General features: G+C 44.7%; 2 protein-coding genes across 3 annotated transcripts in view; one reads left to right on the top strand and one right to left on the bottom strand.

The window, feature by feature from the left end:
- EGFL7 (EGF like domain multiple 7) overlaps positions 1-49755 on the top strand; it is a 50350-nt gene extending 595 nt beyond the window's left edge. The window contains exons 1-10 of one of the 2 annotated variants that reach the window (XM_040324108.1): positions 2790-2877; positions 3272-3329; positions 20127-20299; positions 34016-34138; positions 36235-36347; positions 39500-39595; positions 41112-41294; positions 42269-42336; positions 44515-44674; positions 49197-49755. In XM_040324108.1, the coding sequence (XP_040180042.1) occupies positions 20220-20299; positions 34016-34138; positions 36235-36347; positions 39500-39595; positions 41112-41294; positions 42269-42336; positions 44515-44674; positions 49197-49219 (846 nt within the window). In that variant the 5' untranslated portion in view covers positions 2790-2877; positions 3272-3329; positions 20127-20219 and the 3' untranslated portion in view covers positions 49220-49755. Of the gene's footprint in view, positions 1-2789; positions 2878-3271; positions 3330-20126; positions 20300-34015; positions 34139-36234; positions 36348-39499; positions 39596-41111; positions 41295-42268; positions 42337-44514; positions 44675-49196 lie in introns of those variants that run through there. The other variant, XM_040324107.1, reaches the window with a different exon arrangement.
- Positions 49756-62012: 12257 nt separating this feature from the next.
- On the bottom strand, positions 62013-132565 carry AGPAT2 (1-acylglycerol-3-phosphate O-acyltransferase 2). The gene is made up of 6 exons (XM_040324105.1): positions 131878-132565; positions 91312-91445; positions 73595-73770; positions 70031-70126; positions 64276-64348; positions 62013-62539 (listed from the first exon to the last, which is right to left on the bottom strand). The coding sequence occupies exons 1-6, from the start codon at positions 132063-132065 to the stop codon at positions 62376-62378; spliced, it is 831 nt and encodes a 276-aa protein (XP_040180039.1). The 5' UTR covers positions 132066-132565; the 3' UTR covers positions 62013-62375.
- Positions 132566-144179: the final 11614 nt, after the last annotated feature.

Genomic DNA, 144179 nt, shown 5'->3' with positions numbered 1-144179 from the left:
AATTTAAACAGAATTATTTCATCTCTGTTAAAAAAAAACAAAAAAAAGAACAGAATTATTTTATAATTGTATACAATATATAGAGTTAGTTCATGTTTTTGTATTTTTTTTTCTTTTATATTCTTTTTTAGTCTTTTTTCAAATAGGCATAATGAATTTACTCCTATAATCTAATATCTATCTACCTCAGTTATTGAGCATCTTTATAAGTTCTTATAGGGATGGACTGTGATACAGACAAAGTTTCAGAATAATTTTTAGATCTATAATTCCCTCTAGATACAATTATTATTTTAAATATTTCTGCATTTGTTTTTAAAGCCAACACAGTCTGAATTGCTTATGTATTTGTATAATCTGAGCACTTGTTGCATCTGATTGTACAGTAGTATCTATTGTTCCTGGTGCTATTTTATTGCCGTGCTTGTTGATTCTTTTAAGACTTTGAAGCTGACCACAGAAGTCCAAGGATAGTCAGCTATGCAGTCATTGCTTGATAATCTAAAAATTTATTTTGGTCCCTCTTCAGGCATAAGTACATATAATACCAAAAGTATTGGGACGCCTGCCTTTACAAACACATGATCTTTAATGGCATCCCAGTCTTAGTAAGTAGGGTTTAATATTAAGTTGGCCCACCTTTTGCAGCTATAACAGCTTAAACTCTTCTGTGAAGTCTGTCCACAAGGTTTAGGAGTGTTTGACCATTCTTCCAGAAGCGCATTTGTGAGGTCAGGCACTGATGGCACTGATGTCGCAGTCTCCACTCTAATTCATCCCAAAGGTGTTCTGTTTAAATTATTTTTATTGTTTTCTCATAGAAAAAATCTTTACAAACTTTTTTTTTTTTTAAATCAACATCTCATATATAATCATAGATTCTTCATACATAAAAACATATACTTTACCATCCCAAAGGTGTTCTATCAGGTTGAGGTCAGTACTCTGTGCAGGCCAGTTAAGTTCCTCCACCCCAAACTCGCTCATCCATGTCTTTATGGACCTTGCTTTGTGTACTGGTGCGCAGTCCTGTTGGAACAGGAAGGGGCCATCCCCAAGTTGGGAACATGAAATTGTCCAAAATGTCTTGGTGTGTTGACACCTGTTTGTATTGTTATAATAATATAGTATTTATATAACACCGACACTTTAAGCAGCACTTTACAACATAAGGGCAGACAGTACAGTCACATTACAATTTAATACAGTGACCTGTGTAGTCAAACGCTATATATGAGCATTGATGCAGAGTCATGTTGGAACAGGAAAGGGCTATCCCCAAGTTGGGAACATGAAATTGACCAACATGTCTTGGTATCCTGACACCTTTAAGCCTCGTACACACGACCGAGGAACTCGACGGGCGAAACACATCGTTTTGCTCGTCGAGTTCCTTGTTAGGCTGTCAAGGAACTCGACAAGGCAAGTTTCTCCATTCCCGTCGAGGAAAAAGAAGACATGCTCTCTTTTTGGCTCGACGGGATCCTCGACAGTTTCCTCGTCGAAAAATGTACACACGACCGGTTTCCTCGGCAAAAAAAAAATTCCAGCAAGTTTCTTGCTGCTTTTTGCCGAGAAACTTGGTCGTGTGTACGAGTTCACTTCACTGGAACTAGGGGGTCAAGCCCAACCCCTGAAAAACAACCCCACATAATTTACCCTCCACCAAATTATTTGGACCAGTAGCATAAAGCAAGGATCATAAAGACATGGATGAGCGAGTTTGGGGTGTAGGAACTTGACTGGCTTGACCTCAACCCAAAAGAACACCTTTGGGATGAATTAGAGCGGAGACTGCGAGCCAAGACTTCTCGTCCAATATCAGTGGCTGACCTCACAAATTCTGGAAGAATGGTCAAACATTCCCATAGACACACTCCTAAACCTTGTGGACAGCCTTCCTAGAAGAGTTGAAGCTGTTATAGCTGCAAAGGGTGGACCAACTCAATATTGAACCCTACGGACTAAGACTGGGATGCCATTAAAGTTCATGTGCAGGTAAAGGCAGGTGTCCCAATACTTTTGGTAATTTAGTATATGTAAATGATCCAAGCACTCACTGCACATATTTTCTATCCTGTCCTTTCGTTGTTGTACCTGAGATGTGTATGCAGGTAGCTGTTGACATGTCATTTCTGCAGCCATAATCATGTATGCAAATTCCTGATTGGCTGCTAAAAATTCCAAGCCTTTTTTTTTTCTTGCTGCCTGTCCATAGTTGTGTTTCTACAACACTCAAACAACATTGAATGTATATAAGAGGAGGGGGAGTTCTAATACCTTTTTTATTAGGTGAAAATCCTACATTTTTTTTAGGTATGATCCTCGTGTTGACTTTCCCATGGTCTCCCTGGAGAATGGAATACGGCTGTATTGTGGTTTACATTGGGTTGTCTGGCAAAGGGTCCCCGTAATTGATTCCATACTTTCAGGAGTGTGTTCAAAATTCTGCCAGAGTGTATCTGTCAAAGTAAAACTTCTAAATTCGCAGCCATCGAGCACTCTAAATCAAGCTTTGATGGAGTTAATACCTCACTTAACAACCAACCTTCGCTTCATTTTAAAGTAATTGTTACAACTGGGGTATGCAAAACCGTCAGAGCAACAGACTCATGTTAAAGTGTGTGTTTGCTGGAGTCTTTAAAAAAAATAAGGAGATTTTTTCATAGGTTGTGTCTGGGATTGTTCTACCTAGACATAAAAAAAAATAAAAAAAATGAAAAAGTGTTGACAGATTAAAAAAACTACATATATATCTCCCCTCCCTCCTGCTCGTGAGCTCTCATCGGCGAGTTAGTCAAGGACAGTTGAAAGCTTTGGCGCTGCCAAGACTTGACCATGGGAAAGGACTTTTGAGGCTTACTCCTCGAGAATATAGTAAACTTTAAATCGATGGAAGTACAAACACGCTGAGTTATTAGACTCTCATATGCACATATATATATTTTCACTTTCCACACCCATCCTTAAGGCACTGTAGGCTCGTTTTCATTTACCAAATATACTTTTTATGTTACTTCCCTTTAAAACTTTATTTTATAAAGTCCAGAAAAAGCTTATAAACTGAAGTTCATGTCAAAGGAGATACATCTCTTCCTTGTATCTTGGCAAGATTTATGATAAATCATAGTTCTACCTCCAACTTTCTGGAACGCTCTCAATATGTAGCTGAATGCGGTTCTAAAAATACTCAATTAAACTAAGAATAATATATTTCCCACAAAAGTTTGGCTATTGACGTGGTATTTTTTTTCTTCTTTTTCCCATGCAGTGACATGAGAAGGAACGGGGCTGGCGGGATGCTGGGAAAGTTGGTGGTAAAATAAAAGGTGAGCGTTAATTTGTTATAAAATTGAACTGTGATTGTGCTAGCTATGCGATGATATCATTTCCTACCCTTATTATAGAGGTTTTATGGTGTAAACTGTGTATAGTAATGTCATGTAAAGTGCTAATGTAATGGGTAGCATACTAAAATACCCATATTTTATCTTAATAACTTATTTCTCTGAATGCATTACAGTCAGATTCAGCAAAATTTTCATAGTGCAGCCTTTTTATCACATGATCCTGCTCTACCTAGGCTCTCTAAACTGACCAATTTAAAGTTAAACTTTGAGGCTCCTTGCACACTGGCATAAAAATTGCTGCTTCTACAGGAGTTTTGTGTTCTGCCTGTAGAAGCAGCTCAATGGTATCCTAAGAGCCGGTTCCCACAGGGGCGTCTCGTCAGGCGACTCAGTCGCCTGACAAGTCGCGCTCCGCTCTGTTCAATGGAACCATTCTAATAGGAGTGACTCAAGTCAAGTTAGAAAAAGGTTCTTGTACGTCTTTGGGGGCGACTTGCATTGACTTCAATACAGAAGTCATTTTGCAAGTCGCCTCTGAAGTCGTCTTGAGATCGCCTTCCCGAGTCGCCCCTGTGTAAACCGGGTCTAAGGGATTGATTGATGCAGCACATACTAGCCCATTATGTGGCACTTGCCTGCAAACGAAGCCTGTGATGTCTGCAGTGTCCCTGCTGGTGGCTGCATCCATCTATACATCTCTTCCTTCCGGCGCCGCAGACTCCAGCTCTGTGACTGTCTGGAGTCACGTGACATCACTCCTGCGCATGCACGCGGGAGCCGGCGGTCACACCATGTGCCCTTTCTAAAGTGTGCATGCGCCAAAGATGTTGGCGCTAGCTTATATGGTAAATATCTCCTAAACGGTGCAGGTTTAAGAGATATTTCCAGAAGGGAAAAGTGGTCTGTAGGGGTTTACAACCACTGTAAGCTGCACTTTACAACATAAGGGCAGACAGTACAGTTAAATTACAATTTAACACAGTGAACTGTGTACAAAAACGCTCTATATGAGCATTTTTTTTTTTTCAGCCATGGGAACTGGCATTTCTTTTTAAGCCAAGTGTGCATGGAGCTTAACTGAAAGTTAGTATCTTGGAGTTCATATTTACTATCCTGCAAACCAGCCAATAGAAGCACCTTAATTGTATTGCTACACTTGCTTGGGGTAGAGTTTTAACAGATGTTAAGAGCGCTGCATAGATTGTGTCTGGCATTGGCAGCGATTTGCACATACAGGGAACTGCAGGAAACACATGGCATCTCGTGTATAATCTCAATGGAAACACTCAGAGAGACATAGTACAAGACGGTAACTTTATTTCTTTATTATAACAAAAATTCAGTTTACCCAGAAGATCCCCCTTTGGGGTTCCATCAATCCCTGTGTTTGCCAGAAATGAGTCAAGTACTGGGGTTATACTTTGCCACAAAATTATTATTTTTATTATACAGGATTTATATAGCACCAACAGTTTGCGCAGCGCTTAACAAAATGAAGGCAGACATTACAGTTATATTACAATTTGGTACAAGAGGAATCAGAGAGCCCTGCTCATTAGAGCTTATTTTATGTATGTAATATAATTTGTGTCCATACAGAATAAAAAGAAAATGTAGGCCTCTTGCACACAGGGGCATCTGGTTTCTATGTGTCCTTCCTGGATTTTAGTGTGGCTGGATGGACAGGTGCAGCGTCTAACCCTGCTGTCTGCAGCCTATCAAAGTCTATAGCAGCCGGCGGCATTAGGGCCCTATGCGTTCAGGGAAGAATGCCCTGGATGTCTTTGTTCTGTGCATTCATTCATCAACACATAGGCCCTAAATACGAGTACCATTTGGTATCATGCTTAGTCCCTTCCAGCTGCAGCATGCCATAGATTTTGACAGGTCGCAGGCAATGGGGTTGGAAGCTGCACCTGTCCATACCAAGCGCACTAAAGCTCCAGGAGGGACACACAGCAGCAACATGCCCCATGTGCAAGGGGTCTGAAGCCCTGTACACACACTCGGTTTTCTCAGCGGTAAAAAGTCTGCCGAGAAAACCGAGGGGAAAGCCGAGAACCCGGCAGGAAAACTGCCATGGTGCTTTGGCCGGGAATCCCGGCCGTGTGTATGCTCCATCAGCACTGCCTCACAGTTTTTCCCATAGGTAAGTAGTAGATCTGGCAGGAAAAAAAAACGCCGGGAATCCCGACAGGAAAATAGAGAGCAGGTTCTCTATTTTCCCGCCGGGATTCCCGGCTGCTTTTCTGACGGGAAAACTACGAGGAAGCATACACACGTCCGGTTTTCCCGGCCAAAAGCTCTCCTAGCAGTTTTCCTGCCGGGAAAAACAGTTGTGTGTACGAGGCTTAAAAGGATAAAAGTCCACATGGAATAAAACACAATTCCTCCTGCCCATCCCCGGCATTCTTGCTCATCTCATGCACATCCCCTACCTTCCTGTGAAATCCTTGCCTTCCCACTCATTTCTTACCTTCCTGCCCATCCCTGCCCTCTTGCACATGCCTTGTATTCTTGCCCATTTCCTGTGTTGCCCATTACCTGAAGTCATGATTATCCCATACCCAACAACCCAACTGGCCTTCCCCTGCCCTCCTCTATATTTCCTGCCCTCTTGGATATCCCCTACCCGTCTACCAATCTTTTGCCCTCCTATCCAAGTCCAACCCATACTGTGCTCCCCTTCCCCTGACTTCCTGCACATCTACTACCCTCCTGCTTGTCCACTGCATTCCTGCCCATCTTATACTACCCTGCCCATCTTCCATTATCCTAACTATGCTCTGTATCCTGCCCATACCCTGCCATCCTGTACAATTCCTACCTCCTATCTATTCCTTTCTCTCCTACCCATCCAGTGCCTCCCTGCCCATCTTTTACTCTACTGCCCATCCTTTGCCCTTCTTATAATCCCCTGCTCTCTTTCCTTTATCCTATCTTTTCACCCATCCTCTTCCCTCCTTACCTTGCTCTGTCCTCATGGTTATCACAAGCTCCTCTGCCCATCTCCTATCCTTTTGCTGATCCCCTGCCCCCCTGTTCACCCTTTGCCATCCTATCCCTTCAGCCCATTCCCTGCCCACCCTAGCCCTTCTATTCATTTTCCATTCCCTGCCCTGCATTTAACCTGTCCCTCCAAGTCATTTTATGCCCTCCAACCTATCTTATGCTCTCTTTTCCATCTCTTGCCCTTCCTATCCTATTCCTTTTCTGTACATTCTATGCGCTCCTGCCCATCTTTCATCACCCTCTCCCCATGCCCATACCCTTGCCCTCCATATAACCCTGGTGGTATAGCTGGCATTTATCTACTCTGGGAGGAAGAGGACTGTTGCTCTTCTAAGTGATGCTGTGTGGCAGGCAGATTTGCCTGATTATGTAAATAACTCCAATATTGATCTTAATGGTAATTTAAATACCGCTCCTGAAGAACATGAATCATTGATGAATATTCCCCGCAAGGTCCCCCAGCGGATGCAAATGAATTGTGGTTGATTTGATTTTCTGTTCAGGCTGTTGCCAGACAAACATCGTAGAATGATAAACTCCCAGCTACTCCACTGCTGCAGGACATTACTCTATCTTCACCTAAATGGATTCATGCTAATACATATATATTTATATATATATATATATATATATATATATATATATATATATATATATATATACCGGTGTATATATATATATATATATATATATATATATATATATATATATATATATATATATATATATATATATACATATATATATAGATGTATATATATAAATATATTCTGCAGACTATTTCACTATGGTCCTATCTATATAGATGCTCAAAACATTTCTATATATGCATCTACTCTTGGCAGATACATATTGATATATTCTGCAGATTATTCCATTATTTTCTTATGACTATAGATCCTCAGAACATTTTCTGTTCTTTCTACCCCTGGCAGATACATATTGATGTATTCTACTGATTATTCCATTATAGTTCAATCTATATGGATCCCTAGAACATTTCTCTGTTTCATTCTTCACCTGACAGGTACATATTGATACATTCTACAGATTATTCCAATATGGTCCTATCTATGTAAATCCTCAGAACATGTCTCTGTCCCATTCACCACCTGACATATACATAATGATACATTCTACAGATTATTCTAGTATGGTCCTATCTATGTGGATTATTATCAGAATATTTATCTGTCCCATTCACCACCTGACATACATAATGATAAATTCTACAGATTATTCTAGTATGGTCCTATCTATGTGGATTGTTATCAGAATATTTATCTGTCCCATTCACCACCTGACATACATAATGATAAATTCTACAGATTATTCTAGTATGGTCCTATCTATGTGGATTATTATCAGAATATTTATCTGTCCCATTCACCACCTGACATACATAATGATAAATTCTACAGATTATTCTATTATTTTTAATTCTTTATTTTGAGAGAGTGACATCACATCCAACACATATACAGGGAGTAATAGGATTATTCTATTATGACCTTCCTAGAAAACTGAAAACGTCACACTGACCCATCTACTGTCTGACATATGCATATTGATATACATGGCGTATTATTCCACAACTATCCTTGTTAGAAAACTGCTGTGCACCATACAATATACCTCCTGACAGATACATATTGATATAGTCTGCATCTCATTCCATAACTGACCTCCCTAAAGTTCTGCAGAACATTGCACTGTTCATCTAGCCATGCCCACATATCAATATATAGATTCTCATAAACCATTCCTCTCCCCAAGCTCTGAACCACATTTTCACAAATACTATATGTGCCGCTTCCTTATCGATTTCTGTGATATACAACCGATACCCACTGCTGTGTTTTATTGGCAGCCACCTGTAAGCCAGTGCAGCTTTTTGCAAGATTAAAGAGCCGCTCTTGAATTAGCTTCTTATGCCGCGAACACACGATCATTTTTCAGCGTGAAAAAAAAACGACGTTTTTCGGCATGTAGAAAAAACAACGTTTTTCCAACTTCATCACTAAAACGACGTTGCCCACACACCATCGTTTTTAAAAAATGCTCTAGCAAAGCGCAGTGACGTACAACACGTACAACGGCACTATAAAGGGGAAGTTCCATGCAGATGATGCCACCCTTTGGGCTGCTTTAGCTGATTCCGTGTTAGTAAAAGACGATTTGCGCTTTTCTGTCTGTTACAGCGTGATGAATGTGCTTACTCCATTACGAATGGTAGTTTTACCAGAACGAGCGCTCCCGTCTCATAACTTGCTTCTGAGCATGCGCGGGTTTTTAATGTCGTTTTAGCCCACACACGATCATTTTTTACAACCTGAAAAACGACATTGTTTAAAACATCGTTAAAAAATGCAGCATGTTCAAATTTTTTTTTGTCGTTTTTCAGAACCCGAATCATTTTAAATTACATTTTTTAAAAACTACATTTTTTTCATGCCGAAAAATGATGGTGTGTACGCGGCATCAGAGTTCATAGAATCCACATCACAGAGAAAGTCTAGAAGTTTCATCTCCAGGGCTGTTCTCTGTTCCCATAGAATGCCACCAAGAAGGGAGCCTGGGAGCATCCCAGAGGCTGCGGGAGATTGAGGTCCACCTAGGCAGGGACCCTCCTGGTCAGCATCACCGGTGTCAAGTCAATGAATGCAGAGTGCAGGGAGGAGGTCAGGTGAAAACTCTCTTCTGTGATGTCACGGAATTCTGCCCCCTGTCCAATGGGAAAAAGGGAGGGGGGATTTCCCATGGTATGTGGGGGGGGGGAGGGAGCCCCCCCTGGACTCCTGTCACTTTCCCATTATACATCAATGTAGGTCTCAGCTCTATGGAATAAGTACAAGCTGCAGCCACAAAACCTATCCCAGCCAGCTTGGACTCTAAACTTCCACTACTAGTCTGTCTGTTTCCCTTGGGCCAAGAGAGAAAAGCTTTCAATTTCCCCCTGTCACTTGGGATCAAAGTGAGTACCCAAAATATGAATACTTTCCTAAATGCACTAAGTTATTCATTTGTATTATGCTTGTGATCAGCTGCAACTTGTACCTTGTATCTTTCCAGCTTACTCCTAGCAACAAAGGGGTTAAATGGGTCCCTCACCACTAAAACTGAGATATTTGACATTTGTGGAGCTCAGGCCTGCTCTATGTTAGCTGACATTTGTGACAACAGGCAGCACCACACTGACATTCCCCAGATGTGGGGGATCACTGGACAGGAAGTCATCCGTGTGTTGGGAAATGTCTTCTCTTTGAAATGACAACTTTCCTCCCGTAACCTTTACAAAATTGTATTTTATGTGAAACAGTTTTGTATAGCCGTCCATAAAGGGAAACTGCTGTGCAGCTCAGAGAGAAAGAATGCTGGGACTTGTAGTCCCACAGCTGCTGGTAGTGAAGGTGGAGGTTGCCCTTTAAGGAGCATTCACTGTACAGGATTGTTTCCTCTGCCAAGCATGTCTTACTTGACAAAGGACTCCCCCTAGTGGGCAGGCAAGTCATGATAGGTCAGCGTACATTGTATTATAATGTTATTGTTCATATGGATGGGGGATTTCCTAATTCTTTGAAAAGTTATAACCTGGGGAATTTCATAACTGCAAGGATATCCAACACAGAATTTTTTTTTTTTAACCATAAACTTTTATTATACAGTTATATAGCTTTGACACATTCCACAATACTGTACAAAGAACTGTGACATTCACTTCAGTTCCTACACCAGAGGAGCTTACACTCTAATTCCCCTCTAATAGTTTTTTATTTTATTTATTAAAATTGTGTGTTTTTTTCTGTTATTTTCTTTATTTGCTTATGCAAGCTTGCTTGTTTTTGTTTATATATATATATATTATTTTGCTATTTTTTTGTTTATGTGTAGATACGATTTTATTAATAAGCTGTATGTTTGTAAGTTTTTTTAACAACAGTTATTTCACAAATATTTACAGTAGTTCTGGCATATTCTGTAGTGCTGTAAAGCTAATATAGTGGCATTTACATCAGTACCAGAGAAGCTTACACTCTAATGCCCAACCACAGTCACACACACTATTATTATTGTTATTTTTCATTTATATGTATAGCACTGTAATATACCATTGTGCAATTCACATCAATTTGTACCAGAGGAGCTTACACTCCAATATTCCACTAAAGTCACTCACTGTTATTATAATTTATAAACAGTAGCTCTGACACATACTGTGGTGCTGTACTGAGAAAATTGTGCCATCCGCATGAGTCTCTGCAATGGAGGAGCTTACATTCTAATATCCCACCACAGTCACACACCATTGTTATACAGTAGCTCTGACATATACTGCAGTATTGTACAGAGAAAATTGTGCCATTCACATACATCTTTGCACCAGAGGAGCTTACATTCTAATGCCTCCGCCAGAGTCACAATTTCTTATTATAATACTTTTATATAGTATACAGTAGCTCTAACATATACTGCAGTGCTGTACAGAGAAAATTGTGCCATTCTTATCAGTCTCTGCACCAGAGGAGCTCACACTCTAATTCCCCAACCACATCACTTTTTGCACCAAAAGTGCTTAGACTCTAATATTCCCACCAGTCACCTTACTATGAAATATACTATGTCTAGCTCTGCCATACTCCACAGCGCTGTACAGAGAATGTTGTATTAGCCACAGCACTCTCTGCACCAGAGGAGCTTACACTCTAATGCCCCCATCATTCATAATTTCTTATTATAATATGTGTATACAGTATACAGTAGCTCTAACATGTACTGCAGTGCTGTACAGAGAACAATGTGTTATTCTTATCAGTCTCTGCACCAGAGGAGCTCACACTCTAATGCCCCAACCACAGTCACACAATTATTATTCATGTATATAGATCTGACATATTTTACAGTATGGCACAGAGAACGCTGAATGTTCCAAAAGTGCTTACACTCTAATATTCCCACCATACTATGGAATATTTGTATAGCTCTGCCATACTCCACAGTGCTGTACAGAGAATGTTGTATTAGCCACACCAGAGAAGCTTACACTCTAATCTCCCCATCCCAGTCACAAACTGTTGTAATTCTACATGTGTATAGCTCTGCTTTACCATCCATCACAGGGGTAATTGCCTAGTGCCCCCATCCCAGACACCCCTCTATAACCAGATTAGTAGTAGTAGTATACATTTGGGTTGTGGTAGTAAACTTTCACCAACTCTGGAAAACAGAAAAGCCCATTCAGACAGAACCCTGATGGGAAGTGATGTCAGAACCCCAGCACTGTAAGGTGCTACTCACATATGTTTCCGCTGTAATTCCATGAATACCTTCCAAACTCTGCAACCCCTTACCTCTCTGAGTGTCCCCATACCTCCCTGATTGTCCCCATACCTCCCTGATTGTCCCCATACCTCCCTGACTGTCCCCATACCTCCCTGAGTGTCCCAATCCCTCCCTGCATGTCCCCATCCCTCCCTGAGTGTCCCCATCCCTCCCTGAGTGTCCCCATACCTCTCTGAGTGTCCCCATCCCTCTCTGAGTGTCCCCATCCCTTCCTGAGTGTCCCCATCCCTCCCTGAGTGTCCCCATACCTCTCTGAGTGTCCCCATCCCTCTCTGAGTGTCCCCATCCCTCTCTGAGTGTCCTCATACCTCTCTGAGTGTCCCCATCCCTCCCTGAGTGTTCCCATCCCTCCCTGAGCGTCCCCATCCTTCTCTGAGTGTCCCCATCCCTCCCTGAGTGTCCCCATCCCTCTCTGAGTGTCCACATCCCTCTCTGAGTGTCCCCATACCTCTCTGAGTGTCCCCATCCCTCCCTGAGTGTTCCCATCCCTCCCTGAGTGTCCCCATCCTTCTCTGAGTGTCCCCATCCCTCCCTGAGTGTCCCCATCCTTCTCTGAGTGTCCCCGTCCTTCTCTGAGTGTCCCCATCCCTCCCTGAGTGTCCCCATCCTTCTCTGAGTGTCCCCATCCCTCCCTGAGTGTCCCCATCCTTCTCTGAGTGTCCCCATCCCTCCCTGAGTGTCCCCATCCTTCTCTGAGTGTCCCCATCCCTCTCTGAGTGTCCCCATCCCTCTCTGAGTGTTTCCATACCTCCCTGAGTGTCCCCATCTCTCTCTGAGTGTCCCCACCCCTCCCTGAGTGTCCCCATCCCTCCCTGAGTGTCCCCATCCCTCCCTGAGTGTTTCCATACCTCCCTGAGTGTCCCCATCCCTCTCTGAGTGTCCCCATCCCTCTCTGAGTGTCCCCACCCCTCCCTGAGTGTCCCAATCCCTCTCTGAGTGTCCCCATACCTCTCTGAGTGTCCCCCTCCCTCCCTGAGTGTCCCCATACCTCCCTGAGTGTCCTCATACCTCTCTGAGTGTCCCAATCCCTCCCTGCATGTCCCCATCCCTCCCTGAGTGTCCCCATACCTCCCTGAGTGTCCTCATACCTCTCTGAGTGTCCCAATCCCTCCCTGCATGTCCCCATCCCTCCCTGAGTGTCCCCATACCTCCCTGAGTGTCCTCATACCTCTCTGAGTGTCCCAATCCCTCCCTGCATGTCCCCATCCCTCCCTGAGTGTCCCCATACCTCCCTGAGTGTCCCCATACCTCCCTGAGTGTCCCCCTCCCTCTCTGAGCGTCCGCCTCCCTCCCTGCATGTCCCCATCCCTCCCTGAGTGTCCCCATACCTCCCTGAGTGTCCTCATACCTCTCTGAGTGTCCCAATCCCTCCCTGCATGTCCCCATCCCTCCCTGAGTGTCCCCATACCTCCCTGAGTGTCCCCATACCTCCCTGAGTGTCCCCCTCCCTCTCTGAGCGTCCGCCTCCCTCCCTGAGTGTCCCCATACCTCATTGGGTGTCCCCATCCCTCTCTGAGTGTCCCCATACCTCCTTGGGTGTCCCCATACCTCTCTGAGTGTCCCCATCCCTCTCTGAGTGTCCCCATACCTCTCTGAGTGTCCCCATACCTCCCTGAGTGTCCCCATCCCTCTCTGAGTGTCCCCATCCCTCTCTGAGTGTCCCCATCCCTCCAAATCATTCACAAGGAACTTCTCCTTCCAGATCTCTGTTCAGTGTACTAGTGATGTCAGGGGGAAGGTCTTTGTATCCAGTCCTACAAGTCAGCAATTATTATTATGTATGTGAAAAGCTCTAACAAGCAGTGTCACATTGCACTTGTGTGTTTGGGGACTCCACTGACCTTTTGTAGCAGATGGAAAAAAAGTAAGGGGGGGGGGGGGTTAACTCCTTCACTTCCTGCCCAGGTTAATCATAGTCGGCTGTATCAAATGTTGTGGTTATGATTTCTTTCCTACAGCACAGTAATGGAAAGCAGACATGAGGGTTTATCACGAAGGTTAGACAGTGGGATATATTTAGAGCTTTAGATAAAATTCAGGTTTCTGCAAGGAATTCTGGTACTGTGGGGGCTGGGCCTGTAAAAGTTTTTCTTTTTACAATGTGTGTATATTGTGTTAATGTTAAAGCACTTTTTTTGCCACATAATATAATGTTTATGTGCAATTATTACAGTTTTGTTTGAGGATTTAGAATAGGCCTCATTTTAACCACTTAAGCCCCGGACCAATATGCAGCCTAAAGACCCAAGGTGTTTTTACAGTTCGGGACTGCGTCGCTTTAACAGACAATTGCGCGGTCGTGCGACGTGGCTCCCAAACAAAATTGGCGTCCTTTTTTCCCCACAAATAGAGCTTTCTTTTGGTGGTATTTGATCACATCTGCGGTTTTTAGTTTTTGCGCTATAAACAAAAATAGAGCGACAATTTTGAAAAAAAAGCAATATTTTTTACTTTTTGCTGTAATAAATATCCCCCAAAAACATATATAAAAACATTTTTTTTCCTCAGTTTAGGCCGATACGTATTCTTCTACCTATTTTTAGTAAAAAAAATCGCAATAAGCGTTTATCGATTGGTTTGCGCAAAATTTATAGTGTTTACAAAATAGGGGATAGTTTTATTGCATTTTTATTTTTTATTTTTTTTTTACTACTAATGGCGGCGATCAGCAATTTTTTTCGTGACTGCGACATTATGGCGGACACTTCGGACAATTTTGACACATTTTTGGGACCATTGTCATTTTCACAGCAAAAAATGCATTTAAATTGCATTCTTTATTGTGAAAATGACAGTTGCAGTTTGGGAGTTAACCACAGGTGGCGCTGTAGGAGTTAGGGTGCACCTAGTATGTGTTTACAACTGTTTGGGGGTGTGGCTGTAGGAATGACGTCATCGATCGTGTCTTCCCTATAAAGGGAATGACGCGATCGATGCGCCGCCATAGTGAAGGACGGGGAAGCCGTGTTTACACACGGCTCTCCTCGTTCTTCAGCTCCGGGGAGCGATCGCGACGGAGCGGCTATAAACAAATAGCCGCGCCGTGGTCCCAGATCGCTCCCCGAGCGGACCCGACCTCCGCATGTAGCGGGGGGGGGTCGCGATCGGACCCCCCACCCGCTAATAGGCGAGGACGTACCTATACGCCCATGTGCCTGTACGTGCCATATTGTGGACGTATATGTACATGCGGTGGTCCTTAAGTGGATAATGACTAAAAATTTGCTAAGCCAATATTATATTTATTGGAGATTGTGCATTCTGCCACATAGTGGCCATAAGGGGGCATTACACCCGTTTCCTGACAACTTTTTGTGTTTTAATTATTGAATAGCGCAGTGTCAATAAAGTCATGGTTTAATGGGTTTGGTGTGGAGGAACTTATGTGGCCTACACAGAGCCCTGACCTCAGCCCTATCGCACAATTGTCTAAATGTCTCTTTAGTAATAATGGCACCCTTCACTGGAGACACCTAAACTCAATAATTGAGTCCAGTTGTCCACAGACTCTTGGTCTTATAAGAACATCTTTGGGATAAATTAGAGCGGAGACTGTGAGCCAGGCCTTCTCATCCACATCAGTGCCTGACCTCACAAATGCGCTTCTGGAAGAATGATCAGACATTCCCATAGACACACTCCTAAACCTTGTGGACAGCCTTCCCCGAAGAGTTGAAGCTGTTATAGCTGCAAAGCCTACTCAATATTGAACTCTACGGACTAAGGGCCAGATTCAGGTAGACTTACGACGGGCGTATCAGTAGATACGCCGTCGTAAGTCCGAATCCGCGCCGTCGCAACTTTAAGCGTATGCTCAAACTGAGATACGCTTAAATGTTACTAAGATACGGCCGGCGTAAGTCTCCTACGCCGTCGTATCTTAACTGCATATTTACGCTGGCCGCTAGGGGCGTGTACGCTGATTTACGCCTAGAATATGTAAATCAGCTAGATACACCTATTCACGAACGTACGCCCGGCCGTCGCAGTAAAGATACGCCATTTACGTAAGGGGTTTTCAGGCGTAAAGATAAACCACCAAAAAGATGGCGCAGCCAATGTTAAGTATGGACGTCGGAACCGCGTAAAATGTTTAAAATTTTACGTAGTTTGCGTAACTCGTCCGTGAATGGGGCTGGCCGTAATTTACGTTCACGTCGAAAGCATTGACGATTTGCCGACGTCATTTGGAGCATGCGCACTGGGATACGTCCACGGACGGCGCATGCGCGGTTCGATCGAAACGTCATTTACGTGGGGTCACACTTAATATACATAAAACACGCCCACAGCTTCAACATTTGAATTAGGCGGGCTTACGCCGGCCCTAATACGCTACGCCGCCGTAACTTTGGCGGCAAAATCTTTGAGAATACCATACTCGCCTCTCAAAGTTACGGCGGCGTAGCGTATAGGAGATACGCTACGCCCGCCTAAAGGTATGTGAATCTAGCCCTAAGACTGGGATGCCGTTAACGTTCATGTGCGTGTAAAGACAGGTGTACCAATACTGTTGAAAATAAAGTGTAACTGTCATGTCAGTCATAAGGTCACCGACAAGTGATGTTTGGCGGTATTCTTTAATGGCAATACAGGAAATCCAGCTTTGCATAACAAAAAGTCTTCCCGCCACCATCCCAGGCCTAATATGTTTTTGATAAGTTCCTGGAACTTTTATACACCTATCTATGTGTGTAATGAAAACCTCTTTTGCATCAATCAATTTATGGTGAATGATGCGTTATGTTGTCGGTCTGTTAGGACTTTGCGAATTGTTCTTGAATGAGGCTGTTAATCTGTGTTCCAGCTGTCACTTCCTGTATTAGCGGCGCTGCGCGGCGTTCTCCTGTGACTACATTATAAGGTAAAGTGGTTTGACCCCTGACAAAATCACTTGTGACAGAGCTTTGTGGAGAACGGTGAACCATTCACATCGTTCCTCAGACAAGGCCGGCTTCAAAGACACATTGCAATTATCGAGGCCCATCTAGCATTGCTGCTAGTGAGACCTAATTGCCTTTATTGATCTGCAAGTGCATTTAAGTTGTACCCGTCACTCGGCATGGAAAACTCTCCAGCTTATTGCTGAAAGGCTGAAATGTCATTTATACGTGCGCACCTTTCATTAGGAATGTCAGCTGTAAAAGTTCCCTTCCTTGTGTATGGATTGCTCAAGCATTATACAATTAGATAATCATCCAGGGAAGAGCAGTGACCCTAAATTACCTATGACCGGTCTGAGCCAATCAGTATGCAGTGCATGCTGGGAACTGGAATGATTCTTCTAGAATATAAGATTTCTCTTCTCTGACTTCTCTCAGTGGCAAAAACGTATAGCAGGATTCAGGTAGAGCGGCGCTTCTTTATTTCGACGTAGCGCATCCCATTTGCACTACGCCGACGTAACATAGTGAGGCAAGTACTGTATTCACAAAGCACTTGCTCCCTAAGTTACGTCGGCGTAGCGTAAATGGGCCGGTGTAAGCCCACGTAATTCAAAGTAGGCTGGTAGTGGGCGTGTTGTTTAGTAATGAATCGTGACCTCACGTAAATGACGCGCCTAACGAACGGCGCATGCGCCGTCCGTGGACGTATCCCAGTACGCATGCTCAAAATCACATCGCAAATAGTCAATGCTTTCAACGTGAATGTAACCTACGCCCAGCCCCATTCACGTACGACTTACGCAAACAACGTAAACTATGTGAAATTCGACGGCTGTTCCGAAGTCCATAATTAACATTGGCTGCGCCATCTTTTGGGTGGTTTATCTTTACGCCTGAAAAACGCCTTACGTAAACGTTGTATCTTACTGCAACGGGCGTACGTACGTTCGTGAATAGGCGTATCTAGCTCATTTACATATCCTCTGCGTAAATCCACGTACACGCCCATAGCGGCCAGCGTAAATATGCAGCTAAGATACAACATGTTGGAAAACTTTTGTCAATTGTGCAGTGTATTCTGAGAGCACTAAATCCCACTGTCAGGCCTCGTACACACGACAGAGTTTCTCGGCAGAATTCACAGAGAAACTCGGTCAAAACCCGGATTCAGCCGAGAAACTCTGTCGTCTGTACACTTTTGGCTCGATGGAGCCGCCGAGGAACTCGTCGAGAAAATAGAGAACATGTTCTCTATTTCCTCGTTGTTCTATGGGAGAAGGCGGCCCGCCGAGCTCCTCGGCGGCTTCATCCCAGAACTCGACGAGGAACTCGACGTGTTTGGCACGTCGAGTTCCTCGGCCGTGTGTACGGGGCCTCAGAAAGCGTCTAGCAGGTGGGATCTCTGCATCCACCTCATTTGCGTGGATGGAGGAATCTGTTAGCTTTTACATAACACCTCCCACTTTCTCCACTAACATAGGTGTCTCGATTTTACAATCTATTTTCCTTATTTCATGCTTGTCATTCTTCATTGCACAATTTGTCCCTTTGTATTCTGTTAGATACGACATATAATAGACCCAGGAAAAAAGCTGTACTGAATCCATTTCTGGTAATTACTTCAAGATTGTCATTACTTGCTGCCTGGTCAGACACAATTCTTCATATGTGTATAGCTGTTTTCTGTTTTTAATTACGCCTGCTAAGCCGGGAACAATGCTCAGACTGCCAGAGGCCAGAGAACCACAAATCCCAGCGGTGTTGTGCCCTTTCCTGCAAACTTATCACATCTGTTAGGAGTCAGCTGGGCATGCTGGGAGTTGTAGTTCCTCGCCCATCACAGTGTTATAGACTGACCAGAGCAGAGAGCTTATTGTGCCAGTTCAGAGTATGCAGCGCATGCTGGGAGTTGTCTGACAGCTAAAAGGTGGTATGATGTAGATAGCTGGAAACGTTCAGCAAAAGTATGGAGCTTTTTGGGCATGCTGGGGCTTGTAGTTTCTTTCCAAATATCATTCTGAAACTTGCCTTAATCTAGGAATTGTATGCACTTATTTATTTTTTCAATTTCTTGGGCATTAAAGGACTTGGTTAGGATTTGTTTGGTAGTTCCTAAATCAGTTGAGGTCTTTTATAATGCCCACAGCTGCACGGGCACCAGTGACTCTGCAGTGTATGCTGGGAGCATTTATGTGTTGTGGGAACGCTTGCAAAATTGCTCATTTTCCCCCTAATACATAAAAATGTGCTGCCCCATTGCAGATGCATGGCGGTGCCATTCATTAATTATTTGTTTATATTATTAATTATTATGCAGATGTATGCATACTCACACATGTAAAAACGTATGTTACTGCAGTGCCATGTGATTTGGTGAGACGCAATTTTGAAAATGGCGCAGGCAGCTTTTTTTTTGCATGCTTTTCATGCATAGGGAAGCCCATTGAAATGAATGTGCTGCTCTAAACTTGAGGGGCCAGATCAACGAAGCAGTTACGCTGGCGTATCTATTGATACGCCGCGTAACTTCTAGGTTGCTCCGGCGTATCTTTGTTTTGTATCCACAAAACAAGATACGCCTGAAGCTGGGCTAGATCCGACTGGCGTACGTCTTAGTACGCCATCGGATCTAAGGTGCATATTTACGCTGGCCGGTGGCGCTTCCATCGATTTCCGCGTCACGTATGCAAATGAGCTAGAAACGGCGATCCACGAACGTACGTCCGGCCAGCGCATTTTTTTACGTCGTTTCCGCAAGGCTTTTTTCGGCGTATAGTTACCCCTGCTTTATGAGGCGTACTCAATGTTAAGTATGGACATCGGGCCAGCGTCAAATTTTCCGTCGTGTACGTCGTTTGGGTAAAACGTTCGCGAATAGGGCTTTGCGTAGAATTACGTTCACGTCGAAAGCATTGGCTTGTTGCGGGTTAATTTCGAGCATGCGCACTGGGATACCCCCACGGACGGCGCATGCGCCGTTAAAAAAAACGTCAATTACGTGGGGTCAATAGGAATTACCATAAAACACGCCCCCATCTCGTCCATTTGAATGGCGTGCCCTTACGCCGACACAGTTACACTACGCCACCGTAACTTACGGTGCAAATTCTTTGTGGATACGGAAAATACGCTGTAAGTTACGGCTGCGTAGTGTATCTGAGATACGCTACGCCGGACGGAAAAATGCGCCGCGCTACGTGGATCTGGCCCGAGATGTGCAAACGCATAAAAAGGCACAATGGGAATGGGAAATACAGATCTCAGTAACATTCGTTATATCTACTCTATGTCAAATGTTACATCCAATCAGTAACTTAAAAAGTTTAGAAATTACTGAAATGAAAGAAAATAAATAAGGCTGAATTTGAACCTGCTTTTCTAAATATGCCATTTAAAGCTCAGTACATATGCTGGGACTTGTAGTTCTCCCTCAGCTGTATGCCCATGCTGGGCTTGCTCGTTGCTTTGCTCTGCAGCACGCCACACTTCTGCTGAGTTAAAGTGAATTAAACTGGCTGTCTGGTGTGCTTTGTTGCAGGAATTCCTTTGCAGCGTCCTGTGGAAGCGGCTGAGAATAGAGAACGGTGAATTCATTCTTCATCCACAATAATTCCCAGCGGGGGGACACAGAATGTGGGCGATCGGCTGCTTGCTGACGACAAGTATGATAATCCTGGGAGCGACGGGTACAGATCACTTCTACCGCTCAGGGTAAGCCTTGTCTTTGTACTTGAAATAACTCAGCTACAAAAGGGGAATGTGGTGCTGTGGTAGGAGAGCGAGGGGGTCCCATGCTACTCTCCATCCTCCGAGTCACAGCTTGTGCCCTGCATACAATCTTTATTAGGGGGTGACACCAATCAGGACACCCTGTAACTCTGCAACAACTTCCGACAACTTTCCCTCTCACTGACAACTGTCCTGTACAACTAACAATCCCAACCAATCAGAAAATAATGTTAATGTCGCTAATGCTGGCCACATGTTATAGCAAACGTTGAAGAATCACGTCACTAATATGGTGAATTGTGATATATAAATGTCCAGGCAGTACCAAGACAGGGTTGTCCATCGCCCAGGGTGAGGGTGAGGATTTAGAAATGCGCCCCCTTCCCCTACTGTTACTACATACTGTAGAATGGGTGTACCACCCTGAGTCCATTTTTTGCCCCTTTGCTTCACTGTGCCCACCTCTTGTCCCATCCCTGCTTCTAGGCAGCACAGGGGTCTAAATTTTAGCACTGGGGTCTAGTCCTGAGCAGGACACTATCTGCATGGAGTTTGCATGTGCTCCCTGTGCTTGCATGGGTTACTTCTCTAAACACCCTACTGTTATCTGCTTTCACACAGTGTTATCGGTTCTAGGACTGAAAGGTGGCATGGCTTCAGTCTAATACTGGTCCCAGTATACATGTGAAGTAGGCACCTTAAAGTAGGGTGACAGTCCCCTGATTGAGGACACTGTCCCCGGACCAAGTCTGTCCCTGGTTTTGTCCCCAGATTGGATTTAATAGGGGGAAGGGGCAATTTCAAAGACAATCAGTGCAGAATTAAAATTAAAAAATTTGAATTACACCCCCCCCGCTCCGCCGTGCCTACTAGCATAGGGGGGTTGTATTTTTCCCATTATCTGTGCCCCTTTCTGATGATCATGTGCTGGTCGGAGCGGAGGGAATATTTCTTCAGTTTCGGGCGCATGCCCATTCAGCTTCGCTCGCATGTTCTTCTGCCTTGGCTCAAATCCTGGCCAGCCACCTGCCTATCTCCTTGCCTTCCCTGGCGGAGTGATCTTCCTCCACTCCCCATCCAGTAGTAGCTGGGGGGTTGAAGAGTAAGACTTGAGAGGCTGTGAGGGGGGCGGCGACGGGCAGAGAGTCACTGATTACTGCCATTACTAGTAAAGAAAAAATATGTCCCCGGATTTCATTTTAAAAATCTTGTCACCTTACATTAAAAGGAAAGTACCACTCCTTGCCCCCTCCTCTAACACATTTGCTTTTTTTTTTTTTTAGGGGGCGGGTACCTTTTTGTAACAGGTACCCACTTCCTCAGTTTTCACCAAAGTGAGAATTACGTCAACTTGACCCCACCCACTCACTGCCCGCAGCCTCTTGGCACACATGACACATCCCAGGAGACTGCAGGACAGTCTCATAAAGCTGCCATGCCCCAAACATGCACAGCTATGAGATTTCAGAAGCTCACAGCTGGATCCCATATCCAAGATGGCAGCACCAGAGTGCCGTAGCCTGGCAAGGAATTGGCTCTAGGGAAGACATTGCTGGGGTCCATGGTCGGTTTCTTAAAAGTCAGCAACTATAGTATTTGTAGCTGCTGTCATGTCTACTTTTTTTTAAGACAGAGTGAAGTTCCTTGATAAATTCACCTTTGGAATCTTTTTAAATCAAATAAATCTGATCTAAATAAAAATAAAAATAAATGTTTTTTTTTTTTTTTTTTAATTCATTGATTTATATCCACCCTGCTTCTACATACTTGCTCCTTGTATGTGAATCAGGAAATACTTAAGCCAATGGATCAGTATGACAGCCAGACAAGTTGCATTTTTAAAGGAGAGGTCATCAATGACAACATCCCTGTGCTGGTTTTATTTAATGGGCAATTACTGACACTTTTGTGAGCTCACTTATCGCACTAATTTCTTCCACCTCATTGTGCTGATTGCATAGATCATGCAGGAGCAGCACCGGGAATGCAGTTCTGTCACAGGAAGGGATGCTGTGAGATAACGGCAGAATGTCATGTTGCCCCATTACAATCAAATAGCGCCTAGCGGAGTGCTGCTTTAATGAGCGCAATTACCAGGAGCTGCCATTTAATTGCTGATAAGTATCCCATTATCAGATCTCCACTAATTATCAGCGGATAATTGACTGCGACAAGTTTAAAAGGATCATTATAATTCGTTTTTTATCTGATGACAAATATAATAATTAATAGTGTAGTGACATCATGTTATCAGACAAGTCTGCAGTGCTGCTAAAGTGAACCTGTGCTTCATGTTACTTCATGTACTTCATGTTAGACTTAAAAGTCAATTTCCTATTTACTACAAGATAACTCTGATTATGTACGCCTCTTCTGTACGCCTCTTCTGTACGCCTCTTCCGTACGCCTCTTCTGTGTCCCTCTTCTGTGTCCCTCTTCTGTACGCCTCTTCTGTACGCCTCTTCTGTGTCCCTCTTCTGTGTCCCTCTTCTGTACGCCTCTTCTGTGTCCCTCTTCTGTGTCCCTCTTCTGTACACCTCTTCTGTACGCCTCTTCTGTGTCCCTCTTCTGTACGCCTCTTCTGTACGCCTCTTCTGTGTCCCTCTTCTGTACGCCTCTTCTGTACGCCTCTTCTGTGTCCCTCTTCTGTACGCCTCTTCTGTACGCCTCTTCTGTACGTCTCTTCTGTACGCCTCTTCTGTGTCCCTCTTCTGTGTCCCTCTTCTGTGTCCCTCTTCTGTACGCCTCTTCTGTGTCCCTCTTCTGTGTCCCTCTTCTGTACGCCTCTTCTGTGTCCCTCTTCTGTGTCCCTCTTCTGTGTCCCTCTTCTGTACGCCTCTTCTGTACGCCTCTTCTGTGTCCCTCTTCTGTGTCCCTCTTCTGTGTCCCTCTTCTGTACGCCTCTTCTGTGTCCCTCTTCTGTGTCCCTCTTCTGTGTCCCTCTTCTGTGTCCCTCTTCTGTACGCCTCTTCTGTGTCCCTCTTCTGTGTCCCTCTTCTGTACGCCTCTTCTGTACGCCTCTTCTGTGTCCCTCTTCTGTGTCCCTCTTCTGTGTCCCTCTTCTGTACGCCTCTTCTGTGTCCCTCTTCTGTGTCCCTCTTCTGTGTCCCTCTTCTGTGTCCCTCTTCTGTACGCCTCTTCTGTGTCCCTCTTCTGTGTCCCTCTTCTGTACACCTCTTCTGTACGCCTCTTCTGTGTCCCTCTTCTGTACGCCTCTTCTGTGTCCCTCTTCTGTGTCCCCTGGCCTGACTTTTCCTACATTGAAGGCTAATCCTTCCCAGCTGTCCATTGAGATCACCTCTACTGACCAGTGGAATGGCAGTATTCAGGGCTTAGTCATAAAGTAACTCTATCAGAGAGGGGCACAGAGGAGGCCTTTTTTTGGCTAATAAATAGAAGTTCAATATGGACTTCATGTTCACAAAACAACTGCAATCAAAATTAGGACAACTACTGATGCTTTCCAGGATGTACAGCCGCTGTGCTAAAGTCAGGATGGTCCCTCAATGTACCTCAACAAAGAATCCTCTGCTGCCAGATTTAGCAGGGTTTTCATAGTGCTCCTGCAGGCTCTTGTCACGTGACCCAGTGCACAACAACCTCAGGCGTGGGTGACGCAGCAGTGAGCTCATACAAGCCATCGATGTGGGCATTTTATAGAAGTTTTGGAAGCTCTATATCACTACCAATATTAGTGGCTAGGTTAATGTTTCTCAACTCTAGTCCTCCAGGCACCCCAACAGGTCATGTTTTCAGGCTTTCCACGGGTAATTTGATCAGTTTCACTGCCAATTACCACAACCGTTTTATCTGAGGGAAATGCTGAAAACATGACCTGTTGGGGCACCTCCTGGGACTGGAGTTGAGAAACACTGGGCTAGGTATGTGATTTAGAGAGAAGGGCAGGCAGGTGCAGAAGATAAATGCCAGGATGAAAATTTCAATGGCTCAGCAGACGGGCTCTGTCCAGTTTAGGTACAACATTCTCACTTTGTTGAATGCAGTGTAGCTTTATTAGTCCAAACAACTGTGGCAAGGTGGGGGCACCAAAGCCTGCTGCTCTCGCATCTGTTCCCCTTGTTCTGTCACCATCAAACACTTCTCATTCTCAGGCTGTCAGGAGGTATGTGTCGTGATAGGCCCTCCAAATTGATTGACGGAGCGCCACTCAGACATGAGTGCTGTCCAAGTACCCCGCGAGACGCTAGTGAGTGCTTACAGATGTGTGGACCGCCAAGTGGCAAAGTGGGGTTAATTGCATGGAAGGCTGTAGAGAAGAGGTATCCCGCTTTCATTATATTGGCTTAAAGGACAACTCCAAAGATCTGAAAATAGAGATCAAAATTAGTCTAAAATGTTTCACAAATGACACTGAAAAAAATCCTACTGAACAAAATTCACTATTCATATAAAACAATACTTGCTAGTTTTTACCATCTTCCCCTCTGTGGCACTAATGTGCAGCCCTCCCTGGTTACTTGTTCCTGAACAGCGACGCAGAATTATACTGTTTCGGCACGAGAGCCAGGCAAACAGCATTTTCAGAAGGTCAACAAGCAGCACCTGAATAATCTCTCCCAGCATGAGTTCCCAATTAGTGCCCGTTCACACTGCCTGCAATGCTCTGTTTTCATGTGCTGGCGGCTATCAGTGGGCACAGTCAGAGGGTGGTGTGATGTGCGATTCAGTGCATCACACAGTTCCCTTTTTCTTTCCTTTTTTTTACTTTTATAAGAAGGTCACAGAAAGGCACTTTATGTTTTCACACAGCAACATAGTGGGAGTTATTTACAAAAGGCAAATCCATTTTGCACTACAAGTGCAAACTACAAGTGCTAAGAGCACTTGAAAGTGCAGTCGCTGTAGATCCGAGGGGGAAATGCAAGGAACATAAAAAACACATGCACATGATTGGATGATAAAATCAGCAGAGCTTCCCCTCATTTCAGATCTACCCCTCATATTTAAAGCGACTGCACTTCCAAGTGCACTTTCAGTGCAATTTCAAGTGCACTTTGTACTTGTAGTGCAAAGTGGATTTGCCTTTCGTAAATAACCCCCTCTGTGTTGCACTGCTGTCAGGTTACACATGGTGCCTACCTGTGCGCTGCGGTAAAATGCATGCATATCTGCATTGTACAGGCCTGCATTGCAGTGTGAACAGGGAATATGGCTATTGGGAGAAGAAAAGTTGCCGACATCAGTGGGGAAAAAGACAAGGGGCCAGATTCTGGTAGAATCTGCGGCGGCGTAGCGTAAGCCATTTACACTACACCGCCGCAAATTACTGGAGCAAGTGCCGTATTCTCCAAGCACTTGCTCCGTAATTTGCGGCGGCGTAGTGTAAATGGCTCGGCGTAAGCCCGCGTAATTCAAAGGGGGCGGCTTGTATTTAAATTAAGCGTGCCCCCGCGACGATCGAACTGTGCATGCGCCGGGCATAAAAATAGCCCAGTGTGCATGCTCCAGCTCACGACGGAAAACGTCAATGACACCGACGTGAGCGTCATTGACGTAAAGTCGTATTCGCGAACGACTTACGAAAATGACGTAAACGACGGAAAAAGACGACGCTGACCCGATGCCATACTTAACATGGCTTACGACGGAGCTTCGTAAACTTGCCCCTCATATAGCAGGGGCAAGTTTACCCTTACGGAAACGCCGTAAATTCATTGCGTCGTCCGCGCGTACGTTCGGGAATCGCCGTAAATAGCTAATTTGCATAGACGACGGGGAAAACGACGAGGCGACACCTAGCGGCGGGAAAAAAAATTGCATTTAAGATCTGACAGCGTAAGAGCCTTACGCCTGTCAGATCTAAGGGATATCTATGCGTAACTGATTCTAAGAATCAGTCGCATAGATACGCCGGGCCAGATTAGGACTTACGACGGCGCAAATGGCGTTGCGCCGTCGTAAGCCTTTTAAGAATGTGGCCCAGGGCTGCATTGTTGGTGTTAGTGAGAGGAATTTTTTCTCATCATTGGCGTTAGTGGGAGGAAATATGCCCCATCATTTATGTCAGTGGGAGGAATTGTGCCACATCATTTATGTCAGTGGGAGGAATTGTGCCACATCATTTATGTCAGTGGGAGGAATTGTGCCACATCATTTATGTCAGTGGGAGGAATTGTGCCACATCATTGGTGTCATTGGGCCCCATTGTTAATCTCATTGGGAAAAATTGTGCCCCATCATTGGTGTCATTAAGCCCCATCGTTGTCAGTGGGGGGGAATTATGCCTCGTTGTTAGTATCAGTGGAGGAAATAGTGCCCCAAGGGCTGGATAAAAGCAAGCAAATGGCCACATCTGGCCCCCGGGCCGCAGCGTAGAAACCACCGCCTTAAGACCTAAACTTCAGACACTACTATAATACAGTCCTTGTCATATAGTCATATCATTTTATTGCAGCCTGTCACATAAAATTGCATATGACCACCACCACTACAACGATGCTGAACCACTGTGCTGAGACTTGAATGAAATGTTATTATAGGACAGATAACGTTACACTGCTCCTCCACACAGCGCACACCAGCCCCCAGGTGTTGTAGCGCACTATTGTGATGAACCAGCGATGGTAAAGTAGATATTTCCCAGCACTGGGCTGACTTCAGTAACAGAAGGAACAGTGTCCCGGCTGTCGCTTTCTTTGGCAGTGCTCAATAAAGTTATATGAAGGAGGTAATAAATGGCATTTGCTAATTTCCTTCTTTGGGGGTCACCGAACAGGAAGTCAGTCGTGTGTTGCCAAATATATTCCCCTCCCAAATGCTTTGTGTAGTCTGTGCCTGAACCTCTTCAATGTCTGCACACCCAGCACTGCTGTACAAACCCTTCTGTGATAAATGTTGTCAGGCCCTTTAAACATCTGCTTTGTATTATACGTGAACTCACCCAGAAATGCCCCCCCACCACCATTGTACCCCGCCAGCGCTGTCAGGATAAGCGACTTCTCTACCGTCACTTCTCATTCAGTAGAATTTATTGCTGCAGAAACAGTTTTTTGTGTGGCTGTAAATCTGATCTGAATTTTTATCATGTCAGGGGACCCCCGGCAGCTTGCTTGGCGTCACTATAGGCAATAACAGCCATTGGCGGCGTATCAACTTAGCTGAATGTATATTACATACAGAGAGTTATTACGCATTCCATACACTACAAGCAAATGACAAGACTGATGGGGTCTCTAATGAGAGAGTGAGATTCGATCTTGGGGCGATCGGACAGAGCTTTAAAGAGAACCATACGTCTCGTTGTCAGCGAAGCGGCCTGTGGTTCAGGCACACAGCGAGGTCAGTTCACGTCCTCGCTGGAAATGTTTGCGGTCATGATGGCTCATGGCCAGCCCGCAGACATTTATGCAAACACTTTTCATTAAATTCCCTTCAGAATACAAGGAATCGGCTCAGATTTCCAGGTGTTGACATGGCTGCCAACAATGTTGGGTCAGAGGTCGATTTATTTGTCCCTTCTACTTTCAGATCAATGTCAGTTTAGCTATAAAATAGGAATTGTTCATGACTTTGGATCAGTCAACATAAAATAGAACCAGTCAACACTTCCACCCCCTCGCCCTGCAGTGCACCTCACATTGAAACCCAATATCTGTCACCCTCACAAACTTTGGAGTGACTGTAGAGTCTGTAGTCGGCTCGTTACGCCGACTACAGCCTAAGATATGCGTGGCATAAGGCTCTTATACCCGCATATCTTAGGCTGCATTCTTGCGATGGCCGCTAGGTGGCGTTCCCGTTGTGCTCGGCGTATAGTATGCAAATTGCATACTAACGCCGATTCACAACGTTACGCGAGCCCTGCGTACGCAGTTTACGTCGTTTGCGTACGGCGGTTTTCGCGTAAGGCTGCCCCTGCTATTAGCAATAAATATAAAGCAGGGGCAGCCAATGTTACGTATACCTGTCGTTCCCGCGTCGCGAAATTAGAACTTTACGTAGTTTGCGTAAGTGATTCGTGAATGGCGCTGGACGCCATTCACGTTCACTTTGAAGCAAATGACGTCCTTGCGACGTCATTTGCCGCAATGCATGTCGGGAAAGTTTCCTGAGGGAGCATGCGCTCTACGATCGCTGCGGGAACGCGCCTAATTTAAATGATTCCCGCCCCCTACGGGATCATTTAAATTGCGCGCGCTTACGCCGGGCATTTTGCCGGAGCGCACACGCAATTTACGGAGCTACTGCTCCGTGAATCGCGGGTAGCGCAGAAAATTTGCGTGGGCGCAGGGCAAAAACGGTGCCCTGCGCCTACGTAAAAAAAGCGCAGATGTTACTGAATCTACCCCAGTGGTGGACCATGATTGTGCAATGTGTATTGGCACCACCATTAGGGATCTCCACCAGGGACACATGTGACAGAATGACAATGCGGGAGCACAATTGGGAGGCAGAAACAAAGCATTCCAGGAAGAAATATTTAAAGTTGAATTCAAAGGGCTAGATTCAGTAAGAAGTTACGTCGGCGTATCTGTTGATACGCCGCGTAACTTCTAGGATGCGCCGGCGTACCTTTTTTCTGTATTCAGAAAGCAAGATACGCCGGAATTTTGCTAAGATACGACCGACGTAAGTCTCTTACACCGTCGTATCTTAGGGTGCATATTTACGCTGGCCGCTAGGTGGCGCTTCCGTTGATTTCGTCGTAGAATATGCAAATGAGCTAGATACGCCGATTCAGAAACGTACGTGCACCCGGTGGATTTTTTTACGTTGTTTACGTAAGGCTTTTTCTGCCGTAAGGTTTCCCCTGCTATATGAGGAGTATCCAATGTTAAGTATGGACGTCGGGACAGCGTCAAATTTTGCGTCGTTTACGTAGTTTGCGTAAGTCGTTTGCGAATAGGGCTTTGCGTAAATTACGCTCACGTCGAAAGCATTGACTATTTGCGACGTGATTAGGAGCATGCGCACTGGGATACGTTCACGGACGGCGCATTCGCCGTTCGTTAGAGACGTCATTTACGTGGGGTCATGTTTTACTTCCATAAAACACGCCCACCTCTTCACAATTTGAATTTGGCGCGCTTACGCCGGAAGATTTACGTTACGCCGCCGTAACTTAGGGCGCATGTTCTTTGTGAATTCAGCCCCAGCCTCACTAAGTTACGGCGGCGTAGCGTATCTGAGATACGCTACGCCCGCACAAACTTACGGCGGGCTATCTGAATCTAGCCCATAGTATGGATTTCATTGCATAGTTACAATGGTCCAGCTTTGCCTTGTGTAAGTATGCACGTGCCATACCTGTGGGGCTGCTGGGGAGGTGGAGAGATACTTAGTAGGTGTAGGTGCTGCTACTACAGTGATTGCCACTGTGTTGCAGGTCCCATGCTGAGCAGTTCATGTGCTGCATATTAGGGGCACTAGCAAATCCCCGAATGTCTTGCATTCTTCTCAATAAATGCAAAGCCTTATCCTTATCTGATTGGACAATGTGGAGGAACAGGGTGGTGATGCCACAATCTTCACCTTGTCCAATTAGAGAACTCTTTGCATTCATTGAGAAAAATGAAAGACATTCTGTGAATGGCACCTGTGCCCAACCAGCAGGCCTCGCTCGACGGGTGCCAGAAAATGACTCAAAATGTAAACATACATGCATGGACATCAAACCATAAGGTTAAAAAGTCCAAGATTTCTAATAATCTACAATTTAACCATAAAAGACAGCCAACGCATTTCAAGGGCATCAACACTCCCCCTTCATCGGGGTTTAGAATAAAGGGATGAAGGCTTGAAGGAAGTAAATGCTGAACCGGGGGACCTGTATTAAAGTGGAACTAAACTCTACTATCCCTTTCAGCCAAGGAAGCTGCCATCTTGGTCTCTGTTTGATCTTCAACTGTCATGATGTTGTACATGTCACCAGCCATTTAATGGATTGACAGTTTGATTGAGAGCACAACCAATGTGACAGTTGCATTCCTGACACTTGCCAGGTATGTAACTGTTTTTGAAACTGTTAAATGGGTTTAGTTCTGCTTTAAGAATCTATAATCACTCTGATAATGTTTTGGATTTCCAGACATGCACTGTGGTCAGCACCAGTCTGTAGGTCTTAGCTACTGTCACTGACCATAATGTGGAGTCCTTTCAAGTCTTCATTACTTTACGTCAAGCCCTGATGAAGGGGGAGTTTTGATGCCCTCAAGACGTGTTGGCTTTATTTCATGGCTGAATCATTGAACTAAACACTAAAATATCCTCCGACTCGTTCATCTTATGGTTTGACACCCATTCAGATATGTTGAGGGGTGATTATCCATGAGCAGATCCCCTGCTGAATCTGAGCCAAATCGCATAGATGTCAGTTTTTCTACATCAATGCCCATTCAGTCTGTGCCTAGGAGACACGGGCGGACCCATGACAGCTCCACAGGCAGCCGTGTGTAAATGGATGTTTTTCATTTACATCAGGCTATCTCCGATCTGTCATATTTAGGTCTGCAAAAATGAAAAAGGATGCAGTCGTTTTCTTATTTTTTATCAGACCTGGACAGACTTGGAGGATGTAGAGATTGGAGATGGACACAAGTCTGTGTACATCCAAATGTCCATAGGATTGCATTGAGCTTTCGATCAGGTCAGCCTGAAAAACTGACAGGTGGACCTAATCGGAAAGCCCATGTAAAAAACTACTGCATGTTCACTTTGATATGTTCTCCTATTATTTCAATAAAAATGATTGTACCAGAAAATGATCCTAAAAGTGGTATAGACCACCTTAAAATCATTTTTTTTCCCAGAGAGGATGGATTTTTCTAGTAGCCTTTATACAAAGAATAATTGATGGAGGTTTCTCTTTCTTAACGTTCATTGATTTTCTTTATAAGAAATAACTTTTAGAAAAGAGAACAAATTAATTACGGGGAAAAGAAGCTCGCCTGCCGGCTAATCACGGTGCCCGAGTCAAACCTGCAGCGTGTAATGGCTGATGCATTGTTCCTGTGTAATCACTAATTGAGTATTGCAGCGTATTAGTGTATTAGCAAACGGATAATTGAAATTGTAGGGCTTTGCTGAAAACCACAATCAGGTTTTAGTTTCATTAAAGTAACCTGGCAGATTTATTTTTCTCAAAGTCCCTAGTTTTAAATTTAGTCAGTAATAGTGAAATTGTATCAGGTTTTTATTTTTACCTTTAAAGCGTTTGTTACCCCAACATTTAATTTTCATGTGCCTGCTGTACCATGCACTATGAAAAAGTATCCTGTTGTCTTTGTATTGCATCCTTTTGGGTAGATTCAGGTAGGGGCGCGCAAAACTAGGTCGGCGTAGCCTAGCGTGTTTACACTACGCCGCCTTAAGTAAGAGAGGCAAGTACATGATTCTCAAGCCACTTACCTCCTTACTTAGGGCGGCGTAGTGTAAACGCGGCGGGCGTAAGGGCGCCTAATTCAAATGGGTTGGAGGGGGGCGTGTTGTATGGTAATGAGGCTTGACCTCACGTTTTCTGACGTCTTTTGTTACTGCGCATGCGCCGGGCGCCTACATTTCCCAGTGCGCATTGCGGCTAAGTACGCTGTACGGGCCTATTGATTTCGACGTGGACGTAAACGACGTAAATCCCGATTCGCGGACGACTTACGCAAACGACGTAAAAAATACGAACCTCGCGGCGGGAACGGCGGCCATACTTTAAGATTGTTATTCCACCTCATAGGTGGAATAACTTTAGGCCGCCTAAGGCCTTACGGAAATGGCGTAAAGCGACTGCAGCGGTCGGGCGTACGTTCGGGAATCGACGTAGAAACTCATTTACATATTCTACGCCGGCCGCAATGGAAGCGCCACCTAGCGGCCATCCGAAAAATTGCAATCTAAGATAGGACGGCGCAAGCCGTCCTATCTTAGATATGTTTAAGCCTATCTCTGTTTGAGCATACGCTTAAACATACGGTGGCATAGATTCTGAGTTAGGTCGGCTTATCTACTGATAAGCCGGCCTAACTCTTTGTGAATCTACCTATTTATGTGAAATCCCTGGTTACTGCTCTACCCTCTGCTTTCCTTTTAAAATCTGACCACACCAGACATGAGAACACACCGTGGTCAGTTCTCTAGCATAGCTGGGAACTCAGTGTACTCTCCTCCAATGATCAGACTGATCATTGATTATACAAAAAAAAAATTGCCTTTTTCATTTTTTAAACTGAATGGGTTGTTTTATAAGGTGATTGTTTACAATCACTTTAACCTCATTGGTGAGATCTTCCTAAACTTCCTATCCCTGTGACACCAGTATGAGAAATGGAGGTGGCGTTGTCACCAGGATAAGTAGGCACGGGACAGCAATAGAAAGCATTGTCAAGTTCTAGAGTCTTTCCACACTCTACTAAAATGTATTTTTGTCTACCTTGTGTCCCCTTAGACAGATTTTCCTTCACTAACCATCCTGAATGGGGTGGGTGCTGGGTGTTGTAGTAAATTGACATCCAAAAATATGTGTATAAAAAGATGAATCATATATTACTAATGGAATTGTGGTGATTGACAGTTTAACATCCAGATGGTCTAACAAAAACTCTCCTTCCTAAATATCTGTGAAATTAGGGAAGACAACACATGTTTTAATGCTGCGGGGTTCCTCCTACCCCCACTGTGCCCATCACTCATCAGATGCCAACTGTTTCCTTTTGTTCAGAGGCCGCTGCTGACGGAGCACACCTTACGTGAAGGTCACTTCTCATGGGTGTTACACAGGCCACTAGACATCTGCACTCACCATTATACTGTCAGTGCCAGCTAGAATCCGTCATAGGAGTGTAAGGAAGAACAAGGGTGGAGTATTGGAGGTGAAGAAAAAGTAAGACCAGAATCACCGGGTCTGCCTCACTTTTATCCTCTGCCCCACTACCATGGTGGCGTTTATCCTTACCGCATGAATGACCCCCAAATCTGAGGCTGTCAAAACTAGGTGTTCCAGTGTTCACTGGTTCTAGCCCTGCTCTTTGCGGCATAAGAATGATATGGCACTGAATTATATGATATCCCAATAAGATGAAGCCAAAATGTACTTTGTTTTAGATCCAGATTAGGAAATGGCCAGATCACCCAGCTGATTTTTCCCCATTAGGGAGATTTTCATACCTCCCAACTTTTAGAGATAGGAATGAAGGACACCTACCAGCAAAAGTATGCAGGCATAGGACACACCCCCTTGTCACGTACCCTTAAAGGAGAAGTGTACAAAAAAAAAACAAGATTGGTTAAACCCACAAGTGCTTGTTTTACCACTACTATTCCATTATATTGGCTTTTGGAATTTACAAATGAGGCTATTTACAAATCAGATGAAAAGTTTAGGGCTGGAAAACACTTTTTGATAGATAAAAAGTGTGTTTTATATACAACTCTATAGATCAGACCAAAATGAGGGACAAATGAGGAGCAATGAGGGACATTGCTCCAAATCAGGGACAGTCCCTCGAAATAAGGGACAGTTGGGAGCTATGGATTTTCATTTCACGTGACACACCAAAAAGTAAGTGCAATTGTCTGAAAAGTAACAGGGGATCAATCCCATATGTTGTCATTTTATTGTTGGAAAGGAGACATATTTTGACTGTGACTGTGATTTCCAGCTATTATTAGGGCAAATAACAATCATTATGACCTAGTGGGTTTCGTGGATTAAATACATTTTACTAATGTCTTTTAATTCTTGTATTTTAGGCGCAGAACATGTTCGTCCGGCGCTCAAGCGGGAGTCCTGTTTGTGACACAATCTTTCGTCCAGCCTGTTTACCATCCACTGATCACAATCTGCGAGGGACATCGCGTCTGTAGCACCTACAGGTAGGAATAATCTTCTTCAGGGGGACGCCTGCACCCGCCACTGTTGTGGAAAAACAAGTCCCAGCATGCTTTGCCATGCACCAGATAAAATGTCCCCTTTATTGCCGCATCAGTTTACCAGTTACTTCCTTGTTATGTCCTGATGCCCTGTACACACGATCGGTTTATCCGTTGAAAACGGACTGATGGATTTTTTCATCAGATATCCGATGAAGCTGACTTTCATCAGTCGTGCCTACACACCATCGGTTAAAAAAACGATCGTGTCAGAACGCGGTGACGTAAAACACAACGACGTGCTGAGAAAAATTAAGTTCAATGCTTCCGAGCATGCGTCGACTTGATTCTGAGCATGCGTGGATTTTTAACCGATGGACGTACCCACAGACGATCGTTTTTTTCTATCGTTTTTTTAACCATCAGATAATTTTAAAACAAGTTCCTAGTTTTTTCACTGATGGATAAAAAACCGATGGGGCCCACACAAGATCGGTTCGTCTGATGAAAACGGTCCATCAGACCGTTTTCATCAGACGAACCGATCGTGTGTACGCGGCATAAGTCTTCTTATCCGCCTCCAATCTGTACACATATTACCAACATTAACTATAGTTTTTATTTAACTGTTAGAGCATATTAACTGACTAAACTTGAGCTGTGTGAGAAACTATTGATGGGAGCTGCTGTACTAGTTCATGATCAGTGTCTTACAGTATATAAATATATACTGCCGGAACCACACAGAAAGGCACCAACATCTCTGAAACATTAAACAAAAGAATACACGAGAAATGGGACTTTATAGGTGTCTAACACTATACATATAATAACATACAGCGCTATTAAAAGTATACAAATGCATTCCCCACGTATTAAAAGTAAAACGCATTAGTGTCATGCATGGTCTATTTACACATCCACAATGTATCGGTATTAAAAAGCACTTGTTTCACCATATAACATTGGCTTTCCCACCCTTCTCTGAGAATATATATATCCTTTGTTGTAGTCAAATTAGATGATTTTAAAATCCCAGATGACAGCAGCAGGGGGGATCTCAACAGTTATGTCACGACGCGTTTCGTGGGATCCGCCCTGCTACTGTCATCTAGGATTTTGAAATCATCTAATGTGACTACAACAAAGGATGTATATATTTTTAGAGAAGGGTGGGAAAGCCAACGTTATGCTGTGAAACAAGTGCTTTTTATTACCGTTACATTGAGGATATGTACATAGGCCTTGTGTGCCACTATTGCAATTTACTTTCAATACTTTGTGTTTAATTTTAATAGCAATGTCATTTATTATTTAGTATGTATTATGTTAAGCACCTATAAAGAGCTGTTTCTAGTGTATGCTTTTGTTCACGGTCAGAGTCTTGATGAATAGGTTTACTATATGTAGAGCAGTGAAATGCAATTAGCGGACCTCCAGCTGTTGCAAAACTACAAGTCCCATCATGCCTCTGCCTCTGGGTGTCATGCTTGTGGCTGTCAGAGTCTTGCTATGCCTCATGGGATTTGTAGTTCTGCAACAGCTGGAGGTCCGCTAATTGCATATCCCTGATGTAGAGGATCCTAGAGCATCGCAGATGTAGAGCATCGCAGCCTAATCACTCAGCACGCAGGCATGCCCAAAAGGAATAAATAAAGATGGAGACTGGCGAGTCAGTCAATAGTTCCTTACATGTCTTTGATACGCTATCAGTGAGATCCCCATGCCATAATTCCCAAAGCGGTTCCTGTCAACTTGGGAGTATTATATGCACCCCCTCCATCTTTGTATGATGTGGCTCCTCCTGTTACATTCTCCATAATATAAAATAAATCATAAAAATCCACAGGGATGGTGGGAACCCCTATAATGACTAGCAGTGTGCAGACCAAAGAACCAGCATCCACCAAACACTGAAATATCAGTTCTTTCTAGGTAAGGCAGAACAAGCCCTCCAATTTCACCACTAGAAATATACAAAACACAGGGAGAACAAATACTGCGGGCAGCAGATAAACCTGGACATCCTGAAAACTTGCCCTGTTAATGATATCAATCTGCAGACTGATGGTGAATTCTGTTTTGTATGTTTCTGTCAGGACCACATACAAGATCGCCTACAGACAGGTGACAAAGAAGGCACCTCTTCCACTGTACACATGCTGCCCAGGCTGGAAACGGATGGACAACCACATACAGGGGTGTAACAAAGGTAATACAGTAATGGCATCCTGTGTAAAATGACCGCTTTACCCATATGATGCACAGATTTATACAGGAGAACGGTTCACAGCACTTCTACATATATGTAGGAGAAAGCTGAAGCTGACTTCCTGCCCATTGATTCCACTGAATGACCCTGTAGATCTAGGGTCTCCAAACTGCGGCCCGAGGGCCGGATGCAGCCCGTTGCTTGCCTTTATCCGGCCCTTGGGGCACTATCCCTCCCACTGATACAAGACCCCATTCTGCCATCTGACACCGACAATGGAGCACCATTTCTCCCACTGACACCACTAATGGGGCACTATTCCTCCCCCTAATACCAGATGTTTACTCCTACTGATGCCAAAAAAAATTCCACTCCCGCTGGCCAAAGTCCGGCCCTCCAAGAGTCTGAAGGACAATAAACCGGCCCTTTGTTTAGAATGTTTGGAGACCCCTGCTGTAGATTGTCTCTGGTCACCCTTCTTCAACTAATAATGGCAAATTAAAAAACAAAAATCAAATTTAGAGCTCAGCTACAGACATTTTTTTTTATCTTGAATGAAGTCAAGAAGGGTTAGAACCTCTGCCAGGTTTTTATGATTTTCCTTCCCTTAGATCATTTCTAAGAGCATCTGAAGATGTATTCCAGTTGGTTGGTGCAAGTACCACAATTTGCTCCATACACCGTTCAATGAAATCACATGTGAATTATTTTGTCATATGTGCAGAGAATTATTGGGGGGGGGTGTAGCTGTTATTTAAAGGTAACATGAAAATGAAGGTGACAGGCTTTTTATATCTATGCGTACACCCATGTCTTCACCCGCACAGTATGCACAGGTGTTCCATGTATCTGCAGGCAGGCAGTCCTCATTGTGTTTATTGGGATGCAGCGGCTGCACGGACACAACCACTGGTCCCAATTTGACAACAATACTGGTACTTGTCACCGTCTGTGTTCAGGGACACGCTCATCCCTTTAAACCCGAACACATATTGATTACACAGGTTCTGTGGGTGAATACCTGCACTAAATTAGCCTCAGAACCTGTGTAATTCATATGTGTTTGGGTTTAAAGGCATGAGGTGGCAACCCTACGACACGCACCTGCACAGCTGTCAAATTGGGACCAGTAGGGGTGTCCATGCAGCTTCTGGGTTCCAATAGACCTGGCACCTGGCGGGTTGAGTCACAGTATGGTTCTCATAAATCAGTTTTGGATGGACTGACACTTTATACACAGTACAAGTGGAAAATGGTCACCTGAATATCTAGACACTCTCCCCCACCTCCGTCACACACAATTACAGGCAGACGAGCGGAAATAGCTCCATGTATTTTTAAAGGGTCTCAGCTGTGGAAAGCTTTGATGTTCTGCAAACACAAGTGGCTGATTATAGAGCAGAACATTCTCTCCCTTCCCCCAGGAAATCTGGGATGAGGTGCGGACAGACCCCGGGGATTCCCACAAGGATTAGCCTGAGGTTGAGGGGGAACATCTGGGTGGGCTGCCTCTCTCCACTATTTCCATATTTTATTACTGCTACATTAAAATCACAGGTGACAATAATGCTTCCCCTGGGAGTCCCACTGTGACAAGAACAAAGAAAGACTAACATTGACAGGTACTGACTTTCCCGGACCGTGCCAAAAAATGATATAATACTGTAAATATCCTAACACGCTCCACATATTGCAAGATCATAGGGGCTTCTGAGGGATTCAGGTAAAACACAACTCTGGCCAACATTTTCTTTGGTTTTGCATAAAGTAGAGAAGGGTTAGATCCTTAGTCAGTTCTTTACTACTATATTCAGGGCTGTCTTAATGAGAGGGCACACCTGGGCACTGCCCAGGGGCCCCAGCTGCATGGGGGCCCCTGCACTTTCCCCAAAGTAGCTGGTCCTTGAGCCCATGCTCCCCCATGATGGCACTGAGAGTGATGGATACACAGGGGAGGCAGGCTGGCAGCGTTGCCCCATGCTGTGCAGAACGATACCTATTATTTCACAGCCAGCAAGGAGGGGCAGGGCCGAAGCGCCATTGATGCTCTGACCCCTCCCTATGCAGCTTGAATGCTCGGGACACGAAGGCTGCGGGGTAGGAGCTGGAGTTGGAGCTGCTGAGTCGGCAACACTGAGAGCACAGTAGCTCTCTGGTGGTTTTCTGGTGGGAATCGGAGCAGGTTGGTTGGGACTAAGATCCAGAACATGCCCGAGCCCATCTTACTGACTCAAAACAGACATTTTACCTCTTCAGTAAGACACAGAACCTAAATCTAAAATAGTCTAACAAAGTGCAGTACAGAGGATGTTTTAACAGTCTTTTGAAGTGTAAGAAAACATTGACATTCCTTGACCCTGCCTCTGCTATAAACTGAAATTAACTAAGGAAGCATGAGAGACCAGCGATTGTCTAGCTAAAGACTGTAATGACTAGCACTAAACAGGAGGGGGAACAAGGGAGCATACCAATGGTGCAAATAAGCAGGTTGCATTGGCACCACACTCCCCACTAGGTGTCAGCAGATGCCAATCGAATGCAATACATTGCAGTGACACTAAATATATATTATGCAAGGAACAATATGAGTGAGAGCTGGAGCAATAAAATAAACAGAGAGCATGAGCTTTGCTGATTGGACGCTTCTCTGGCTTTCTCTGCATATTGGTAGTGGACAACTTTTTCTACCCAGGTTGTTGCTGCTTTTTAAGGAAAATGAACGGCGAGAGTTTGCACCTCTATTTTTTAATGCACCTGGAACGTATTTAGCTGATTTTAACAGAAAGTTCTACTAGGCGTTAGGCTTTGCTCTATATATCATTAAATTGTAGGTGTACATCTCCCATATTAAATCCAAAGTTCCATATAGTCAAAACACTTTTCATATGACGATTTTGGTATTCAAACATGTATATTTAGACAGGTTCTCTTTTATCCTCACCCTGGCTGAGCATGTGTGCCGTTGGAAGCCCAGCCGCGTTTCTCATTACACGCTTTATCTGGTCTCTTTTCCGGATGTTGGTGTTGAATGGTCATGACAGCTTGAGAAATAGGATTATGACCTCCCATTACATTGAGGAATGTGCCCCCATCTGGCTTTAATAGGCGTTACAGCTGAAGTCTCATTTTCCTTCTCTTGTTCTGTCTCCTAGTGTCATGTCCATCACCCTGCCACAACGGAGGAACGTGTGTCGGCTACAACAAGTGCAAATGTTCCACAGGCTGGAAGGGGGACCTCTGCCAGACAGGTACGCATTATCATGACCCAATACTCTGACATGACATAGAGGGACACCTTTTATTATTAATATTTATATAGCGCCATCCTTTTTCACAGTGCTTTACATGCTGTACATTCACGTCAGTTACCCTTTAGCATGTAGGCAAAGGAAATAACAACTCTGCCACACCTTAAGGCTTTTTCCCTTAGAATTTTCATGGTGAATGTTTTTATGAGATAGGTTGCCAGGTTTTTCAAGCCAGACAGGGAAAGAAGTCGCTGTGATCTCTCTCTTTCAATCCTTGTAAGACAGTCCCTCTTTTCCTTCCTTAGGCCCCGTACACACGACCGAGTTTCTCGGCAGAATTCAGCCAGAAACTCGATCGGAGCCGTATTCTGCCGAGAAACCCAGTCGTGTGTACACTTTTGGCCGAGGAAACCGACGAGGAACTCGTCGAGCCAAATAGAGAACATGTTCTCTATTTCCTCTTTGGTCAATGGGGAAACTTGGCTCGCCGAGATCCTCGGCGGCTTCACAAGGAACTCGACGAGCAAAACGATGTGTTTTGCCCGTCGAGTTTCTCAGACCTGTGTACGGGGCCTCACAGTCTTTATACAACCCCATTGTGTACTTAAAAGTGGGGTATGCCTGTAATCCAAAAGGGCACTGGATTGTTCCCAAATAAAGGGGAGTTAGGGCATCCCCACCAGGGCAGAACTAGCTCATGGAACCAGGAAACAAGAAAAGCCACTGGCCAAGAGGCCTTTGGCCACAGTAAGAGCTCTCCGAAATCCAGGCATTTCCACGTAGGTCTGTAAAAGGGTCTTCCCTGGCAAGCTAGTACCCAACAGTAGTAGCCAGTGGTCCTCTCCTGATGGTCAGAGGGCTGCTGATGGCTACAGTCACTTGCCGTTTCCAGCATGTGAATCACTGATCCCCAGTGCAAGCTCTCAGGATTCAGTTCCCCTGACATGTACAGTGCACACGGTATGATGGCAGCGTCAGTCCCTGATCACCACCCTTCTCCTGGGCAGCACAGCATTAGATAGCTCCAGAAAACTCTACTGTTCCCCATTCACTGCTGCCTTGTGGTGCTCTCTTCATCTCCCCTTCTGTTCAGCTACTCCCCTTCCCTTTTCCTATCCCCACTTCATTTCCCTTCCCTGCCAAGATGGCTGCCCCATGTACTGGTGACACTCCATAGATGAGCATTGCAAAGAGGTCTCCTTAAAGATGACTGCTGCACTTCTGCATTAATGAATATTCAGTTTAACACTGTCCACACTGCAGAAGGATAATACAGCAGCAACAGAGGACTAAGTTCCACAGCGGTTATAGTCCAGGTTACATATGTATAGCCAATTTGTACACACATACTAGCAATAATTTAGACTTATCATTGTGTCTTTGATGTGTGGGGACACAAATGGTAGTAAAAACTATGCAGAGGTTCCAACCATCTCCCATGCCACAGGAAATCAAAGTGGAACATGATCCTGCCAGAACATGGCCTGTCCTGATAAATCATATTTTCTATTATCAGATGTGGACGAGTGCGCAATGGGAAGCCATCACTGCGCACAAACCTGCGTGAACACTGCCGGCAGCTTCCATTGTGGGTGCCAGGATGGATTTCGTCTATCGGAGGATGGGAGATCATGTGACAAAGTGGAAATGGCAGCAACTACACAGCCACCTCTGCTGCCTCCTGTAGCACATGCAACAGGTTAGTCTAGCACAAAATTGTGGAAGAAGAGAGCGTGAGCGTAGTTCTGTGTCCTCCTAGTTACCTAGTCGCAAGCTCTCCAAACATGTATCCTGCTTTGCTGTTCCATATTTACAGTTCTCTTTTTGCCATCCCATCGAAGAACCTATGAAGTGACACCACCACCCAGAGACCTGACAGGTTGGTGACTGTTCATTATTACTTTTGGTACGCGCTGTGACACATCAAACTCGTACCGTGAGTAATAATGCGCAGCTGCCGACGCCACCAGCATGGATGCCGGGCAGGTTCGACGTTATTCTACAAGGAGCTCCTGTGTGTTCTGTGTTGTAATATTTCGTTTTTTTTTGTTAAAATAAGGAGAAGTTAGAACATTTGTCAGGGACCTGTTATGGTCTGTGTCTCCTGCTGATTATACCTCCATCATTTCTTATCATTCTGTCACAGGGACAGGAATTAGAGACACTTCCCCAAAGCCACCAATCAAATGTAAACACAAGTTTGGATCTGATAGGTGGATGGGATTTCTTACTAAGACCCCATTGATACTCCAAACCCTATATGGTTGAGAATGTATTTGGTCTCCAAGGCTGTTATTTTAGTGAAATACAGAAGAGCTAACCATTAGAAGGTGAATCTGCAATTTTATATTCCATGCCACACTTGTATATGCCATCCCAAATGCAAATATGATACAGCAAGTGCATACCAATGTATATAGAAATATTAGGAGACACTTTACGCAGGGATCCTCAAACTACGGCCCTCCAGTTGTTCAGGAACTACAATTCCCATCATGCCTAGTCATGTCTGTGAATGTCAGAGTTTTACAATGCCTCATGGGACTTGTAGTTCCGCAACAGCTGGAGGGCCGTAGTTTGAAAATCCCTGCAACTCTGAATTCTTGCTTACTGAAGGCTGATCATAGTTTCCTTATAAAGAAAAGTAAATACTGACCCTTCTCTCCTTTTCAGTGGGAGTCCCAGAGTTTGTCACGGAGGAAATACAAGAACTGAGGAACAAGATCGAAGTTCTAGAGCAGGTGAGAGGCTTCATTAGCTTCTGCGGATGTTGGACTAAATTAAGATTAAACTAATTTCTCAGTTTCAAGCTTTTTCTTTAGTAAACATCTCAGCTTGCTAACTGAAACTCCTATGACAGGGAATGCCTGTATTCTGACTTCCAGCTCTGTGCAGACATCTGGAACAAACCATAATCTCATCGCATGAATAAGGCCTCGTACACACGACCGTTTTCCTCGACAGAATCCATCAAGAAACTTGAGGGGAAACCCGAGGGGAAAGCCGAGAACCTGCTTGGTTCAGTCCTTCCCCTACACATGGCCTGTTTCCCGACCGGAAAATTACGATGGAGCGTTGGCGGTTTTTGGGCAGTTTTCCCGTCTGAAAAACTGCGAGGAGCATACACACGGCCGGGATTCCCGGCCAAAAGCTCTCCTCACAGTTTTCTCATCGGGAAAACTGATCGCGTGTACGAGGCTTAAAGCGGGGGTTCACCCGAAAAAAATGTTTTAACATTAGATTGAGGCTAATTGTGGGAAGCACAATCGGGGGTTTTTTTTGTAAATCAATGCGGTACATACCGTTTTAGAGATAGATGTTCTCCGCGGCTTCCGGGTATGGGCTGCGGGACTGGGCGTTCCTATTTGATTGACAGGCTTCCGACGGTCGCATACAGCGCGTCACGAGTTGCCGAAAGAAGACGAACGTCGGTGCGGCTCTATACGGCGCCTGCGCAACGAAGTTCGGCTACTTTCGGCAACTCGTGACGCGCTGTATGCGACGGTCGGAAGGCTGTCAATCAAATAGGAACGTCCAGTCCCGAAGACCATACCCGGAAGCCACGGAGAACCCCTTTCGGCGCTCCCAAACAGCCTAACCATTCCCTAAATCAGCTGTATGGCACTTCAGCTTCATCCACCAGTATATATAACAGTACGCAACCAGTAACAATCATATGTGCACTTTGATAACCTAACCCTGCCTACTAGACACACCACCTAAAGACCCTCTACTATTTTGCCAATCGTTGGAACACTGATTTTCTCGTATCTCTATAATGTACCTGAGGCCACTACACCAGGTGTAGTGTTACTTCACCAATCCACAAATGGTTATATTTTGTTACTCATTGCTTGTTCTGCCTACCAACTAGCCTATGTTTTATAGAGCTTCATTCCCCTGCCTTTTTATGCTCCATCAACATCTCTGTTAGGTTTTGTTTTGAAAAACTCAATAAAACTCCTTAACAAGGTAAAGGGCCAGATTCAGATAGATCAGCGGATCTTTAGATCCGCGTAATCTATCTGATTTAAGATCCGCTGCCGCAAGTTTTAGAGGCAAGTGGGTAATTCACAAAACACTTACCTCCAAACTTGCGGCGGCCGATCGTAATTCCTCCGGCGGAATTCAAATTCCGCGGCTAGGGGGAGTGTACTATTCAAATCAGGCGCGTCCCCGCGCCGATCGAATAGCGCATGCGCCGTACGAAAATTTTCCCAGCGTGCATTGCTCCAAATGACGTCGCATCGACGTCATAGGTTTCGACGATTACGTAAATGACGTCCATCCGTATTCGCGAACGACTTACGCAAACGACGTAAAAAAATCGCGGGAACGACGGCCATACTTAACATTGGCTGCGCCTCATAGAAGCAGGGGTAACTATGCGCCGGGAAAACCCTTACGTAAACGTCATAAAAACACTGCGTCGGGCGCGCGTACGTTCGTGAATTGGCGTATCTCGCTGATTTACATATTCTTGGCGTAAATTAGCGAGAACGCCCCCAGCGGCAATTTTTAAATTGCAGTTAAGATCCGATGGTGTAACACAGTTACACCTGTTGGATCTTAGGCATATCTATGCGTAACTGATTCTATGAATCAGTCGCATAGATACGACCGGCCTAACTCAGAGATACGACGGTGTATCAGGAGATACACCGTCGTATCTCTTTGAGAATCTGGCCCAAAATGTCCGGTGTAACAATATATACTGTACAATTTTTCTTTATTCGTTTTTTTAGCAAAAGGAGAAATATGAATCTATTTCTTTAATTGTTCATGAGAACATTGTATAAGATTAGGTTTCAAGCCATCTATTCTCTATATTATTTCTGATGATCTGTCCATACTCGGCCCTCTACAATCGGACATAGCCGTTTCTGTATCTCAGACCCTTGATTTTGCTTTCTCTGCAGAAACTTCAGCTGGTTTTGGCTCCATTTCACAGCCTAACAACCTCGTCCCCAGAGGACATCCTCGGCCCCATCACACTTCTGGCGCACTCCTTCCAGCAGTTGGACAGGATAGACTCACTCAGCGAACAGATCTCGTTCTTGGAGGAGCGGCTGGAGACATGTAAGTACATCGCAGGTGACCTGATAAGAGGGCCAGGAACTGAAAGAGAACTTCTGTAAAAATCTATAGGGCTTCCATGGAAATTCTGATATAGAAAATACTGAAAAAGAAAACAGTAGGGTTTTCTATGTAATACAATTGATTTGTTATACAGTTAGCTGCAGAGTCAGATATTTTTCTTTATCATTATTTAATTCTATAAATAGATATCAGAATTACCAAAGAAGCCCTATAAAAGCAGATACACTATATTACCAAAAGTATTGGGACATCCTATCCATATTAAGGACCATCCTTATTCCATGCCTCTGCATGCAGGCAGTCCCATTCATTCACATGGGCATACCTATCCGTATTAAGGGCCATCCTTGTTCCATACCTCTGCATGCAGGCAGTCCAATTCATTCACATGGGCATACCTATCCATATTAAGGGCCATCCTTATTCCATGCCTCTGCATGCAGGCAGTACCATTCATTCACATGGGCATACCTATCCATATTAAGGGCCATCCTTATTCCATGCCTCTGCATGCAGGCAGTCCCATTCATTCACATGGGCATACCTATCCGTATTAAGGGCCATCCTTGTTCCATACCTCTGCATGCAGGCAGTCCAATTCATTCACATGGGCATACCTATCCATATTAAGGGCCATCCTTATTCCATGCCTCTGCATGCAGGCAGTCCCATTCATTCACATGGGCATACCTATCCATATTAAGGGCCATCCTTATTCCATGCCTCTGCATGCAGGCAGTTCCATTCATTCACATGGGCATACCTATCCATATTAGGGGCCATCCTTGTTCTATGTCTCTGCATGCAGGCAAATGATCCCAATTTGAAAGCCGTACAGGTACAGGTGCATGTCCCCATATGCAGACAAAAGTCTAAAAAATTAACACACATGTACAAGTGTGAAAGTCGCAATCTTCTACATTTTTTTAACATTTTGAAATTTAAAGTCAGATGGTCAGGCTAGGTACAGACTTGTTTTGTAAGGTGCAGGCTCCATCCCAATTCTTTGCTTACTACCTAGTAATCTACTGAGCACTTGCTATGCACATGATTGTTCAGAGTTTTATTAGGTAGTACGTGCAGAATCAGGATGACAGCGCTGGAATGCATCTTCACAAACAAGTTAGCAATGACAGCTCCCATGCCTGTGCTGACAGGTAATTAAAACAGAATATAGATTAAAATTCAGTTCTCATGTGACTTTCAAACTTCTACTTGTTTGCTGTTATGTATATTTTCAGGACTGTGAGCTGGGTGTTAGTTTAAAGGTTCCCTCTTTAAGGGTACTTTCACACCGTTTGGCCACTACGCAGCAATTTTGGTGTTTTTTATGAAAAAGCACCAAAAGTCCTGCATGCTGCATCTTTGGTGCACTTTCAGAAAACACATGAAAAATGCCCAATCTAATAGAAGTCTATGGGAAAGCACAGGTAACCTGCACGTAAACCACGGGTACACTGTGCTGAGGCTAAACCGCAGTGGGCAGTGTGAGGCACCCTAGGTTCATGTCAAGCAGTGCAGTCAGCACTTATTGCTTATTTGTATAACACAATATTATTTTTTTCTGTTAATAAAGTAAAATGTGTTCAGCCTAATTGGCTGGGTATTAAAAAATTCAAGACTTGGCATAAAAACCTCCAAAAAGTGTCCATTTGCGGTGGCGAAACCAACCTGGCAGAACCATCGTTTAGAAACATAATAAACACACTGCGCTCCGTTCTGGGAACGTTCATTTGCTCAATAATTAGGACTGATTAAATAAACAGTATTTCTGCTCGTGTCCCGATTTCTGCTTCGCAGCTGCGCATTTGTTCAAGGCTTATTTGCTGCACATTAGCAGACCGGTCAGGTTTCAGATCTTATTAGGCCTTCGTCCAATAAACCGGAAATCTCAATCTGTCCTTGATCTTGGTCCAAATCTTGCCTCGGCTAACGAGCCGCCTGACTGTCGCCCTGTAAAAAGAAGCGGCGTTCGCGAATAGGATGAGTTTAAACATCCCATTAGCTGCAACAATCATTGAATAATTCCCTGCACAGAGCCAAGGATGCAAACGACGGGATAACACATTTACAATAAATTTACGCCCTTAGGGAGACCTGCAGCCGAGCAAAGCTTAATTACGCAGAAACGGCACTAAGCCGCTTTACATAGAGCTCACATATAGAAAGTTATCACACAAAGAAATCCTTTTATCTTGTCTGTAATATATATATATATATATATATATATATATATATATATATATATATATATATATAGAGAGAGAGAGAGAGAGAGATAGATATATAGATATATACAGTATGACTTTGTAAAAGAAAAAAAAGACTTTGTAAAATATATATATAGGGGGCCAGATTCAGGTACGAGATATGACGGCGTATCTCCAGATACGCCGTTGTATCTCTGAGTGTGCGGCGTCGTATCTATGCGCCTGATTCTTAGAATCAGTTACACATAGATTTGACTAAGATCCGACCGGCGTAAGTCTCTTACGCCGTCGTATCTTAGTTGCAATTTTACGCTGGCCGCTAGGTGGCCCTTCGAATATGCAATACGCTGATTCAGAAACGTACGTTTGCCCGGCGCATTTTTTTTTACGTCGTTTACGTAAGGCTTTTTCCGGCGTAAAGTTACCCCTGCTATATGAGGCGTATCCTATGTTAAGTATGGACGTCGTTCCCGCGTCGAATTTTGAAAATTTTACGTCGTTTGCGTCAGTCGTTCGCGAATAGGGCTGTACGTAAGTTACGTTCACGTCTAAAGCATTGACGATTTGCGGCATTATTTTGAGCATGCGCACTGGGATTCTTTCACGAACGGCGCATGCACCGTTCGTAAAAAACGTCAAATACGTGGGGTCACCATTAATTTAAATAAAACACGCCCACATCATTCACATTTGAATTAGGCGGGCTTACGCTGGACCACATATGTTACGCCGCCGTAACTTAGGGCGCAAGTTCTTTCTGAATACGGAACTTGCGCCCTAATTTACGGCGGCGTAACGTATCTGAGATACGTTACGCCCGCCCATAGATACTCCATTGTATCTGAATCTACCCCATAGTATATAATCGCAATTGACAATGTAGGGCTAGATTCAGATAGCCCGGCGTTTTTTTCTGCTGGCTTAACGTATCTCAGATACGTTAAGCCGCCGTAACTTAGGGCGCAAGTTCCGTATTCATAAAGAACTTGCGCCCTAAGTTACGGCGGCGTAGCGTATGAGGTCTGTTTTCATCAGATCTCTCCATAGGAGACAGCATGGCTGGACAAGGCCCTCTGTGCTCAGTGAGCAGAGAGAGACCTGTCATCCACCGGCTCAGCAGAGATCCACAGAGAGATCTCCTGCTGAGCTGGCAGACTCCCCTGTGACGGATCCGCCTGGTGTGAAAGGGGCCTTAAGCCTGTACATGTATACCCATGTAACAAATAAAGTAATTTTATTTAAGAGCATCCGAGTTGCTAGCCTTCCTGATTCAAACATTTAGGATATTGATCCAGAGAGTGACCCCAGTGCCTTTGGGGATTGGGACAGATTTTATTTCTAACTGAAGCCTGCATTTTAAGGTTTATTTTACAATCAGAGGTCAGTAAAAATAGGTGGTTGAGCAGCGTTTTTCCCACCCCTCTTAAGCTACAAAGGCAGCTGGGTGAGGTTGAACACATACCACGGTGCTTTGTTTTGCAGCGTGGCACAAATTCTCCTGTCTTGTGCGGCAGGCAGGATTGTTGCAGAATTTAGCCCGTTCAGGTGGAGATAGGGTGTTCTCATTCAAAACATTTGTTGGTTGGGAGGCAACACCTCCTAAATGGCTGCCAGCCGTGCCTGCACCGCTTTGAAAAGTGATCCATCGCTCTTCAAAGAGTGACACTGGTATAAACAAGCCCTTAGGGTTTTTATGATTTCCTCCAGCTCAACAGTGAGTTTAGGTTTCAAGGTGCTTTTTGGCTGAACTCATTGGACACGTGTCTAATTTCAACATAACAACCGTATGTAACTGTATATTCTGTATGGGGTTAGTTACAACATTTTACAATCAAAGACTCAATTCTTCAGAATTTTTTTTATCCCAGGGGTCAGGATTGCTTATTGCACATGTTACTCTGTATTCTCGTCATATTAATTGTTTTCGTAGTATGAGTTTGTCACTAAAAAGTATTGTGAGTTTTCTTGCCTTAAAATGCCGCTAGCTTCTGGTGGGGAGATTAACACGACGTTCAGTAGAATGTCTATAGAGGAGAGCAGAATATGAACCCATTTCAGTTGAGGATTAAATAATATGAGAAATAATTCCTAACAACAAATCCTAACAATAGCTAAATATCATTTATGAATATATATATATATATATATATATATATATATATATATATAATACATTATATATTATTATGAATAGGAACTTTAACACAGCCGATTCTTTTGGAAATGAAAGAACAATATTGGTGCTTAAACCAAATTCATTAAAGCATAATGACTCTTCTTTTGCCTTTCAGGCTCTTGTAAGAACGAACTTTGACCTCCATGGCACACAAAATACGAACACCAAAGGCCCCCCGACCTGCAAGACTTGTGGCCACTACACGATACAAGAACTGTTATATTGCCTCTTTATTTATGATGTCTGCAAGAAGAACTGTCTGTGCTACTCATAGCAATCAGAGGCTTCCCTTCATTCTCCTATGCTGCTCTTGTAAACTGAAGGGAAGAATCTGATTGGTCGTTAGGTGCAGAACATGCGGTCCTTCTTGTACACCATTTGAACATTAAGGCTCGGTATTCTATGTGCCAAATGGGGATGTATATACATTGTCCGGCGCTGGTTCTAATCCAGTTAGAACAGAACTTTCAGAAAGGTAGCTTTATGGGCAGCAATAGTTTGAAAAACACCAACTAGAATACATTTTTTTTTTTACTTCTATGAATCTGAATTTGATGAAAAAAAAAATTGTCTGGCGACTGGGAGACTCGGCTATCTGTATGCAATCAATCTGGTAAATACTCAGTAATATTTATACATTTCTTGTAAATAGTTTATAAAACTTTCCATACAAACCGCCAGTGGCCGCTTATTTCTATCAGTGACAAGCGTGAAACGCATTTGTTAAAGAGAACCTGTCATGCCCTACACCAGTGGTTCTCAACCTTAGTCCCCCCAATGGGCTATGTTTTCAGGTTTTCCTTTACTTTGCACAGCTGCTTTAAATCAATATCAATGATATCTAAGAGAGGTTCCCAAAACATGGCCCATTGGGGGTACTTGAGGACTGAGGTTGAGAACCACTGCTCTACACAGTAGCAGTAGTACACAGCGTGTGGTATATTTCAGAAGAGAACATAGCTTTATATGACCCTTCTAGCCAAGGTGTGCAGAAAACTTGTACCATCATGATCTTCGGGAAGGGTGCAAAGTCTCTATATGACCCTTCTAGCCAAGGTGTGCAGAAAACTTGTAAATCGTGACTTCGGGGAGGGTGCAAAGTCTCTATATGACCCGTCTAGCCAAGGTGTGCAGAAAACTTGTACCATCATGACCTTTGGGGAGGGTGCAAAGTCTCTATATGACCCTTCTAGCCAAGGTGTGCAGAAAACTTGTACCATCATGACCTTCGGGAAGGGTGCAAAGTCTCTATATGACCCTTCTAGCCAAGGTGTGCAGAAAACTTGTACCATCATGACCTTCGGGAAGGGTGCAAAGTCTCTATATGACCCTTCTAGCCAAGGTGTGCAGAAAACTTGTACCATCATGACCTTCGGGAAGGGTGCAAAGTCTCTATATGACCCTTCTAGCCAAGGTGTGCAGAAAACTTGTACCATCATGACCTTTGGGGAGGGTGCAAAGTCTCTATATGACCCTTCTAGCCAAGGTGTGCAGAAAACTTGTACCATCATGACCTTCGGGGAAGGTGCAAAGTCTATATATGACCCTTCTAGCCAAGGTGTGCAGAAAACTTGTACCATCTTGACCTTCGAGGAGGGTGCAAAGTCTCTATATGACCCTTCTAGCCAAGGTGTGCAGAAAACTTGTACATCGTGACTTTGGGGAGGGTGCAAAGTCTCTATATGACCCGTCTAGCCAAGGTGTGCAGAAAACTTGTACCATCATGACCTTCGGGGAGGGTGCAATGTCACCTGTACCAAAACCTTGTATTCCCTGCCCTGGGAAAGTGGGGATAACATGGCACAATATACAAAGCACATCGGCCATAGTGTACAGCATTTATGTAGGATGTGACAGGTTCTCCTTAAAGACAATAGTACCTCATTGCAGACTGAAGTGTTCTTACATTTAAAGTGTCAATCGCTAATCTGGTGCAGCTGGTCTGTGCAGCATAGTGACTGTTTATGTTTTGTGTGTGCGAGAAGCACATGGTTGCACAAATTAATAAGTACAATATGTACACTGATAAGCTAGATAGATGTACTGGGCAGGATAGTTAGGCTGTGTGCTGCCCTTTGCTGGGAGGTTGTAGCGGCTCAAGGATCACATGGTGGAATGGTTATTTTTTTGAATGCTAAGAGGCTCCCATAGAACCCTGCAGCCTACCATTGCTAGTTCCAGGGAGGGCACATGTCTACTCTCTTCTTTGTTGTACTGATAGGTTCCCTTTAAACACACATTGATCCTGGCCCAGCATGCTGCTTTTCGCACTGAGCTGTAATTGGCTGGGACAGAGGTCAGCACAGAGGTCACATAGCTATTCTGACTTACCATAATGTTATTTTCACAATAAAAATTAATAAAAACTCTTTTCTTGAGTACTGGTGATGTCCTGTCCTGTCCTATTACGTCAGTGGGCACAGTAATTTGATTGCTGCTATAGCTGACCATATTATACAATCATATTGGGTGCCTTAAGTAATTCTAGTTTTCCGATTTTCTTCTCCATCTGTGATAAGAAAATAAACATTAAAATCTGGTTTCTGGAGGTAAAGGGTCAGTCGGCCTCTAAAGCAGATACCTCCATTTTGGGAAGATGCCAAGTAAATTAATCACTTTTGATCTCTCTGGGAATATCCAGCAGTTAGATCACTGTACCTGACTTCTCAGTTCTGCGCACTTGTTGCAGCCATTTCGAGGGGATCACACATTCCCCGGTGACATAATTTTGTTATTTTACTTTATAAAGAATACAACAGGATGAGTGAGACTCCAAGGCTTCAGGGATCACTGCTAATAATGTCAGTGGGGCGATATGATCAGCCAAGTCTTCCCAAGATGTAAGCTTTGATGTAAAGGTAATTTCAACTGCCAACATTCACCCAAAACTGAACAGCAATTTCATTTTACATTCTTACTTTATGTGTTATTGGCTATACAGAGGGCAATCTTGCAGTGATTATGGATGCAGTGCCACCTAAGGGCTGAACATGAAAAGTTGTGTTGTAGCCAACCAGTACACCAGTATGCTCACCATTGTATTATTTTCTTATGAGATCAGTTGTACATTTTGATTATTTTCCAAGTCACACTGAAAAAATGTATTCAATTCCCTTTCATAAGAATCAATTTTATATATCCGGCTGCATGTCATGGTCTGGATTTGTGCAGATCATAGGTGTGATGTACACAGAAGGTATTTTCTATCATGCTGCTTAATGTAAAGATTCCTGAAAGTTTCACTTTCCTCTTAATGGTACACTCTCATTTGTATGCAAGATCTGTATTTTACAATTTTATTGTGTGGTTTGCTTTTTGTATAATAAAAATGATTTCCACAAATGCCATTTCCCTCCCTGCCTGGTGTTATTTCTCAGACTGGATAGATCTGCGGAGTGTTGTTGGTGTGTATTAGGGGAATGAAAAGGAATGTTGCAGAATAGTATATAGGAGACATCATTGCCAATTCTCCTGTAAAGATTTATGCCTCAAGGCTGCAAACATTATTCCTTCTTTACGATTCTAAAATACAGATTTAGAACAGACAAGTTAGTAACTGTGTCGGTGTTAAAGGATAAACATGACACTTTAACTTACATACCTTAAAAAAAATTCAGCCACGGCAGCTCCCATAATTTAAAAGGGCCGACTTACCACTTCTGGATGTAGCACCCTGTCCTAAACAGGGACTACTACCTAAATTTAGGTTTGCTGGGTGGGGGTCAGCCCTAGCGGAATTTGTAGTTGATTTCTTCATTGGTCTAAACACAGTGGAGCTGCTATTTTTTTCTGCTGCCCATAGGTGTCACTAGTATGTCTGGCAATAGTATTGGATTCCACAGTAATGCCGAGTCAATAATATTCATATTTACTTTCACTAACCAGTAGGAGGCACTTTAGCACTGGGGCATGCTGGGGGGGGGGGATATTACTAATTAAAGCAGGCCAGGTAAACTCCCCCCACCCCCTGCCCCCGGCTGTGGCCTAGGGAGGTGATGCTGAACTGAACCCATAGCCTGAGTGGGGCCTAACACGTACCCTGGATGTGGAGATAGGCCTGGTCCTGGAAGTTATCCTGCTGTTGTTTGGGGAAGCTGTGCCAAAATCAGGACCCACTAGGACAACCTTGTTTGGCCTGGTGGCTCTCTTGGACAGAATTCATGGAAGGATAGGTAATTGTGAACAGAGTTCGTTGGAACTAGAACAGAGAGAAAGAGAGAGAGAGAATTCTTATCAGCTCAAGAAATTACCTACAGTGTTTCCAGGATGGCTAAAAGGTTTTGATACCATGAAGCCAGACATGGATCTGGAAGTCTATGAGTGTTACTTTGCGTATCTGGGATACCTAATCCTTGTGTGGTGAAAAATAAAAAGACAGAAAGTGACTGGCACCCAGTGTTCTTTTAGCCAAACTTTTAGCCATGGATTCAGCCCTCAGTCCTGGGGTAATATGCTGTGCCACCCCTGTCTCTGGAGGTACCACCATGCATCTGGGGTGCTACATGGAGAAAGTGCTATTCCTGGCTCCTTCTGGTGCTAGTTATACATCTGAAGGCATGGACACTTGGTTGGGATCTTCCAGTGTGAATTGGCACCGTCCTCTTTAACAACGATCATATGACCAAGCATCCAGGCCTTCATGAGTGCCACATGGGAAGGAGCTGGGAGCAGCATTTTCTCCTTTAGTTACTATTTAATTATCCTTCCCAACAAGAAAGACTGTTCCTGTTCCTTTAAATCAACATTTGAGACTACTGTAAAGTAATTCTAACCCTGTAACTGCCACACACATGAATGACGGACACCTTTTCCTTAGCATGGCATAGCTGCCAATGCTGACCAACACAACATCTCCCATTGACTCCCATAGTGATTGGGCGGTGGCCTGGGCAATATTACAGTCAGTGGGAGATGCGGTGTCACATTTTACAATGGCTCTGATCATCTGCTAATCAGAGGATGGTATTTGCAGTGTATTCAAGGGGGGAGAAAATTTGAGAGTGCGAAATGTACCCAGAAACATGCTGGGCCCCATGCACATTGTCACACATTAAAAATCGGCCCTGATCCATTGCAGATGAAAAACAAAGCACCCACGAGCAATGAACCTGTGAGACTAATTCATTAACAGCAATTAAATTCAAGTGTGTGGAGAGCCGTCCAATCCAGAAAGGAAGTGCTGTGGTGTGCATATAAGGTACTAAAAAAAAGTATCGGTTGTCTAAGGGACACGGTCGCTGCACTGCAATAACCAGAAGAAACGAGGGTTTTCATTATTTTATAGCTGTTCAAACATTTACACAAAAACATTCTAAAACGTACAATGAAAACAGTGACAAAAATCTTTGGCTTGTTTTGTAATAAAGGCACCTTGGCTTTTCATACAAATAGTCTCAAGTAAAATATTCATCTGTAAGAAAATATATTTGACAGGCTGTATGGGCTGATTTCCACCAAACTTGTTTTCGGCCAACCCGCTGTGATGTCTTTGAGGGACCTTTTAACATGAACAATTACAGTATATGCAACAGTTGTACAATTTTGCCACCCAATCAGATTACACTAGGGAATGACAAATAGGAACACATGCAATTAGGCCCCTGATTAAACGCATTGAGGGGAATTTATCAAAACTGGAGTGGCTAGATTCTGGAGCAGCTGTGCATGGCAGCCAATCAGATTCTATCTTTTATTTTTGAACCTTAACTGAACTAAATGAAGTTAGAAGTAGACATGTGAATTTAACTGAACTAAATGAAGTTAGAAGTAGACATGTGAATTAGTTTTCGTCCGAATTTCGGGTATTTTCGTTATCGTTTTAACAAACGAAAACGAACGCGCAGAATCCGAAATCCGAAACATCCGACATAAAAAAAATGCTTTATTTTAGTTTTCGTTGCTACAACAGTTCGATATAGATAGGAGATTCAGCATGACGCTGACAATAGCAATCTGTGTCTATCGAATCTGTGGTCGATTGTGCCTAACCTAACTCTATTAGTCTGAGATTATTCTACATAGAGAGAAAAGATTTGACATTATAGAGGCAGTGTTGGGTAGACCATTCGACATGAACGATGAAGATTCGACGAAACAGCGAAAAACATACAAACGTTGAATCTGTCATTGAAGGCTTATGGTGTCTGTCGAAAGTTCTAAGAAGATTCGACAAGCAGCTAAACTGTACAATTGTACATTTCCGGTCAAATGCTCAGCCCATAGGCTATAGAAGAATTTGAATGTTAGTTGACTAGTAATAATAATTTATAAATATAATTATTACCAGTGTCATACAACATTAGAATTCTTCTATAGGCGGAACATTCGACCGGAAATGTATGATTGCTGCGTTGTACAGTTTAGCTGCTCCGTAGAATCTTCTTAGAACATTCGACGGACACCATAAGCCTTCAATGACAGATTCGACCTTAATTCATTCGGATTTTTGGACTAATGCATTTTATAACTAAACAAAATAAATAAAAACTAATTTCGGGAGTAACGAAAGAAAAAAAAATTCGGACGAAAACAAGATTCCGAAACGAAATATTTAAGTGTGCACATGTCTAGTTAGAAGCCAATTGGTTGCCACACACAGCTGCTCCAAATTGTGTCTGCTTCAGTTTTAATAACTTCCCTCTGTTGTTTCCTACCAATATAAACTGGAAGGTGCAGTTTTGATTTTCAGTTGTACTGTTCAAAGATCTCAAGAGGATTTTGAAGCTGACAACACACTTATTGATCACATACACATACAGATCCAACTGATTCTTCCATCCACACTACAATTGTAATTTGTCAATTTGACAGCCAGCCCCACCAAGTTGTTCAAATACCCGAACACTAGGAAATTTACTAAAACTGGCGCACTCAGAATTTGGTGCAGCTGTGCATGGTAGCCAATCAGCTTCTAACTTCAGCTTGTTCAATTAATTAAGCTTTTACAGCTGCACCAGATTTTGCACTCTTCAGTTTTAGTAAATCTCCCTCACAGTGCCTTCCTCTGAAACAATTTTCTGCCTGGCCCCTTTCATTTTCCAATTGAGGGATCTCGAGCAGGTGGCAGCAGACAAGGTCACCCACTTAAATTTTGGTGGGTTCATCTGAAATCAGCTGAAATTCGCTCCATGTATGACCAGCTTTAATGATAAACTACAACACCATGAGGAACAGAAGTCTCACTCAGTGGTAGGAAGGTCTGAAATAATTAAGTTTAGCTTGTGTTTCCTCTGTGCTAATGATCAAGAGATCCCCATCTTCCAAATGCATCCGCCATCACCTTCATAATCCAAAAATAAGGAAATGCATAGCGAAAAGCAATGGAAATTGGGAAGAGAGTTGTGCAAGAGAACCAATGCGTCTTACAAGTGTTGTATCATAAATGCAAGATCTGCCCATAGTCACATACATACATACATGAGAAACAGTTTATAATTGTTAACTGTGGAAGACTGTGGGGTTGAGTTACTAAAACTGGACAGTGCAAAATCTGGTGGTAGCCAATCAGCTTCTATCCTCAACTTGTTCAATTAAGCTTTGACAATACAGTGGAACTTTGGATTACAAGCATATTCCGTTCCAGGAGAATGCTTGTAATCCAAAGCACACGCATATCAAAGCAAGTTTCCCCATAGAAGTCAATGTAAATGAAGATAATTTGTTCCGCATTGACTTCTATGGCATGCAATACCGCATGTGGCCAGAGGTGGGGGGTGCAGGAGAGCCTCGAAAATACTCATGGGCAGGTCGGCTGATCTCAAAAACCGTCGGAAAGGCTCGGACACACTCAGGAACTAAGGCCCAGATTCACAAAAGAGATACGACGGCGTATCTCCTGATACACCGTCGTATCTCTGTTTTAGGGTCTTCCTAACTATGCGACTGATTCATAGAATCAGTTACGCATAGTTAGCCCTAAGATCCGACAGGTGTAATTGAATTACACTGTCGGATCTTAGGATGCAATACCTCGGCCGCCACTGGGGGGAGTTTGCAACGTAAACCAGGGTCTGGTATGCAAATTAGTAGTTACGGCGATCCACGACCGTTTTTGCTGCCCTAACTTTACACAGCCCACGTATGTGCTGTATAAAGTATGGCCGTCGTTCCCACGTCGAAATGTGAAACATTTTTGTCCTTGCGTAAGACGTCCGGGGATACGAAAGTATGCTACGCATGTCGCCGTTCGAAAAAATGACGTCACTTCGCGCAAAGCACGGCGAGAATTTCAAAACGGAGCATGCGCAGTAGGTCCTGCGTGGGAGCGCGCCTAATTTAAATGCCACACGCCCCTTTGAATTACGCAGGCTTACGCCGGAGGCCGCCAGCGTAAGTTTTCATGCAAGTGCTTTGAGAATCAGGCACTTGCGATGAAAACTTGCGGCGGTGTAACGTATCTACGATACGTTACGCCACCGCGATTCTACGTGAATCTGGGCCTAAGTATTTACGAGTGATTACGAGTATCTCCGAACCGTTCCGAGTGTCACCAGCGCCCCCGCACCTCTGGGAAAATGCCATTAGCTTGAATTCTGTTTGTTTTGCGAGACAACAGTCAGGATTTAAAAAAAAAAAAAGTTGCTTGTCTTTCAAAATGCTCGTTAACCGTGTTACTTGTAAACCAAGGTTCCACTGTACATTCTGAAAGATGAATGGTTTCTATGCAGGAGCTGCACCAGATTTAGTAAACCAATCCCTGTATGTTTTCACAATCTGCCACAAGGCCGACCACCATGTTTTCTGGTTTGGCACAATGAACAAAGAAAAACAGTTCTACTTAATAAACAATCACATAAACATAAAAATAAGATAAAACGCTAAGGAATTTTGTCACTTTTAAAGTAAAACATTTTACCCTCTGATAATAAAAATAGAAAATATATTATTTGATGGCGGGTTGTAATTAATTACACCTCTAATACTTCTATAGAGTGTCATACACTGAAATTAGAGTCTCATAGATTAATTTGGCAACAATAAAACATAAAAGCAGCAGTCATTAGTCCAGTGCAAGCTGTGATTATACACAACAACAGGAAAACAAGAGAAACAATGGAAGAAACACAACAACAAAACACAAAAATTATTATTAATAAACTCAGCCATCATCAGCTGTCAAATCAGAGTCCAATAAAGACGGAGAATGGAAAAGGCACAAAAACCTACATTGTTGGCTGATTTGGGCATTTTCAGCCCTTTTTTTTGCACGTTATTTCTGCACTGTGCTACTGATGGACATGGCAAAAACAGGTGCATTTGTGCATTTTTCTCTCCTGTATAATTTACAGTGCAATATGTACAAATAAGTGCATCACAGAAATGTTATTGTAGTCCTTTTGTGAGTCTTCCTAGATCTAATATTGCGAATTTTGCGCTCCCTACACTGTAGCAGGCAAAAACAATAGCGTTATGGGCACTACATATGCAGAAAGTTCCTGAACAAAGCAGTGCCAGTGTTGTCATAGAAACACTCATTGGCTGGTGGATTATTTAGGAAAATTACCTGTGTACACTACATCAAAGAGGAGCTACAGTCGTTTCTAAAAACAATTAAATGTCAGCAGCTACAAATACTGTGGCTGCTGACTTGTAATAAACACACACTTACCAGTCCAGGATCCAGTACCTTCTTTGGGTCCTTGGCACCACCCTCTTGCTTGTGGGAAGCCGACTTCCCACTGTAGATGCGCAAGTCACATGGCACTTTGTGAATGGACCCGCAGCCTCCTGGGATCTGCAACATGTTCCAGGAGGTTGCAATGAGAGGTGCCAACTTCCACTCGCATCGCCTAGGCGATCTTAGTTGAAGTGGGAGTGGTACTTGTTAAAACGATATAAAAAAAAAAAAGTTTCCAAAAATGGTGGTGGTAGTGGAGGGGAGAAGGAAAAGCGGAACTTCCCTTTTTAGGTGAAGTTCCGCATTAACTTTTAATGGTCTCTCTGACTCCACTTGTTGATTATGGACTTTATTATTTGGGGCAGAGCAGCAGGACAGGAAATATTTATTACCCAACTCATTTCCAAAATGCATCCAGTTGTTTACAGAGGGCTCCCATGGACAGGGCATTCCACGTGTCTACAGTTCACCTGTGGAAAGCTGAAAAATCTCATATTCCACTGGACACAATACTATAAAAGATGTATAAGAAATGATGTCTGAAGAGCGTCTACATAGTGCTGCATTATATACATTTAGCAAAATGCATGGAATTAATGGGAAACTAGCAAAATAAAACAGCCAAGCCTTGAGGCTTTTTTAGCCTTCGCTTCTGGAGAACTGAGTGATTGAAATGCAATTGATCTGGTAGATTTGGGGGTAAATACTTTCCCCACCTGAAAACCAGCATAAAGCCAGGGACATGGAGGACTATGCTTTTGCCTCCCATAAAGGAATTCAAACCTTGACACCAGTGACCCCAAAACTTTGGAACTGGCCATCCTTTACACAAGACAGTGTCAGGCCTCATACACACGACCGAGTTTCTCGGCAAAAACCAGCAAGAAACTTGCTGGGATTTTTTTTTTGCCGAGGAAACCGGTCGTGTGTACATTTTTTGACGAGGAAACTGTCGAGGATCCCGTCGAGCATCGACGGGAATGGAGAAACTTGCCTTGTCGAGTTCCTCGACAGCCTAACAAGGAACTCTACGAGGAAAACGATGTGTTTTGCCCGTCGAGTTCCTCGGGCGTGTGTACGAGGCTTCAGAAATCTCAACATATTGCAGGAGACAAAGAAAAGGTATAGACAGTTATAAAATCAAAGTTAATTATATCAGTAATATTTTGGGCAGGAAAAAGGTGACAGGGAAAATCTGGCCCACTTCGCTGCATTAAATATGGGAGAGGTGCAAGAGGACAAACTTTAAAAGAGAAGTTTGGGGGAAAAGAAAACAGTCATACTTACCTGGGAGGATGCAGCATTGGAATGAACGCTGCAGTTGTCCTTAACCGCCTCCAAGACTGAGAACTGAAAAATCAAAGACTGCTGATCACTCAGTTGTTGGTCTTCAGTCTGCAGAGAGCCGGTGACTGACTTTGCTCTGCACCTCCAGCGCTCACTGAAGCACTAGGCTGTGAAGGGGGTGGGAGCAGATGGCCCAGGCTCTCAGAATCATGCTAAGAGGCTGAACCAGCTGCCAGTCAGGGATCTGGGTGAAAGGCAACATTAAAGCTGGGATCTTTCCAAAGCCTGGAATGCCTGAGTGACGTCAGCTGAAAACGGGTAACAGGAGTGCAGAACTGGGTGCACTTCTGTGATTGATAGAAGAAGTAGGGCCAAAAGAGCTTTGGCCCTACTTCTCCTTTTATTTATAAGGTAAGAAGTAATATGTGGGCTACAATTCCCTTACCAACTAATAAGCTTTTTTTTACCTTACTGTTTTAAGCAGGTCACATGCTGAAGATCATTTGTCAAACCTCTGTATTAACCCCCTTATATTTACCAAAAACTGTATAAGTTGACCACACACCAAACAATCCTGGCTGGTATGGTAGCAGCCTTATTCAGTTGGGTCAATACTGCTTCTGACAAGGTGTAATGCCCCGTACACACGACTTGGATGGTTTTTCCGACGGAATTGCGCTCAAGCTTACACACGGTCACGCAAAAGTTCACTGAACTTTCGTCCGTCAAGAACGCGGTGACGTACAACACTACGACGAGCCTAGAAAATGAAGTTCAATGCTTCCGAGCATGCATCGAATTGTTTCCAAGCATGCGTCGGAATTGTGCGTGTCGGAATTGCTACAGACTGAATTTTTTCCATCAGAAATTTTGAGAACCAGCTCTCAATCTTTTGTTGGCGGAAATTCCGACAGCAAAAATCCGATGGAGCATACACACGGTCGGAATTTCCGTTCAAAAGCTCACATCAGACTTTTGCTGTCGAAAATTATGATCGTGTGTACAGGGGATTAGATTTGCAGACCACTACATGGTCCCATAAAACATTTTACCATACACCGGCCAGGAGTCAAGTTACCAATGTCCAAGGAAAATGTTTAATTTGCCGTCAATAAAGTATGGTTCCTAGCTTCTGAAAATGGTCCATTGGACATGGAGCATATCAGACCTATCCTGTAACCTTTATGGGAAAAGCAGCTCTCTATGTTACACTGTTTGCTGGTGTGCTATGTATTCATTGTAAAGTCCTTTATCCCAATATTTCCAACAGCAATGAGCGGAGTGAATTCTGCAAAATTAGCAAATTCTCCTTTGGCCCCCAGTTTCACTATTAATTCTGCTAAAAATAGCTTGAAAATAAAATATATAAATCGTAAAAAAAAAAAAAAAAATTGTTGCTTTGTAAAATGCTCATTGATTTTTTTGGTGTATTTTAATATTTGACATTTTATGCACAGAAAGAAAAAAAGCTAAATATTTTATTTAAAATAAAAAAAAACAACAATACTTAAAGCGGTAGTTCACCCACAATCCCATGATTTTACCATCGAGACAGGCATTGTAGCGCGAGCTACAGTATGCCTGTCCCGATTTTTTTAACCCCGTACTCACCTCGTAGTCGTCCATCGTAGATTCCGGCTCCCGCGGGGAATGGGCGTGCCTATGGAGAGGGAGGATGATTGACGGCCGGCCCTGGCACGTCACTCTCCCCGAAGACAGCCGGAGTAGGTCTCGGCTCTTCACGGCGCGTGCGCACAGGCTATGCGCACGCGTCGTGAAGACCAAGCCTATTTCGGCTATTTCCGGAGAAGCGTGACGCGCCAGAGCCGGCCGTCAATCATCCTCCGTCTCCAGAGGCACGCCCATTCCCCGGTATCTTCGATGGACGACTACAAGGTGAGTATGGGGGGAAAAAATTCGGGACAGGCATACTGTAGCTCGCGCTACAGTGCCTGATTTAAAGGTAAAAGAAAAAAAAATGTTTTTTTTCCTGTCGATAGGGTGAACCCCCGCTTTAAATTATTGTTTACTGTCACTTACCATTTCACAATTTATTTATTTTTGCTGCCAAGAAAGTCAAAAATAAAATACACCAAAAAAAAAAAACAAAACAATAACCCATAGCAGCGAAATAAATGCAATTGCATTTCAACAAAATAGCGAATTTTCCAGAAATGTCTGTAATTCTACCAAAACTAGTCTGTTTTGTGTATTACTAATGTCCAATATTAAATCCACATTTAATGGTCTTTGGTAAGTTACGGTTTAGTCGTACAAACCTCTCCAGTGCTATCTGATAAGTCCAGTGTTTGATTAGCATGGGTCTGACTTGCAGTGCTCTGCCCCTTACAAGTTAGTCTCTGGGTCTGATGTCTGCAAGTCCAGTAGCTTCTATTTATTAGAAACGCCCTGTCCACCAGCTGGAAGCGGCTTGCCGGAGAGCCGAAAGTACACTTTGCGCATGGTGTGGAAACATTCTTCTGTCAACTCTGAAATTTCCTCTTCTTTCAAGTCAGCGATATCGATTTTTGGAAGAATCTCAACTTTGATGGTTCCTGGAAATGAAAGAAAATATAGATATATATTGAATGAATACATTATCTGTGACTATTGGTATATTTAAAAAAGTGCAAACAATACCACTGTGTTATCTGCAGCATTGCACCACTCTGCTCACCACCTATTCATATGCATAGGATGACATTTTCTAAAGCAATTAAGTCATAGATATTGGTTAAAGACCAATATTTCAGCTGTGTGTGGTTGCTGGCAAGCTTATTGGCATGCTGACTTCTTATATACCGTATTTATCGGCGTATACCGTGCACTTTTTTCCCCTTAAAATCAGGGGAAAATCGTGGGTGCGCGATATACGCCGATCCCCGCTATCTCTCCAAGAGCCGAGCCGAGTGTACTGCGTACACGGCTAGACTCGGCCACGCTCGGCTCCACCCGCAGCCACGCGAGAGGAGCCGAACACACAGGAAATCCGGCTCCTCTCGGCTCGCGCCAAATCCAAAAACGAACACCGGATACGCTGGACGGAGACAGACACCTGGATGGAGGCCGCAGACGGACACGCTGGAAGGAGACGGACACCTGGATGGAGGCCGCAGATGGACACCTCCAAAGCCGCAGACGGACCCTGCGCAAAGAAGCCGCAGACGGACACCCACAAGGCTGGACGGACCCCGCGCAAGGCCGCAGACGGATGCCGGACAAGGCCGACGATGGACGCAGGGCAAAAATGTAAGTTTTCTTTTTTACCTTTCTAAGCTTGGGGTGCACGTTATACGCCGGCGCGCGGTATACCCCGATAAATACGGTAACTTGAGGACTTCAGTGATGAGTTTCCAAGTTGGACCTCAAACATGCAGCATGCATCCAACATGTGGTCGTTTTGCTTGCCTTTGTGTGACCTTGGGGTACTATTCCTCCCACTGACACCAAAGATGAGACACCATTTCTTCCACTGACACCAACACTGGGGCATTATACCTCCCACTGACACCAAGCATGGGGCACTACTCCTCCTACTGACTTCAAGTAGTAATTTTTTTACTTACCACCAAGCCTCAGTAATTGGCATTGATTTACTAAAACTAGTGAAAAATCTGATTGAGCTGTGCATGGTAGCCAATCAGATTCTAACCTCAGCTTGTTCAGTTAAGCCTTGCCAAAAAAAAATGGAAGCTGATTGGTTTCTATGCAGATCTGCACCAGATTTTGCACTTTCCTCTTTTAATAAATCAACCCCATTGTTTACTTCCACTGATACCGATGCATATTCTGCTCCCCACTGGTCACTGTCCAGCTCCCTAAAGTCTGAAGGACAATTAACTGTCACTTTATTTAGAAAGTTTTAAGATCCTTGCTCTCAATGCTTGTTCTGAGTTAGTGACTTGGGAGCCAGGGACAGCCCAGCAACTAGTATTTTCAGGAGGAGGTCTGCAGTGGAAGCCTCTGTATTTCTGTCAGCACAGATTTAAAGAAAAACAGGAACAGGCAAGCACATGTGCGTCCATTAGGTGGCAGCAGAGCACACAGCTGTCATCCTCCTCCACCGGAGTCTCCAAATATTCTGCAGATCTTGCCCAATCTGACAATTCTGCATGAAGAATAATTCTCTGCACGTCCCACCAGCGGCTTAAAGAGCTCTCACATCCCCGGGAAGCCGATAACGTTCTTCCAATATAAAGCAAAGAGCTGGACAGCAGATGTCACCCATCACGCCGGATTAAGGCGCTGAGCACAGCTTGTCTGATCTGCAAAGCTGTCTGTGTCTACCTACCACCAGTGAACAGGTTCTTCCTGCGGTCATAGAAGCTGGTAAATGAGGAGTACACCACTGGGATGATAGGAACCTGACAACAGAGAGACAAAATACCATTACCATAGACAAAATTAACAGTTCTCTAAAGTTATAGAAACAAAATGAACTCTAGTGGTCTAAAATCCAGATTCCAGACCAGGGAATAATAAATTAGGGATTAAAGCGGAGTTCCGGCCACAATTTCACTTTTTAAATATAAATACCCCTGTAATACACAAGCTTAATGTATTCTAGTAAAGTTAGTCTGTAAACTAAGGTCTGTTTTGTTAGGTTGTTACAGCATTTAGACACTTTATAAAATAGAAATTGACTGGGGCCATCTTAAGTGTGGGCATCATGAAGCCAGACTGTATGACTTCCTGGATTTCAGCCTTGCAGATGCTCACTGCTGCACAAGCAGTGTCAGATCAGGTTTCAGCACCTGTGCTGTCCAAGTCACATGACTGGGGAGTGCACAGACTCCTAGAAAGTTACACCCACTACATTTCCAGGAGTCTGTGCGGTGTAGGTTAGGAAGCATTAAGCACCTGGGTGCAGGAAGTGGGAAGATTAACTATTCTGCCTAGCAACAACACTTTGAAGGCATCTAAAAAAAAAAAAAAAAAATTCGGAAAGGACTAATGACATTTTTTTAAAACTACTGATGTAATGTTATATTTATGGGTGGAACTCCACTTTAAAGTAACAGACAAAACTATTTACTTTGATTTCATTTACCCGGTAGGTCCTGATCTGTTTTTCTTTTACTAGATGGTTTGGACAGTGAATTAATCCAGGGATCAGAGTGGATGTCAGAAGAATCCCCACTCCAGACCAGCATCACCAACACCCCTCAATATGTGCAAAAGATCCGATTCATTTTTAAAGAAGGTCCGCAAATGCAATTCATTTTTACATTCACACAAGCATCTAATCTACATTACCTGTCCATGGGTTCTGTAGCTACCTTCAGTTGATTGGACACAAATTCAAACAAAGCTGTACAGACAGCACTAGAATAATCCCTTCCATTCCCTCACTTTAGTAGCAAACAATAAAGAGTGAATCAAAGGGAACATAGGGAAGGGATCTGTGTCCTGTAATGTTCTTTTAAAGAAAAGGATTTTACAAAAATCCTATTTTCTTAATTGTGCATAACAGACACATTATCTTAGTCTTAGGCCTCGTACACACGATGGGTTAAACAGAGGACAACGGTCTGATGGACCGCTTTCATCGGTCAAAACCGATCGTGTGTGCGCCCCATAGGTTATTTAACCATCGGTTAAAAAAAAGCCAACTTGCTTTAAATTTAAACGATGGATTCCTAACCGATAGGTCAAAACCGATTGTTAGTAGGCACAACCATCGGTTAAAAATCCACGCATGCTCAGAATCAAGTTGACGCATGCTTGGAAGCATTGAACTTCGATTTTTTCAGCACATCGTTGTGTTTTACCTCACCGCGTTCTGACACGATCGGTTATTTAACCGATGGTGTGTGGGCGCGACGGACCATCAGTCAGCTTCATCGGTTAACCGATGACAACGGTCCTTCAGACCGTTCTCATCGGATGGACTGATCGTGTGTACAAGGCTTTAGACCATGAGATGTCCAAATCAATGCAACTGAGAGGCGAGTTAAACAGCACACAAACGCCAACAATGTGAGTGACACCCTGCACAATGGCATTCAATAATGAGTGAAAGACAAGCAGTCATAAAAAAAAAAGAATACTTAGGGACAAAATTAAACTTTTGAGGGTACTTAAGACCAAACACTGATCCAGACCCAGCAAGGGGAAAGACGGGATTTATCCCACACATCTTGGTGTACTTCTTGGTGTGGAATTTCCCAGCTTTGCGCCATGCAAAGTAGGCCTTTTAGGTGTAATGAAAGACTTTGTGGGAAATCGATTTCCTAGCTTTCAGTAGCATATGCACGACCAAGTCTGATAGGCCCCTGCCCCTCATTACTTGAGCTTCAACAGCCATGCCATTCAGTGACTGAGAGGCAGAATGATGTACCAGCCCCTGTAACAGAAGATCTTAACAAACTGGGAGGGCCCACGGAGAGTCTGCCAGGAGTCTGAGTATCTTGTACTCCTGGGCAAGCTCAGTACAATGAGGATCACTGGAACATCCTCTTGATGTTGTGAAGCAGGCTAGAAAGAAGCTTTAGAGGTATAAAGACATAGATCAAGGTGAACAAATCCCATTGGAGAGATTTACTAAAACTGGAGCGTGCAAAATCTGATGCAGCTAGCTCTGCACAGAAATCAATCAGCTTCACAGTTTTATTGTCAAAGTTTAATTGAACAAGCTAAAGTTAGAAGCCGAGTGCTCCAGTTTTAGTAAATCTAACCCATGAGACATCAGGGCATCCACTGCGAAGGCTCAAGGGTCCCTGGTCCTTGCAACAGATCTTTACAGCTTGCTGTTGAATTTGGAAGCCAAAAGATCCTCATCTGGTGTCCCCCACCTGCAACATAGTTCTAGAAATACTTTTGGATGAAAATACTATTTCCCTGGAATAAGGCACTGATGACTAAGAAAGTCAGCCTACCAATTTTCCATGCCTTTACACTGTGGACGGGGCCAAAAGGTGACATTCCACTCAAGCTAGAAGGAGTGACACTTCTCTGGGAGTTGTGCGACTTCTTGTGCCCCCTTGATGGTTGATGTAAGCCAGCCTTTCTCAGCGAGGGTGCCTAGGCACTCTGGGTTACCTTTTAGGTTCTTCAGTGGTGCCTTGGAAAAATACATAAAAATTGCCCAAATTGCCCAAAAACTGTGTACAACTAGTAGGTGGATCAAGTCTGTTTTTTTGTTACATAAAGCCACAGGTTTTCATTGTGCAACATGACAGCCTTGGGGACTGTGTAGGCCCGCCACCAGCATCCTAACATCCACGGACATCATTGGTTGATAAGGAGGACATTGGCCACCTGAAATGCATCCTTGTTTAACCCCCTCTCTGTTAGCACTGGGGTCACGTTAGCTGGGTGGGGGAGAGAAAACAAAGAAGAAGAAATGCTGGAATACTAGTCAGTCCCAGTGTGTGCTTGCATTGAAGGAATACGTGAGCTCTAATGTTGGTGTCCAACATGTGTGGATGCTTCTGCAATATGTAAAACTATTCATTTTTTTAAGGGTGCCTTGACTGAATAACGGTTGAGAAACACTGACATAAGTCAATGCCATGGCACTGTCTGACAATCTTGATTAGGTTGCGTTGCAAGAAACCCTTGAATCATCCCCAGTTCCAAGACGTTGATTAGGAGCAGGATTCAGCCAACAACTAAGTCCACTGAACAGGAGAGGGCATCCAGGTTTAGAAATCACTGCTATTTCAGTACCGCACTTGAAATCCTCCACACTATGGCAAGCTTGGTTCTTGCTGGTTAGGCCAATAGGAAAATCCAGAGACTGATGGTGGTGGGTTGATTCCAGTGCCGACCTCTTGAGATTTAGGATCCACTCAGATACCTTGGTGAAGTCCCAAGGTACAGTGGACAGGCCAAAAGGAAAGGCAACAAACTAGTAATGTTGCAAAGCACAGGTAGTGTTGATGCAGGGGGAGAGGAGGATGTGTAGGTAGGCATCTTTGATGTCCACAGAGGCCAGAAGGTACTCCGGCTAATAAGTTTTGTTTTAAGGGCATTGGCCATGAACTTGGTATGCATACACACGGCAGGACTTTTTCAACAAACTTTCCCAAAATCACGTGGTTTTTCATTTTTTTCTGCTCTTTACCGCCACCCTTTGGTCAACTTCTGCTATTGTTGGTTGATTTTAACATTGATTCTGAGCATGTGTGCTTGTACTTTGGACTAAAGTACAGTACATTTTCATCCACTGACGAAAAATATGAGGAAAATCAAATCGGTTTCTGCTAATGAACAAAAACCGGATGGAAATGTGAGCCAGGGACGTTTACCCTTGTGAACTGACTTCCGGTTATCACACAGCTCCGCCTTCTTCTGCTCACAGCAAGCATGCAAGTTGAATCGACTGTGTGCACCCTCCGTGACGACTGCCAGAGACCAGAATAGAACTGTGCAATAGTGGCCTCTCAAATCCAGACGAGAGTCCCACTCCGAGTCCTGACTCACGAGATGACCGCCAGGCGCTCATGTCCAAAGAAGAGAGCAGACTGTGACCACCATCCAGAGCACTCTGCAGCATTACAAGGCCTCCTCTGACCACCATCTTGAGCAATCTGCTACATTACAGGCCTCATCAGATCACCGTCCAAAGCACTCTGCAACATTACAGGCCTCCTCGGACCACCGTCCAAAGCACTCTGCAACATTACAGGCCTCCTCGGACCACCGTCCAAAGCACTCTGCAACATTACAGGCCTCCTCGGACCACCGTCCAGAGCACTCTGCAGCATTACAGGTCTCCTCTGACCACTGTCCAGAGCACTCTGCAGCAATACAGGCCTTCTCAGACCGCCCAGAGTGGCTAAATCTGTATCTGTGAGTTTGTTCAAATCTAAATACCATAAATAATAACATAATTATAACATATTAGATTTTTTTACTCCAGAATATATAATGAGTTTGGAAATTCTAGAGAAATGCTTAAATAATGCATTACAATTTGACTAAACACATTCGATTTTAGTTGACTAAAATTATTGTATTCGACTAAAATGTACGGAGATTCGAGTCGACTAAAATACGATGACTAAAATGGGACTAAAACTAAAATGGCATTTTAATCAAAGACTATGACTACATGCTCTACCCACGACCATCCGCTTGGAAGAAAACCATCAGGTTTTTAGGAAAAAACTGAAGACCCACCTCTTCTGAAAGATCTGTACAACTCTGGATGCCAGCGCCTTGAGGCGATTAAGTTTCCATTTGTTTGCGCTATATAAGTTTCTCACTCACTCACTCACAACTAAAACACTTGCAGAAGACTAAAATGGGATCAAAACTAAAATTTTAGTCTTAAGACTACGACTAAAACTAAATTGAAATTTGCTGTCAAAAGTAACACTGTACAGAATAAGCTAGCCCTCTAGTGCCCGTCTTTGCATCAGATTGAGCAGTCAGCATTCTTTGTGTACAAGTGCTGAGAGTTCAGTTTACTGTAAGCTACCTGGAGATCGTGCTCTCAGTGAATCATACTGTAAATGAACAAAAATAGTATGCAACTGTGGTGGGACTGTATGTTCTACAGTGCAGAGACTGATGAGAATGACCTAGTATTCTCTTAACAGGATGCAGAATATGTCAGAGATATATAATTATGTAATAGTTTGTGACTGGGGTGTAAGCTCCTCTGGTGCAGAGACTGATGTGACTGGCTATGATGTTTCTGTACAGCACTACAGAATATGTCAGAGACATAAAGATATACAATAGTGCGACTATGATAGTGAACATAATTAGAGTGCAAGCTCCTATGGTATATAAACCGTTGTGAATGGCTTGGTGTTCTTTGTGCGGTGCTGTAGATTATTCTGGCACTAAATAAATAGATGAAATAAATGTTATAAATGGATGAAATAAATTTTCTCAGCAGCAGTCTGAGCTGTTTAGGCGTTCCTTGTCTTGCTGGAAGGACATGGAACAGGCACAATTGATGAGGGAACATCTGTGTTTTTGTGCTCGGTATTTTAATATGCAAATTGTTCCCAAGAGCCGGTTCTCTGAATTCTACAAACTAGACATGAAAATGACAAAATTACCATCAGGGCATTAAGCTGGATTATTACCTGCGCCTGCAGTGCCAGATGGAAGGCTCCTTTCTTGAAAGGAAGTAAGTCGCCAGTGTTGTTCCGAGTCCCCTCAGGATAAATCCAGACCTTCAACTGGAAAGAAAGCTTGTGATCACTGACAGTCCCTAAGATCAGAACTGACCCAGCAAACTTACCACTGGATCTCCATGCAGCATCTAATGAGCTGAAAACTAGATCCCAATTTGAAGCCATTCCTATCAATGCTGTATTTCAACCTGCTTGTAATAATTTCAGATCTGGATTGGGTGGATTCTAAATGAATCTGGTAGTTGATCTCTGAGCAAACGGTAAAGATATTAGATAATATAGTGCGGTGCAGCCCTTGTCCAGTAAGCTTGACACTGAAACCTAGAACAATATCTTGTTAGCGGGATACTGGACCCCTTATGCCGCATACACACGGTCGCAATTTTCGACAAGAAATGTTCGATGTGAGCTTTTGGTCGGAAATTCCGACCGTGTGTAGGCCCCTTCGGACATTTTCTTTCGGAATTTCCGACAGCAAAAATTTGAGAGCTGGTCCTCATATTTTCCGACGGCAAAAGTTCTGGAAATTCCGATCGTCTGTATGCAATTCTCAGAATCATTGAACTTAATTTTTCTCGGCTCGTCGTAATGGTTGTACGTCACCAGGTTCTTGACGTTCAGAATTTCAGACAACATTTGTGTGTCTGTGTGTATGCAACACAAGTTTGAGACAAAATTCCTTTGTAAAAAAAATCCACGGTTTTGTTGTGGGAAATTCTGATCGTGTGTACTCAGCATAAGTGTTTAAAACCAATTGACTCCAAATTTGTAAATGTTATCTTTTGGATCCACAGCCAATTTCCTTAGGCTTAAACTACTAGACTTAGAATCTTATGGATTTGACTTTGAGAAACCTACTGCTCAGTACTAGATCTACAAGCTGGTCTTCATAATCTAGAACCAGACCCCCATGCTATTTTTACGAAGCTTAAACTATATTTCTAAGCCCGATATTGTGAGCCAAAATTCTGGATGCCTCAGTAACGACTTAATAATCTTTAAACTGGACCCCAATGCCAAGAACAGGATATCATGCTAAGGCGCCAAAAGCCAATACTTCTGACCCCAGTAGGGGTCTCTGAGTCATTTCTGGTGAGGTCAACACTACTTTGTTTTTCTTATGATTGCTTTAGACACCTAAGTCAGCGCAGGTGAGGTCAACACCAAATCCTTGACCTAGGTGTTGCAATCCAACAGAGATTTGAAGGAAACCAAAACACCTGAGTCCCAAGCTAAATGCTATTTTCAAGGCAATGAACGGGTTCACTTTTAATACCTTGGAGCTAGTATGCAACCCTGGAATATGGTAGCTTCCATTTGATTCTCCTTACGTAGATAGACCTGCTGCCTTAGAGCAGGTGCCCTCTAACACTGGATTTCAATAAAGGTACAATCATCAGAAAAGGAGTCCCCAAAAATGTAAAATTACTTCTAATACGTTCTCTCCAGAATGTAATAATAAAATGTGTACTTTACATTTAAGTCACCAATATAATATTATTATGGTTTTCAGATTAATACCATTTGTGTAATAGTTGTAGGAGATCCCAAAACGTGATGCTGAACTCGAAGGGCCCATTTACATATTAGCATTGCAGTAGGTGCGTTGGGGTGTACTGCAGATGCATTGCCCGCTAGTCTACTAGTGTTGTGGGTTGCTATTCGAATGTGCATTCAACTATGTGTTAGTGTAACAGATGAATGTGAATGGGCTCTAAAGATAACTCTTAGGCCCCGTACACACGACCGAGTTTCTCGGCAGAATTCAGCCAGAAACTCGGTTCAGAGCTGAATTCTGCCGAGAAACCCGGCCGTGTGTACACTTTCGGCCAAGGAAGCCGACGAGGACCTCATGTTCTCTATTTCCTCGTTGTTCAATGGCAAAAGTCGGCCCGCCGAGTTCCTCGGCGGCTTCCACACTGAACTCGACGAGGAACTCGATGTGTTTGGCACGTCGAGTTCCTCGGTCGTGTGTACGGGGCCTTAAATTGACCCTTGCCATTTTTATCTCGCCATTACTCATTATTAATGGAACCATCAAGACCAACAATAATGACAACTTTTTTTTCCTTCTCATGCCTCGTACACACGACCGGTTTTCCCAACAAGAAAACTGCCATTTTTTAGATTGGTCGGGAAAACCAGTCATGTGTATGCTCCATAGCAGTTTTCCCGATGAGAAAACTGCCCGCAATATTTTTTCCCGTTGTGTGTCCCGTCAGTCTTTTTCTCGACGCGAAAATCGTTCGTGTGTATGCTTTTCCGAGTGGAAAAAAAACGCGCACGCTCAGAATCAAGTATGAGACGGGAGCGCTCGTTCTGGTAAAACTAGCTTTTCGTAATGGAGATAGAACATCCATCACGCTGTAACGGACTGAAAAGCACGAAGACTGTAAATCATCTCTCACCAAACTTTTACAAACACGAGGATCAGCAAAAGCAGCCCAAAGGGTGGCGCCATTTGAATAGAACGTCCCCTTTATAGTCCCGTCGTACGCGTTGGACGTCACCGCACTTTGCTTGAGTTTTTTTTTTACTGAACATGTGTATGCAAGGCAGGCTTGAGAGGAATCACGTCAGGAAAAACGTCGGGTTTTGGCATGTCAGGAAAACCGCACGTGTGTACAGGGCATCAGTGCTCAAAAGCGACACGGAATCTCAGCCGAAAAGGCAAATAAATCAGACTTTCATATTTCCTTTACATACCGTATTTATCGGCGTATACCGCGCATTATTTTGCCCTGAAAATCAGGGCAAAATCGTGGGTGCGCGATATACGCCGATACTCGCTTTCCCGCCACGAGTTTGAATACTGCGCCGGCATATACCGAGCGCAGTACACTCGTGAAACTTCGGGCAGTCTCGGCGCCTCTCGCACTGACGTCCTGAGCGTACAGGACGTCAGCGCGACAGTTGCCGAGCCTGCCCGAAGATTCACGAGTGTACTGCGCTCGGTATATGCCGGCGCAGTATTCAAACTCGTGGCGGGAAACGAGAGGGGAGGACGCGAGGACGCCGCAGAAGGACGCCGGACCCGCCGAAGAGGACACCCGACCCGCCGAAGAGGACACCCGACCCGCCGAAGACGGACGCCGGACCTGCCGAAGAGGCCACCCGAAGCCGCAGAAGGACGCCGGACCCGAGGCCGCCGCGCAAGACACCAAAACTGTAAGTACAAAAAAACAAAAAAAAACGTTTTTTCCACAGGATTGGGGGCCACTTTAGGGGTGCGCGGTATACGCGGGAGTGCGTTATACCGCGATAAATACGGTAATCTGCTGCAATAAGTGTGCTTTCCAAAATTATTTGTCTTTCCATAACACAATTTATAAGTATATTTAAAAAGCACTGTCATACTCAGTGGCCCATTAATAATAAGTGTAATAATTCATCATTCTCTGGGGACCCTCCACCTGCTGTAGCACATCCGAGAGCCACTAAGTCAGCATTTTCTAGGAGATGCTCAGCTTATTAGACCCTCCACCGAGATTTTGCCCAAGTGCCACTACTTACATTGTCATCTGTCATAGCACGTGCTACTAATGCCATGATAGACTTGGCATCGCTTGTGCGTTTGCGGTTGATGTAGATGACACCTCCAAGATAGGTGATGAGTCCCACGGAACCGGCAAACATCAATTCTTTCTTGGCGATCTGCACGCATCGATCGGGTAGGATCTCCATCAGACCTAGTAAAAGGAAATAAAAAAAAAATAGGTTTCAACAGAAATTATTCAAGCAGGTATTGCGGCAACTGATGTTTAAATATTTGTAAAGCGTAAACTTTTATCTGTATCCCCACACGGGTGGTTTCCTTGCATTTCTTGTCCCAGAAAGATACCAGAAAGTGAGAAGAACATCAAGTTTATTCCCCTCTTAGTTGCCCCCAACTGTCGTTTTAAAGTGACACGCTACTGGCGCAGCAGATGGAAAGAGCCACAGCAGGAAGACACAACCATCCAACCCACTCGGAAGTGTCACATGTGGAGCATTCTAGTGACCCCCTCCAACTCTGCAGGAGATCAAAGACTGGATGTGGTAATGGGAAATATTATTTATGAATTTTACCATTTTTTCACTATAATGATAGTGTCTCTCTATGGCAGGTCACAGCATGGATGCCCTGGAGCTGGAAAGAGTATACAGCAGGGTGAATAATTTAAGCACTGATTCCACGCAAAACAGATATTTCTTTGATATAAGAATGCTGACAGGCTGAATCATGCTGTTTTTTTTATATCTCCTAAGCAAGCCATAGATAATGCAATTTTCTTTCGTTCAACCACAGGATGAACGAAAGAAAACTGCTTGATTCCTCCAATCAACAAAGTTAGTTGATGGGGGAATCCCTCCCACTGCGCTATAGTATTCTGACAGCAGGAGATTTCCCTGCCGTCAGAATGGAATGATTACTGCTGGCAGCTATCGCACAAGAAAAACCTGACAGGCTGGTTGTACATAAGTCAAAATGATAGATCAACTTCAGTACAATCAGTCTGCCCATGGTTGGACTGAAATTTGTACGGTTCCTGCTGAACCGGACAGATTTAGATCTATCTATGTAGCAAACCTAGTGATGGCTCATCTGTCTGGCAGACCTTAAAAAGAAAAGTCTCCAGAAAAGATGCTTATAACAGATATCAAAATATTACTTTTCTAATGCCCCGTACACACGATCGGAATTTCCGATGGCCTAAAATCCGATGGAATTTTTCATCGAAATTCCGTTCAAACTGTCTTGCATACACACTGTCAGACCAAATTCAGACCGTCCAAAATGCGGTGACGTAAAACACTAAGACGAGCCGAGAAAAATAAAGTTCAATGCTTCTGAGCATGCGTTGACTTGCACACAGATTATAGGAATTTCCTATTGTTTTTTTTTTCCATCGGAAAAAAATAAAACATGTTCTATTTCTAAACACCGGCGGAAAAAAGTCAGATGGACTTTTTTCATCGGAAATTCCGATCGTGTGTACGCAAGAACACCTGTAGAGGAGCTGCGGTGGCTCAATGCGATTGGCACTGCGCTGACAAGCCATTCACCTCTGCAGCTAGGGGTTCGGATCCCGGTCTCAGCTACATGTGAATTGAGTTTGGTGGTCTCAGCCCGGCTCCCGGTGGGTGTGCTATGCGAGGTAAGCCTGCGCTTAGTACACCCACCCCCCTCCCACGAAAACCACCACACTTACACGCACTCGAAATTGGGTTAACATGCACGCACTTTGACCACGCGGTCTCTAAAAAGAGAGGCGAAGGACTAACGGGGCTGGTTGAGCGGGCTAATCCTCTCACTCCCTTATAGGGGGTCCCTCTGCCCTGTTGGGCTTCAAAGCGGAGCAGGTAGGGCGGGCTGTGTGGGAGGACCCCCTCACAAACCCACCATTGCCACCCGGGGCATGGAGAAACATGGCAGATTGCCTCTGGGGGAGGCCTGCCTACTCCCAACTCCTGCAGTCCGGCTCCTCTCTCGAGTACACGCACAAAATACACTTTAAAAAAAAAAAAGAACACCTGTAAAGCTGGAGAAAACAAAACTCTACAGGGAACATGGGTAACACAGGTAATTTGCTATTCAGAAAGACGGAAATCTGATGCAGAGCTGCACAGAAACCCTTAAGGCCTCGTACACACGACCGGATCTGTCCGTTGGATTTATCCGTGGATCAGTTCCAGCAGACAAATCCGGTCGTGTGTACGGCCTAGCGGACATTTTTCGGTGGAGATTTCTCCAGCCAACGGTTTTCAAGCGGATAAAAATTTCTTAGTATGCTAAGAAATCTATCCGCTGGAAACCTGTCCGTTGGACTGATCCGGTCGTCTGTACAGACTCACCGGATAAGTCCAAGCGATCCCCATCCCTCGCATGCGTCGAAGTGATTTGATGCATGCGTGGAAGTATTTACCTTCCAGGGTCGCGCACGTCGCCGCGTCATCGTCACGGCGACGGCGCGGCCACGTCACCGCGTATGTTTTCCGCAGGGATTTTGATCTGATGGTGTGTACAGCCATCAGATCAAAATCGGGAGCAGAAATGTCCGCTGGAAACGGTCCGGCCGACCGCTTCCAACGGATATCCTCTCGTGTGTACAGGGCCTAAGAAATGGGCAAATGTATATTCTGTAATTCTATTTATATCCATATTTCAATGTGTTTATTGTTTTTGTACAGATAATTCAGAAGAAAACAATGGGTCCCGACTGGACTTTAAAGGCACAAGGATATAAAGCACAAAGTGGATAAATATTTTTTGTACAGATAATGCACAACCACTGTGGAGATGTCAAATGATACAATTAGGCTCTGATACAGAATCAATTTGTTCAGTATTGTGTTTTGAGAATACATCTTTCCAGTTACACAGGTTCATATCACTAACAAAGAAAATGTTAACGTGAAATATTTCTCATGGTTAGTTCAAGTTGAAATGGGATTTAGATAGACATACCATTCCAATATCTTAATGAAATAGTAGGAGAAAGAAAAGAAAAAGATCTGCCTGACTCAGAAGAGAGGTCAGCCTGGTGTTATAGAAAAGATAACGGGAAAGCATGAACTTGGTGGGAGAAGTAGATAATAAAAGAAAGGAGTCGGCCGTCCCGGGTCTCAGGTATTATGTAGAATGCGCCTGAATTTGTAATTGGCCATAACCCGATTTAGCTTGTGTTTGACTAAATCTATAGAAATCAGTAGAGAATTTCCAACTTTTTGCTATCTCTATTCTGGAGCCAATAATATATACAGTGCCTTGCAAAAGTATTCACCTCCTTGGCTTTTTACCTATTTTGTTACATTACAGCCTTTAGTTCATATTTTTTTTAATCTGAATTATATGTGATGAATCAGAACACAATAGTCTAAGTTGGTGAAGTAAAATTTGAAAAATATTTCAATAAAACTATTTTTCAGAAATAAAAAAATGATAATTGGCATGTGCATATGTATTCACCCCCTTTGTTATGAAGCCCATAAAAAGCTCTGGTGCAACCAATTGCCTTTAGAAGTCACATAATTAGTGAAATGATGTCCACCTGTGTGCAATCTAGTGTCACATGATCTGTCATTACATATACACACCTTTTTGAAAGGCCCCAGAGGCTGCAACACCTAAGCAAGAGACACCACTAACCAAGCACTGCCATGAAGACCAAGGAGCTCTCCAAACAAGTAAGGGACAATGTTGTTGAGAAGTACAAGTCAAGGTTAGGTTATAAAAAAAATATCTAAATCTTTGATGATCCCTAGGAGCACCATCAAATCTATCATAACCAAATGGAAAGAACATGGCACAACAACAAACCTGCCAAGAGATGGCCGCACACCAAAACACACGGCCCGGGCAAGGAGGGCATTAATCAGAGAGGCCGCACTGATACCTAAGGTAACCCTGGAGGAGTAGCAGAGTTCCACAGCAAAGACTGGAGTATCTGTACATAGGACGACAATAAACCGTACGCTCCATAGAGTTGGGCTTTATGGCAGAGTGGCCAGAAGAAAGCCATTACTTTCAGCAAAACACAAAATGGCACGTTTTGCGTTTGGGAAAAGGCATGTGGGAGACTCCCAAAATGTATGGAGGAAGGTGCTCTGGTATGATAAGACTAAAATTGAACTTTTTGACCATCAAAGAAAACTATGTCTGGCGCAAACCCAACACATCACATCACCCAAAGAACACCATCCCCACAGTGAAACATGGTGGTGGCAGCATCATGCTGTGGGGATGTTTTTCAGCAGTTGGGACTGGGAAACTGGTCAGAGTTGAGGGAAAGATGGATGGTGCTAACTACAGGAATATACTTCAGTAAAACCTGTACCACTCTGTGTGTGATTTGAGGCTAAGACGAAGGTTCACCTTTCAGCAGGACAATGACTCCAAACACATTGCTAAAGTAACACTTGAGTGGTTTAAGTGGAAACATGTAAATGTGTTGGAATGGCCTAGTCAAAGCCCAGGCCTCAATCCAATAGAAAATCTGTTGTCAGACTTAAAGATTGCTGTTCACAAGAGGAAACCATCCAACTTGAAGGAGCTGGAGCAGTTTTGCGAGGAGGAATGGGCAAAAATCCAAGTGGTAAGATGTGGCAAGCCCATAGAGACTTATCCAAAGTGACTTGGAGCAGGTCAGTCAAGTTCCTCATTACCAAACTCGCTCATCCATGTCTTTATGGACTTTGCCTTGTGCACTGGTCCAAATCATTTGGTGGAGGGTGAATTATGTGGGGCTGTTTTTCAGGGGTTGGGCTTGGCCCCCTAGTTCCAGTGAAGAGAACTCTTAAGGCATCAGCATACCAAGAAATTTTGGACAATTTCATGCTCCCCACTTGGGGATGGCCCCTTCCTGTTCCAACATGACTGTGCACCAGTGCACAAAGCAAGATCCATAAAGAAATGGCTGAGGGGGGGCGTGGCTTGATGATGGCAGTGTGAAGACGCTTAATCTGGAGCTCTGGGCGGACTGAGGCTGGGAATTGCCCGATGATCGTTTCAGGCAAGCCCCTTTCACATGCCGGGGGACCGCAAACATCCGCCAACCGCTGGGGAGCCGAGGGGACCTGAGATCACCCACTATTTTCTCCGGCAACACGTGGCAGCTTCTCCCATGAATCCGGCCAAGATGGCGCCGTCGCGGGTGGCTCCGACGAGTGCTGCTGCCGCCAGTAGCACCAGCGGTAAGAGAGGCACACAGGCGGGGGCTGCGGACGCACATCGTCCCACGGACCAACCACTCTCCCCCATACCTTCCCCGGACATTCCTCGCTCTGACCCGCAGCCTGTGTCAGGGAGCATGGTGGTGGGGGGAGATGGCCACTCTGAGGTGTCCATTAGGTCTTCTCGTCCAACATCAGTGCCTTACCTTCTGGAAGAGTGGTCAAACATCCCCAAATACACACTCCCTAAACCTTGTGGACAGCCTTCCCAGAAGAGTTGAAGCTGTTATAGCTGCAAAGGGTGGGGCAACTCAATATTGAACCCTACGGACTAAAAATGGGATGCCAATAAAATGCATGTGTGTAAAAGAAGGTGTTCCAATACTTTTGACAATATAATGTAGATGAGGCCTGAGGGCGCAGTTTAGTTACTCTAGTAGGGACTCATCAATGTTTTATAATTACATTCTACCAGAGGGGTGTTAATTGACACTTGGGACAGGTTGCTTGTGACTTCTTGCCAGTCCTGGATATCCATAGATTTAGGGAGATCTTGTTCCTACTGTAACCTATAAGAGTTTTGGGTAGGTGTGGTGAGCAGGTATATATATATATATATATATATATATATATATAAAAATAATGGAGAATCGCCCTTTTGAAGTATGATTTTATTTATAGCTAAACTGGGGTTCTAAAAATATTTTTTCGGGAAAACGCTGTATAGACTTTCAGCTACAGTTTAATCCCCTGTGAAAAAAATATTGGGTTAATCCATCACATTCTGCTAGAGGGTGTTCAGGAAGCACTCATGTCCGAACTGTGCCATATATCCGAAGAGTATTATATTTTATAGCTCTTTGGAAGCCAAATGTACTGGAGAAAGGAATAGGCTTTCTAACAGCGGCACTGAGAAATGGCAGTAAAATGATAAGATATGAAAAGTCTGGGAAGGCAGATATCCAAAACAAAACACGTTCACGCTGTGGCTGGAGCTAGCGGGCAGCTTGGGCGATGAATTCACAGTCAGAGCGACACGTCTCTGTCCTAGGTCCAATTACTGTTAATGGATCTAAGAGGAACAAGGTGCCCCTGACAGTGGCTGGATAGTAAGAAAAATAATGGTGGAAAAGTGCTTGCAAGGGACGCACTGATCTGAAACCTGTCCCTCATCGCAAAATGAGAAAATCATTTTATTTTTACTGTGATAGAACAAAGCAGACCCGCTAATTTAAACTTCCTTTACTGACTTTTATCTATAATAAGGCTTACCTATAGGTATTGGAAATATCTTCTAAACGTGCGCCATTTAGGAGATATTTGCATTACATGCAGCCAGTGACATCAACAGTGAATGCGCTTTGAAGAAACAACCACCGTGCCGTTCCTTCAGAGCCCTGTGCCGTTCCTTCAGAGCCCTGTGCCGTGAACGGCGTTTCCTGTGCGCATGCATTGGAGTGACGTCATCACGGCACAGACCAGTCACAGAGTCGAAGCAAAGCAAGACGGATGAAGATGGGACAAGTTTCACGTAATGTGCTAGTATGTGATGCATACTAGCACATTATGACTTTACCATGCAGGAAGAAAAATAAATGTCCAGCGGAATACAACTGCTTTAAATTAGCCATACACTTTCCACATTTCTGTTGGTTCCTGATTCGCTCAGTGGGCAGGGGAGGGCTGGGCCAGGGGGCAGGGTGGCAATTGCATCCAAGATCGCCCTGACTTATGTTCAAAATGGGCGCTACCATTTTTTGTATTTTGGTCTAGGGAGTTGTAGTCCACGCTCAAGCTGCCGGCGGTTGGAAAACAGAGCAGCGCAGAGGAAACTACAACTCCTGGAGACCAGATTTTTGGAAGCAGGCAGAGGCAGGGTGTCCCAGGGAGTCGGGATGCAGGGCTGGGTGCTGGCTGCAACTTGACCCCAGGGCCAGGAGCATTACCCCCCCCCCCCCCCAGGAGGCTGTGGTATGCAAGAACCTGCTGAGATCACTGAGGTGAGACCCTGAAACCCATAGCTGACCCCCCATCCCCCCCATGTAACCTGCCCCAGTGATCAGGCTGCATTGATGGGCACTGGAGTTTGCTGCACTGGTGAGGCTGCATTGAAAAAACAGATGGGCCATAGATGGTGAGCTGATTTGGCGGTTCAATGGTCACTTGACTAAACTTGCCCCCCAGGCCCAAGGCTGCCAGCCCTCCCCTGTCAGTGGGTGATTGTGTCTGCCACCTCCTACCCAACTTGCCAAAGTATATGAAAATCCTCACCTTGTAAAACAACCCATTCAGTTTAAAATTGAAATTAAAAGGCAAAGCATTTGTGTATAGATATAAAAACATAATTATTAACTTTTGCCTCAGAAAGCTAGTGAAGGAGAAACAGCAGCTCACTGGTCTTCCTGGGAGGGGAGTTGTCAGGACAAGTCTGATCATTGGAGGAGAAGAGGCTGAGTTCCCAGGATAGCTAGAGAACTGACCATGCTGTGTTCTCCTGCCTAGTCTGGTCAGTCTTTAATAGGAAAGCAGAGGGACTCGCAGGAACACCAGGGATTTCACACAAAGGAAGCAATACAAAGAGAACAGGAGACTTTCTCATACACGTACATGGTACAGCGGGCACATATCAGGAATATGAAACTCTGGGTTTACACATTCCTTAAAAATTTAAGGATCTGGGTACAGAATTTGTCCTCCGAACATCGCCTGCCTCCAATCAGTTGTAGGCACTGTTTGGGTACTTGGACAGCTGACAAAAATACAATAGCAACAGCAGAAGATCTGTCTATCCAAGCTGTGTAGTCTGGATGAAGGAATCTGTTGCTTTTTTTTGGTCAGCAGGGGGTGTGTTTCCGCTCTTCTAATGTTAAGGAACGGGCAGCGGCGGCTACTGGGTTCTTCTTTGGAAGGGGCGGCAAACAAACTAACCCCTCCCCCCCCGGCGGCGTGGCACAGCACCCCCTGCAGGCGGTCCGCAAACGTACCCGTTGGTGTGGCGGGGCTGTGGTGTCCTGTCCTGGAGTGCAGGCAGCGGCTCCCGTGTCCGCTCCTCTAGCTTTCTCCGCCATGTGCCTTCCACCAAAGCGCTGGGCATCCAATAGGATCGCCCGACGCTTTGGCCAATCAGGAAACATGCCTCCTCATTGGCGCGGAGGAACTTTACTGTGAAAATAGCGAAAATGGATTCGCTATGGTCACAAAACTGGACGGGCTCAGAGCGCAATTCTCTGCGCTCCGAGCTCATTCTTTTTGAAGTCTATTAGATCCTCTGGCTCCAATCAGGTGATTAAAAAAAACACCCCGCCGCATTAGAATCCATGGTCCGGCACCACTTATATGTAGATCAGGGGGGCCAGATGCATGGATAGGGGTGGTGGCCCCGTGCACCCTCTATGGAAACGGGGACAGTGACTGGCTGGGAAAATTGTCTGGTCGGACCACATTACAACAGACTCAGGGCTCGGAATAATCCTGAAAGCACGATCCACACAGGGATCCTGTTCTATTTGGACAGCTTTTCATGCTAAATATTGCTTTACACAGATTTCCCTACTTATTCAGTTGCACATGGAAAATCCTCTTTTCATTTCACATTGTGACAACAGTGAAAATAATGCAGCAAAATCCATTTTTCGCTGACAGACACCAGTACTTGCTTCAAGCTGGATCGTGTCACATTTAACATTGCACTCACGCCCATCACAACTGCCCTCTCTTAATCCCCCCTTACTTTTACACTTCAGCTTCGGCAATGGCAAGTATTGAAAAGTTATTTACAAATGAAATACATTTATTTTATTTTTATTCTGCACTATTTGTTTATGTAAAATGTTTAAATATATTAACGAACAAAGCAAACAACAAAAAAAAAGTTTAATAGCTAGATTCAAAAAGACGCGCCTAACGTTAGGCAGGCGTAGCGTATCTCATATACGCTACGCCGCCGTAAGTTAGAGAGGCAAGTGCTGTATTCACAAAGCACTTGCGTCCTAAGTTACGGCGGCGTAGCGTAAATGTGCCGGCGTAAGCGCGCCTAATTCAAATTGTGAAGAAGTGGGCGTGTTTTATGTAAATAGAGCATGACCCCACGTAAATGACGTTTTTATCGAACGGCGCATGCGCCGTCCGTAGACGTATCCCAGTGCGCATGCTCCAAATTACGCCGCAAAGACTCATTGTTTTCGACGTGAACGTAAATTACGCCCAGCCCCATTCACGGACGACTTACGCAAACAACGTAAAAATTTATAAATTAGACGCGGGACTGATGTCCATACTTAACATTGGCTGCGCCATTTTTTTGGTGGAATAACTTTAGGCCTGAAAACGCCTTACGTATCTTGCCCGGCGTATCTTTACTGCGACGGGCAAGCGTATGTTCGTGAATAGGCGTATCTCGCTGATTTACGCATTCTAGGCGTAAATCAGCGTACACGCCCCTAGGGGCCGGCCTAAATAGACAGCTAAGATACGACGGCGCCCACTGTCGTATCTTAGCTAGATTTAAGTGTATCTCAATTTGAGAATACACTTAAATTTACGACGGCGCAGATTCAGAGTTACGACGGCGTACCTACTGATACGCCGGCGTAACTCTCTCTGAATCTGGCTATAAGTTATTAATGGTTTATACTGAATAGAAGTGAAACAAAAAATCAGCAGGAAAATAATAATTCAATGTAGCAGGAGAATAGGGCTGAAACAACTAATCGATATAATCGATTATAATTAATGGTGGAAATAGTTGTCAACTATTTTCATAATCGATTAGTTGGTCAGAAACTACAGTGCAGTACACATACAGCTCAGGAAACCATTCATACATGTCAGCAAGTGCCTGAGAACATGTGAAAGTGAGAGGAGCAATGCATTGTGGGACATATAGTCCTGGCAAGGAGAAGGAATTGATTTGAAGTGATTTTTAAAGGCAGATTTTTTTTTTTTACCTTGCTATAGGGAAAAGCTATATTATACTTTGCGGCTTGCTATAAGGGCACTCTGAATACAGGAGGAGCCAGATTCGCTGGCGGGGCACCACAGAAGAGGAAGTATGAGTACTGATACTTTTTCTCAAGTACTCCCCAATACCAGTTACCGATAACTATTACCGATACCTATTTTTAATGTTGTGATAGTTTTTTTTTTTTAGATTAATGACATTTTTTTACAGTTTTTTTCTTATAATTGTGAAGAACAGTTCTTCTGCGGCTTTGAAATCGCACTACTTCCACTCTGTACCATTGGATGACGGGAGAAACATCAAGCGTCACTTCCGCCCAACTGCCTTAAAGGGACAATTTTTTTATTGAAAAAAAAAACACATTAAAGAGGTCCTGTCATGCTTTTTTTTCTATTACAAGGGATGTTTACATTCCTTGTGATAGGAATAAAAGTGATTAATTTTTTTTATAGGGATAGTGTAAAAACAAAAAAAGTTAAATAAATAATAACAATAATAAAAAAAAATGTTTAAAGCACCCTGCCCCTCCGTGCTTGCGCAGAAGCGAACACATACATAAGTCATGCCCGCATATGTAAATAGTAAACAGAGCAATACCTGGTCTGAAACTCAAAACTGGTATCCTGTAGAAATTTTGAAATGTCACCTATCGAGATTTTTAAGGGTGAAAGTTTGTCGCCATTTCACGAGCGGGCGCAATTTTTGAAGCATGACATGTTGGGTATCAATTTACCTTACGTAACATTATCTTTCACAATATAGAAAACAATTGGGCTAACTTTACTGATTTCTTATTGCACAAATACAGTGTAACAAAGTAGTGCAACGGCCACCATTTTATTCTCTAGGGTGTCTGAAAATATATATATATATAATGTTTGGGGGTTCTAAGTAATTTCTAGCAAAAAAAAAAGATTTTAACCAAGTGTAAAAAATAGGCTTGGTCCTTAAGTGGTTGTAAACCCATTACAACAACTTTTTGCTACAGGTAAGCCTATAATAAGACTTACCTGTAGCTACCCCGGATATCTTCTAAACCTGCATGGTTTAGGAGATATCCCCATGTGTCTGCATGTGCCGAAGTCATCGTACGTGCCCTTGCTTCAGTGAGTGCGCCGTTACCGGCGGCTCCCACGTGCATGCGCAGGAGTGATGTCATCGCGGCTCCGGCCAATCACAGCGCCAGAGCCCGCGATACCCGGAAGTAACTCTGGGAGCAATGTCGCCGCCCGGAGCAGGGTACAAGGACAGCTGCGGGGGCTTCGATTTAAGGTAAGTAATTCATAATGAGCTAGTATGTATTGCATACTAGCTCATTATGCCTTTTTCTTGCAGGTTGTTTTTTTTCAGGGTTTACAACCACTTTAAGTGGTTATATGACTTTATTGGGAGAACTGGAGAGAAAGCCAACAAAGCCACAACTGAGCGGGCATGTCAGATTTCATGTGCAATGATGTGTGAGAGAAGAACACGGGCAGCCAAACTGTTGCTAGCGCATAGATTAGCTTTAGATAATTTCATACAGAAAATGTGAGTTTGATTGATAAAATAAGGATACAGAAAAGCGTATATATGATTCTTTTTGGAAAGTGTTACATTTATTTTAGCGTTTAAGGCCCCATAACCTTTTTTATGGACATAATGAGCCATCTCTGATTATACACATAAGCTATGCAATGGGGTTCTATTCTTTTTCTGTGTAAAAGGGTTAAGCAGAACCATTAAAAAAAAAAAAAGTTGGATTATTATTAGGCGTTTGTAATGCATTTTTAACAAGCTCACTCGGATCCATTTGCCATCTAAAGACGCAAACCCTTTTATTACAAGTGGAATGTACATCGGTGGAGAGGAAATCTATTGAACAAAGCCAACGGCTGTCGAGCCACGAGTCGCAGAACGGGGAGAGGGTGATTAATTAGAGGTGCCGGAGACAGGCCTGAATAACACTCCAAGACGGCGCTATGGTACAAAAGTGTTGCTTCAATTATAAGAGATTTAAAATCTTATACAAGAGAGTACAATGGCACAAGAGTACAAGAGTAGACTGAACAAATGCAGCACTTGATTAGGGGAGAATGTATTGGAAAAAGTTCTGGTTATGGAGAGAAGCAATTTTCATGGGGACAGTGATCTTCTCTATAACAGTAAGTATGGAGCATGTACGACACGGGTGCCAGCTTATGGCTGTCTGCCCATGCTACCTCTCCTGTTCACATTGTACATTTTAGGTGCGTTTTAGGTACAGTGCGTTAAAAAAATCCTACTTACTGCACTTACTGATGCATGTCACATAGAGATCAATGGTAATACACCTAAAATGCACCACACAGATGTGAACAGAGCCTCGGAGTGGAGTGGCCAAAGCAAACTCAAACTGGTATTTTTTTGAAAAAGCATGGACAAACTAAATTCACGTGTACTGTGACGTAACGCGTAGGGAGGAGCAAGGTGATGTTATTGCCATAACAGGCGGTTCAGAGCTGCTATTTTAAATAAATGAAGGTAATTTTATTTACTACACCATGGCAGTTCTCTTGTCATCTTGCTATGTTATCTGACTGTACATAAGCTAACCCTGTGGAGAGGGCCCGAGGCCTAAAGGGCCAGATACCACATATATCTGTTAATACTGGCATTCGGCCTGGTGAAGTCAGGAGATCAATAACTGATTCATTTTCAACTATTAAGTGCTATATGACCTGAATAGTTTTTTGGGATGAACTAAGGAAGGCGAGTGGACTGTGAGCACGGAGGTGTGGTATACACATAGACGGTGGTCCTTCTACACATTTATTTTGAGCAAAATTGTATATACCTTTTGGAAAATCTGCCACACAGGAAATGAATCCCTCCGTGTCCCCCGTGTTTCTCTCTACCGCCGTGTATCCCGCCGTGTATCCCTCTGTGTATTCCTCCGTGTATCCCGCCGTGTTTCTCTTCCCTTCTGTGCTCCTCCTCCACCCCCTGGAATTGTCAGGATGGAGAGCGGGGTAGGAGCCGGTAAATCCGGCTCCTTACTGCTCCGAATGGACAGAGTCAGTGATCACTGACTCTGTCCATTCACATAACTGAAACATTGTAACCTGTGTTTACAGTGTTTTAGTTTATGAATGAAGAGAAGACGCTGTCTTCACTCCATTCATTTTCAGCGCAGCTAATACTGCTGAAAAAGGGACTGGGGAACATGTGTCCCTTTCCCTGTCTCAAAGGGGAGATGTCAGAGGTCTGTTAAGACCCCTGATATCTCACCAAAGCCCCCCAACAGGGCTGAAAAAATAAATAAAAAAAATAAAGAATAAAAAAACGAAAGAATAAAAAAAAATATTGTAGAAAATAAAAAAATAAAATAAAAAAACACACTGACACGGTCCACCAGCCCCCCCACGCCCTTAAAAAAAAGAAAGCATTAAAAATAAAAAAAAATTGTAAAAAATAAATTAAAAATAAATTGTTAAAGATAAAAAAAAATAAAACTACTGACACATGTGCCGCTGTCACATGAGATTAAAAGTAGCGGTATTCGGTATCGGTGAGTACTTGGAAAAAAGTATCGGTACTTGTACTCGGTCTTAAAAAAGTGGTATCGGGACAACCCTAGTGTAAAGGCAGGCGTCCCAATACTTAATAAATATAATATATATAATATAATATAGTGTATGCGTGTTCTGCATTCCCGATTGTATGAATCTGTACTGAGCACACAGGTTGCACTGAAAAGTTCTTCTGAGGTCATTCAGATGTGATCACATTATGGCCATGTGTCCACCCAGACAAAAACTGCTCCTACCAGCCGACTCCATCCAAACTCCACTCATCTTTATTTCCATAATGAGACACAAATTAAAACATCTTCTGCTAAGCACAGCCGCCAGCGCGCTCAATCGCTCCCCACTGTGATCTTCTTATTGTCGCTGGCAACGGTAAGACAAGGATATGGAGGGGGGGAGGGGGGGATCTTTTTTTACAAGAAAGCAAAATGACTTTTTAATCGGCTAATATTAGACTCTGCCCGGCGGTGAATTTTTCGGGTCTTCTTAATAAAAACAAAACACCGTTCTGAGTCCAGAAAAATCAATAGTTTCTGTACGCAGCGGCGGAGATGAGACAGCGGCATCGCACTCCCGAGGCTCATCTATTTTAATCTGCCGGACGGTTAATATTTTAACTGCTTGAGCTGACCGTATGAATCCTCACAATCTAATAAAGGTGGAGGGAAATGTTGAGTGGGAGGCGAGGCGATAATATATGTGTTGTATATGAGTTATAGGTGAGAGAAGGAAGCACTGGGCTGCTTATTGGATTGGGGAATAGGAGACCGGCTCATGCCGCACAGCCTCAAATTCAGAATTAGAAGAAGACATTCGCAACATTTGCAGGAGGGTGAAATAAAACATTTTCATTTCCAAGATAAATGGAAGTCTGCTTTATTTTCTCCTGTCACCCTGCCTGCTGAACATCTGAAGCAAAATCAACCTGAAACAATGTAGACATTTATTCTACATACTGCTGTTGTTGTTGAGTGATCAGCAATGGAAAATCACAAGCATTTGGCACATTTACAGAGAATACCAGGTGTTTTATACCTGCACCAGCTTGGACCAATGTAACTATGCAAGTACCATACCTGGCCAATGCCCCTAGAAGCTGGAACTCACTGAAGTAGACACCGCTACTCCAGTGATCTCCACCAGCTTCTGGGTCCTGTGCCAAGGGGCTGCCCTGCTGCTGAACACAGAAGGTTGGCCATTCAGCACGGGCACCATTCACCGGCCTGCCCTTCCACCTAGATCAATCAGAGAACATTTTACAACCATTCAGAAGGTGCAACGTATTCCCTGAATCCTGCACAGGACCCAGCAGCAAGTGGAGGTCACTGGAGTAATCGTGTCTCCTATGGTGGATTCCAGCTTCTAGGACAGGGGTCTCCAAACTTTCTAAACAAAGGGCTAGCTTACTGTCCTTTACTGTCCTAAGGCCAGTGAAAGTAGAAAGTGTCAGTGGGAGGAATAGTGCCCCATCGTTGGTGTCAGTGGAATAAATTCTGCCCAATTGTTGGTGTCAGTGGGAGGAATAGTGCCCTATCATTGGTGTCAGTGGAAGAAATTCTGCCCCATTGTTGGTGTCAGTGGGAGGAATAGTGCCCTATCATTGGTGTCAGTGGAAGAAATTCTGCCCCATTGTTGGTGTCAGTGGGATGAATAGGGCCCTATCATTGGTGTCAGTGGAAGAAATTCTGCCCCATTGTTGGTGCCCTATCCATAGGTGTGCGCAGCCTATTACATTAGGGTGTGCACCCCAAAGCTCAAACACACATGCGTATAAATATATATATATAGGGCAATAGACAGTGTCAATAGAACAGTTGATGGATTTTTTTATTTTTATTTTATTATTACTTTTTCTTTAAGTATTTTTATTATTTTTTTACAATATTTTTTTTACAATAATTTTTTATTATTTTCTTTTACAATTTTTTAGGAGCACCATTGGGGGGCTTTAGTGAGATATCAGGGGCCTAATCCGACCCCTGATATCTCACTTTTGAGACAGAGAAAGGGGCTGAGGACAGAGATTCCTGCGTCACTTTCTCTACAGCCAAGTAGCAGGGGCAATCTGTGCAACACAGGGTGATTAGGGTGTGCCTGGTCACACCTGGCACACCCTGTGCGCACGCCTATGGCCCTATCATTGGTGTCAGTGGAAGAAATCCTGCCCCATTGTTGGTGTCAGTGGGAGGAATACTGCCCTATCATTGGTGTCAGTGGAAGAAATTCTGCCCCATTGTTGGTGTCAGTGGGAGGAATACTGCCCTATCATTGGTGTCAGTGGAAGAAATTCTGCCCCATTGTTGGTGTCAGTGGGAGGAATACTGCCCTATTATTGGTGTCAGTGGAAGAAATTCTGCCCCATCGTTGGTGTCAGTGGAAGGAATTGTGCCCCAAGGGCCAGACAAAAGCAAGCAAAGGCACGCAGCTTGGAGAACACTGTTCACAGGTATGGCATATGTATAGTTATAAGGATCCAAGATGGATCATGTAACGATGTATACAATATCCATATCTGGAATATTTTTTTACATTATGAGGTCTATACACAAAAAAGGATATTTTGGTTTCAGGTGCAGTCATGCCTGCCTTGGTTCCTGGCTTTCTTTCTTTATGTCATGTGTGCTGGTTGTATGTCCAATAATAAAATAAAAAGAGAGATCTAGCAGAGATGGTGATAATCATAGTTGTGTGTGTGCAGGGGGTGTGCCTGGGCACAACCTAATCACTCTGTGTGATACCCCCTACTGCCCTGGCTTTCCCCTGCGTTAGAGAAAAAGAGGGGTTAAAACTGCGCCATAGCACCCAGACTCATGAGTTATAAAGTCAGTTGGAAAAATAAACATCAGGGTTCGGAAAAACAGAAAGTCTATAAAATTTTCAGGGATTCCACAATACTGATGTATGGAATAGTGGATCCCACCCAGATGGTCCACAATTATTCCGTGTGTAACTTGGTTGCCAGAGTCATGAGCTGCTTACCAAATCATAGACTTAAATCAGCGGTCGACTGTGACCCAGCCGCGGCCTTTGAGGAAAGCAGGGGGGGGGGGGGGAGCCCCCTTCCTAGATGTATCAATCTCTCCCCTGAGACACAGAGTTATGAGCGACGGTCCACCGTGATAAACAGCACTCAAAGTGTGAAATCCCACCACCGGTAATAGGAGCAGCTTACCAGAACTTCAATCATAAACCACAGTCGGCTGTGACCCAGCCGCGGCCTTTGGGGAGATCCCACTCCCTTGATGGAAGCACCACTTGCACCCTCGGTAATATACAATGGTGTCACCGCACAAAAAAGGAAACAGCAAACATAGCGTAATTCCGTGGGATAGGATATTTAATAAAACAATAAAACGATAAAAGGTTTACTCACATATGAAGAAAACACAAGGAGCATTTGAATTTGCCGGCCGGCATGTATCAGAGCAATGCCCGTATACCAAACGTAATGACGTCACCGCACGTCCTCCCAGACGCGTTTCGTCATTAGACGTTATCAATGGGATCCCATTGATAACGTCTAATGACGAAACGCGTCTGGAAGGACGTGCGGTGACGTCATTACGTTTGGTATACGGGCAAAATTCGCCGGGAAAATTCGCGGACGGCGCATGCACATTTAAATCGGTGCGGGGACGCGCCTGATTTAAATACTACACTCCCCCTAGCCGCAAAATTTTAATTCCGCCGGGGGATTTACGATCCGCCGCCGCAAGTTTGGAGGTAAGTGTTTTGTGAATTACCCACTTGCCTCTAAAACTTGCGGCGGCGGATCTTAAATCAGATAGATTACGCGGATCTAAAGATCCGCTGATCTATCTGAATCTGGCCCTCTGTGTTCATTCACAAACTGAAGCATGGTAACATTACATGGGACCGTTATTACACATGGAAAAGGTCTTCCAATTTGGAGTCTTGAACAACCAGCAATCACTCACTTTTCTATACATAAGAGGGAACAAAGCCATTATAATATGCGTACCATTTAGGAGGACAGCCCTGAGGATAAACAGACATCTCGCTGCCTACCTGCCTCAGTGACATATCCAGCCATCTATAGTCATCCTTACCCATCATATCCAGGATACTCTGGTGGTTGGAGATAATGACACAAGGGCCGTCAACCTGAAAGTTTTCCAATCCTTTCACCTCGAAGCGCAACCCAAAAAAATATTTCATAGTGCGCACAAAGGCCCGGATTATCCTGAGGAAGGAACAGATAAAAGAAGTTTAAAACAACCTTTCCTAAAAATTCACACTTGATATAAATTAACAGAACACGGTCATTGACTGCTCAGAACATTGTGGGCATTTCACATCATTAAGGCCCCTTTCACACTGGGGAGGGAGGTTCAGTGGCGGTATAGCACCGATGTACTGTCGGAATTGAGGCGTATTCAGGCACCGCTAGCGGCCGGAAAAGGGTTAATACTGCCGGCAATGCGCCTCTGCATAGGCGCATTGCCGGCGGTATAGCCGCGGTTTCCCATTGCTTTCAATAGGAAGGAGTGGTGGAGGAGCGGTATACACACCGCTCCTCTCACAGCTCCAAAGATGCTGCTAGCAGGACTTTTGGAACAGTCCTGCTAGTGCACCACCCCAGTGTGAAAGCCCTCAGGCTTTCACATTGGAGAAATGTGCAGGCGCTATTTTCAGAGCAATAGTGCCTGAAAACCGCCTCAGTGTGAAAGAGGCCTTAGAGAGTCAATCAGACAAGCCTTGGGACTAAATGAGAGGATCAGTAAGACACAGACATTGTGCAAGTATCACTTTTTGGGGTTGAGTTACTAAAACTGGAACATACAGAATCTGCTGCACCTGTGCATGGTAACCAATCAGCTTCTAACTTCAGCTTGTTTAATTAAGCCTTGACAATGAAACCTGGAAGCCGATTGGTTTCTATGCAGAGCTGCACCAGATTTTGCACTCTCCAGTTTTAGTAAACCTCCCCCTATAATATTATTATTATTATTATTATACAGGATTTATATAGCGCCAGCAGTTTGCGCAGCGCTTTACAACATGAGGGTAGACATTACAGTCACAATACAATTTAATACAGGATGGATCAGAGGGCCCTGATCGTTAGAGTTTACAATCTAGAATGTTTTTAAAACCTTAACAAACACAGATTATATACACTGAAATGATCACAGCTATATTGGTTTTTCGTCATCTTTAGTTGAATGTTTTTAAACAAACAGTTGACAACTACTCCTGTCCAATTTATATGATCTAGTGCAGGGGTCGGCAACCCGCGGCTCCGGAGCCGCATGCGGCTCTTTTAAACCTTTGCCGCGGCTCCGGGACACCTTTTGCGGCCAGCGGAGGACTTTACACAGCGATCCCGGAGTTAACAGTTCGGGCGCGCTGTGACAAATGTCCCGCCCTCCTCCTCCTAGCAGACTAGCTTGTGTGATAGAGCCAGTGTGCTGTCTGTCACACAAGCTGGTCTAGAGGAGGAGGGCGGGACATTTGTCAGCGCGCCAGTGTGGGGGAGCATCGTGACACAGCACAGTGTTAACAGTAAGGCTGTGAGGGGCTTACAATGAGGGGGCTGCCTTGCGATGGTGACGGGAGCTAATTATTTTTAATGATGATGATGGTGGGAGGGGGGGGGGGGGGGCTGGCTTGCTATGGTGAGTGGAGCTGATGATTTTTTAATGATGAATCATCATTAAGAAATCATCAGCTCCCCTCACCATCGCAAGCCAGCCCCCCCCCCCCCACCATCATCATCATTAAAAAATCATCAGCTCCCCTCACCATCGCAAGCCAGCCCCCCCCCCCCATGGGGGGGGGGGGCTGACCTGCGATGGTGAGGGGAGCTGATGATTTTTTTATGATGATGATAATGGTGGGGGCTGGCATGATTTTTTAATGATGATGGTGGGGGCTGGCATGATTTTTTAATGATGATGATGGGGGCTGGCATGATTTTTTTTATGATGATGGTGGGGGCTGGCATGAGTTTTTAATGATGATGGTGGGGGCTGGCATGATTTTTTTATGATGATGGTGGGGGCTGGCATGATTTTTTTATGATGATGGTGGGGGCTGGCATGATTTTTTTATGATGGTGGGGGCTGGCATGATTTTTTTATGATGGTGGGGACTGGCATGATTTTTTAATGATGATGATGATGGTGGCGGCTGGCTTGCGATGGTGAGGGGAGCTGATGATTTTTTTATGATGATGATGGTGTCGGCTGGCTTGCGATGGTGAGGGGGCTGATGATTTTGTAATGATGATGGTGGGGGGGGGGCTGATGATGATGATGGTGAGGGGGGATGATGATTTTGTAATGATGATGGTGGGGGGGGGGCTGATGATGGTGAGGGGGGGGGCTGATGGTGATGTAATTAATGATGGTGGGGCTGATGATTTTGTAATGATGATGGTGGGGGGCTGATGATGGTGAGGGGGGGATGATGATTTTGTAATGATGATGGTGAGGGGGGCTGATGATTTTGTAATGATGATGGTGAGGGGGGCTGATGATTTTGTAATGATGATGGTGAGGGGGGCTGATGATTTTGTAATGATGATGGTGAGGGGGGCTGATGATTTTGTAATGATGATGATGATTGCATTTGCTGGGCATGTGGAGGTGGAATCTTATCCGATATTGGGCATGTGGAGGTGGAATCTTATCCGATATTGGGCATGTGGAGGTGGAATCTTATCCGATATTGGGCATGTGGAGGTGGAATCTTATCCGATATTGGGCATGTGGAGGTGGAATCTTGACAATATCAGATAAGATTCCACCTCCACATGCCCAGCAAATGCAATACTGTAAAATATCAATTAGCAGTGTTATATTTGTTTTAAATGTCGCAATGGTTTTGCGGCTCCCAGTTTTTTTTTTCATTCGGAAACGGGTCCAAGTGGCTCTTTATGTCTTAAAGGTTGCAGACCCCTGATCTAGTGGGAAGGAAGATGGGTGCCCCCTCCTCTGGTGCCCTCAGCTTTTTGTGTGTTGTGAATCAGGCCTCAAATACAGTGGACATTTAGGCCATCTCTTCCAGACACATTAGGAGATATTTACAGTACCTATTGGTAAGCCTTATCTATAGGTAAAAATCATGCATGGGAATTTACTTCTATTTTAAGGCTACATGCAAACAGGCATTTTAGCCCCTATGCCAGTGATGGCAAACCTTGGCACCCCAGATGTTTTGGAACTACATGCACTCTGCAGTGTAGTTGAGCATCATGGGAAATGTAGTTCCAAAACATATGGAGTGCCAAGGTCTGCCATCACTGCCCTATGCATTCAATCCCGGCGTTCTCAGCAGCCTATATGCTGAAATGCGCGGCAGCTGGACGACTTATCAAACAGTATTTGCGTTTATGGCCGCATGCATTAAGGAATTCTGTATGCAGAATTCCTCCGTTCCAGGCATACCTCCTGAAGCACACGCGCCCTAAACACAGAGTATCATTCAGTACAGCATCCAGCCATGTCCAGCTGCTGCATATTTCAACTTGTCATAGATTTTGGCAATCTGCTGGTTGTTGGGCCGGACGCTGTACCTGAGCCTCCCTGGTACCCCAAACCATCCGAATTGGTGCTCACAGGCCAAAACAGCCCTGTGCATGAGGCCTACCACCAAAACATTGGGGTAGACTGGAGCACTACAGCAATGCTTGGATGTAAACACGAGGCAGCATAAGTGGGCTGTGCATTCTGTACACATCTCAAGTTTTTTTTCTTTCCTTTACCGTTAAACCGACCACCGGAACTTACATTAAGCTGTATCCTTACGTGAAGACCACAAAGTCGTTTCTTAAAATGATTGATGACACTCAATACAGTCCAAGAAGTACAATAAGGGAAACCTCAAGCCTGTTAGCTATTTGCAAAATCACCATCAAACAGACACTAATGAATAAATTGTAACAGCTCAGTTCCTGGCAAGAGACATTACAACACACATTCGCTCACTGTGCAAGATCACAGGATCTGGTAACATGCACAGCTATAAAGATTTTAAATGCTCTTACACTATACAAGAAGAAAGAATTAACTTTTGTTTTTGCACAATAAACTCACAAGTAGGCCTCAGTGTATGTCAGGTGTTAGGTAAACCACCAGGCAGCGAGCTTTGCGGAAGAAATGAGAAAGCAGGGCTAATGTGCCAGCCTGTCTGGAGCAGATGACAGTGGCATCAGGGTAAGGCAGGTGGTAAGCAGATAATCCTGGTTATTCATCAGCTGGGTCGGCTGATACTTTAACATTTTAAACACCAGGGGTGTCAAACTCAATTTCATTGTGGGCCGCATCAGCATTATGATTGCCCTCAAAAGGGCCGGTTGTATCTGTAAGATTAGATGTCCAGCGCATCCCCTCCCCTTTACATTAGATGTCAAGAGCCACCCACCATCAGAAGTTGAGTCCCCCACTCTCCCTTACATCACAGTGCATGCCCTTTCCTTATGCTGCTGCTGGGAAGAAGCTGGATGCATTGCTTGAAAGCAGAAATTAAGGGTCTGGAGGGCTGGAGCTCTCCTGCAGCTGCAGGAGAGGTGCGAGGGCCACATGAAATGGGCTTGAGGGCCGGATTCGGCCTGCGGGCCTTGTGTTTGACACCTGTGCTCTAGTAGGACTGGGAGTGATTACTCCAGTGAAGGACTGGATCTGTACTCTAAAATTCATTCACATTTAAAAAGGCAATTGTACCTATAAAAAAGCAAAAATTCCATCACCCTTCTTCCTCTTCCAAGTAACCATCAAAATATCAACCACACCGCTGCAACCTGTCTGGTACTGGGCAGTGTGTAAAGTCTGTGACTTTCTGGGGGTTCTCTAAAATGACGCACATGCCCTGAGTCTGGCCATTATGAATGGCGAGCATCCTGGGCACAGGATGCTCATGGCAGAACAGCTGTGCCAGAGGCTGTAGTACATGGACCATCCCTGTATAGGCCGTGAGAACAAGAGGACATCTGCTCCTGCGTTCCATAGTTTTGGGAAAATGACTTTGGGAATACTTTTTCTCAGTATGGTAGAATTCAACACTGAGATACCTTGTGGCACCTCCACACCCAATATTCCCAATTAACTTTCCCCAACTACAGTACACACCTCCCCATACCCGCCTACTCTTTAACGCACCTTCTTTTCTTTCAGGCTCTACAAAAATAAACTCCAGCCATCAACAAAGAAATCCACCCCTGAGGCTGTAAAGGTCGTTCCTCCCTTTCCCAACCCCAACCACTCCCTTACCTAATAAAACACCAAATTATGTAAATGAGATAATTTATTTTATCACAATGGTATAACATTATACTGCTTAACTTCATGTATGAATCTTTAGAATGCTTTACTAACATTCTTTGTAAAAGAGAAGCCTGGCAAAGGTTGGCATAAAGGGTTTTAATGCCAAAAAGTTGGGTCTCGATTTAATCCTTAGACTGACCCCAACACCCATTTCATCCCTTACCTCAACTGTGAAGCTTAACATAACCCCCTATATTAAAAATGTTGACATTTAACCTCCCATTCTAAAATTAACCATTATTCTAATCCTGACCCTGATACTTAATTAACACCCCAACCTCATCCCGATTATTATATTATATATGACCTTAAATCTAAAATGTTAACTTAACCAAAACCTACCTAATCTTAACCACAACCCTAAAAATAATGGATTTGCTTTATCAGTGCTAGTTCAACACCCAACTTGGCTGAAAAGGATAGGAGGGCTTAGTTCCAGTTTAAGGAGCACTTTTGTCCTTTTTTTATTATTACATTTTATTGTGAGAATGCAATTAACAAGAACAATGGCCGGAACATTTGGCCAACAAGCACTTTTGTACTTTACATAAATATGAGTAATTATAGAAAAGAGCAATTGTGAGAATATGCTTTATTTATCTAAATCGCTAATCACACTGTACACTTAAAGATAATGAGGAGTATTATTGTTATTTTTTACATATCCATCTCAGTCCCTGGGACATTGTCAATCCTGCCCATGGCTCACACTTAACAACCCTCAGGATAGTCCTACCAAGATCACATTCTTAGGAATGCCCTACCTCTTATTATGTGGGATGCTATTTGCACCTATGATCCCTTCAGTAAATACCCTTTTTTGAGCTACTGTACATATTCAGTAACTCAAATAAAAGTGATACTGTGATCTTGGCATGCAGCCCGGGATACAGAATCATTGGGACAGAACACCTAGACATGGAACCGTGCCCAATAAATCCAGGACAGCTGGCATTTATGCAATGCAAAAGATAAAGCTTAAAACAACCAAAGTCCACAGTAAAATATAAGTGAAAAAAAATATATAAATATCAAAGTCCAATGATGTGAAAATCTTCAGCGTGTTGAAGAAAAAACAAAGAAAGTTATAAAATAAAGCATTTAGCCATTCACCAATTGAGTGAATATATCTTGAAAAGATGGCAAAACACCTTGTGCCCTCCACCACAGGAAACAAAGGTTTCTTACCGGATAAAACGGATCCCTATGACAGAGATTAAGCAAGCATGTTGCTAACAAGCCTCCAGATACCCGGCAATAATCATAGCAAACCACCAACTTTAACCACTTAAGGACCGAGCCTGTTTTTCAGACTCGGTGTTTACAAGTTTAAAACAGTTTTTTTTGCTCGAAAATTACTTAGAACCCCCGAACATTATATATTTTTTTTCTAACACCCTAGAGAATAAAATAAAAATAAAAAGTAAGTCCAAATTTTTTTTATATTGTAAAAGATAATGTTACGCCGAGTAATGGCGTCAAACTTTTACCCTTAAAAATCTCCATAGGCGACGTTTAAAAAATTCTATAGGTTGCATCTTTTAAGTTACAAAGGAGGTCTAGAGCTAGAATTATTGCTCTCACTCTAACAATTGTGGCGATACCTCACTTGTACGGTTTGAACACCGTTTCCATATACGGGTGCTACTCACGTATGCGTACGCTTCTGCGCATGACGGGACGGGGCGCTTTAAAACATTTTTTGGGGGTTTTCTTATTTATTTTTCTTGATTTTAATTATTTTTACAAGAAAATGGGTCACTTTTATTCCTATTACAGGGAATGTAAATATCCCTTGTAATAGAAAAAAGCATGACAGGTCCTCCTAAATATGAGATCTGGGGTCAAAAAGACCTGAGATCTCATATTTAGACTAAATATCTTGCCCTCACTCGTATCCATGGCAAGCTGCGAGAAGTGCCTGATCACCTCCGCCCCTCTCCCACCACCAATAATGGTGATCTTGCAGCGAATCCGCCAACATTATCCTTTACAGGACAGGCCACGGAAAAGATGGATCTCGGTTGTGGCAGCTGCTGCCGTTCCCAAAATATTCATCTTTGAAGTGATGACGTATATGTACGTGTGCCGGTCCTTAAGTGATTAAACCTCTCTCACTCACCCAATAGATCAGCAATAGATCAGCATCATGTTCCCCTGACAACGCTGTTTGATGGTGAAACACATTGGCCAGGCTTTGACCAGTGACGTCATCACGCCTGCCAAGTGATGCTGGTGACGAACTGTTACATGCTTTAACATGCTGCTTTTTGATCTACCTCTGTAAGTACCTGTTTATTTTTAATAAAAGTTAACATAGCGGTTTTACACTGTGCAGCCTTTATTCCTTTTTATAAAGTTATATATAAACCACCTTTCTATAAAGTTGTTGGTTTGCTGTGATTATTGTCAGAAATCTGGAGGCTGGTTGCCAACATGCTTGCTTGATCTCTGTCATAGGGATCAATTTTATCTAGTAAGAGACCATTGTTACCTGTGGTGGAGGGCACAAGGTGTTTGGTGAATGGCTGAATGCTCTATTTCAACTGAACTTTCAACTGAAGATTTTTATATCATTGGGTTTTGATATATATATTTTTTCCCTTAGATTTTAATGTGGATATTTTGTGGATGCACACTTACTATGCGTACTTATTGGTTGCAACATCTAGTATTTGGATGTTTGGTGGGTGCAGCCCTGAACACATTTTTTTACACTAAGCGCAAAAGAAAAGAAAATGTATTTAAAAGATACAACTTGACGAAGAGCCAAGTCTCATGATAAGGAATTACTTATTATATCTTACCTCAATCCACCCCAAACATATATTACTTTCTATGCTGGCAGACAGTATTCAGGATGAATTCATTACTGTTAAATAAAATCTTGCCTAACCTGTCTGGGAAAAAAAAAAAAAACAGACACGCAAATGCCCCATGGCCTTTGGACTGGTGCCCTATAGTATGTACAAACATGACTGCCTTGCCAGGCACACTGCATTAGAAGGCACAGTTACAACCCAAAGTAGGATTGTAAAAAATCCTAAAAAGGAAGAAATTGTATGTGAAATCTTACATTTAGCACCCTGTAAAAGTACACAAAGAAGTTACAATACAACAAAATCTTTGCATATAAAGGGTCAGATTCTCGTCCAGCGGCGTATCTTTGCGGCGGCGTAACGTATCCGATTTACGTTACGCCGCCGCAACTTAGACGGGCAAGTGCAGCACTTGGGGGCAGATTCACGTAGATCGCCGCAAATTTGTGTGGGCGTAACGTATCTGATTTACGCTACGTCGCCGCAAGTTTTTCAGGCAAGTGCTTTATTCACAAAGCACTTGCCTGTAAAGTTGCGGCGGCGTAGCGTAAATCACCCGGCGGAATTCAAATTCGGCAGGTAGGGGGCGTCTATCATTTAAATGAAGCGCGTCCCTGCGCCGAACGTGCCAGTGTGCATTGCTCCAAATGACGTCGCAAGGACGTCATTGGTTTCGACGTGAACGTAAATGACGTCCAGCCCCATTCACGGACGACTTACGCAAACGACGTAAATTTTCGACGCGGGAACGACGGCCACACTTAACATTGGCTGAGCCTCATAGACCCAGGGGCAACTTTACGCCGGGAAAATCCTAACGTAAACGTCGTAACTTTACTGCGTCGGCCGCGCGTACGTTCAGCAATTCGCGTATCTAGCTAATTTGCATTCTCGACGCGGAATTCGACGGAAGCGCCACCTAGCAGTAAAAAAAAAATGCAGTTAAGATCCGACGGCGTAAGAGACTTACGCCTGTCGGATCTAATGGATATCTATGCGTAACTGATTGTAAGAATCAGGCGCATAGATACGACGGCGCTACGCAGAGATACGACGGCATATCTGGAGATGCGCCGTCGTATCTCTTTTGAGAATCTGGGCCTCGCTCCGTAAGTTGCGGCGGCGTAGCGTAAATCGGCCAGCGTAAGCCCGCCTAATTCAAATTTGGAATAGGGGGGCGTGTTTTATGTAAATGTTGTGTGACCCGACGTGATTGACGGCTCCTCCCTGCAGTAGCTAACCCCCTCTGGGAAACTCTCCCGAGGGGGTTAGCTTGCGAGCGCGCTCCTGTGTCATACAATCGGCTTCCATAGACGCTGAGTGTATGATACGGTCCCGCCCCCCGGCGGCCGCGTCATTGGATGTAATTGACAGCAGCGGGAGCCAATGGATGAGCTGCTATTAATCTATCAAATTAACAACCAGACTCCGTGGAGAAGAGGACACCGGGGGACGCGCAGAGCAGGTTTTAGTCTGTAACTCACCACCGTAATGCGAGGCTTTCTTCCTGGTGTGGAGAAAGCCTCTTGAGGGGGCGAGCAGGAGTGTCAGGACGCCCACTAAGGCTGGGTTCACACTACGGTTTTCCCGTCCGTCAGCCGCATACGATTTATATGGAAAACCGTATGCGGCTGAAACGGACGGGAACGTATGGAACCGCACGCATGTGCGTTTTCCATTAAAATTAATGTTAAAGGAAAACGTATGCGTTTGCCATACTGTTTTAAAAACGACCGCAAAACCGTGGTTGAACACGGTTTTGCGGACGTTTAAAAAACGTTTTGCCAGCAAATCGTACGCACCCGGATGCATCTGAGTGCATACGATTTGCAATGCATTCTCTATCTATACGTTTTCCCGTCCGGGCCCGTACGTTTTCAATACTGAAATCGTATGCGGCTGACGGACGGGAAAACCGTAGTGTGAACCCAGCCTAACACACAGATCCTTTCTCTATCTGCAAAGTAGAGCGTGTCCTTACTTGCCTGCTCGCCCCCTCCCCCCACAAGAGGCTTTCTCCACACCAGGAAGAAAGCCTTGCACTACTGTGTGGAGTTACAGACAGAAGAACAGGAAGTGAGGATTTCTCAGAAGAAATAAGGACATTTAAAAGCAAAATCGAAGGATGAGGTAAGTGAAGGAGGACTGCACTAAGGTAAAGGAAGCTATTTAGGGAAGAAAAAAATCCTTTACAACCCCTTTAAATGTAAAAAGGGACTGCAATGTAAAGGGGGCTGTGATGTAAAGGGTAACTAAGGACACTGCGGGACTACTTTAAAGGGGGAACTGTGATGTTAAGGGGAACTAAGGACACCAATATAAAGGGGGTCTGTAAAGGGGGGTTGTGATGTGAAGGGGGCTGAGGACCGACTCTGTGAAATCTTTTCTGCAGTAGCACACAACCAAACTTTTACCAGCAGTAGGCACCCAAATTCTCCCCCGTCATCCGAAAAATAACTCATTATGTGCAATCTACTAACACAATCTAGTTGAGAATGGTTTACAGATCCAGGGCTTCTATACCCTTGCTGAATCTGTGGCCCCGGCCTTTAGAACGGCATTGAACAAACTAAGCTTCAGCATAAAGGCGATTCTCTTCTTCCGTTACTCTTGCCCTAACCCAGTGGTTCTTAACCTTGTTGGAGGTACTGAACCCCACCAGTTTCATATGCGCATTCACCGAACCCTTCTTAATTGGAAAAATAAAATATGATTTTACGTGTGATGGGCACAGTGGCTGCGTTTGATGGGCACAGTGGCTGCGTGTGATGGGCACAGTGGCTGCGTTTGATGGGCACAGTGGCTCCATGTGATGGGCACAGTGGCTGCGTGTGATGGGCACAGTGGCGACAATTGATGGCACAGAGGCTGCATGTGATGGCATAGTGAGGCTGCAATTTATATATATATATATATATATTTTTTTGCTAGTCAGAGAAGGCTCATTTAAAAGAACACAAAAACATTTTTTTTATCTGCCATTTTATATTAATAAAGTGCTGGTCACCTCACCTCAGTCAGCCTCCCCCCCCCCCCAATCCAGCCATTTAATTATATGCTCTTAACAGGTTCTACTTACTTTTAAACAAGTTCAGTAGTCTTTTTTTAGCACACTGTCTGCTAGCTTCAAATTCCACTAGTCAGGCAGGCTCCTCGAGACTAGTCCTTGCCTCTCTAGCTTGTCACAGGCAGCGCCGACACACAGCTCTCTGCGCAGCGCTCCGAGTCCCCCCCTTCTGGCCGTGAGTGGAGTGACGTCACGCCCCTGGAAGGGACCAAGAGACTCCTTCATAGGGGGAGTAAACAGGCTGCAGCAGACAGGAAAGGGAGCCGGGAGGTGACGGTCCCGGATGCAGGAGTGCACTCGGCACACAATTTGTACAGTGCCGCTGGCCGCACTGGCAGCCGCGGCCGTGGCAGAGCTTCACCTGCGGCTGCGCCCCCCCTCCTATACGAAATGGTATCACTCAGGGCACCCATCCGCCCCTTCCTTGTACCGGCGGCCCTGTGTGGCCCCCTGCCGAACCCCCGAGACTCACTCACCGAACCCATGGGGTTCGATCGAACCCAGGTTAAGAACCACCTCCCTAACCTGTCGGGAATAGAAAGCACACCATGTCCCCTGCACTGCTCCCTCCTTCCCAGCTGGTAAGCCAGCAATCTTCTCCTACTCTTGTTCCTCTGGCATCAGCCCATCATGAAAGCTGGTGTTCATATAGTTGAACAAAATAGGATGAATGCGCTAAATCAACCCTTGCTATTGAACAGTACACATCAAGTGTATATATATATGTGTAAACACTCAGATGTTCAAATGAAACAAAATACAAAAACAAAAAAGTCCACAAACTATATATAAAGTGCACTTGTGCATCAGTGCAAACACTGTGAAGTGAAAAACACCAGGTAAAGGCAGCAAGAAATGAACCATTCACAGTTCCAGCATGTACATTGACTTAAAGGAGTTCTCTGACCTAAAAGTTTTAACCCCCGCTGTGCCCGGGCTGTAAAAAAATAGAAAATAAACTGTCACTTACCTGCCTACGATCCCCCGTTGTTCCGATATCGCCGTCCCGTTCTCCGGTCCCGGGCCCCTTCCGCTTCCTGTGTGTCGGTGACTCATAGTGCGCTCAGCCTATCAGCGGCCGCAGCAATGTCCCGTCGCGGCCGCTGATAGGCTGAGCGCACTATGAGTCACCGACACACAGGAAGCGGAAGAGACCGGGACCGGAGAACGGGACGGCGATATCGGAACAACGGGGGATCGTAGGCAGGTAAGTGACAGTTTATTTTCTATTTTTTTACAGCCCGGGCACAGCGGGGGTTAAAACTTTTAGGTCAGAGAACTCCTTTAATGATAGAGAGCACCTGCGATATGCTCAGCACTTCACCATACCTCCCATCCACAGTCCAATACTGCCACTTGCTGATTCAGAAAGCCAGCTCATAGAGAGGGGAGAGAAGAAAAAACAAAGGAGAATGCAGTGTAATATGGCTGAGAAAAAACAGAGATTGTGGACTGATTAGAGAAACCACACTCACAAATCCTCTGCACATAGACAGCCTGTAGATACAGCTCAGTGCGGCGATCTCCTCATGCGGATGTAGTTCCATCGATCGCGTCACTTAGGCTTCTCCCCCAATAGTATCGTCACTGGTCACGTGACTAAGTCACGTAAAGCCTGGTTCTGCGCGAGATTGAGAGGTGCATGTTGGTTACCCAGCATGCACCTCTCACTGAAAAACCAGGAAGACACAGGAACTGGGCTTCACATGCCCACAGCTATGATGGAAACGTGCTAAAAGGTCGCTGAGAGGATATCAGGTAAGTGTTTGCATTGATTTCTGTAACGATTGGGGATTTATCAATATGTTTTAGGGAATATTCACTATGATTAATTTTATATTGCCAAAAAATTAATAAAAAAATATGCCTGGAGCACCACTTTAAAAGAACTTATCTATCTGAGCAAATAGACACCTTTACACCATATAACATTTTGCTGCCCAGGCTAAAGAATGTATTAGTTGTTTATGTCTTGGCCTAGACCGGGGCTGTAAAATACGTAACATCATAAAGTTAGTCTTCAACCACCGAATGGCAGTCATGGGACCGTCTGACCGCCCTGTGGTGAAATTCTTGGTGTGCATTACGATGCTCTTGAGATTGCTCAATGAGAACCAAGAATGGAGCAGCTACAAAGTATTGCAGGAAGCTGGGAATGTTAATTGCCTACCAAATAATTTCCTTCACGCTGTGTAAATTTGCAGACACTTGGCAGAAGTATATTTGCCCAATTACTTTCACTGAATGACCATTAAATATTTCATTTAGTCTCTCTCAAACTGTGAAGAGGTTTCTGGAGGAAACGGACAAGTTTTCTCTTTTGTGTCCAAGTCTGCCGATTTGTCGGGGGACATTGTTAATTAACCTGCCAAGGTCGAACTTTAGTGTGCTAAGCTGGCAAGTCATATGCAGGACCCCTGTGTGGCCCAGGGTGCATATGTAGGGTCCGCAACGCACACTATATGCTGTTTTGGCATTTTAAAAATCAAATCTGATTATAATAATTAATTTGATTATACAATTATTATTAATTAGCATTTTAATTATTTGATGATACAATTCATTTATTAATCAAATTTGATTATACTTACAGGGGTAGATTTACGATCCACCGGCGCAAGTTTGAGAGGCTAGTGCTGTATTCAGAAAGCACTTACCTCAAAACTTGCGGCGGCGTATCGTAAATCCCCCGGCGGAATTCAAATTTCGCGGCTAGGGGGAGTGTAGTATTTAAATCAGGCGCGTCCCCGCGCCGATTTAACTGCGCATGCGCTGTCCGCAAATTTTCCCGGCGTGCATTGCTCCCAATGACGTCGCTATGACGTCATTGGTTTCGGCGTGAGCGTAACTTGCGTCCAGCACTTTTCTGAATCGACTTACGCAAACTACGGAAAAATTCAAAACTCGGCGCGGGAACGACGGCCATACTTAACATAGGATACGCCTCACATAGCAGGGGTAACCATACGCCGGAAAAAGCCGAATGCAAGCGAATTAAAGAAAAAGCGACGGGCGGGCGTTCGTTTCTGAATCGGCGGAAATCGGCATTTTCATATTCGTCGCGTAAAAAACCGAAGCGCCACCTAGCGGCCGGCGGGGAATTGCAGCCTAAGATCCGACGGTGTAAGTCACTTACACCTGTCGGATCTTAGGGAGATCTATGCGGAACCTGATTCTATTAATCTGCCGCATAGATCCGACCGTCGTATCTCAGAGATACGACGGCGTATCAGGAGATACGCCGTCGTATCTCTATCTGAATCTGCCCCACAGTATTTAAAAAGACACCGCTACTCCAGTGATTTCCACTTGTTTCTGCATCCCACGCTGAGCCGCTGCCCTGATGCATTCTGAACACAGGAGGTCAGACGCTTGTTACAGGTGCAATTCACAGAATACTTTGCATTTTCTTCATGAATGGAAAGCGTTCTCTGATTGGACAAGGTGGAAAGTGTGTCCAATCAGAGAATGCTTTGTATTAATTCAGAGAATGCAAAACATTCTCTGAATGGCACCTGTAGGTTGACCCAACTACACAGGTTGCGCTGTTTCAACCACATGGCAGGGAGAGAGGATGGCAGGAGGAATGCACATTTCTCTAGGCTTCCAGACGTGTCATTGAGTGAGTGGCTGTCTGATTAAATGCTGCTCGCTGCTAACCTGCATGACTGCCATCTTTAATGAGAGCAGTGCCTATGAAGGGCACTGGCTCGCTGCAGTTAACATGCATTCTGTATGTGGCTAGGTCAGGGACAGGAACCCGCTGGACAGAGGAGGTTTTAGAGGAGAAGGGACAGGATAGGGCCTGTTCGCTATTGCTGCTGTTGGGAAGTTTTCATACTACTAGTCCTTCGCTGCTTACTGCCCACCAGCCGCCTCCTGTGCCAGGTGCTGTCAGTCTTCGAGCATCGCTCGCTGCAAGTACTGTATATCTGTGAGTGTTGCTGCCAGCTCTAAGTCGCGGCCCAATACTCTGTTTCTATATGTTCGAACGTTCTTGACAATACAATTCCTGCAACTCCAACCACTATGTGTGTTGTGCCTTCTCTTGGTGGTGCCCATCACCTGGCCTCCCTTCAGTCTACACGCCAGTGTCAAGCATCCAATCTCCGGTGTTCACAATGCACCAGAGCAGCCTCTCAGCATGGGATCCGGAAACAAGTGGCGATGCCTGGAGTGGCGTTGTCTATTTGGGTGATTTCCAGCTTCCAGAGACATTGACCAGGCATGGTACATATATAGAACCTGGACCAAGGTAACCATACCTGAAATTCTTCTTTAGCCTAACCCTGCAGTCTCATGCACATGAACTGTGAATGGCTGCATTCGGCCACACTCGTGTCAATACTGATGCTTCTGTGAATGCAGACGTTTTCCATTTGGGAAATACGTTGTACACACATGTGCAGGTAAACACTGATGCACCAAAGCATTGCCATTTAAATGAGTACAGCTGTGTACAGCCATTCACTTGTATGGCAGCTGTAATATACTGGGCATATTTTCCACCTCTCCCAGTCCATATGCACAAGGCCTAACACTAACCCAATGCCTCGGGACAGATCCCATGGCTTCTGCTGACAGTAAAAGTCAACCAACTGTCATTGGTTCCCCTCAAATCCCCTGACAGATACCATGTGATGCGTCTGAGCTAAATCACATGAACATTCACCGCCTTTCTAATCCTGCAGTCACCCTCTTTTCTTTTGTCATTCACTTTCACTTACAGCGCGGTTGACAAATATTCATGTAAACAGGAACACAAATCTGTGCTGAGAAAGATCCTTCAGTAAATATTTGTAGACAGTGAGGCTGCTCTATGTACACACCGACGCTCAGCAGTAAACAGACAAATATTCGCCACTCGCTCGCAGGCCGTCTGTGTATATTGCGCAAAGCTAAACGGCCTCTCACTAATAATAAATTATTATTACATCAGCTAGTTTTAAGAGGGATTAAATGTTTCCTTGGTAATGCTGAACAGCTTAGAGCTCTTAATAGAATTTTCTAAAGCAGAACTAAACACAACAAATGAAGATCTGCTATGTAATAAGGAAATACAGAAATGGTAATTGTGCCTAAACAGGATCCTAAAAACTCATCTTGTGTTCTCCTGAAAAAGAGCATTGTACTTCTTGGGATGTGAGTGTGCCTTGGCACTTCTGTGCTTACAGCCTCATAGCTGTGAAATCTAAGGCACTGATGTCTTTGGAGATTTGGTGACTCCCGTACTTGCTCACAGTACTCCAGGCTCTGAAATGAGGAAGCAAACCCTGCCTCTACCAATATGGCCGCCTCCACTCTAACATTGCAGAACAAGGCATCATAAGTCAGTAATGGGAAAAAAATAGCTGCAGGGAGACCACAGGCAATACTGGTGACCAGGGTTGGCGCCTCCCATAAGGAGGTAGACGCTGGCCTAGAGCGCACGTCAGTCGGGGCGGCACCGGCAGGGGAGGACTGGGCTAGGGCTGCATGCATTTGTGGGGCCCAAGGCAGCTGGGCTGCTCCTTGGGCCGGCACCACTCACCCGGCCTCTCCGCGCTGGCCCAAGTGTGCTTTTATGTGGCCATTTGCCACCCTCTTCGATGAGGTGCATTCCTCCGAAGCAGCCTATTGCCCCTCCCCTGCCTCAAGAATCCTCTGGTCTGGTGCGGCCTGTTGTGTAAGAACGGTGTACAGAGAGCGGAGGGGCGGCGAACTGTGCAGATAGTGGTGTGCAGAGTTTCAGCAGCTGTTGGTGGGCCAGCGGGGGATACCAAGGAGCGGCTGGGTGGCGGGACCACAAATAAGTGCTCTGTGTGTCCGGTGCTGGGGAGAGACTGACGATAGAGCCTGAAGGCCATGGAGCGGTGAGGAGGATCCAGCGATGTACATTGTACTGGGAGGGGGTAAGGGGTGTTCTGTGAGCAGTGAAGGCTTGTACTGATGGCTGGAGATGTACAGGACTTTCCAGACAGAGTTAGTAGGAATCAGATAGGTCAGTGTAGTGGTCAAGTAGGCCAGTGTAGTGGTCAGGTAGGTGAGTTTATGAATCAGGTAGGTCTGTGTACTCTCCACCCTGCCACCTCCACCGTATACATGAGCAGGGGGAGGGGGGTGGAGTGAGGGGCAAAGCCAATTGGGGGAGTGGGGCGTCAAAATGAGGTTTCGCCTAGGGTGTCAAAAATCCTTGCACCAGGTCTGCTGGTCACAGACCTTTTCCATCTGCTTGTCTTTTTTTTGGCAGTTTCTAGAGCTTAGTTTCTCTTTAAAGTGCACCTGTGCACCAGTGTCCAGACTATAGACATTCAATTATTTACATATTCCCAAAGCCCCATTCTGGGCACAATATGACCCTACTCCTACCCCCTCGAATCAATACTGCAAGGGATTTTTTCCCTTACCTGCTGAATCAAGATATACTCACCAAAGTATCCTGTCCAGGTCCCCCATCACTGCCATTTGTAGGTGCATGGGACAACTAATCCAGTGATACAGATAGCTCATTGCTTACTGGTCCTCTACTGTCCCCTTATGATGATGTCACTCCTTTTGCTGGACAGCCAAAATGAAATGTCCATGTCATGCAGGCAGTGACACAGACCCCTTAGAAGCAAAAGCGGGCTCAGGATGTCAGATTAAATTTTTTTCACCGATCTCATGCTTTCCAGCCTGGAGGAGAGATGTGGGGTCTTATTGACCCCGCATCTCTCAATAAAGAGGACCTGTCACACACATTTCCTATTACAAGGGATGTTTACATTCCTTGTAGTAAGAATAAAAGTGATAAAAAAAAAGTGTAAAAAATAAATAAATAAGTAAAATAAAACAAAAAAATTAAAAATTAAAACGCCCCTATCCCCGGTAGCTCGCGTGGCGACATTCCATGAGTGTGTGCAATGTTAAAGCGTGACATGTTGTTAGGTATCTATTTACTCGGTGTAACATAATCTTTCATATTTTACCAAAAAATTGGGCTAACTTTACTGTTTTGTTATTTTTTTAATTCATGATTTTTTTTTTTCAAAATAAAGGCGTTTGACAAATTATTGCGCAAATACCGTGCAAGATAAAACATTGCAATGACCACCATTTTATTCCCTAGGGTGTCTGCTAAAAAAACATATATAATGTTTGGGGGTTTGGCTTAATTTTCTAGCAAAAGAATGATGATTTGTAGAATAGAAGTGCCAGAATAGGCCCGGTATTGAGGTGTGTATAAAAGCCCGGTATTGAAGTGGTTAAAAAGTTGAATATAATACCATTTTATATACACATATACATATTTTTTATTTTTTTACTGTCTATTTCAGTTTTCGGCCAAGTACATCCTGAATTTTCCGTTTCGGTTCAGAATTTTCATTTCGGTGCACCACTATCTAATTGTATTGGTGGCTGTACGCAGCATTTACAACTCCACAGGCATTAAAAAGCACCGGGGATTTTGCACTTCAGCATGCAGGAGCTTCTAAACATGTGTGTGTGCATGAGGCCATAAAATGGTTTTACTGTTTGTTCAGAATACATGTACACATTTTATACAGTGTATAATCTGGGCACAGGTTCACTTTAAAATGTTTTCTATGTATCAGAACCTAGGAGGCACTGCCAAGATGTAATGTAGATGATTCACTGTGTAGAAAACGCATACATAACAATGCGCCAAACGGAATCAAGAATCATCATGCAATACAAGCTGGCAGCCCAAGGTGGCCTTAGATAACCTCAAAGCCTAATAAAGCAAGAGGGTAAATATCGGTTAACAGATACATGATATCAGTCTGTGACATCAGCAGATCAGGACCCATCCTGGTTTATTGCTGGGTTGCTGGGTTGATTTTGCAAACTCTCCCTTTGAAAAGACCTTCAACCACCCTCTTTGAGATTCCTGAATCCACGTTAATATTCAGCTCTGTGATCTTTCTTTTATTCCTGTTTACATGGCTCTAAATAGATGGTAGATGACATCCTTAAGCCCTGTACACACAGGGGGAATGCCGGGCGACATCGCCGGTTCAATAAAAAATGGATGACATTCGGCCCGTGTGTATGGCAGCCGGTCCAACTGTGACAGTCGGTAAAGCATACTGGAAAATCAGCAGCTGATCGACTCCCAATTAGCGCTCTTAGCCAATGGCTGTCAGAACACAACAGCTTAGCGGGGGAGATTGCTGTACTAACGCCGGAATGTTAGCAATATTGACTCCGACAGGTTTTTTTTGTTCAACCTAAAAACTCTTATGTACACACGATCAGACATTCCGACAACAAAACCATGGATTTTTTTCCAACAGAATGTTGGCTCAAACTTGTGTTGCATACACGCGGTCACGTACAACACTACGATGAGCCGAGAAAAATAAAGTTCAATGATTCCGAGCATGCGTAGGATTGATTCCGAGCATTCCAGTTTCAATGCACACTGACAAACAAGGGCTCAGTGTAGGGGAAGCAAAAGGGGTCCTTTTTCAGCCCAGTTTCTAAGGTAGTGTCATCCAACAGATGTTATTTGAAGCCCTTAGCCAAGCATATGCTGAGGACTAACAGCAAATAAAATTGAGTAGCACAGGCTGCCTCCCAGGAGCAGAAAACCCAGAAAAAGAAAATCTCTGAAAAGACCTTCCCAAGTGTTTATCTTCTCTCCAGCCATCTTCTGGGTGCCTCCTTCCAGGGACTGGCTGAGGTCAGATAAAAATTCATAACCCAGTGTCTAAACCCTCCTACTCAGGAGCTGGAGAAATCAATCACCAGGCGTAGGGATAGAATTGACCTAATTATTGTACAATTATGTACAGCAGAGCCAAAAACTGAATTTATCCAGTTTAGGGCGCTACACTGATAATTATAAACTATATCGCAGTGGTCAATCAGCTAGGATACTGACTGCACTGTCTAACAAACAGATGACCACTAGAGGACACCCTTGCAGATCTTTTAATATGATATATGATCATGAAAATTCTGTACAGCATAGTAAGCAGGAAAACATGAAAAATAACATAGTATATATAATCCAGACAAATGTTGCAGTATACTAATAAAGTGTGGAGTCGCTGAAATGCCAGGCTGCTTTCACTTTAAAATGCGGCAAAGTGTCCCTATTTCTTAATTTGCAGAGAGGAATAATTCCGTAAAGCGCATTAATTTGATATAGTGGTTGCTGAGCAGCAGAGAGTTGTGAAGTCAGCACAACGGATGGTAATGGGAACCTTTTAGAAATTATAAAATGCTCTCGGAATTATCGGGAGAAAATGACTGGAGAGCCGCAGAGGGTCATTAATATTTCTCACTTAACACCGGCTCAGTTATTTCTGGAGAGTCAGCCTTGACTTTGGACCTTTGGAACAAGCTTTTCCTCCTTCAGGTGGAAGTTAATGTATGTATGTACAGAGGAGCTCGGTAGGGTAGTAAAAGCACGGGAGACCTTCAGGATGATGCCTATTTAGTAAAACTTTTTTTTTACCAGGTATAACACCGCCAGTGTGGACACAGCATGGGAAGATGCCATGGCAGGTTATGACAGGATCATTCTGCAACATTACTTGTTTGGCAAAGCAGGCCAAAACACAGAGCTACAAGAATGACTACCTTCCCGTATGTCTCTAGTAGAAAAAAATCGCTGAGCTCTCCCTGTTTCCTCCATAGTCCAGGGGTCCCCAACCCCCAAGCTGTGGACCGATACCAGTTTGTGGCCTGTCAGACACCGGGCCACACTGCCACCAAGAGAAGAGGCTGTTTGTTTACATAATGGTGCTTGCACCACCACCATTTCCTGTCAGTGTGAACCGACGTCCGGATGGTGAAAGTCAGCAGAGCTTCTGCTCATTTACCAAGCTCTGGAGAAACTGCTCTTTCAGAGCGCAACTGCACATTTTAAAGTGCATAGCCTATTTGCCTTTAATAAATCAACCACTATATCTCTATATAGTTGCAGGAAAACAAGCTCAGGGCTCCCACTGATTTCATAAAATGTTTCTTACTGGGATTCTGCTTCCTTGAAATGTCCTTCATGATCTCCCAAACCTATCCTTTCAACCTCACTTCAGTTTTTTTGGAATAAGCAGTGCATGTCAGTTGTGGTCATGTGCAATACTCTATGTACATTACAAATCCTATAGTCCATAGTATATCCCAGAAGAAAGCATGAGAGAGTGGTGCTACGTTTCTACAATACAGCGGGACCATGGAGAACACATGTTCTACAGATCACAAAAAAAAGGAATTTGGAGATTTGAGGAAGGCTGAGAGCAATAGAAGGTGCTTTTCTGAATTAAAGTGGTAGCAAACTCAGTTTTACCACTTGTACCTACAGGCAAGTCTATAGTAAGACTTACCTGTAGGTACTGTGAATATCTCCTAAACGAGCGCCATTTAGCGGATATTTAGGCCTCTTTCACACGGGCGGCTGTCCTGCCACTGTTAAAAGCATGTTTTGTTATTTTGAAATTCCAAGACTCCAGGCACAGCGATCACTTGCAGTTGTACATTGCAATTAGCAACGTTTTCATGCGGCTGCATTTAGCTGCGGTGACACATTCTTGCCATTTCTGATGTGCTTCCTGTTGTTTTTCTTTCATTGTTGCTGAAATAGTACACTCCGATTACTTGTGGTGATGTACAGATAGCTGCGATAAATCAGTCCTGGACGCACTCAAATTTTTTTTTTCTAACCGCACAAAACCCCATGTAACAAAACCGTTGCTAAATGCAGTGTGTGAATGGGGCCATATAAAAGCATTGTGTGAGTTTAGATGCGGTAGATAACTTCATCTATCCGTAACTGAAAGCTGAATTCTATCCGCTCGTGTGAAAGGGGCCTTAGAGTACATGAAGCCGGTGACATTACCGGCGCATGTGTTCTGAAGGTCCAGCATACACTGCTGGACCTTAAGAGCATGTGCTGTAAATGGCGGCTCCTGCGCACATGTGCGGGAGTGACATCATCACGCCCCCGGACATTTATGTAGCTGAAGGACGCTAACCCAGAAGGAAGACCGGGTGAAGACAGAAGCCCTCTCAGCGCGACACTGGGGGTCTTCGTTCTAACGTAAGTCTCTCATAATGTGCATGATTTATTTTATTTTATTTTTTTATTTTATTTTTTTGCGATGCATACTAGCATTGCCTTGCAGGAAATGTTTTTTTTTCCCTTTAACAACTGCTGTTTACTACCACTTTAGGAGTACATATTAATACAGGCAATACAGATTTTTTTTAACCAGTCACCAAAAGATCTAACTTCCTGTCTTCTGGGTTTTGTGTAGAAAAATACAGAACAATACAATTCCACAATCTCAGAGATTCCTGTAGAACACAAGATAAAATGTAACACAATCCTTTCTTCATCTAGGAATGAGTTGGCACATTTCTAGAATATTTCTGCTATTGTTACATTTAACGTTCACTGCGCCTTAGTTTGTAGTCTGTGACTTGTCAGTTGTTATTTCACATCACACCTAAAAGGTAAAACAATCCTTGGTACTCTACTGAAGGTATATTCAGGTAATAAAATGAGATTGCATATATTTTCACTTTCCTGAACCCATCAGTGGTCGATAAAGGACAGTAACTCACACCGGAACTTGGTGTCCTGCATGTCACACACCAGAATAAATCAAGTATTTCCCGCAAGCTGAACGTACCAACCCTACGGTCTATAATGGAAGCACCTACTACTAACTCTCCTCTGCTAAAATATTCTGCACTCATGGAAAAGTCTGCTCCTTTCTCTAAGACCGGGCTCACACTAGTGCGCATTAGATGTGCGTTTCCAATTCGAATGTCATGAGATTGTGACCAGCTCTCAATGGAGCTGGTCACACATCTCCTGAGCGGCTGTAGAGCGAATTGCACAGGAGTCCGGTGCATGTTTGGCTCCGTTTCAAGTACGAATTTAGGCAAAAATTGCTTGTAATACGTGTGTGTGTGTGTATGTATGAGTTTCTGGACTCCTGACAGGCCCTTGCATCTTTCATCAAGTGCTGCCCTGACGTTTCTAGATTCTGAATCATGGGGAAAGCAAAATAATTGTCAAAGGATCTGCAGATAAAGGTAGTTGAACTGTATAAAACAGGAAAGGGATATAAAAAGATATCCAGGGAATTGAGAAGAAAAACCCACAAATAACTTCAGATGAAATACAGGACTCTCTAAAAACATGTTGTGTTTCAAGATACGCAATAAGGAGGCACTTGAAGAAAGATGGGCTGCATGGTTAAGTCGCCAGAAGAAAGCCATTACTATGCAAATGCCACAAAGTATCCGGCATACAATATGCCAAATAGCACAGAGCCAAGCCTCAAACCTTCTGGCACAAAGTGATTTGGAGTGATGAGACCAAAATTTAGCTTTTTGGCCACAACCATAAATGCTCCATTTGGAGAGGGGTCAACAAGGCCTATGATGAAAGATACACCATTCCTACTGTGAAACACGGAGGTGGTCCGCTGATGTTTTGGAGATGTGTGAGCTACAAAGGCACAGGAAATTTGGTCAGAATTGATGACAAGATGAATGCAGTATGTTATCAAAAAAATACTGAAGGAACATTTGCATTCATCAGCCAGGAAGCTGCTCATGGGATGTACTTGGACATTTCAATGTGACAATGATCCAAAACACAAGGCAAAGTCGACCTGTCATTGGCAGAATAAAGTGAAGGTTCTGGATTCTCCTGACCTCAATATTATTGAGCCACTCTGGGTAGATCTAAAAAGTGCAGTCCATGCAAGACAGCCCAAGAATTTACAGGAACTGGAGGCTTTTTGCCAAGAGGAATTGGCAGCTTTACCATCTGAGAAGATAAAAAAATTAAGCTGTCATTGATGTTAAAGGGGGCAATACACGGTATTAAGAACTGGGGTATGTAAACTTTTGATCAGGGTCATTTGGGTATCTGTTGTCATTATGATTTAAAAAGAGTAAACACAGTTGATTGATAATAAATGGCTTCAGCCAAACACTAACCATGAGTGAAAGAAAAGTTTTTGTTTTATCATTCATATTCTCGGAAAAATGGCCAAGAAATCATAAATTCGGCCAGGGTATGTAAACTTATGAGCACAACTGTACCTGCCCTGTTGCAGTGCTTTTGTACAGAGCAGCCCAGATCCTCCTCTTCTAGGGTCCCTCTTCAGTGCTCTTGGCCCCTCCCTCCTGTCGAGTGCCCCCACAGAAAGCAGCTTGCTATGAGGGCACCCGAGCCAAGTCACAGCTCCCTGTGTCCATTCAGACACGGAGCTGCGGCCCGGCCCTGTCCCCTCTCTCTCCCGATTGGCTGGCTGACTGACTTTGATTGAAGGGAGCGGGAGCCAATGGTGTGTCTCAACCAATTGAGACAATGGATAAGGGACTCATGGACATCACTGGACAGAGATGGGCTCAGGTAAGTATTAGTATCAGCTAAGTATTAGGAGGTGCTGTGGTGGCTGCTGCACACAAAAGGCTTTTTATCTTAATGCATAGAATGCATTAAGATTAAAAAAAAAACTGACTTTACAATCCCTTTAAAGACTTTGATCCTTCTATTATCTATAGCTGATTCTACACAGGTATTTTCGTTTAATCTACAGGCTGAACAAACATAATTTAACAGATTTCCCCATTCACGATATGTTGTATTCTGACAGTCACATCTGATTGGAGGCAGCCGCTGTTCAGCCAAAAACTTTCCACCTGGCTGGAGAGCGGCCACCAGCTTTGCCTTGTGTGTATCCATATACTGATCGAAATTCATCAGGGATTGGTTGAATTTTGATCAGTCCATGGCCATCCTTGCTTGACAGAAGTCAACTGTTTGTTTTCTGTCAAAGGAACATGCTGGAAAACTCTGGTCCATCAGCAGTTGCAGGCACTTAGTGTATTCTGACAGTGGTTGGTGCTGCCATCAAAATACAATGTCCTGTGAGGGAAATTCCCCCCATCCACCTTACTTATGTTGATGGTGAAATTTGTTTGTTTTCTTTAAAAAAAAAGGAACTATCTGTGGTCAGCTTTAGGGCCCTTTCACACGTGCGGACCGTATGTCCGCATTTTCATCCGTCCGTTGCGGATGAAAACGGGACATACATTGGTCCCTATGTGATTACGGGTGTGAGCGGACGACCATCCGCTGACACCCGTAATCGTCTGCCTCCGCAAAGATCCGCATTTGCGGACAGAAAAAAAATCCTATTTTTCTTCCGTCTGCCGGATCGGATGAACACAGACATACGGTCCGTATTCATCAGATCCCCCATAGGGGAGAGAGGAGGAAAGACAGGGCGGTCCCTGCACAGTGTGCGGGGACCGCCCTGTCAGCTGCCAGCTCAGCGGGGATTTTACGGAGGATCCCCGCTGAGCTTTTGCGGACACACGGAGCAAGTCATTACTGATCCGCCCGTGTGAAAGGCCCTTACTCTCCTCTCCTGAAATACTCTGCACTGTTGAAAAAAATTTAATCTGGCTCAGGTTGCCTTGACAACAACCACTTTAAAAAAAGATGTCCACACTGAGTATCAGAACAAAACCTGAATGCCTTAAGAAAAGTCTGATCAAATCTTGATAGCCAATCAGCTTGTATCTATCGGCTTAAGGGTGCGTCTCTGATCTGTTTACTGACAACAAAACGACCATTTAATGTCTTTTCCTGACTGCGGATATGGTAAAAGCTCAGCGCTGACTTCTGAAACAAGGCCTTTGTTTCAACTCCACTACAGTAAACACATCTGAATCTAAATTGCTAATGTCCTCTCCCATCTGTAGTCCGCACTGTGCCAGCAGGCACCATTACTGAGCCGGCGTCTGTTCTCCAACTCCTCTAAGTGCCGTCTGTATGAAACTGATGACACATCACCTGAGACACTGGAAATAAACAAGAAGAAAGTGACGCCGCTCTCCTGCTCCTAAAAGTCCGGAGGACAGAGACAGATTTACATTTCCTCCTCTTCCTCAGGGTACTCCTCAGTATTTTTGATGTGGACTAAAAGAGAACAGCTACAGACTCCTGGCATATTCTCCAAAAGAATATACAGCGGGTAAAATAAGTATTGAACACGTCACCATTTTTCTAGGTAAATATATTTCTAAAGATGCTATTGACATGAAATGTTCAACATATGTCAGTAACAACCTATGCACTCCATAAATACAAAGAAATCAAAACAAATACGTTCAGAAATGTAGTTATGTGTAATAAAATGGAATGACACAGGGAAAGGTATTGAACACATGAAGAAAGGGAGGTGCAAAACAGCATGGAAAGCTAAGACACCAGGTGAAATCTATCAGTATTTAGAAAGAAATCCTGCCCCTTGTCAGTGCAAATTAATATCAGCTGGTTTAGTCTGAACTGATGGCCTATAAAAAGGTGTCCCATTACCAAGGTGTCACACGAGACACATGCCATGATGGGTAAACGCAAAGAGCTCTCTCAAGACCTTTGCAACCTTATTGTTGCAAAGCATACTGATGGCATTGGTTACAGAAGAATTTTGAAACTTCTGAATGTTCCAGTGAGCACTATTGGGGCCATAAACCAGCCACGACCAGGTGCTGCTTGCAAGATTTCTGACAGAAGAGCGAAAATAATTATCAGAAGAGTTATCCATAAGCCAAGGACCACTTGTGGAGAGCTTCAGAAAGACCTGGAATTAGCAGGTTCAATTGTTTCAAAGAAAACAATAAGTAATGCACTCAACCGCCATGGCCTGTATGAACACTCACCATGCAAGACTCCATTGCTGAGGAAAAAGCATGTCTAAGTTCAAAGTTTGCTGCACAACATTTAGACAAACATTAGAAATACTGGAAGAATATAGTCTGGTTAGACGAGACCAAAATTGAACTCTTTGGATGCAATAATTACACACCATGGGCCAGATCAACGAAGCGTTTACGCTGGCGTATCTATTAATACGCCGCGTAACTTCTAGGTTGCTCCGGCGTATCTTTGTTTTGTATCCACAAAACAAGATACGCCTGAAGCTAAATCCGACGGGCGTACGTCTTAGTACGCCGTCGGATCTAAGGTGCATTTTTACGCTGGCCGCTAGGTGGCGTTTCCGACGATTTCCGCGTCGAGTATGCAAAGTAGCTAGATACGGCGATCCACGAACGTACGTCCGGCGCATTTTTTTTACGTCGTTTTCCGACGTTTAAGGCTTTTTTCGACATAGTTACCCCTGCTATATGAGGCGTATCCTATGTTAAGTATGGCCGTCGTTCCTGCGTCTAATTTTGAAAATTTTACGTTGTTTGCGTAAATCGTTCGCGAATAGGGCTTTGCGTAGAATGACGTTCACGTCGTAAGCATTAGCTTGTTGCGGGTGAATTTCGAGCATGCGCACTGGGATACCCCCACGGACGGCGCATGCGCCGTTCAGAAAAAACGTAATTTACGTTGGGTCAAGACGTATTACCATAAAACACGCCCCCATATCATTCATTTGAATTGCGCGCCCTTACGCCGACACAGTTACACTACGCCGCCGTAACTTACGGTGCAAATTCTTTGAGAATACGGGAAATACGCTGTAAGTTACGGCGGCGTAGTGTATCTGAGATATACTACGCCGGCCGTAAAGTACGCCGCGCTTCGTGGATCTGGCCCCATGTTTGGAGGTGAAATGGCACTGCACATCACCCCAAAAATACCCCCATACCAACAGTGAAGCTTGGAGGTGGGAACATCACGGTGTGGAGCAGTTTTCAGCATACAATGCATGAAGCCACACAGATGTCTATCATGTAGCACCTGAAATCGCGCTGACCTTGCTACTTTGAAATCGCTGCGCTACTTCAATTGAAGTAGCATGATTTCAAAGTAGCATCAATGTGCACAGTGCTTAGAAATATATATACCTAGAAAAATGGTGACGTGTTATTTTACCCGCTGTATCTACAGAAGATAAAACGTATTTTTTCAGAGTGGTGAAGGGTCAGAAGTCCTGTCAGGGTTTAGAGTTCATACACACGAAATGTATAGGCATTATGCTATGCCTAAAGCAGGATTATACTCACCTTGGCTCCGGCAATGCAACGTCCTGGTCCTCCCTGCTGACCGCTGACATCTTCCAGTGACCAGCTTCTGGGTATCAAACGGACACTTTCATTTGCTGGGCAGGGATGATGTCACTTCCACACATACACGGGAGTTTCTTCAGCACTGCCGAATGTCTACAATGAGTTGCGCATTCGCAGCTCACTGTACAGAGGCGAACAGGCAGGTAGGTAGGTAACTTTAATGTATAAAAGACAAAGCAGGTCAAAGGTGCTGTTTTCATTTCTTGCCTAAAGTCCCATTTTAGGCCTACCAACTCTTTCCTGCACCCAGGGAGCCCCATATGCGGCATACAGAATGCCATACAAGTGACTGGCTGTATACAGCTGTACTCTTGGAAACACTGATGCTTGCACCGTAAGGCTGCATTCACACCTTGGCCTATTTACGCCCGACACCTGACGCTCTTGCCGCTGGAGGGGCGATTTTACATTGTTGTTTATGAGATGGTTCACATCTCACGCCGAACGCCGAAACGCCGTACGCCTGCCGCCTGAAAACAAGTCCCGGACCCTTTTTTTCAGGCGGCTTTCAGCGTTCGGCATAGACAACAATGTGTTGTAAAAAAAAAGGTTAAAACGACCCATTTTGACGCGGCAAATCGCGGTACAATACGCCGCAATTTGTCACGGCAAAATATGCCGCGTTATAGTGTGAATGCAGCCTAAATGGGAAGGCGAAGAAGCATCAGCGCTTACAAGAGTATGGCCACATACATCCATTCACTAGTACGACAGGCTGCATGTGGTAGCTTCCAATCACTAGGCGCAGGAAAGTGTCGGAAGATTTATGCTAGGCATATAAAATTCCTATCAATCTTAATGTGGATGAACAGTTATTGCATAGTTTATAGCTCTGACTCCATCAGGTAGAAGCACGTGTAACAGGGATGCTGGTGATGCCAAGTTTTACAGTTTCACCGTCCTTCCTTCTCTATGCTGTGCTTCACAGGGCTGTTAACCATCCTGACACATGGAGGTGCATAACAGACAATGTATCAATTAAACTCACCACTAGAGATGGGCCGAAAAGTTCTAACCCAAGCGGCCAACCTCATTGAAGTCTATGGGAGCTGAACAGGAAAGATCAAAAGTGCCCATTTTTAAGACTTATATGCAAGTTATTGGCCATAAAAGGGGTATGGGGGTCTGGAAATTGCCCTGGGGGACATATTTCAATGCAGGGATTTAATAATGATGCCTAAAGTGCGACAATAACAATTAAAAATTACTTGAAGTATAGTGCCTGGGGGGTCCCCTTAGTCTACCTGTAAAGTGGCGCATCTGTAGCATATATAGAACATGTTGCAGCAAAAATGAAATTTATATAGGAAAAAAACGAATCAAATCACATTTACTCTATTTATTGGCATATAACACTCATTTTTTTACCCTGAAGTTAGAGGGTAAACTGTGCCTGCATGTTATAGGCAGGGGGCTGTGGAAAGTTTTTTTCCTGACTCTTAAAGTTAGGCTGCGTGTTATACGCCTGTGCGTGTTATATGCCGATAAATACGGTAAATTGAATTGCGGTTGCATTTCGCAGCACCCGGCTATTGAAAAAAAGAAAGAGAAAAACGGAGTTCATAAAAGACCCTTCAGGACGAACCCTCCCAGACTCATGCTCGAGCCGAACCGTTCACCCAGCACCACTACTCACCACAAACATTACAACCTGATTGTAAAATCTCCTTTAGATCTACCAACAACTATGCAAGGGTAGGCTGGATATAATTTAAAGTAAGAGAGCTCAACCCATGGCCTGCAGAGCCCATGCTATGGAATGGCGAGTCGGCAAGCCCAGATCACGATCAACCGGTTGACAACTCACCACTCCAGAGCATCAGAGCTGGCAGAGGGAGCAGAAGGCACATAAGCCAATACTTACGCCTGTAGTGCCAGCTCCTGTCCCAGGCGGAGTGAAACCAAGTGCGCTTTGCCTGGGACCTGTTTAACAGACTGAAGAGCAATGCCAGCAGAAGCTGGAGGAGGAAAAGGTAATTGTATCAAACATCACATACACTATACCTTTGCAATAGGCATATTGTGAAGCTTCGAATTTTTTTTTTTAAATAACAAACATGTTATACTTACCTCCTCTGTGCACGGGTTACCCCTGTGGCACTCCTAGTCCCACCAACTTCTCGAGTGCCCCCACAGAGAGCCGCTTTCCATGGGGGCACTGGTGCGGGCGTGCTCCGAGTCCTGCTGTTGCATCCATTGACACATATAACAGGACTCAATCCCGACTCTCGTGTCACTGGATTTGATTGTCAGCAGTGGGAGCCAATGGCTCCTGCTGCTATCGATCAATCCAATGAGGAACCGAGACAACAGCTGGAGCTGCTGTGCTTGTCCCCGTTGTTGGAACGATCGGGCTCAGGTAAGAAAAAGATGGGGGGGGGGGTTCAGCACAAAAGGTTTTCACATTAATGCATAGAATGCATCAAGGTGAAAAACTGTGAGGGTTTAAAACGCCTTAAAAAAAAGGGTTATTAGGCTGCTTTCACACTGATCCGCAAGGGCAGCGCAGTGCACCTGCGGGTTACCTGCACTGAGCCATAGACTTCTATTATAATCTGTGGGTTTGGTGCACTTTCTGGAAGTACACCACACCAGCAAGATGTAATAGAAGTCTGTGGCTCAGTGCAGTTAACTCATAGGCAAGCCGCAGGTGCACTGCACTTGTGATGCAGGTATAACGCAGAGCATCAGTGGGAAAGCAGACTTATAGGGGGCTCAGGACACTAGGGGCTCGTTTCTATTTGCGGTTTGAGGGTGGTAAAACACCATAGTTCATTGTGGCCCGCAACTGGTTACCAAATCACCGGCCTTCGCTCTTCAAAAACTTGTAAACCCCCCTGATTTAAAGTGCCTAAGTGCAGCCAAAATATAAACCAGAAAAATCAGCACAAGGGACAAGTGTCAAGTGATGCCTTTTTTTTTTTTGTAGAAATATTCAATAGAGCCCGAATATGCCCGTTCTTTCTGCCTAGCTGCTCTATTTATGAAAGCTTTACTACAGCTTCTATGAATGAAAAGAAATCCATGAATGGAGGAGATGGACCTTTCAATCATTCCCTTCATTCATAGATCATGTTTTACTCACAGAAGCTGTAGTATGGCTTCTATTATTGGAGGAGCTGGGTGAATAGGGTGAGCATATCAGGCTTTCTCGATGAGAGCCTGTGACAGCAATATAGTTGTGTTAACCCCCACCACACCAGAAGATTATTGCGGTTGGGGGGGGGGGGTGTAGGCAAAGACAGAGGAGGATTTCACCTAACAGAAGAGACATTAGCACAAGGGACACATCATACTGATTGTACTTTGTCACTGGTGCTGATTTTTGATCCCCACTGAGCCGGCAGATGACAGGGACCACCCTGTCAGATCTCCGCTCTCCTCTTTGGGGGGATCGGAATGAACACGGACCTTCTGTCCGTGTTCACCCGATCCGCAGACGGATGGAAAAGTAGCGAAGACCGGAGAAAAGACTGGACAGCTGCACTTCCACGAAATTCTTAAAATTAGCTATGACTAAGCGCTGATACCCCAGTGCGAAACGCGTCAGCTATCCACCCCACTGTCTGCTGTGACTTGTAGTGCTGTTTCCATTTTTTACAATTAAAAGCAACTTTTTAAGAATTTCGTGGAAGTGCGGCTGTCCAGTCTTTTCTCCGGTCTTCGCTTTGTGCATTGCCTGCACCCACGCTTCTGAGAGGACACTGATTGCTGAGTGCACTCACCTAGAGCGGCAGTTCCCCTTTCTCTACCTGTGGATGGAAAAGTAGGGTTTTTCTCCGTCTGCAGAATCAGACCATAGCGGGGACCGATGAGATCGGGTGTCAGCGGATGTTCATCCACTGACACCCGCTATCCCATAGGGATACATGTATGTCCGTATTTCATCCAAAAATGGATGGATGAAAAATGGACATAGTCTCCGCTGGTGTGAAAGGGGCCTTAGGAGTGGGATGTAATCATAGATGTGATTGACAGTGATAGGCTCAGTTAACCCCGTCCCCCCATCAGGTGATGTCTATGATGTCCCAATCTCACAAAGTACTCTACGTTACCGAAAACAATCAAAAAGCTTCCTCTCTAACAACGGTCACCCAAGCCGGCTGGGCCTGCTCCTCCCGGCAACAATGGTTGTGATGACCGGACGCAGAATGACAGATGACAAATTCCTGATTTAAAGAGAACCGTGTCATGTTGATCCAGAGGCTTCAGCACTTTCCCAGTCACTGACCTAGAACAACTATGCAGATTAGGAGCTCCGGTGTCACTCTGACTTTCTAATTGTTTCAGATCGGTGATTCGGGAACTATTCAAGCAAAAAGAAAAATCTCTATTGTGGTCGGTGTCCCCGTGGGGTAGATTCAGCCTCTCTATGGGCAATCCAAGATGGGCAGAAGAGGAGGCGAGGGGAAATCTTCCAATGGAAACAACTGCCCAAAGCTGGCCACACACTAGGACATTCTTTGCTGGTTCTTGATAAACTGACTGAAATGTGCTAAATTGGTGGCACTGATGGCCCCCTCCTGCCAGACATTGTTTGGTTAAATAATTGAACATTTTTGGCAGAACATACCGCCACTGTTTGGATATTCTGGCAACTGAATGGGGCTATCAGAATACAATAGGCACAGCAGGAGATTTGTCCATTGGCTGAATAGTGTGGATTAGGGAACCCATTACAATTTTCTTGCTCAGCCTGCAGGCAGAACTAAATAAATCTAACAGTGTAGGGGCAGTTTAACCACTTGAAGCCCAGGCCTTTTCTGGCCCTTTTTGTTTACAAGTTTAAATCAGTATTTTTTGCAACAAAATTATTATATATATATATATACATATATATATATATATATATATATATATATATATATACATATACATATATATATATATACATATATATATATATATATATATATATATATATATATATATATATATATATATATATATATAGCAGAGACCCTAGGGAATAAAATGGTGATCGTTGCAGGTTTTTATGTCACAAGGTATTTGAGCAGCGTTTTTTCAAACGCAATGTTTTTGTAACTTTTTTTGTTAAAATGAATAAAAAAACAACACAATATACAACCCAACTTTGTTGTATAATATAAAAGATGATGTTAAGCCAAGTAAACAGATACCCAACATGTCACACTTTACAACTGCACACACTCGTGAAATGGAAACAAACTACAGTAAAAATCTCCATAGGTGACACTTTAAACGCCTTTACAGGTTACCTGTTTAGAGTTACAGAGGGGGTCTTGTACTATAATTATTGCTCTTGCTCTAACGAGTGCGGCAATATCTCACATGTGTGGGGCGAACACCATTTACATCTGCGTGCGCAAATTACGTATGCGTTTGCTTCTGCGTGCAAGCACGCAAATATGAATTTTTTTTTATGTAAAGTGCTCCCATCCCCCCTGGATGGGAGCACTTTACATAAAAAAAAAATTCATATTTATTTTACTTTTATAGTTTTCCTTTAATTTTCTAATTCCTATTACAAGAAATGAAAACATCACTAATAATAAAAATAAGGATGACAGGTCCTCTTTATGGAGAGATCTGGGGTTAAAAAGACCCCAAATCTCTATACATTTAAAAGCAAAAGATCAGGAAAAAAAAAATATTTTTTGCTTTAGGAAAAAGAAAAAATGACTTCCACCCTGGACCAGAAGGGACATCATGATGTCGCTCTGGTCCTCCAAGGCCACAGAGGCCACCAAAGACAATCTAGTCCTTCATCGCCTCTGTGACCAACTGGCCGCACTGTCAGATAATTTCTGAGGCGAGCCGGTGAAAACCGTAAAGCCGCGTGCACACAACCGTTTTTCATGACGTGAAAAATGCAATTTTTTAAATTGGTCATTAAAAATGATCATGTGTAGGCTCCAGAGCAGGCCATTAAAAATGTAGGACATGCTCTATTTTTTCTCATCGTTTTTCACATCGTGAAAAAAGGTCGTGTGTGGGCTTTGACGACGAGAAAAAAACGTGCATGCTCAGAAGCAAGTTATGAGACGGGAGCGCTCGTTCTGGTAAAACTAGCGTTCGTAATGGAGATAGCACATTCGTCACGCTGTAACAGACTGAAAAGCGTGAATCGTCTCTCACCAAACTTTTACTAACACGCGGTAACACAAAATCAGCAAAAGCAGCCCAAAGGGTGGCGTCATCCAAATGGAACTTCCCCTTTATAGTGCATGTTGTACGTCACCGCGCTTTGCTCGAGTATTTTTTTTTTCACGATCGTGTGTATGCAAGGCAGACTTGTCGAGAAAAACTTATTTTTTTCCATGACATTAAAAACGGTCGTGTGTACGTGGCATAAGCCAGAGAAACTTCTACCATACTACCAAAAGGAAGCTCTATATTGGGGGGAAAAAAAGGACATACTGTATTTGCTGGCGTATAAGACTACCTTTTACACTTAAAAAAACTGGCCAAAAAGCAGGGGTCGTCTTATACGCCGGGTCAGCTGCATGGATGCCTGCTGGATGTGCGGTAATACTGTATGTAGCTTTGGCTACATACAGTATATATCACTAAGCCAATCCCGGTAAGCGATGTATTCAAATTAATACAGAGCCTGCTCGGATTGGGGTAACAACCTCTGCCAATCCGAGTGCCTACATACAGATTGGCTTTGAGAGTCAGAGAGGCGTGGGCTGATGATGTTACAGCCTCTGCCAATCCAAGCAGGCTTTGTATTCATTAATAGAATACATCGCTCACCGTGATTGGCTCCAGCTCCAGCAAGAATGAAGAAGATTATGGCTCCAGAAGAAAGAAATATGAAGCATCGGAATGGGGGTCGTCTTATACGGTGAGTACAGGCAAAAAAATCTTTAAAAAAATAAAATTAGGGGGTCGTCTTATACGCCTGGTTGCCTTATACGCCGGCAAATACGGTACATTTTGTTATCATACAACGTCGCACGACCACGCAATTGTCAGTTAAAGCGACGCAGTGCCGTATCGCAAAAAAATGGCCTGGTCAGGAAGGGGGCAAATCCTTCTGGGGCTGAAGTGGTTCAAAAAAGAGGGAGAAAATATGCATTGGACTGCATCAAAAACGCACTGGAATGCATCAAAAACGCGCATTGCAGAATGGCATCTGGAGCGCATCCGGACTGTGGTTCTATGGTGGGAACTGGCCCTAAAATAGCGTAGTGCCCAGGTATACCTTCACAAAGGTAAGAGTCCACATAGGCATTGTCCATGACTTGGATGTGGTCCGTGACTCCTGGTCACCTCAGCGCCACTCGTCTCTCACAGGTGTCCCCGTTCTGTTCTCCAACCTCGCCGCACGCTCTGATCTTGGCTGGCCACTCTAATGATAGCACAGGTGGGCCCGCCAAAACCAAAATCCCTGGATCTGAGCCGAAAAGTTACATACTGTACATTTCAACCTGCCTACATGGTGACAACCCAAAATGTGGGATGTTATTTACCTTTCACCTTCAGTGAGCGTAGTCACCGGGACAAATAGAGAGGGCAACTCTCCATCTCTAAATAAGGAGCATAGATGGCAATGAAAACCTAACAGGTCTTCTAATTTCTCTCCACACTATCCACAACTAAAAAAAACTTTTGGTTCAATCACAAATTTTAGCAATGGCAAAGCTGAGGCTCATAATTCAGCCCTGTGCCCCAGCTGAGGCCGGGAGATTTAGGAAGCGGTGTGCCAGGCCTCCGGTTCAGCACCGCGGTGAGATTTGCAGCAAGACAGAGAGCAGAATCATCGGATCAATCATGCCGGAGTCACTGCAGTGGAATCTTTTACAGAGGAAAATATGTTCTACTTCGTCTGAAGGCGGACACAAAGAGGAGCTAGAAAATGGGAAAATGGGAGCGAACAATGGAGAAGCAACCACTTAAAGGAGCAGAGTACCCACACAACAGGACACTTTCCTTACACGCCAACCTTGGGGCACGATCATGCGTATTTATTTATTATATATTGTTTGTTCCGGGATGTGCAGCCCTAATATCTCTCCATTACGTGTCTTTCCCATAAACAGCCATGCGTTTTTTGGCCCGATAGATTTTATTGAGAATGCCGGAAAAACACTTGAAAAACCTGCGTCTATGTGCGTTTACATGCTTCCATTGGAGGGTGCATGCACACCTGCCAATGTACCCACTAGACATGTGCACACTGAAATATTTTGTTTCGGAATTTCATTTTTATTATTATTATTTTAATTCGTTTTTATTTATTTTGTTTTGTTAAAAAATGCATTAGTTCGAAAAATCAGAATTAAAGTGGATGTAAAACCAAAAAAAAACATATTTTTTTGATGTCACAATGTAGAGTATAAGATTTCCTATCATCTGTGCCCAGTCTTGCCACACAGAGTTATTCCAGCTCCGAGCAATCCTCTTTTATTGTTCAGTGAAAATTAACAGACTTCCAGATAAAACCCTGTCTAAATACAAAGTCCTTCTCTCTCTCCTTGCTTTGAGTGACAGGTTATTTACATATCTAGCTTGACACCATCCACTGCCCTACTGACACCGTCCACGGCTCCGCTTACACCATCAGAATACTGTATATACACATGCAAATATGGTTGATCTTTGGGGTGCACACCCTAATGCAATAGGCTGCGCACACTTATGCATACACTGCTGGAATTTTGGCAGAGCCATACGCTGCTGGGATTTTGGCAGAGCCATACACTGCTGGGATTTTGCCAGAGCCGTACACTGCTGGGATTTTGGCAGAGCCATACACTGCTGGGATTTTGGCAGAGCCATACACTGCTGGGATTTTGGCAGAGCCATACACTGCTGGGATTTTGGCAGAGCCATACACTGCTGGGATTTTGGCAGAGCCATACACTGCTGGGATTTTGGCAGAGCCATACACTGCTGGGATTTTGGCAGAGCCATACACTGCTGGGATTTTGGCAGAGCCATACACTGCTGGGATTTTGGCAGAGCCGTACACTGCTGGGATTTTGCCAGAGCCAGCAGGAAGGGACCCGCCAGCCAGAGGCGGCTCTTTAATTAGGCAAATTAGGCGGTCGCCTAAGGCCTCGCACTCACAGGGGCCTCGCGGCCGCCTAACTTGCCCAATGCATTGCTCCAGTTTTGAGGGACAGGGGACCTTAACGCTGCTGTGCTCAGGCAGCGGTGAGAGCCCAGCGTCCCGAACAACCAGTGAATATCGTGACACCACCCCTTGTGACATCAATGACACCCAGCATGCCCTCAGTCAATGACGTCACAAGGGGGCGGGTTCACCAGGTGACATCACTGGGTGGCCCCCGCCCCCTAGCTATTAAAGAGCAGGATCTAGGGGTCGTCTTGTTAAAGGGGGCTTCCAGATTCCGATAAGCCCCCTGCCCACAAACCCCCACAACCTCCGGCCAGGGTTGTGGGGAAGAGGCTCTTGTCCATTTTTTTTCCCCCCATTATGGGCGGGAGTGGGGCCCCATGTCAAGTTTTGCCTAAGGCCTCACAAAGCCTAGAGCCGCCTCTGCCGCCAGCAATGGAGTTGATTTACTAAAACTGGAGAGTGCAACATTTGGTGCAGCTCCGCACAGAAACCAATCAGCTTCCAGGTTTTCTTGTCAAAGTTTAAATGAACAAGCTGAAGTTAGAAGCCGATTGGCTACCATGCACAGCTGCACCAGATTTTGCACTCTCCAGTTTTAGTAAATCCACCCTAATTCTTTTTTAGTTTTACTATCACGCACATGCAGAGTTCATGAGCCATAAAGGAGGACCTGATAGGAGGGTTATTACCGGTCACAGGTGACTGCAGTGCTAGTTCCAGGGCCAGCGTCAAGCTGGCACCAACCCTGGAACTGGCACAGCCTCTGGAATGTGGGTGAAGGCAGGAGACAGACATCCTAAAGGGCTTCCTTCAAGACACAGAGAGGGGACTGGTCATAGACTACAATGAAGTGCAGCATCCAATCAAATCGTACCCATCTCCTGCAAGTGACCAAAGTGATGATCATGTATAAAGATCCGCAAGGTAATCACAACGTAACAACAGTTCTATTATATCTCGATTTTTGCTGGCCATACACTATACAATCAAATTGTACAATCTCCTTTAGGTTTACCAAAATGATGTAATATGAGGACAAACCTAAACAATCCATTCAATTTGTATCCAAAAAGGCAGATCCTAATGTGGGGTACACACTAACAGAGTGCTGTACTAACACAAGTGTTGTTAGTACAGTGATCTCCCCCACTGTGCCATTGTGCTGTGACGAGGCTACAGTGTCCCCCCTTACATCATCCCTTATGTTAGAGTGCCCAGAGTTCTCCCTTACATCAGTTCCCCTCTACACCAGAGGCTACAGTGTCCCCCCTTATGTTAGAGTCCCCAGAGTTCTCCCTTACATCAGTTCCCCTCTACACCAGAGGCTACAGTGTCCCCCCTTACATCATCCCTTATGTTAGAGTCCCCAGAGTTCTCCCTTACATCAGTTCCCCCCTCTACACCAGAGACTACAGTGTCCCCCCTTACATCATCCCTTATGTTAGAGTCCCCAGAGTTCTCCCTTACATCAGTTCCCCTCTACACCAGAGGCTACAGTGTTCCCCCTTACATCATCCCTTATGTTAGAGTCCCCAGAGTTCTCCCTTACATCAATTCCCCTCTACACCAGAGGCTACAGTGTTCCCCCTTACATCATCCCTTATGTTAGAGTCCCCAGAGTTCTCCCTTACATCAGTTCCCCTCTACACCAGAGGCTACAGTTTTCCCCCTTACATCATCCCTTATGTTACAGTCCCCAGAGTTCTCCCTTACATCAGTTCCCCTCTACACCAGAGGCTACAGTGTCCCCCCTTACATCATCCCTTATGTTACAGTCCCCAGAGTTCTCCCTTACATCAGTTCCCCTCTACACCAGAGGCTACAGTGTTCCCCCTTACATCATCCCTTATGTTAGAGTCCCCAGAGTTCTCCCTTACATCAGTTCCTCTCTACACCAGAGGCCACAGTGTCCCCCCTTACATCATCCCTTATGTTAGAGTCCCCAGAGTCCTCCCTTACATCAGTCCCCCTCTACACCAGAGGCTACAGTGTCCCCCTTTACATCATCCCTTATGTTAGAGTCCCCAGAGTTCTCCCTTACATCAGTTCCCCTCTACACCAGAGGCTACAGTGTCCCCCCTTACATCATCCCTTATGTTAGAGTCCCCAGAGTTCTCCCTTACATCAGCGTCTGCTGAGTCCTCCCTTACAGTGTAAGGGAACTCTGAGAGTTCAGATGTAAAAGGGGAATTCTGTGGACTCTGATGTAAAGGGGGACTCCTGTTATTAACTTCATATGATTAGAAATGTTATTTAATAGCAAAATATATGTATAGTTTATACGATAAAAAAATAATTGCTGAGTGCCGCTAAAGTGTTCAGGTTTAACATGAAGAAAAGGTGGCAACCCTACTTAAGGCCCCTTTCACATGACAGGGGCACCTGATCAGCGGACAGATCCACTGCCGATCTAATCTGAGTCCACCCCGTATGAAAGGGGCCTTACAATACATGGTGGATAAAGCAGATTGTACAATCAGATTGTGTAGCGTTTGGTCAGCCTTATGCTGCCTACAGAGGGATTGAAATTCAGCTGGCCCAGTAGGGATCCGCCGATTTTCGATCCATCTATGGCAAGTGAATTCAATCCAACGATCGACTTCTGTTGAATGGGACCGTTGGAAACGTTTTGTAAATGAGTTGGCTGCAGCCACTGATCTGTTTATTCTGACAGCTGAGGAGTCCATGCTGTCAGAATACAATGTGACAGCGGGGAGGATTCCGCCGTCTGCCCAGCTTGTGTGGATGGGGGAATCAGTTTTTTTTTTTGATCGGCGCTCTGGCTGATTAAAAAGAACACAGGCATCTATGGTCAGCCTTATCTACCATTAACTATGTAGTACTAGGGCCTGCCTGAATCGATACAAACTGAAAGCCCTGTTTAGGTTTGTCCTCATATTGTAAATTGTACAATCAGATTGTATAGTGTATGGCCACTGTCATTTCAGAGAAAAAAAAAGTTTTTGGAAAAAATATCAAATTTACAATATTGTTATAAAGGAGGGCTATTGATCTGCAAATATTTTTATATGACAGATTCAAGGGACACACGAGAGATTTCAGTGTTCAGCACCAGATAGTTTCTTCTGGGGGCCACATTGATGAGATCTCGTATCTGAATTCCTGAACATTGTAAGGGGTTTCCACCATCCCTGCTGAAGCTGGACCACAGAGGTGGGCGGAGCTGGAGGCCTATGATACTTCAGTGATCCTGTCCCTGGTGGGATCATTAGGGTGCCCAGGGCCTTAGAGCCCCCGGCAGATAGAAGACACCGGTGGGGACTCCATCTACAATATTTGGCTGGATTGACCTTTTGGAAATTAAAAGCTTAAAAAGTTCCACTTACCTCATATTGTCCACCGTCCTGCCACCGTTTTTCACCAGACACACTGGCGCTGCCAGCGCAGACAGGATAAGGCACAGAATGCAGTAACAAACGACTTTAAAATGGAATTTGAACGTGGTGCTTATTCCCATTAAAATCAGGGGGGCCAGAAAAATCACGGCCAACCAAAATACCCACCACAGATCCATGGTGAGACCTGAGCACGGGGGGGGGGGTAAAAAATCGCAGGGACCCGAGCACAGCGAGACCAAAGCTGGCAGAGCCACAAACTGGTCAGATGTGGGGAATTGTCCAATAATTTCCAATAGTGAGGGAGTGCTCGGGGAGAGGGGACCAACTGGCACAGCTACACGCCTGAGACATGGGCAAAGTATGAAATGTCACCGTTACTGGGCGGGGCTAAGCACAGGAACCAAGCCAGGTAGACAGGTGAGCAGGTGAAAGGTGGAAGTCACATTACAGAGGTAGGAGAAGAAGGCAGGCTGGGAGAAGAGGGCAGAGAGTGCAGGGTAGGGTGCCAGGGATCTATCACCCACTCCTAGGGGCACCTACAGGAAGGAGCCTGGCATCCTGGACCTCAGAGACCCGACAAATCTGCCCAAAATAAACAAAAATAAGAGAAAGAAACTTGTCCTACAGTGTGATCAGGAAGAGCATGAGGGGGAGGAGAAGGGGCGGGGCAGTCTAATGACAGGGGAACTGTCACTCACAGGACTGCCCACTCATGAATATTGGCTGTCAGAGGGGAGAGAAGGGTGGAGCCACTTCAGAGCTGTGTTCATTTTCAACAAACAATGCTTTATACACACTGAGCGTACACACAGGAGACAGAGAGGAGACTTCTCCAACCTGTGTGAGTGGTGGGGCCGTGTGACGAGAGGAGGAGGGGGGCACTCTAATAGTTTAATAGCAGGAGGGGGTCAGTGTAATGAGACGGGGGGCACTCTAATAGCAGGAGAGGGTCAGTGTAATGAGAGGAGGGGGGCACTCTAATAGCAGGAGGGGGTCAGTGTGATGAGAGAAGGGGGGCACTCTAATAGCAGGAGGGGGTCAGTGTGATGAGAGAAGGGGGGCACTCTAATAGCAGGAGGAGGTCAGTGTAATGAGAGGGGGGGGCACTCTAATAGCAGGAGAGGGTCAGTGTAATGAGAGGAGGGGGGCACTCTAATAGCAGGAGGGGGTCAGTGTGATGAGAGAAGGGGGGCACTCTAATAGCAGGAGGGGGTCAGTGTGATGAGAGAAGGGGGGCACTCTAATAGCAGGAGGAGGTCAGTGTAATGAGAGGGGGGGGCACTCTAATAGCAGGAGAGGGTCAGTGTAATGAGAGGGGGCACTCTAATAGCAGGAGGGGGTCAGTGTGATGAGAGAAGGGGGGCACTCTAATAGCAGGAGGAGGTCAGTGTGATGAGAGAAGGGGGGCACTCTAATAGCAGGAGGGGGTCAGTGTAATGAGAGGGGGCACTCTAATAGCAGGAGAGGGTCAGTGTAATGAGAGGGGGCACTCTAATAGCAGGAGGGGGTCAGTGTGATGAGAGGAGGGGGGGGGCACTCTAATAGCAGGAGGGGGTCAGTGTGATGAGAGGAGGGGGGCACTCTAATAGCAGGAGGGGGTCCGTGTAATGAGAGGGGGGGCACTCTAATAGCAGGAGGGGGTCCGTGTAATGAGAGGGGGGGCACTCTAATAGCAGGAGAGGGTCAGTGTAATGAGAGGGGGCACTCTAATAGCAGGAGGGGGTCAGTGTGATGAGAGGAGGGGGGGGCACTCTAATAGCAGGAGGGGGTCAGTGTGATGAGAGGAGAGGGGGGGCACTCTAATAGCAGGAGGGGGTCAGTGTGATGAGAGGAGGGGGGCACTCTAATAGCAGGAGGGGGTCAGTGTGATGAGAGGAGGGGGGCACTCTAATAGCAGGAGGGGGTCAGTGTGATGAGAGGAGGGGGGGGCACTCTAATAGCAGGAGGGGGTCAGTGTGATGAGAGGAGGGGGGGGCACTCTAATAGCAGGAGGGGGTCAGTGTGATGAGAGGAGGGGGGGGGGCACTCTAATAGCAGGAGGGGGTCAGTGTGATGAGAGGTGAGGGGGCACTCTAATAGCAGGAGGGGGTCAGTGTGATGAGAGGAGGGGGGGGCACTCTAATAGCAGGAGGGGGTCAGTGTGATGAGAGGAGGGGGGGGCACTCTAATAGCAGGAGAGGGTCAGTGTGATGAGAGGAGAGGGGGGGCACTCTAATAGCAGGAGGGGGTCAGTGTGATGAGAGGAGGGGGGGGCACTCTAATAGCAGGAGGGGGTCAGTGTGATGAGAGGAGGGGGGGGGCACTCTAATAGCAGGAGGGGGTCAGTGTGATAAGAGGGGGGCACTCTAATAGCAGGAGGGGGTCAGTGTAATGAAAGGGGGGGCACTCTAATAGCAGGAGAGGGTCAGTGTGATAAGAGGAGAGGGGCACTCTAATAGCAGGAGGGGTCAGTGTAATGAGAGGAGGGGGGGTCACTCTAATAGTTTAATAGCAGGAGGGGGTCAGTGTGATGAGAGGAGGGGGGGGCACTCGAATAGCAGGAGGGGGTCAGTGTAATGAGAGGAGGGGGGCACTCTAATAGCAGGAGGGGGTCCGTGTAATGAGAGGGGGGGCACTCTAATAGCAGGAGGAGGTCAGTGTGATGAGAGGAGGGGGGGGGGGTCACTCTAATAGTTTAATAGCAGGAGGGGGTCAGTGTGATGAGAGGAGGGGGGGCACTCTAATAGCAGGAGGGGGTCAGTGTAATGAGAGGAGGGGGGCACTCTAATAGCAGGAGGGGGTCCGTGTAATGAGAGGGGGGGCACTCTAATAGCAGGAGGAGGTCAGTGTGATGAGAGGAGGGGGGGGGGTCACTCTAATAGTTTAATAGCAGGAGGGGGTCAGTGTGATGATAGGAGGGGGGGCACTCTAATAGCAGGAGGGGGTCAGTGTGATGAGAGGGGGGGGCACTCTAATAGCAGGAGGGGGTCAGTGTGATGAGAGGGGGGGGCACTCTAATAGCAGGAGGGGGTCAGTGTGATGAGAGGGGGGGCACTCTAATAGCAGGAGGAGGAGGGGGTTAGCGTAATGACAAGAGGAAAGTCAGTATAATGAGGAGGGGGGCAGGAGGTCTGTGTAATGACAGAAAGGGGATCACTATAAAGGAAGCTCATCTGCCCCACCACTGTACCCCCCCCCTGCACATCTGCCCCACCACTGTACCCCCCTGCACCTCTGCCCCACCACTGTACCCCCCTGCACATCTGCCCCACCACTGAACCCCCCTGCACATCTGCCCCACCACTGTACCCCCCTGCACATCTGGACACCTATTAGAATAAGTATGGAGACCTAGGACACGCCCCCCTTAAGGGAGAATTATACAAAAAAGAAATGATTAGTTAAACCCACAAGTGTTTTTTTCCCATTACTAGTTCTTTATACTGGCGTTTGGAAATGGTTTCGGAATTGGGTGAAAGGCTTAGCCCTATAAAACACGGATTTGATTGATAGAGTGCATCTTATATACAACTATAGAGATCAGACCAAAATGAGGAGGAAAGAGGGACAGAGAGACATCGCTCCAAATCAGGGAGAGGTTGAAAGCTTTGGGGGTGTTAGCCTTATAACAGGGAGGGACAGTCTAATAACAGAAGGGGACAGTGTAATAGGAGGAGGAAGGGGGGAGTGTATTGTGGGAGGGGTCATTGTAATGAGGGGGGGGTGGTCTCATGACAGGAGGGTGCAGCAATCTCCTGAGAGAGGGGAACGGGAGGGAGAGGTCCCATGATAAGACATGTGTGTGTAGAAGTGCTGGGGGTCAGATTCCCCCTCTAGAGAATGGTACACTCCAGGAAGACAGGCAGTGAAATGTACGATTCCCACAAACGGGAGACTGTACACAAAGAAATATGAGGCTGTGATTGCCTCTGAAAATGCTGCTTGCCTGGCTGTCATCACCAGAATACGAGGCCCCGGGCTTCCTCCCAGCACAGGCTCCCTTCCATGACCTTTCTTCCCCTTTTATAATCCGCCATTTCAGCTTCATCCTAATTGTGTGTAAAAACTTTGCAAACAATTCTGTTTCCAGACAACACAAACTAGTTGTTGAGGGTCGGTCCGCTCCTACCACACCTCACACATTCCAGCCGGGGGCCAAGCCAGCTCACAGGGAAGTCTGCATGGCTGCACTCAAATCCTGATCCCAACACATAAACAAAGCAGCAAACAATAACATAAAATGGCAGTGGGAGGAGAAAGGCTGACACATGTCACGCTCCTTAGTGCCTAAAGTGGTTGTAAACTCTTCCATATACCCAGAGAAGTGACTGCCCTCAAATGATACACAGAGATGAAACAAATCTTCCTACATAAGTTGTACCTGTCTATCTGCAGCTATCTGTTCTCAGCAGTTCAAAGTCCAGAATTAAGGAAGCTTGTCTGAGCTGTCAGAAAACGGGGCAGATAGCTGAATTTACACTCTGCAGAGCTCAGTAAGGAGATCTCTGACAGCTGATTGGAGGGAGAAGACACCCCCCACCTTCACACAGGAACAGAGCTGAGGCTGTCAATCACAGGCTGTACCCTCCCCTGTCACCTTTTCCCTTTGGTATCAGGAAAACTTGTCGGAAGTAAAGAACAGAGCCGAAGAAGCAGCAGCAGACAGACATGACACTAATAGCTAGATTCAGGTAGGGCGCCACATCTTTAAGGCGGCGTAGCGTATCGTATTTACAATACACCGCCTTAAGTCAGAGAGGCAAGTACTGTATTCACAAAGCACTTACGGCGGCGTAGCGTAAATGGGGCCGGCGTAAGCGCGCCTAATTTAAATGAGGATGGGGGCGTGTTTTATGTAAATGTTTGGTGACCTGACGTGATTGAAGTTTTTTACGAACGGCGCATGCGCCGTCCGTGTACATATCCCAGTGTGCATTGCTCCAAAGTACGCCGCAAGGACGTATTGGTTTCGACGTGAACGTAAATTACGTCCAGCCCCATTCACGGACGACTTGCGCAAACAACGTAAAATTTTCAAATTTTGACGCGGGAACGACGGCCATACTTAACATTGACTAGGCCAGCTAGGGGGCAGCTTTATCTTTACGCGGCGTACCTCTTATGGAAACGGCGTATCTTTACTGCGACGGGCGCACGTACGTTCGTGAATCGGCGTATCTAGTCATTTGCATATTCTACGCCGAACTCAACGGAAGCGCCAGCGTAAATATTGCACCCTAAGATACGACGGCGCAGGTCGTCGTATCTAAGATAGGTTTAAGTGTATCTCAGTTTGAGCATACACTTAAACTTACGACGGCGTAGATTCTGAGTTACGTCGGCGTAACTCTCTCTGAATCTGGCTATTAGTGCTCTGGATTGAGACAAGTACACACTATAGAGCGGGGGACAGCAAACTGTAGATCGGGATCTACCAGTAGATCACAGTCTGGGCTTTCTGACCCTTGGGACTACTTGTAAAGTTGGAGCTGTAGTAGGGAGCATAAGCTGATGCCTCCTCTGTAGTACTGGCTCCTGTCCCATGCGGAGTGATGCCAGCTGCACTCTTATGCCATCTAGTGGTCCCCAGAGTGGTGCCAGCAGCAGGAAAGAAGAGATCTTCAGGTCAGTGTGAAGCAATAATAGTATAGGGCTCCTTTCACACTGATGCACTGAGGTTTACCCACAGCTTTCCTGCAAGTTTGCTGCACTGAAGCCTCGTACACACAACCGGTTTTCCCGGCAGGAAAACTGCTAGGAGAGCTTTTTGTCGGGAAAACCGGACGTGTGTACAGCTGGGAATCCTGGCGCGAAAATAGGAAACCTGCTCTCTATTTTCCCGTCGGGATTCCCAGCGTTTTTTTCCCCACCAGATCTACTACTTACCTATGGGAAACACTGCGCAGCATACCTGATGGAGCATACACACGGCCGCTACTGCACAGGCATACTATACACCCCCCCCTAGGTACGAAATTTATAGGAATATTTCACTTTTATTGTTTCACTTTAAGCAGCTCCCGAAAAAACGGCCGTTTTTAAAACTTTTTTTTGCATTGATACATGTCCCCTGGGGCAGGACCCAGGTCCCCAAACACTTTTTAGGACAATAACTTGCATATTAGCCTTTAAAATTAGCACTTTAGATTTCTCCCATAGACTTTTACAGGGTGTTCCGCAGCTTTTCGAATTTGCCACGAACACCTCAAAATGTTCGCTGTTCGGCGAACAGGCAATGTTCGAGTCGAATATGATTTCGACTAGAACTCGATGCTCATCCCTAGTTTTGATGGATAATCCAACCGTCTGTATGCTCCATCGTACAATTGTTAGAATTTCTGACAACAACTGTTGGATGGTCATGCTTTCAAATTGTCCAACAACAAATGTGTTCCGTCAGATTATCCGATCGTGTGTACACAAATCCATTGTGCCCAAAGGGTGGTGCTAAAGAGCTGGAAAACAACGTAGTTTCGTGTATGTTGGCTGAAAAAGTTCTGCCGTCTGTATGCAAAACAAGTTCACGGCCAGAGCCCATCGGACTAAATTCCATGGATTTGTCTAATGGAAGTCTGATCGTGTGTGAGGCTTTAGACTTCTATTATATCCTGCTGTTTTACCACCCCCCAATTTTACATGTGAATGAGCTCTAAGGGCGCCACTGTCGAATGCAACTAAGGGCTCATTCGCAAGCGCTGGTGCTCCTCTGAAAAGCGATCTGAGTGTGTGTTGACAGGTGAAGAGGATATGTTGCCTCCTCACCACCTGATTTAAAGAGGAAGTAAACCTTCTTAAAGCGGGGGTTCACCCGAAAAACACATTTTTAACATTAGATTGAGGCTAATTGTGGGAAGCACAATCGGGTGTTTTTTTTTTAATCAATGCGGTACTTACCGGTTTAGAGATAAGATGTTCTCCCGCCGCTTCTGGGTATGGTCTGCGGGACTGGGCGTTCCTATTTGATTGACAGCCTTCCGACCGTCGCATACAGCGCATCACGAGTTGCCGAAAGTAGCCGAACGTCAGTGCGCAGACGCCGTATAGAGCCGCACTGACGTTTGGCTTCTTTCAGCAACTCGTGACGCGCTGTATGCGACGGTCGGAAGGCTGTCAATCAAATAGGAACGCCCAGTCCCGAAGACCATACCCGGAAGCGGTGGGAGAACATCTATCTCTAAAACGGTAAGTACTGCATTGATTTAAAAAAAAAACACCCGATTGTGCTTCTCACAATTAGCCTCAATCTAATGTTAAAAATGTGTTTTTCGGGTGAACCCCCGCTTTAAAACACCTGCAAGAGAAAGGCATAATGAGCTAGTATGCATAGCATACTAGCTCATTATGTGGCACTTACCTGAAATCGAACCCCCCAAAGTGCTTCTCGTTCCCCTCCGCCATGTCCCCTCGGAGCTTCTTCCTGGTATCGCCGCTCCGGCGATGTGATTGGCTGGAGTGGCGATGACGTCACTCCCGCGCATAATCCCGGCATGATCCCATTCATTATGCCGGGATGCTCAGTGCGCCTGCGTCGTTGTCTACGGCGTGCATGCGCTGTAGACATCGGTGCAGTGTTTTCTGCAAATATCTCCTTACCCTCCGTGTAAGGTAAGGAGATATTTCTTGCACCTACAGGTTGTCAAAGTGGGTTTACAACCACTTTAAACCCATGATTGCTGTGCGGTAATTGGAGGTTTAAATCAGATTTGAGGAGGGGACACTGTGTACAGTAAACTTTGACTTCTCCCATGTTGTTCAGGTTGATCTCCACCTCTTTAGGTTGGATACACACCAATGCATTTTTAATGCTTTTTGCAGGTTTGCACTACAGTCCATATAGCATGGTTTCCTATGGAACACGTTCTGCAGTGCAAATCTGAAAAATGCAAAAAGCACTAAAAATGCCATAGGTGTGTATCCAGCCTAAGGGTTGCCTACCCTGCTATAGAGGGATAAGCTTTGTTCATATTTCATGTCTGAGGATTACAACTGCTTTATTCATAACCCCCAGCGAAACGCATTAACCATTCTCTCCCCCACTGTCAATTATTGTTATTTTATATTGCTTTACCTGTTTTGAAATAAAAGTGGATTGCGCTTTGGAGTGTAGCTCTAGAAGACGCATTGTGTTACCTCCCCACACACAGATTGTGAACCCCCAGGTACCCGAGGCCCAGAGGAGGCATGGCGGGTCAGAAGACAGCACTGCAACCTCTTGGCAGTTATGGCAGGAAAGAGAGCTCAACCTTCTATCAGGGCAGAGGAGGACTAGGACCCCCTGGGCCTTTGTTAATAAGATACCTAAACAGAGTGGATGGACAAATCTCCCATGCCAGCATTGGTGTGTGCAGCCTATTGCATTAGGGTGTGCACCTCAATGTTCCAACACATATGCATTTGTGACATTAATCGGCCTCTTCCCTGGTCATCATCCTGAAACAATGGGGGGGGGGCAGGGGGACCTGGGTAGCAGAAAGAAGAGGAACAGGGACTGGTACCGATCCCCTGTATTTTGACAGGTGAAGAGGATATGTTGCCTCCTCACCACCTGGTACCGATCCCCTGTATTGGTACCGATCCCCTGTATTTTCCTCCTGTGTCAGCTGAATGTCGGCGAGAGGGAGAGGAGGAGAAGCCTACTTTCTGCTGCTGCAGAAGGAAACACAGATCGATTCCACTAATTTCCACCCCTGCTGCCTATCCTGTCCAGTTTCTGGGGGTCGGCAAGTAAGGACCGTTGCTCACCTGTCACCTGCCCACGATTGACAGCTTACCAACTCCAGGATTAGGGTGTGCCCGGGCACACCTGGCACAACCCTTGCACACGCCTATGCATGCCAGCTTTTGTATTCTGACAGCTGGCATCTGCGGCTGCCAGAATACTCGACCAGTGACTGCATCTGATTAAATGCAGTGACCGTTTCATTGGCAATTTTCCACCTTACTCCTTTAACAAAAGTTAGTTGATTAATCAACTTTTGTTGATCCGAGTGGTGCCAACAAGGCCACCATGGCTCAATTTCAGCCAATTCAGCTGGAAAATGTTAGCGATGTATGGCAGCCTTGAGTGGGACCCGCAGTCAGTGACACACACTGGACTTTATAGAGCTACCTGCTTAGTCAAATCTGTGATCAGCAGCAGAAGGATGTTGTACACCACTGTCCACATGTAGAGACTTCACCCTGAAGGCTATAAAATAAGAAAAAATGATGTAGTGGACGGCTGCAGCTCATGCAACCCAGACACTGGGCCAGTAAGTAATCTAAAATGTAAAAAGTGCCCTGTGCCTTTTATAAAATGTATAGACTGGTGAATACGGGCAATAAAGCAAATGTAATATCACAAATAAGTGCAAAATAAGCATACAAAGTGATCCAAAACAAACACAAATGAATAAAATACAATTGCTCTTAACAATGTAGAGTCCAGGGCTGTGGAGTCGGAGTCGAGGAGTCGGAGTCGGAGGAAATTTTGGGTACTTGGAGTCGGAGTCGGCAAACAATGCACCGACTCCGACTCCTACTAAATTTAGATTGGAATAAAAAATAAAAAAAAAGCAAGTTTAAATGTCCCAATTCACAAAAAGTTATAATTAATGACTTATCTACTGTAAGAATAAAGACCAATGCATGCAGTGCCTCACGTAACCGCAAAACGAACACGTTAAGTGACCGTGAAGAAGCATGCTTTTCATGTGCTTCACTATATGGCACGCAACGCACAATTAGGAGCGGCAATACTTATACTTTCCATAGTGTTGTGTTCTGCTTTTACAGGGAACGCATGTTAGAGAACCAGTAAGTGTCCAAATAAAAAAATTCCAACAGGAGTTTTATAAAGCACTAAAAGAAGTTGAAAAGTATGATCGCTCATCAAAACTTACTGTTGAAGAAGCCATCCTTGTTTATCCAGAGATCGTTAGTGATGTGGCCAGAATAGTTACTGCAATGCCACCCACCCAAGTCAGTGTCGAAAGATTATTTTCAGCCCTAAAAATAATAAAGTCTGACTTAAAGCAGTTCTCCCATGCCAATACGTTTTTTTGGGTAGTTAAACAGATAGTAGCAAGGCTTAAATAAACTCACGTTTTGCTTGTTAAAGGTCCGCTCCTTTCTGTTTCAGTCTGTAAGAATGACTTATATTTCTCTGTGTGCGCCGTTGCCATCTTCACTGTGGGCATTAGAATCCCACCAGCAGTGACTTCCTGGTTGCGGTGATGCTGTAATCCCAGCATGCACCGCTCGATCTAGCGCATGAGCACTCACAGCGGGGAGCAGCGGCGTCAGCGTCTCTGTTCCCCTAACAACCGATGGCGTTCCCGCCCCCTCTGATGTAAACACAGCCACCTCCGCCCCCTCTGATGTAAACCTGGTCCCCGAAATCGCGCAAGGTTTCGTCTAGGCCAGAATAGGATCACAAGGGAGCTATGACACAAGCTCCCAGAAGACACAGCGCGGGACAGGAAGTAAGAATAACCAGAGGAAAACCCGAAGACTCCAGACCGGAAGGCAAACGAAGAACTCAGGTAATGTACATATTTATTAAACATAACTATCCATTTCAGCATAGTTTTTTAGCATTAGAATTATTAAAATATACTTAAAAATCGGGTGGAGGACCGCTTTAAGAGCCTCTATGAAAGAGGATCTGGCAGAGGCAATTCTCTTCCTTAGAACTCTACATTGAATTGATTTGCATTTGCTAAGCCTATAACTACATTTCAAGATTAATATAAACCATTTCTAGGTTTTACAGATTTTGTTTTTGGTTCATTATAGATAAGCTTTGTTTTTGTTCTAAAACAACCAAATAATGTGGTTTGTATTTTTGAACTGGTAAAGGTCCTGGTAAAGTAGACTGTTGGCTTCCCAGCCAGTAGTCCTGTGGTAGGTTGCGTTTCTTTCCCTCAAGGAATGTATAAAATACATTCGCATATTAATACAGAGGAGTCGGGGAGTTGGAGTCGGAAGTACATAAAACTGAGGAGTCGGAGTCGGAACATTTATCTACCGACTCCACAGCCCTGGTAGAGTCCAACACAAAAGTCTCCTGATATAATACAAAGTCTTTGTGGAATTGATGGTGAATAAAGTGCTCAGTGCTGTAAAAAATCCCATTGAATAGTTTCAGTGCTCAAATGTGCTCCTTTGAAAGAAAAAATTGATCAATTCATTTTGGTAAGAGGCCCTATTTTTTTTTTTACTGGGAGCTTCCTGCCTGGAAGTATGCCTCTGAAAGATTTACATCTGCATGAGAATGCCTCTGAAGGACTATGACTGCTGGACTACACCTCAGCAGGTATGCCAGGGCAGCACACAAGCCTGTGGTTAGTAGTAGGGATGTAGAAATAACCTTGTACTTCTACATTGGACTTTGGAATGTTCATTTATAAACCTTTCTTCAAGTAAAGTATTAAGACACTGGCCTTGCCTCGTCTGAAGTTATTAAAGAGGTGTATTGCAAGTAACACATACCGTTAACAAGTGGGTCTTAACACATTGGGATATGAAGGTATTTGTGTGGAATATGTACTTTGAAGTAATTGCCAAGAGTAACGGAAGTGTAACAAGCAGCCTGTCCATAGTGTGTACCTGTTATAGATTGAATGGCCTCTAGCAGCTAGGGCAGTGTTCCTCAATTGCAGTCCTCCAGGCTTCATGATTTCAGGATTTCCCTCAGATGAAACAGCCATGGTAATTACTAAGGCAGTGAAACTGATCAAATCACCTGCAAAATAATGGCAAGCCTGAAAACATGACCTGTTGGTGCACACACAGATCCACAGTCCTGCTGTGATCGCGGGCAATCACGGGTGCCCGGCAGACATCGCGCCCGCCGGGCACGCACATCGGGTCCCAAGCACTGTGGCGGGCACGCGCCCCCTAGATGGCCGGGAAACCCAGGACGTCATGTGAAGTCCACCCCGAGGGAGGGAAGGTTCCTGCCGACATCATTTTACAATGACTCGGTTAGGAACCGGTTAAGATGGCGCAAAGGTACCACATGTGTCATAAAGTGACCCTGTATAAGGTGCCTAACGTAGCCCAGAAGAACCCACACGAGGTAGGGCCTTCCATGTGATCCAGTACTTGGCATCCAACGAGTTAATGGGAAAGCATGGAGGACGTGACAAATAAATCAAAATGTATTTCCTTTTAGGGCCCATTCACAACATAAGGCTGTTCGACTACAAGGCACACATTGTAATGCGTTGAGACACTTTGCTGTGTGTTAAACAGACCATGCAAAAATAATAGACTGCAACACACATATAAATGTAACAGACTGCAGGACGATGCACAGGACGTGTTGT

This window comes from Rana temporaria, chromosome 9 (assembly GCF_905171775.1).
Source record: "Rana temporaria chromosome 9, aRanTem1.1, whole genome shotgun sequence".
In the NCBI taxonomy this organism is placed as follows: Eukaryota; Metazoa; Chordata; class Amphibia; order Anura; family Ranidae; genus Rana; species Rana temporaria.
This window is presented reverse-complemented; position numbering and strand designations above follow the sequence as displayed.

Coding starts and splice junctions, on each gene's coding strand:
- AGPAT2 (XM_040324105.1), bottom strand. CDS start 132,065: ATGGATCTGTGGTGGGTATTTTGGTTGGCCGTGATTTTTCTGGCCCCC. Junction 91,446..131,877: donor AGGACGGTGGACAATATGAG/GTAAGTGGAACT, acceptor TTCCTTCCTCAG/GATAATCCGGGCCTTTGTGC. Junction 64,349..70,030: donor ATCTGGCACTGCAGGCGCAG/GTAATAATCCAG, acceptor CTCTGTTGTCAG/GTTCCTATCATCCCAGTGGT.